Genomic DNA, 144,179 nt, shown 5'->3' with positions numbered 1-144,179 from the left:
TCCACCTGACTTCTGCACAACACAACTGATGGTCCCAACCCCATTTATAAGGCAAGAAATCCCACTTATTAAACCTGACAGGGCACACCTGTGAAGTGAAAACCATTTCCGGTGACTACCTCTTGAAGATGATCAAGAGAATGCCAAGAGTGTGCAAAGCAGTCATCAAGGCAAAAGGTGGCTACTTTGAAGAACCTAGAATTTAAGACATATTTTCAGTTGTTTCACACTTTTTTGTTAAGTATATAATTCCACATGTGTTAATTCATAGTTTTGATGCCTTCAGTGTGAATGTACAATTTTCAAAGTCATGAAAATACAGAAAAATCTTTAAATGAGAAGGTGTGTCCAAACTTTTGGTCTGTACTGTGTATATATATATAAATATATATAGATATATATATAGATATATAGATATATATAGATATACACTACCGTTGAAAAGTTTGGGGTCTGAAGACAATTTTATGTTTTCCATGAAAACTCATACTTTTATTTATCAAATGAGTTGCAAAATGATTAGAAAATAGACATTGACAAGGTTAGAAATAATGATTTTTATTAGAAAGAATAATTTTCTCCTTCAAACTTTGCTTTTGTCAAAGAATGCTCCCTTTGCAGCAATTCCAGTATTGCAGACCTTTGGTATTCTAGCTGTTAATTTGCTGAGGTAATCTTGAGAAATTTCCCCCCATGCTTCCTGAAGCCCCTCCCACTAGTTGGATTGGCTTGATGGCCACTTTTTGCGTACCATACGGTCAAGCTGCTCCCACAACAGCTCAATGGGGTTGAGATCTGGTGACTGCACTGGCCACTCCATTACAGATAGAATACTAGCTGCCTGCTTCTTCCCTAAATAGTTCATGCATAATTTGGAGGTGTGCTTTGGGTCATTGTCCTGTTGTAGGATGAAATTGTCTCCAATCAAGCGCTGTCCACAGGGTATGGCATGGCGTTGCAAAATGGAGTGATAGCCTTCCTTATTCAAAATCCCATTTACCTTGTACAAATCTCCCACTTTACCAGCACCAAAGCAACCCCAGACCATCACATTACCTCCAACTTGCTTGACAGATGGCATCAGGCACTCTTCCAGCATCTTTTCAGCTGTTCTGCGTCTCACAAATGTTCTTCTGTGTGATCCAAACACCTCAAACTTTGATTCGTCTGTCCATAAAACTTTTTTCCAATCTTCCTCTGTCCAATGTCTGTGTTCTTTTCCCCATAATTATCTTTTCCTTTCATTAGCCAGTTTAAGATATGGCTTTTCTTTGCCACTTTGCCCTGAAGGCCAGCATCCTGGAGTCACCTCTTCACTGTAGACCTTGACACTGGCATTTTGCGTGTACTATTTAATGAAGCTGCCAGTTGAGTTGATGTGAGGTGTTGATTTCTCAAACTAGAGACTCTAATGTACTTGTCTTGTTGCTCAGTTGTGCAGTGGGGCCTCCCACTTCTCTTTCTACTCTGGTTAGAGCCTGTTTGTGCTCTCCTCTGAAGGGAGTAGTACACACCGTTGTAGGAAATCTTCAGTTTCTTGGCAATCTCTCGCATGGAATAGCCTTCATTTCTAAGAACAAGAATAGACTGTCGATTTTCACATGAAAGTTCCCTTTTTCTGGCCATTATGAGAGTTTCATAGAGCAAACAAATGTAATGCTCCAGATTGTCAACTAGCTCAAAGGAAGGTCAATTTTATAGCTTCTCAAATCAGCCAAACTGTTTTCAGCTGGGCTAACATACTTGTGCAAGGGTTTTCTAAACATCTATTAGCCTTCTTACACAGTTAGCAAACACAATGTACCATTAAAACACTGGAGTTTTGGTTGTTGGAAATGGGCCTCTATACACCTATGTAGATATTGCAATAAAAACAAGACATTTGCAGCTAGAATAGTCATTTACCACATTAAAAATGTATAGAGTGTATTTCTGATTAATTTAATGTTAGATTCATTGACAAAAAATGTGCTTTTCTTTAAAAAATAATGACATTTCTAAATGACCCCAAACTTTTGAACGGTAGTGTATATATATATGTGTCCCTACAGTTAGATTTCTGTGGTAGAAAAATAAACAGTTTTGAATGATTACCATTCTCCCTTCATTGTGTCGTTGCATCCAAATAACCTGTTCACAAAATCAAAGTACAGTGGTGGCCAAAAGTATTGGCACCCCTGCAATTCTGTCAGATAATACTCAGTTTCTTCCTGAAAATGATTGCAATCACAAATTCTTTGGTATTATTATCTTCATTTAATTTGTCTTCAATGAAAAAACACAAAAAGAATTGTCCTAAAGCCAAATTGGATACAATTCCACACCAAACCTAAAAAAGGGGGTGGACAAAAGTATTGGCACTGTTTGAAAAAACATGTGATGCTTCTCTAATTCGTGTAATTAACAGCACCTGTAACTTACCTGTGGCACATAACAGGTGTTGGTAATAACTAAATCACACTTGCAGCCAGTTAACATGGATTAAACTTGAATCAACCCTTGTCCTGTGTCCTTGTGTGTACCACATTGAGCATGGAGAAAAGAAAGAAGACCAAAGAACTGTCTGAGGACTTGAGAAATCAAATTGTGAGGAAGCATGAGCAATCTCAAGGCTACAAGTCCATCTCCAAAGCCCTAAATGTTCCTGTGTCTTCCGTGCGCAGTGTCACCAAGAAGTTTAAAGCCCATGGCACTGTGGCTAGCCTCCCTAGATGTGGACGGAAAAGAAAAATTGATGAGAGATTTCAACGCAAGATTGTGCGGATGGTGGATAAAGAACCTCGACTAACATCCAAACAAGTTCAAGCTGCCCTGCAGTCCGAGGGTACAACAGTGTCAACCCGTACTATCCGTCGGCGTCTGAATGAAAAGGGACTGTATGGTAGGATACCCAGGAAGACCCCACTTCTTACCCCGAGACATAAAAAAGCCAGGCTGGAGTTTGCCAAAACTTACCTGAGAAAGCCTAAAACGTTTTGGAAGAATGTTCTCTGGTCAGATGAGACAAAAGTAGAGCTTTTTGGAAAAAAGCATCAACATAGAGTGTACAGGAAAAAAAGAGGCATTCAAAGAAAAGAACACGGTCCCTACAGTCAAACATGGCGGAGGTTCCCTGATGTTTTGGGGTTGCTTTGCTGCCTCTGGCACTGGACTGCTTGACCGTGTGCATGGTATAATGAAGTCTGAAGACTACCAACAAATTTTGCAGCATAATGTAGGGCCCAGTGTGAGAAAGCTGGGTCTCCCTCAGAGGTCATGGGTCTTCCAGCAGGACAATGACCCAAAACACACTTCCAAAAGCACTATAAAATGGTTTGAGAGAAAGCACTGGAGACTTCTAAGGTGGCCAGCAATGAGTCCAGACCTGAATCCCATAGAACACCTGTGGAGAGATCTCAAAATGGCAGTTTGGAGAAGGCACCCTTCAAATATCAGGGACCTGGAGCAGTTTGCCAAAGAAGAATGGTCTACAATTCCAGCAGAGCATTGTAAGAAACTCATTGATGGTTACCGGAAGCGGTTGTTCGCAGTTATTTTGGCTAAAGGTTGTGCAACCAAGTATTAGGCTGAGGGTGCAAACACTTTTGTCTGGCCCATTTTTGGAGTTTTGTGTGAAATGATCAATGATTTGATTTTTGCTTCATTCTCTTTTGTGTTTTTTCCTTGCAAGCAAATTAAATGAAGATAATAATACCAAAGAATTTGTGATTGCAATCATTTTCAGAAAGAAACTGAGTATTATCTGACAGAATTGCAGGGGTGCCAATACTTTTGGCCACCACTGTATGTCATTGGGAAGGAAGGGGTTAAACAGGCAGTTTTTATGACATCACAAAGCACATAAATACCAGACATCATATGACATCACAATTGGCATAGAATGTACAAAGTGTAACACCTGAGCCATCTTGTTTCATTAGAGCCTGAAGGGAACAAGTCCCCTTAGGGAACTCTTCACTTACAACCTCAATCATACATTGTATAGATGGGGGGTTAGAAATGGGATTCAGAACTGAATCATTAACCTGAAAATGAAAAAGCGCTGGATCTTGTGTCCCTTGCTGTAAATGTTATAATGATTCTATGATTTAAAAAAAAAATGTTATTGACCAGATTCCAAGGAAAATCTGTACATTTGGGTTCTTTAGTAAGCCAGTGTGAGCCCGACAAGGGGAGACCATTCTGGAAAACCCCTTCCCTAAATGAGGACTTGCTGGCGATCAACTGATCATGTGTCACTGGGCTTGAAGAACCTCAGCAATCGGCTGTTTTTTTCCCTCTATGACACCCACGTGCTCTAATAAAAGCATATAGAAAGGGGTGGGCCAGTTGAGACCACTCTATTTGGCTCAATTTTTGGGTAGCTTTGCCATTAATGTTGTCAAAACATAACGTTTTCATAACATATTTAATTGCCGACTCCTACAGTTCTCCATTGTCAGCTCTCATGGTCCTATTGGATCAGGGGTGACCTGGAACTGACGGTTTATCGTGATCAGGAATTTGCAGCCTGTGATTTTGTTTAATTAATTCAACTATTCCTTGATGTTGGAAACTTGATGCATAACACAGCAGTGGCAGTTATTACATCACAGGGCACATGACATCATAGACATCATATGACCTCACAATTGGTAGAGAATGTATGAAGTTCTATTCCTGAACCCACTTGTGTCCAGGTAGGTAGCTGTTCATGACGCGCCCCCTGGGCCGTGGGGTACCCGGTGCCGGGCCGGTAGATTCTGGGGGATGTCACAGTGGCGGTTACCCGGTCCGTGACCCAGGGCGGTCAATAAAAAAGGGGTTATTGATAGGGGATTTATAGTGATTGTATAAAGTTCGTGACACCATCTGTGGTATGCGGCTAGGGGAGCTGCCGCTGCGGAGCAGGTCCTCTGGAGCTGATGTTACTGCAGCAGGGATGGTGTGGCTCTCCACAGGTAGAGCTTAGCTCCAGGGCAGTGTAGATGTTATGGGTTATGCTGGGCGTTGTAGTGCAGGGTTTGATGGCGCAGCAATAATCAGTCCACAACTTAATTGTGGACTGATTATTCTTATCTTTACTGGCGGTGATTAGGCAAACCGGGACTAGGGTACTGGCTAGAAGTGGAAGTCTGGGCAGCCTGGAAGCAAGTAAAGAATCCTCTTTGCCAGGTGAAGTTGGAGGCCTACCCTTTCCACTAAACTCTTTGGCCCTGCTGCTTGTAGCTGTGTGGTGGCCCTCGTCCCTGAGTGCAAAGTTTCTGTGCTCACCCGTATGGCAGGCAGCTCGGGCCTTGCTGGTGCGTCGCTCCCACATGGCAGTGCTGGGCTCTCTGTGCTGCTGAGTCTCCGGGCGTCTGATGGGGCCAGGAGACCTGCAGTCTCCTGCCCTCCAGTCTCTACTGCTGGGCCTTCGGTGCCCCACAGCCTCGGACTCCCGTGTCCGGTTCTTCTGTGCTGGTTCTGCTGGGGTGAGCTGCCGCGCAGCTCCAGTCCCCAGATCCTCTCTCCTCGACATCCTGACTTCAACTCCTCACACTAAGTGTAACTAACCCCGCCACCAGATCCCAGTTGCTAAGGGGAGGAACTCCCCTTGCTGGTCTGGAGTCAGGAAAGTGTTGCATGCTTAGTAAAACCTGATTAGGGGACCCCTGCTTGCTTCCAGGCATGGCATCACCTCTTGCGAGGGAGGCAATGCCACTGCGGCAACCGGACCCCTGGGGTGCCACATTCCCCCCTAGTTAACTTCAGTACTCCCGGACTGAGGATACCTTTTACAATTAACAAATAACAATAACAGTTCACATTACAAACAGGTTACAAAGTCAAAAATTACAAAACCCAACAAAAATTGAAAGCAGTCACTGCGGCCCTTAGTCCTTACGCCACAATCCTGGTAACTGTAATTTGGCTGGTGGGAACCGCATCAACCCACTTTGTGTATCGTCCCTGGGCGTGGCTTCAGGGCACTCTTTCGGTGGGCCTGGTCTTCAGCCACGCCTGCGGTTTATTTTCTAGGCCACTTATTAACTATTTTCAATATTGTCCTGACCACACCTAGTCCTGTGGCCCAATTGTCCATAATTTCAACAAATATAATTTTCCAAGACTATTTAACGGGTACAGCTATAAACAACATACACTTTAGTTCTCTTATACTTTAGTTTCTCCAGCGAGCAGGGAGCTGACCTTTTGTACTCCTGGTTGACCTACTGTTATGATCTGCAACATGTACTAAGGAAAGATAGGGGAAAGCTGTCCCTACAGTAAGACTAAGCTGAATCCCTATGATGTAGCGGGCTGCCTGTTCCTAGTGAACAGACCCGCCTTAGTCCTCGGCTAGTCTGAACGAAGACCTATAGAATTAAGGGAGGGGTCCATAAAAGAACTAAGGACTGGAACAAAAAATGGGACACCTCCTACACAGAAGTTGTTGCAGAACACAAAAAGACAAACTCACAAAAAGTACTAGAGGTCCCAGAGGACCAAGCGAACTTGACAGAGAAAGGCACAGAAGCACCAGGCTAGAAAGACAGTAAAACACTGAAGTCCAGCACAGCCAGAAGGACGGAGCTGGAATATAAAGGCAGATGGTCACGTGACCACAAACCACAAGATAGAAAAAACTAACAGGAGGGTTCTAACAGTACCCCCTCTTTTATGAGGATCCTCCGGATCCTCCAGGCCCAGGCCTATCCGGAAACCTCCTGTGGAAAGCTTTAACAAGCCTAGGAGCAGAGACATCCTTACCCAGGAGTTGTCTTCGGGACCGAAACCCTTCCAGGAGACAAGATACCGTAATCTCCCTCTATGCCATCTAGAATTCAAGATATGAGAAATTTCATATTCGCCGTCTTCCACCACAGGAGGAACTGTGACAGTGGCGTCCCTATCAAATACGTCAGCCTTTTTCAACAAGGAAACATGAAACACAGGATTAATCTTCCAGGAAGTAGGGACATCCAACCTAACAGCAGATGGATTAACAACCTGAAGCACTTTAAATGGACCCACAAACTTAAGACCTGTTTTTTTAGAGGGAATCCTCAACCGCAGGTTCTTCGAGGACAACCAAACCATGTCACCCACAGTAAACAAAACCTCTTTACGTTTCCTGTCAAAATACTTCTTGGACTTCTTGTTAGCCTCTTGAAGATTACAACGTACATTAGTCCAAACTCTCTCCAAATCACCGGAAAAATTCTCCTCCTCCGGCACCGCCGAATCCAATTTGGAGAACGAACCAAAAGACGGATGTCTCTCAGTACAACAAAAAAAAAGGAGAACACCCAGCAGAGGAGGATGTATGATTGTTAAGAGCAAATTCTGCGAGAGGCAGAAACTCAGACCACACCTCTTGATTGTCCGCCACAAAACAACGCAAAAACTGTTCAACATCCTGGTTCTTTCTTTCAGTCTGTCCATTCGACTCAGGATGATAACCAGACGAAAATGACTAATGGACTCCCAACCTGTCACAAAAAGCACGCCAAAAGGGAGCTACAAACTGAGGTCCTCTATCAGAAACAATATCCGTGGGAACGCCATGGAGCTTGACAATCTCCTTAATAAACACCTTAGAGAGTGTCTTGGCGCAGGGCAACTTAATGAATGGAACCAAATGACACATCTTACTAAAACGGTCCACGACCACCCAGATGACAGTAAAACCGTCGGACACAGGAAGATCAGTAATAAAATCCATAGTGAGATGCGTCCAAGGCGCACTAGGAACCTCCAGAGGGCAAAGCAACCATGCAGCAGGAGTATGTGAAGCCTTTGACCTAGCACACACAGTACACTGACGCACCCACTTGATGACTTCCTTCTGCCATCCAGGCCACCAAAAACTGCGACTGATAAGTCTCTTAGTCTCCGAAACTCCTAGATGACCTGCCAACCGAGACTCATGACACTCCACAAACAAATCTCTCCTGAAGGCTCTAGGCACGAACAACCTCCCATGGGGAGTGTTAGATGGAGCATCATCTTGAGCATTCAGAATCCCATTCTCCAAAACGGAGTCCAAAGCCGCCACCACAACTCCTTTCTGTAAAGTGCTCTCCTCCTCCTCAGCACCGACCGTAGGAGAGAAGCTGCGATATAACGCATCGGCTTTAACATTCTTAGTACCAGGGATATAGGTAACAGAAAAATGAAACCGAGAAAAAAAAGTGCCCACCTAGCTTGACGGGCATTCAAGCGCTTGGCAGCATCCAGATAGATCAAATTCTTATGATCTGTGAAAACCTGAATAGGAAATCTAGCGCCTTCCAAAAAATGACGCCAATGTTCAAATGCAAGTTTAATAGCCAGCAACTCCCGATTTCCAACATCATAATTCAGTTCGGTTTCCAAAATTTTTTACGAAAAGAAGGCACAAGGATGTACTCCACCCTTGTTCTCCTGAGACAAAACTGTTCCGACCCGCACCGATGAAGCATCGACCTCAACCAAAAAAGGCTTGGTCTCATCAGGCTGCATAAGGATAGGGGCAGAACTGAACCTCTCTTTAAGATACTCAAACGCTTCAATGGCCTCAGTAGTCCACTGGGCCGTATTCGCACCTTTCCTGGTGAGATCGGTTAGAGGTTTAACAATTACAGAAAAATTCTTAATGAATTTCCTGTAATAATTGGCAAAACCCAAAAATCTTTGTATAGATTTCAAACCAATAGGCATAGGCCATTCCTGCACAGCCTGAACCTTCACAGGGTCCATCTCAAAGCCCTCGCTGGAGACAATGTAGCCCAAAAAACTAATTTTCTGCACAGCGAACTCACATTTCTCCAGCTTAGCAAAGAGTGAATTATCACTCAATAACTGCAAAACTTCACGTACACTCTGCCAATGGGACTCTAGATCTGGTGAATATATCAAAATGTCATCTAAATACACAACCACATTCTTACCAATCAAAGGTCTCAGGATGTCATTAATAAGGTTCTGAAAAAAATGCAGATGCATTGGTAAGACCAAAAGGCATCACCAGATTCTCAAAATGACCTACCGGAGTGTTAAAAGCAGTTTTCCATTCATCACCCTCCTTCACACGTAACAAATTGTATGAGATCAATTTTGGAGAACCACTTGGCTCCCACTAACTGGTTAAACAGTCAGGAATTAATGGCAATGGGTAGGAATTGCGTACGGTAATCTTATTAATTTCACGAAAATCCAGACATGGACGTAAACCGCCGTCCGTTTTTTTAACAAAGAAGAATCCAACTGCCACAGGTGACTTAGAAGGTCTAATGTGACCAGCAGCCAGGCTAGTCTCTATGTACTCCTCCAAGGCCTTTCTTTCAGGGATAATGAGATTAAACAAGCGACTTTTGGGAAGAGTAGCACCCGGAACAAACTCAATGGCGCAATCATAATCCCTATGAGGAGGTAAAACTTGTGACTCCTCCTCCTAAAAAACCCTCCAAAAATCTTGAATAGGTACCGGTAATTCCCCTTTTTCCACAGCCGCAATGCGACCATTACAACATTTATCATAGCACTTCGGACTCCAAGACTTAATCACATTAGTAGACCAGTCCAATAAAGGATTGTGCAGTCTTAACCAAGGCTATCCTAGAATAACTGGAGAGGGCAAATTATCCAAAACAACCAAGTCCAAAATTTCTTGGTGAACTCCATTGATAGTGAGGGGAAATGCAGCAGTCTTGTGAGTAATACATTTCAAAAGAGTGTTATCAATTGCAACCACAGAAATAAGTGATGACAAAGGTTTGTATTTCAATTTAAGGTTTTCCAAAAACCCTTTATCAATCACATTAAGTGTTGAACCACAATCCACAAATACCTGAAATTCAATCAAATCTCCCTGCAGAGTAGTACTCCCAGAAAGAAGAAAGAAACACTCCTGCAGAGCGTAAGCAAGTTATACGGGCGTAACAGACCTTTTTTTTTTTTTTGCTTAAACGACGCTCACAATACTTAATCAAATGGTCAGCTTTACCACAATAAAGACATAATCCCTCGGCGAATCTCCGGTCTCTTTCCTGAGAGCGGAGTGACATCGCCCCAACCTCCATCGGTTCCCCGGCGTCAGAGCAGATTTTCTGGGGACTAGGACCGGACATTACAGGAGTCTTTACCTCATTGAGCCTGCATCTCAGTCTCCTGTCTATACGAACAGCTAACTGCATAGCTTCCTGCAGAGTCTCAGGTGCAGGGAATGCAATTAGCAAATCCTTAACCCTTTCACTCAGACCAGCAAGAAATAAACATCTCAGCGCCGGATCATTCCACTTAACTTCTGAAGCCCATCTCCTGAAGTGCGTGCAATAATTTTCAACATCATCTGACCCCTGATTCAAATGTCTAAGTTCTGATTCAGCAGATGAGATTCGATCAGGATCGTCATATAATAGCCCCATAGCAGAAAAAAATTCTTCAACAGACCTTAAACACGGATCATTAGGCTGGAGAGAAAAGGCCCACCCCTGTGGTTCATTGCGCAAAAGTGACATAATAAAACCAATGCGCTGTGATTCATTCCCAGAGGATCTTGGTCTCAAACGAAAATATAACAAGCAAGCATTTTTAAAGGAAAAAAAATCTTGCTGTTTACCATAAAAAACATCAGGCAGTCCTACCTTGGGTTCGACAAAATGCGCTCCAGGACAGCTACTCACGTGTTGCTGAAGCTCGGCCACCTCCAGAGACAATCCCTTCAGGCGTTGAGCCAAATCCTGGACGGAAATCATACTGATCCCTGAATTTCTTTCCTTTTAGTTTTTTGGGCTGGACTTACTGTTATGATCTGCAACATGTACTAAGGAAAGATAGGGGAAAGCTGTCCCTACAGTAAGAATAAGCTGAATCCCTACGATGTAGCGGGCTGCCTGTTCCTAGTGAACAGACCCGCCTTAGTCCTCGGCTAGTCTGAACGAAGACCTATAGAATTAAAGGAGGGGTCCCTAAAAGAACTAAGGACTGGAACAAAAAATGAGACACCTCCTACACAGAAGTTGTTGCAGAACACAAAAAGACAAACTGACAAAAAGTACTAGAGGTCCCAGAGGACCAAGCAAACTTGACAGAGAAAGGCACAGAAGCACCAGGCTAGAGAGACAGTCAAACACTGAAGTCCAGCACAGCCAGAAGGGCGGAGCTGAAATATAAAGGCAGATGGTCACGTGACCGCAAACCACAAGATAGAAAAAACAAACTGGAGGGTTCTAACACCTACGTAGTACGTTTGTTGTCACTGACCTACCCTGGTCCCTAGCGTCTACCCCTGGTGTGGTGGGTTCAGTGTGAACTACACTACGGGTAGTCTGAGGTAACACCGGTAGGCTGGGTAATCTCCTACAAATTCTTTGACTCACCATGGGTACGACAGGTTCACTGCTAGTAGAGGGTCGATTCTCCTGGTCTTCTTTGTGTTTCAACTGTTCAGGACATATCTTCAAGTGGTCTCTTGAGACTGCCGCTGAAGTTTCTCCTCCATCCTTACTGATGAGGCACACTTTGGTGTTATCGTAATTTGAGGGTAGGACGGTGTATGGCTCAATCTCCCACTGGTCATCTAACTTGTGGACTCGTCTCTTCCTCTTAAGTACCTGTTCTCCAGGTGATAAGGGAACGGCAGGTGCGTGTTGATTGTAAGTTTTCTCTTGCTTCTGTCTCGCCTGGGACAAACTTCTCTCAACACATTCTTGCACCTTGCGGTATTGTTACTGCAGCTCAGTATCCCAATCCGCATCTGGGGAAGTCGTCTCTGGTGTTATGACTCCCATGTCTAAGTCGATGGGTAGCTTACCAGGTCTTGCTCTCATCAGTTAAGCGGGTGTACAGTTGGTGGAGTTCACCGGGATGTGGTTATATAGGTCCACCAAATCTGGTAACTTCTCTGGCCACAGGCTACGTTCTTCAAGGGGCAACGTCTTCAACAGGTCTATTACCACCTGGTTCATCTTCTCACACAACCCATTGGTCTGGGGATGATATGGCGTTGTCCTTATTTTCTTGCAGTCGTACAAGTTACAGAATTCCTGGAACACCTCTGCTTCAAAGGCTGGATTTTGGTCGGTAAGCACCTGTTCTGGGTAACCGTGCGGGCGACAAAAGTGCTGTTGGAGCGCTTTGGCTGCCGTCTGAGCCGTCTGGTCTTTCACTGGCACTACTACCAAGAACCTGGAGTAGTGGTCTACTATGGTGAGAGCGTAGACATAGCTAGCTTCACGTGGTCCGAAGCTACCAGTTCAAGTGGTTGTTTGGTGATTATGGGCTGCAGGGGAGTCCTCTGGCTGTCACGGTCTTTTCGTCTCAGGTTGCATGGACCACATTCTCGACACCATCTCTCGATTGCTTTCCTCATGCCAACCCAGTAGAATCGCTCACATAGCAGGACTTCCAACTTCTTCCACCCAAAGTGTCCTGCTCCATTGTGGTATGCTTCTAAGACCATTGGTGCATCCCGCCTTGGGACTACCACCTGCCAGACCAATTTGTATGTCCGGGATTTGATACTTCTTCGACACAGCTTTCCCTCGTAGATGAACAGCGTGCCCTTCTCCTTCCACAACTGTTGGGTCTCCTGTGGAGCATCTGGATCAGGCTGCGAGTCAGCTTGCGTCAGCAACTCCTTGACTAGGCGGACAGCCGGGTCACTATCCTGCGTCTCTGCCCATCCATGGTGGGGCAATGGGTTGAACGTGGCCTCTCTGTTGGCAGAGCGCTTGTCCCTCACAAAGTGGGAGCACTGGGTCACTCCATGACGATGGAAAGCTGGTATCTCTATCTCCTCCAGCTCTTCCGGGTCTTCTCCCCCATCAGGCAAGTTGGGCTTCCTGGACAGCGCATCAGCATTTGCATTTTTATGCCCCACCCGATACTTGATGGTAAACTCGTAGTTAGACAGTCGGGCCATCCATCGTTGCTCTAGGGCACCAAGCTTCGCAGTCTCCAGGTGCGTCAGCGGGTTGTTATCTGTGAAGACTGTAAATTTGGAGGAGGCGAGAGAGTGCTTGAAGCGCTCTATTACGGCCCAGACTATGGCGAGAAACTCCAACTTGAAGGAACTGTAGTTGTCGGGGTTCCTTTCCGTTGGCCGGAGCTTCCTGCTGGCGTAGGCAATCACTCTCTCTCTGCATTGCTGTACCTGGGACAGCACCACTCCCAATCCCACGTTGCTGGCATGTGTATGTAAAGGGTTGGCCATAGTCGGGGTAGGCCAGGACTTCGTCTCCGGTCAGGGCTCTCTTCAGTCGGGTGAAAGATTCGTCTTCTGGTTTACCCAATTTGAACGGAGGTTTCGGGTTCTTGGCCTTCTTGGACTGGCCCACTAAGAGGTCCTGCATGGGTGCCGCTATCTTGGTGAAACCCCTGATAAATCTCCTGTAGTAGCCTACCAGCCCGAGGAACTGCCGCACTTCCTTAAAAGTGGAGGTTCTTGGCCAGTCTTTAATCACGGTGACTTTTTCAGGGTCTGGCGCTACACCTTCGGCGCTTACCACATGACCTAGGTACATCACCTTGGGCTTCAACAGGTGGCACTTGGACGGCTTTACCTTCAGGCCATAACCAGATAGGGCTTCGAACAACTCGGCCAGGTGCTGCAGGTGGTCTTCATATGTCTTTGAGTAGACAATTACATCATCTAGGTACAGCAGGACGGTTTCAAAGTTTTTGTGTCCTAGGCAGCACTCCATTAACCGCTGGAAGGTTCCTGGGGCGTTGCAGAGCCCGAATGGCATGCAGTTGAACTCGCTGAGGCCCATTGGTGTTGTAAACGCGGTCTTTTCTTTGTCCGCCTCTGCCACAGGAATCTGCCAGTACCCACTGGTGAGATCCAAAGTGGAGAAATAATTAGCAGATCTTAATGCAGCTAGTGACTCCTCAATTCTGGGTAATGGGTAGGCATCCTTATTTGTAATGCGGTTAATCTGCCTGTAGTCAACACACATCCTCATTGTACCATCCTTCTTTCTAACGAGAACTAATGGAGCTGTCCAAGGTCTACAACTATCCCTTATTACCCCAGCCTCCTTCATCTCCCGTAACATCCCTTTGGCACATTGATAGTGAGCTGGGGGTACAGGCCGGTACCTCTCTTTAATGGGCAGATGATCTCCTGTGGGGATATGATGTTGCACCCCTTTTACCTGCCCAAAATCTAGTGGGTGTTTGCTGAAGACTCGCTCATACTCTCGGACCACCCGGTATACTCCATGCTTTTGGTGCAACGGGGTGGAGTCAGTGCCCACTTGTAGCTTCTGACACCAATCCTCCACCTGTCCCTTGGAGCCAGTCTCCTCCGCCGGTTTGGATGGAGGCAAGGGTTCCACTGTCCTTATAGAATTGTTACTGACAGTGAACAGCTTAGCAAGGGTAGCATACCGGGGTAAATGGACCTCTTTCTCCCCACAATTCAGGATGCATATCGGTACTCTCCCCTTGCTGACATCGACCACCCTGCTGACTGTCAAGATGGTGCGCCTACAGTGAGAGTACACGGGATCTACCAGGGCCTGATAATCTTGACCCCTGAGACCAATTGCTGTTCGACACCATATCAACATTTCACTCCTAGGGGGCATTGCAATGGGGAACGGATCACTCATCCTGACACTGCCAATTTCCCCTCCAGACAGCTCTACCTGTTGTCTTTTCATCAGGGCTCTGATCTCCTTCTGCAGAACTCGCTGCTGACTGGAACTGGCAGTCTCTGCGACCTGTTGCAACAAAACAATAATTTCTCCAAGACAATTTTCTATCACATTAGTGCCTAAGGTTATCATGGGATGACTTTCTCGGCGATGAATATCAACAATAATCATTCCTTTTGATGGCACTTCTACTTTGCCAACTTTTATGGTCACCTCTTTATACCCCACCTGAGGCAAGGGCTGACCATTGCAGGCATAGATACTAAGATGTTCATCTGGACGGCGGGTAATGTCTGAATCAGTCCAGTATTGTTTATAAAGGATATACGGCATCGTGGTCACCTGGGACCCAGTGTCCAGCAACGCGTTCATTGGGATGCCATCAAGCACGACAGGCAGGACCGGGCGTCCTCCCATGTACTTGTCTCGCCAGCTTTGTGGGCCTGGTCATCTTACTCCTGGGGGTTGGCCCTCTGCCCCAGGGGTTGCTCGTTTAAATTACAGAACCTTGCGTAGTGCCCCGCCTTTTGACAGCGGTGGCAGATGGGTTGTCCGTTCTGGTCGCTGTTCCTCCCTCTGATAGGTGGAATTCACTTCTGTCGTCGCCACGGGAAGTCATCTGGACTGGAAGCCAGCTGGATCTTTTCCTTGGAAGACACTTGCATGGCCTGCACGGGTTTAGTTAGTGTAGCCACACTTTTGGTCAGCTCCTGGACCTGAAGGCGTAGGTCTTCAGATGGATCATTATCTAGCGTCTGCGCGTCAGCCTCCACAGGTGCTGGGGAAAAGGACGCCACCTCCTGGTGTTATGTGATAGCTTAGCGCCGGAGGGATGCAGTGCCACTTGGGATTGATTCTTGCAGCACCCGGATGGCTCTGTCTTTAAATTGTGCAAAGTCCAAATCAGGCTTTTGCAGAGCCATAATGCGCAGCTGTGTCCTGTGAGAGCTGGACAGGAGCCCCTCAATATACTGCTCAATTAGCAATCTGTCCTCATCTCACACACTGTCGGGGTCTACCTGTTTGATGGCCCGCAGCGCCTCCTGCAGGTTTAGAGCATAGTCCCGTACACTGTCCTGCACCCTTTGTATGCACCCGAAAAACTTCATTTTAGTTTCTGCTGCAGTGTGGGTGTCAAAAGTATCCTTTAACCGGGCCAGTATTTGTTTTACAGTGCTTTGTCTCTGCCCGGCCAGGACTTCACTTCTCTCTGGGCTGCACCGATAGCTGGCCTATGAGGATGCTGACTTTCTGCTCCTCCGACAGGGGGTACACTTTAAACAAACTGCGCAGTCTCTCCTCAAAGTCGTTGAGGGTGTGCGACTCTCTTGAGTACTGGGGCAACCACGCCATCCCCGGTATGTATGGCATTGATAACGGCATTACAGTGGCAGCGGCCGTGCCTGCGGCTGAACCCTCCTCCATGTTGGGCATCTTCCTCCCCCCTAGTGAACCCTCAGCCAGGTCCTGGGCGTCTCCTGATGTACCACTATGCTGCTGTGCATGCGGAAGGATCTCTTACCCGGCGGTTCCGGATCGGGGCTTCTTTCTTCCCCTTCGGCGGGCGGCAAACCACGTGATAACACAGTTCAATAAAGTCTATTGCACACAGGACCCGGTTATACCGGGCTTCATGAATCCTGTTTGTGACGCCAAGTTGACGCGCCCCCTGGGCCGTGGAGTACCCGGTGCCGGGCCGGTAGATGCTGGGGGAAGTCACAGTGGCGGTGATCCGGTCCGTGACCCAGGGCGGTCAGTAAAAAATGGGTTATTGATAGCGGATTTATAGTGATTGTATAAAGTTCGTGACGCCACCTGTGGTTTGCGGCTAGGAGAGCCGCCGCTGCGGAGCAGGTCCTCTGGAGCTGATGTTACTGAGGCAGGGATGGTGTGGCTCCCCACAGGTAGAGCTTAGCTCCAGGGCAGTGTAGATGTTATGGGTTATGCTGGGCATTGTAGTGCAGGGTTTGATGGCGCAGCAATAATCAGTCCACAAATTAATGGCGGTTTCCTCTTATCTTTACTGGCGGTGATTAGGCAAACCGGGACTAGGGTACTGGCTAGAAGTGGAAGTCTGGGCAGCCTGGAAGCAAGTAAAGAATTCTCCTTGCCAGGCGAAGTTGGAGGCCTACCCTTTCCACTAAACTCTTTGGCCCTGCTGCTTGTAGCTGTGCGGTGGCCCTGGTCCCTGAGTGCAACGTTTCTGTGCTCACCCGTAAGGCAGGCAGCTCGGGCCTTGCTGGTGCGTCGCTCCCACGTGGCAGTGCTGGGCCCTCTGTGCTGCTGAGCCTCCGGGCGTCTGATGGGGCCAGGAGACCTGCAGTCTCCTGCCCTCCAGTTTCTACTGTTGGGCCTTCAGTGCCCCACAGCCTTGGACTCCCGTGTCCAGTTCTTCTGTGCTGGTTCTGCTGGGGTGAGCTGCTGCGCAGCTCCAGTCCCCAGATCCTCTCTCCTCGACGTCCTGACTTCAACTCCTCACACTAAGTCTAACTAACCCCGCCCCCAGATCCCAGTTGCTAAGGGGAGGAACTCCCCTTGCTGGTCTGGAGCCTGGAAAGTGTTGCATGCTTAGTAAAACCTGATTAGGGGACCTCTGCTTTCTTCCAGGCATGGCATCACCTCTTGTGAGGGAGGCAATGCCACTGCGGCAACCGGACCAGGGACCAGGGAAGGACCGAGCAGAGGGACCAGGTGCTACTCTGGGACCGACCTTGTATGAGAGCAGGTGACTCCCACGGGTCAGAAGGCAGGGACTGACCAGTACAGCAGATGAGCACGGGAGGTAGGCTGACGGGTGATCCGGGTAGACGGACTGGCAGACACGGCAGGTAACAAGCAGGAGCCTCCAGGTAGGATGGCTGGTAGGCACGAAAGGTAACAGGCAGGTGCTTCCAGGTAAGCGGGCTGGCAGGCACGGCAGGTAACAGGCAGGTGCTTCCAGGTAAGCAGGCGGGCAAGGCCCATAGACAGACTGGCAGACTGGACTGTAGACAGACTGTCGGGCTGGAGAGTAGACAAGCTGGCGGACAGGACTGGTAGTCAGGCTGACGGACTGGACTGGTAGTCAGGCTGACGGACTGGACTGGTAGTCAGGCTGGCGGACTGGACTGGTAGTCAGGCTGGCGGACTGGACTAGTAGTCAGGCTGGCGGGCTGGACTGGTAGTCAGGCTGGCGGGCTGCACTGGTAGTCAGGGTGGCAGCAGGATCTGGGGGCTGAAGCAGAGTTTAACACACAAAGCTACAACCTTGCACGGGCACCTCCATTTTGGAGGAGGTGCCTTTTATACGGGAGGTCCTCTGGCCATTGGCCGGGGACTCCTTAGGACGGCACGCGTGGCCCCTTTAAGAGGGACGGAGCGTGAGCGCGCCCTAAGCACAGTGCCCGGGAAGCTGCGCGCGCCGGCAGCAGCAGATACAGGAGTGCAAGAGGACGGCGGGCGGGGATCGCAGCGGTAAGAGGGACGGCGTCTCTGCCTGTCAGGGGGCAGAGACGCCGATTCTACAGTAACCCCCTCTTTACGCCTCCTCTTTTTTAGGCCTGAAATTTATTTTTTAAGGAGAAGCGAGGCGTGGATGTTCTCCCTGGGTTCCCAAGTTCTCTCCTCTGGGCCAAACCTCTTCCAATCCACCAGAAAAAAGGTTTTTCCTCTTACCCTCTTGGTGGCCAGAATGTTCTCTGCCTCATAGACGTCCTCAGCGGTGACCGGAGCTGGGGAGGTACCTGGATTGTCGGAAAAAGAATTAAGCACAGCTGGTTTGAGGAGAGATACGTGGAAGGAATTGGGAATCCGTAAGGTGGCCGGGAGTTTTAACTTGTAGGCTACTGGGTTGATTTGCTTGAGGACTTCAAATGGACCGATGAACCGTGGACCCAACTTATAGGAGGGTATTTTGAGACGAACATGCTTGGAGGAGAGCCAAACCTCGTCTCCCAGACGGAATTGAGGCGTATCCAGACGTCTCTTATCAGCATGTTTCTTCATCCGCTCGGAGGATTGAAGAAGTGCTGATCTAGTGTCCTCCCAAATAGTGGAAAATTCACTGGCCAGAGACTCCGCGGCAGGGTTGTCCACTGAAGCGGGAAACAGGAAATGGAATCCGGGGATGTTGACTGTAGACCACAAAGAACATGGACTTGGAAGAAGATTCGCTCTCATGGTTGTTATAGGAGAACTCGGCCCATGGTAGGAGCTCCACCCAATCGGTATGGTGAGCGTTGACGAAGTGCCGGAGGAAGCTGGTAAGGATCTGGTTGATACGTTCCACTTGGCCATTGGACTGCGGATGGTAAGCAGAGGAGAAATCCAGGGTGACATCCAGCAGCTTACACGTAGCTCTCCAGAAGCGTGAAGTGAACTGGACCCCCCGATCAGACACAATGTGGAGGGGTAGGCCGTGGAGACGAAAGATGTGATGGATGAAGTCCTTAGCCAGCACAGATGCAGACGGGAGACCAGGCAGAGGGATGAAATGGGCCATTTTAGAAAAGCGGTCAGCGACCACCCAAATGACCGTACAACCGGCAGAAACAGGAAGATTAGTAATAAAGTCCATAGCAATGTGTTGCCACGGGGCAGCAGGTACGGGAAGAGGCAGGAGACAGCCGGCTGGAAGTTGTCTGGGAACCTTGTTGCGGGCACAGGACGAACAGGCCGTGACAAAGTGTACAACATCCTTGCGCAAGGTAGGCCACCAGTAATGCCAAGTAATGAGCAGGAAGGTCTTCTTCTGGCCAGCATGGCTGGTTAGTTTGGATCAATGACCCCAGTGAAGAACCTTCTTACGATCCGGAACCGCTACGAACGTCTTACCGGGTGGGAGACGAGACAGGTCCAAGGGGGCCACATTCATCACTTTGGAGGGATCGATGATATGCATAGGCTCCTCTTCTTGATCGGAAGACAGGAAGGATCGGGACAAGGCATCGGCTTTAACGTTCTTTTCCGCCGGGCGGTAATGTAGGGTAAAGTTGAAGCAGGCGAAGAACAAAGGCCTGACGCGGATTGAGTCTTTGGGCATTCCGTATATATGCCAGGCTTTTGTGGTCAGTAAAGATGACCACCGGGTGCAGAGTCCCCTCAAACAGGTAACGCCACTCCTCCAGCGTCAATTTGATGGCTAGCAGTTCTCGGTCTCCTATGGAGTAGTTGCGCTCAGACGAGGAGAAGAGCTTGGAGAAGAAGCCGCAGGTTACCATTCTTCCGGATGAGGATTTTTGAGTGAGCACTGCTCCGGCACCGGAAGAGGAAGCATCAACCTCCAGAAAGAACTGTTTGTTGCTATCCGACGGTGCAGCACAGGGGCAGAAGAGAAGGCTTGTTTTAAGGAGAGGAAGGCCTCCTTCGCTTCGGACGGCCATTCCTTAGGATTTGCTCCCTTTCGGGTGAGCGCAGAGATGGGAGCAGTCCGAGAGGAGAAATGTGGGATGAAGAGATGATAATAATTGGCGAAGCCCAGGAATCGCTGAATCGCCTTCAACCCTTCCGGACGTCGCCACTTTAGGACGGCAGAGACCTTCTCGGGGTCCATCCGTAGACCGGTCTTAGAGATAATATAGCCCGGGAACAGAAGAGAGGTCTGCTCGAAGAGGCATTTCTCAAATTTTGCATATAGGTGATTCTGCCTGAGCCTAAGCAGGACCTGACGAACATCCCTCCGGTGTGTGGGAAGATCCAGAGAGAAGACCAAGATGTCATCCAGGTACACCACTACGCAAGAATATAAGAGGTCACGGAAGATGTCGTTAACTAGTTCTTGGAAGATGGCGGGAGCATTACAGAGACCAAAGGGCATCGCACGGTATTCATAGTGACCGTCCCGGGTATTGAATGCCGTCTTCCACTCGTCTCCTTGACGGATGTGGACCAAGTTATACGCCCCACGAAGATCAAGCTTGGTGAAGATCTTCGCGCCTTTAAGGCGGTCGAACAGCTCAGAGGTGAGCGGCAGGGGGTATTTGTTTTTGATAGTAATTTGGTTGAGTCCTCTATAATCGATACAGGGGTGTAGTGAGCCGTCTTTTTTTTTTACAAAGAAGAATCCGGCTCCAGCCGGGGAGGAAGATTTCCGGATAAATCCCCTAGCCAGATTTTCTTCGATGTACTCCAACATGGCCCGGGTTTAGGCCAACGACAATGGGTAAATTCGCCCACGGGATGGAGTCGCACCAGGTACCAGGTCGATAGGGCAATCATATGGCCTATGAGGTGGCAGTGTCTCTGCCTCCTTCTTGTCGAAGACATCAGCATAGGACCAGTAAGGTGCCGGTAGACCAGGTAAATTAGCCGGAGTAGATGGAGGTCGAGCCGGGCGACCGGAACCAGGCAGGTCTCATGGCAATCCTGCCCCCAACGGAGCACCTCACCGGATTGCCAATTCAGAACGGGTTCATGTCTCTGTAGCCAGGGTAGACCTAGCAAAAGGGGGTGAGAGAGTTCAGAAAGCATATGGAAGGAGATCCTCTCTGATTGCAGCATTCCCACCTGCAGGGTTACAGACTCTGTGACGAGCAAGATGGTCATTGGAAGGAGTCTTCCATCCACGGAAGCGACTGCCAATGGTTCAGCCAGAAGTTTGGCAGGAATCTGATACCTCTCTACAAGGGACTGGGAAATGAGATTCCCAGCGGCTCCGGAATCCAGATGTGCGGTTTCAAAGAAGTGGTTCTCTCCACAGGAGATAGAGACGGACAGAGTCAAGAGCGAAGAGGATTTAATCCTGCATAGGACGACCTCTCCGAGCGGTCCTAGACACTGGAGTTTCCCGGCTTCACCGGACAGGAACGGATCAGGTGCTCCTTACTACCACAGTAGAAACAGCTCCCCTCGGATCGGCGTGTTTCTTGGCGAGACTCGACCATCTTGGTCTGGTCGATCTACATAGGTTTGGGTGAGCGTGCCCGGGGAGTTGCTGGTTGGGAAGCCGGTTTCTGGAAAACAGGAGCAAGACGGGGAAATCTTCTCTCCCGGGTAGTCTCCTTAGCATGTTCTAGGAAACGGATGTCAATCGGGGTAGCTAGTGACACCAGGTCATCCAGGGTGGTAGGAATGTCCTGGCCAGCTAACTCGTCCTTAATCTGACCGGAAAGACCCTCCCAGAAGGTGGACACCAGTGCCGCGTTGTCCCAAGCAAGCTCAGAAGCGAGGGTACGGAACCGTATAGCATACTGGCCCACCGTGAGACTCCCTTGGCGGAGACGGAGCAATGAGGAGGCAGTAGAAATCCTTCGTCCGGGTTCATCGAAGACCCTCCGGAAGGCAGTGAGGAAAGCTGGAAGATCGGACACCAGGGATTCCCTTCTCTCCCATAGAGGGTTTAGCCATGCCAATGCTTCCCCAGTGAGGTGGGACATGATGAACGCCACCTTGGCCCGGTCAGAGGGAAACTGATGTGACAGAAGTTCAAAGTGCAGCGTGCACTGGTTTAGAAAGCCCCGACATAAGATGGGGTCACCTCCAAAATGAGGAGGCGCAGAAAGCCGGGGTCCTAGGCTGGATGCCGTGGTATTGGTAGGCAGCGGCGCTGCAGGAGCGGGTGTCATTCGACTCGAGGCGGGCACAGATGGGACAGACAGCGTGTCCAGGCGAGAGTTGACAGACCGCAGGTAGGTCAGGATGGTCTCCTGTTGGGATCTCTGACGAGAAACCTCCTGGTACAGGTCAGCAAGCAAAGGGGCCTGGGGGCCACCGGGTTCCATGGCCCGTGCAAACTGTTCCGGGTGGTGGAACCTCTGTGCTGTGGTGCAAGGAGGGACCAGATGGGCATAACTAGGTATCAACTCGGACCGACCAAGGTCGTACGGCAGCTCAATCGACTCCGTGACCAGGGAGGGACCGAGCAGAGGAACCAGGTGCTACTCTGGGACCGACCTTGTATGAGAGCAGGTGACTCCCACGGGTCAGAAGGCAGGGACTGACCAGTAAAGCAGATGAGCACGGGAGGCAGGCTGACGGGTGATCCGGGTACACGGCCTGGCAGACATGGCAGGTAACAAGCAGTAGCCTCCAGGTAGGCTGGCTGGTAGGCACAGCATGTAACAGGCAGGTGCTTCCAGGTAAGCGGGCTGGCAGGCACGGCAGGTAACAGGCAGGTGCTTCCAGGTAAGCAGGCGGGCAAGGTCCATAGACAGACTGGCGAACTGGACTGTAGACAGACTGTCGGGCTGGAGAGTAGACAAGCTGGCGGACAAGACTGGTAGTCAGGCTGGCGGACTGGACTGGTAGTCAGGCTGGCGGACTGGACTTGTAGTCAGGCTGGCGAGCTGGACTGGTAGTCAGGCTGGCGGGCTGGACTGGTAGTCAGGCTGACAGCGGGACCTGGGGGCTAAAGTAGAGTTTAACACACAAAGCTACAACCTTGCATGGGCACCTCCATTTTGGAGGAGGTGCCTTTTATATGGGAGGTCCTCTGGCCATTGGCCGGGGACTCCTTAGGACAGCGTACGCGGCCCCTTGAAATGAGAGCGCCCGCGCGCCCTAAGCGCAGTGCCCGGGAAGCTGCGTGCTCCGGCAGCAGCAGATGCAGGAGTGCCAGAGGACGCCGGTCGGGGAGCGCAGCGGTAAGAGGGACGGCGTCTCAGCCTGTCAGGGGGCAGAGACGACGATACTACACAGAAGCACAGAGCTCAAATCTATGTACAGGCTCGATAGAAAGTCTGTCAGCCTGTGTTCTATTCTGTGTACAGGCTTATAAACTACAGAAACACACATATATACAGTATATATATAAATATATATATAAATACACCGCATTTTGCAGACTATAAGACGCACCCCAAATTTTGGGGTGGAAAATAGGAAATTTTTTAAAGTAAAATGGTGCATCTTTATAGTCCATTTTAACAGTAGCTTACCGGCAGGGTGGCGGCGGTGGTGGAGCGGGGTCACAGGAGGCAGGGTTGCCGCTTCAGGAAGCCGGTAGCAGCAGGAGTGGGGCGATGCTATGCTCTCATAAAGTATCGGCGCCGGTGAGCGGAGTCCCCTTTCCCATTGATTTCCCTGTGCTGCGCCCCGGGAAAATGGCCGCCGCAGGCACAGATTGAGATCTCAGAATATGAGTTCTCAATCTGCGCATGCGCCACCTCCGGTGGCCATGTTCTCGAAGTCCACCCCAGGGAAATCAATGGGAAAGGGGACTCCGCTCACCAGCATCGACATCTTATGAGAGCCCAGGGCCCACTGCATCGCCCCACTCCTGCCGCCGTCTTCCTGAAGCAGCGACCCTGCCTCCTGTGACCTCGCTCCCCCACAGCCGCCTCCCGCTAAGCTACCTTCGGATTGTAAAACGCACCCCCATTTTCCTCCCAAATTTGGTGGAAAAAAAGTGCGTCTTATAATCCAAAAATTATGAAATGCCGGACAGAAGCAGGGGGCTGCTTTGTGTATGGCAAATGTCCAGTTTCATGCCCGTAACTCTGGCCTTGCATAGATGTTTAGAAGCCTTGTGGTGCATTAAATTACCCGATGTGCGTCTTATTCCCACTGGTAGACTCGGCTTCAGATGTTCAAGGAACGATTTGTAATAAATCATTCAGTGTGCAATATTCTCGGCAGCACATCTCCTATTTCCACAGGATGATGTGCCGCCAAGAACGATGATCTTTTTATGCAGCACAAAAGATCATTTCACCTTACGAACGAGCGTTTTGCTCATTCATTGGATGAGCGGCAGCTGATTATCGTGAACGAGTGTCCCCAGGAAACTCTTGTTCACAGTGTAAATTTACTTTGGCAGCAGAATATCTATTGCTTATTAGATCAGCTTATTAGATCAGGTCTGTAAGCTCTCAGCAGTCTGTATATTGTATATTAGATTGTAAGCTTCTAGGATCAGGGTGTAGATTAGTCTATAAACACTCAGGGCAGCCTGTATATTGTACACTGCTCAAAAAAATAAAGTGAACACTCAAATAACACATCCTAGATCTGAATGAATGAAATATTCTCATTGAATACTTTGTTCTGTACAAAGTTGAATGCGCTGACAACAAAATCACACAAAAATCATCAATGGAAATCAAATTTATTAACCAATGGAGGCCTAGATTTGGAGTCACCCCCAAAATTAAAGTGGAAAAACACACTACAGGCTGATACAACTTTGATGTAATGTCCTTAAAACAAATCAAAATAAGGCTCAGTATTGTGTGTGGCCTCCACGTGCCTGTATGACCTCAATACAACGCCTGGGCATGCTTCTGATGAGGTTGCGGATGGTCTCCTGTGGGATCTCCTCCCAGACCCAGACTAAAGCATCCGCCAACTCCTGGACAGTCTGTGGTGCAACATGACAATGGTGGATGGAGCAAGACATGATGTCCCAGATGTGCTCAATCGGATTCAGGTCTGGGGAACGGGCGGCCAGTCCATAGCTTCAATGTCTTCATCTTGCAGGAACTGCTGACACACTCCAGCCACATGAGGTCTGGTATTGTCCTGCATTAGGAGGAACCCAGAGCCAACCGCACCAGCATATGGTATCACAAGGGGTCTGAGGATCTTATCTCGGTACCTAATGGCAGTCAGGCTACCTCTGGCGAGCACATGAAGGACTGTACGGCCCTCCAAAGAAATGCCACCCCTCACCATTACTGACCCACTGCCAAACCGGTCATGCTGAAGGATGTTGCAGGCAGCAGATCGCTCTCCATGGCGTCTCCAGACTCTGTCACATGTGCTCAGTGTGAACCTGCTTTCATATGTGAAGAGCACAGGGCGCCAGTGGCGACTTTGCCAATCCTGGTGTTCTGTGACAAATGCCAAGCGTCCTGCACGGTGTTGGGCTGTGAGCACAACCCCCATCTGTGGACGTTGGGCCCTCATACCACCCTCATGGAGTCGGTTTCTAACCGTTTGTGCAGACACATGCACATTTGTGGCCTGCTGGAGGTCATTTTGCAGGGCTCTGGAAGTGCTCCTCCTGTTTCTCCTTGCACAAAGGCGGAGGTAGCGATCCTGCTGCTGGGTTGTCGCCCTCCTATGGAGTATGGCTCCCTCCACATCTCCTGGTGTACTGGCCTGTCTCCTGGTAGCGCCTCCAGCCTCTGGACACTACGCTGACAGACACAGCAAACCTTCTTGCCACAGCTCGCATTGATGTGCCATTCTGGATGAGCTGCACTACCTGAGCAACTTCTGTGAGTTGTAGAGTCCGTCTCATGCTACCACAAGTGTGAAATCACAACCAACATTCAAAAGTGACCAAAACATCAGCCAGAAAGCATCGGTACTGAGATGTGGTCTGTGGTCCCCACCTACAGAACCACTCCTTTATTGAGGGAGTCTTGATAATTGCCAATAATTTCCATCTATTGTCTATTCCATTTGCACAACAGCATGTGAAATTGATTGTCAATCAGTGTTGCTTCCTAAGTGGACAGTTTGATTTCACAGAAGTTTCATTTACTTGGAGTTATATTCTGTTGTTTAAGTGTTCCCTTTATTTTTTGAGCAGTGTATATTAGATTGTAAGCTCCTCTTGAGCAGGGTGTATTTATCTTTTAATTTCCAAGTCGGCTCTCCTGAGCTTATAATACATGCAGATATACAGCAATATGTAGCAGGACAGACGTGATCCAGGGAAATATCCGATCGACACAGCTTGGGTCAGGAAGGAATCCCCCCCCCCCCCCCCGAGGCAGAACTCTCCGGGGGGTTTCTTCGCTTTCCTCTGGATCTTTCGGTCCAGTGGCTCTCAGTCGGTCCTGAATGCCAACAGCTAGTTCTGGGGTCTTTATGGAGCCTGACCTGAGAGTCTTTGTGATCATGGTTTAATTTCTTAAAGGGCCGGTAATATTTTTATTACAATGTTGCTTATTGCTATTCCAATAAACAGTAAAAAGAAAGAAAATAAAAGTGTCATAAGTTGTTTTGTCTTGAATTTTTTTTTACACAGTTACAATGATGGGAATGATCATTAATACCCTTAGTACTCCACAAGTTGAACCAGGAATTATGGGGGCGCCATTTACAGAAGGCAAAGCACATATATCTCCACCCATTGTGGTATCATAATGTCAGCTCCTGTCCCAAGTTAGACTTCAAGGGTTATGGAGGCCAATCTCTGTGATGGGGGCAGGACACTAAAATAGTGTATGTCCTACACAACAAACTACCTGATAGAAGACTGAAGACCGGGACACAGAGCCGCAGAATACAAGAGACACAAGCAGTATTGGACTGGGGTGCCAAAGGCCCACCAGTAACCAACTCTAGGGCCCCACTTTTCAACTACATGCAAATGTGACATTATCCTCAATCACAAATTTATATAACAATGATCTGGGTAGATTGTTAAATAAATAAGATGCTCCTTTGTTTGTACATAGTGATTCAAGTGTATTGTGCCAAGTGCTGCTCATATAAGAGGGTGGTGGCCCATCAGAGGATTCTCCTGTTCTCCTGTGGGCCAGTCCAAGCCTGTATGTGGGTAATGTCTTTGAAAAAGGCTTGGGTAAACACTGAGCACCTCACACTACATGTGACAACAATTTACATTTCATATACCGTACTCTTATTAGTATATCCACTCACTTGTCTTCCTGCACTGGAGAGAAAGAAAAAAAAATGCCACTAACATTCTGCCACATTTTACTCATCATCAAACTGCTCTGAATTTCATTTACCAACTTCTCCAATTTCATTATTTTTTACACATTTTTTTACACACACTTCTATTATTTTTAAAGAAGATTTGGTCTTAAAGGAGCAGGTCCTTAATACATGCAATAGTTCATACACTTTGGGAGTTTTTATTTTTTTTCAGATTTTATTCTATAAGTGAAATAATACGTTCTTTTGACAGTCAATGTTTGAGAATACAGGGCAAAATGATAATTGCGTGATAGTTGCCAATGGTCCTATATTCCTGGTCTTGGTTCTTTTGACCATTTATTCATTGCTGGCATAAGTTTGCTGTTTGTACTTTAAAAACAAAACAAAAAAAACCCTTGGGTTTAGTGGTCAGTAGTGATGAGCGAGTGAGCATAAATTGTTAACGCTTATAGTATTTTGGTGTGCTCGGCATCGATGTAAGTGTGGCCGCGGCTGCATGTGTCACGGCTGTTAAACACCTGTGACACAAGATGTCATTTATAAAGTTTTGAAAGACGGCGGGCGCGTTCGTCAACCCAAAAGGCATCACAAGATTCTCATAGTGTCCTTCAGATGTATTAAACGTGGTGTTCCACTCATCTCACTCTTTAATGCATATGAGATTATACGCCCCCCCCGAGGTCCATCTTAGAGAACCATTTAGCCCCAACAATTTGGTTAAAGAAGTCTGGAATGGACAATTTGGTTAAAGAGGTATTGAATGAGCGGAAGAGGATACGAATCACGGATAGTGATCACATTGAGCTCACGGAAATCCAGGCAGGGGCATAACCCCCCATCTTTCTTTTTAACAAAGAAAAACCCAATGGCAACGGGGGAAGAGTATGGTCTGATATGACCCTTAGCCAGGCTTTCCATGATGTAATCCCTCATGGCCTGTCTCTGTGGATCAGATATATTAGAAAGAGAAGCCTGATAGATTTGGGCAATGTGAGTATAATCACCTTTTTGTACACATTATATTCCATCTCAGAAAAGCTGCCCACCTAAGGACTATTGGATGAGGGGATCATCATATAAAGATATACGGAGGGGGAAGAGCTGAGGCTCAAAAATGTATGATCCATCACAAATGGCATAATAAATAATGTAAATTTTATTAACAAAGTTACAAATGGGGGTGAAGATACATACATAGAGAACACACAAATTTAAAATGGCGCGCACGATGAAGAAAGAGGCTCCAAAACAGACATAGTGGGCATAATATTTATGACCACATAAACCCCCATGGTGTTGGCACGCACGTGTACAGCATCTCAGGTAACTCTGATATAGGGGCTATTCTCCTCTTGTAATTGATTATGGTTGATTCACACGTATCACTCACTAGGTCTCGAGAAGCAACATTCATATATTAGATATTCATCATACTAATGTTATGTTATTTTATGTGGTCATAAATATTATGCCCACTATGTCTGTTTTGCAGCCTCTTTCTTCATCGTGCGCGCCATTTTAAATTTGTGTGTTCTCTATGTATGTATCTTCACCCCCATTTGTAACTTTGTTAATAAAATTTACATTATTTATTATGCCATTTGTGATGGATCATCCATTTTTGAGCTTCGGCTCTTCCCCCTCTGTGGATCAGATATATTGTAGAGTCTGCTCTTGGGCAGCTTGGCCCCAGGCACTAGATTAATGGCACAATCATAGGGACGATGGGGAGGAAGTTCTTGGCACCCCTGCTCCGAGAAAACATCCCCAAAATCCGACAGACAACTAGGCACAGACCGGGTATCCACCCTAGCCAACTGGGTACCCAAGCAGTGTCCTTGACAATACCCACTCCATTTTACTAACTCCTGAGTCTGCCAATCTACCACTGGATTGTGCAGAGCGAACCAAGGGAGACCCAGTACCACAGGTGAGGGCAGACCCTCTAGCACATAACAGTTTAACACCTCTGTGTATGGCCCTCACCTGAGGCCACAAGTCACGGACGGCGTGAGTAAAGTGCCCCTGTCTCAAAGGGGCGGGGTCAATGGCTATTATGGGTATAGGTCTGGACAGGATATATGAGCTGAGGTCTTGGGCCTGGACGAACCTAGCATCAATCAAATTAAACCCTGCCCCACTGTCCAGAAAGGTCGACACCTCCACCTTAACTCCCCCCACATGAACTACGGCTGGCAGGAAAAACTGTGTCCTACTTACAGAGGTGATAAGTACACCCGGGTTGCTAACCTCCCTGCAGCTCGGGTCATTTAGTTTTCTGGCGGTTGCTTACTTTGAGGACGGAAAGGACAGGTACCCAAGAAATAGCCCCTTTTTCAACAAAAGAAACACACTCCCCCTTATGCCAGGCTAACGTTAATTTCCCGGAGAAAGATGTCACACCCACTTGCATGGGTTCCTCAGGTATCTCCACGTTGACCTCTCTGGACCCTGGACCTCCCACACATGGGGGCGACTCCCTATGTCTCTGGCGAAGACCGCAATCAACTCAAATCGCCAGAGACATGGCAGTCTCAAGGGATTCAGGAGTCTCATACAGGGCCAAGGCGTCCTTCACCCTTAATGTAAGCCCATCACAAAACAGACTACGTAGTGCGGGGTCATTCCACTTGGTATCCGTGGCCCAACTCCTGAACTCAGAGCAATATTCCTCCCCCGGCCAGTCTCCCTGCCTAAGTTGGCGCAATGTGACCTCAGCTAAGGAGACGCGATCGGGGTCATCATATATAAGGCCCAGAGCCCGAAAAAAAACCTCCACGGTCTGAAGCAATTGGGAGTTAGACGGGAGAGAAAACGCCCATGCCTGGGGACCCCCCTTAAAGAGTAAGATTACTATCCCCATGTGTTGCTCCTCTGTGCCTGAGGAAACCGCAGCCTGAAGTACAGTTTACAGGCCTCTCTGAAAACCACAAACTTGTCCCGCCCCAAGAAAACCTGTCAGGTAACGCGACCTTGGGCTCCACTACGGTTTGTCTGACAGACGAAACTCCCACACCCGCTGTATTAGGGGACTGCAAGACCACCGTGCGTAAATCCGCCACCTCCAGACTGAGCTGCTGCAATTGCCTCGTCAGAGCAGTAATAGGATCCATCATGGATCAGAAGAAAATGTAGCGGTCAGCGCTAATGTCACGACACAGCTGTCGGGTGACGAGGGGCTCCTACCCTGTCCTTACACTAGGGGGCGCCCTAGCTTGCTCTATTCCCCAGGATACCTCTGAAGATGAGGATGATGGGGCCTCCACCCTCGTCCTAACTCCTGAATAAGCCCTCCGTCTGTTAACACCCCACACCCAAAGAAGGGGACGCTACTGTGCACCATAGTACACCAACCCGACCAACAGGGTTACACAGACAGGGGTAAACAGAAAACTCAAAGCACACAAAATATTCACTCACATATAACAGAGGAAAGCACCATGGTGTGAAGGTAGGGGAATAAACCAAAAATGGAGAAGGATAAGGAATTACCACGCGTACAAACCAGACAACAGTCACAAATAATTCCTTCAACTCTCCTTCTCATAAGAACTCCTCTCCCTCCGTTAGCCATGCAACGAAAGCTAGCTCTGACAAGGATTAGTATCAGAGCCCAGATTATAAAGGGAAAAGGAATGGCTAACTGAGCTCAGCTGTGAGCACAGGGAATTCCAACATGCTCGCTTCCGGAAGAAATAAACACACATTTAAAATGATGGAGAAGTGCTTCTTCTCGGAGCTGGAGTAGGAGCCATCTGACGCTGAGGTCGTCTGGCTCCAAACTGTCGCGGTAAACCCGTGATAACTGATATGACATCTGAGTGTAGTCTGATTTCCACGCATTCGCAGAATGGAGAAGATGGAGACCAGGCACAGCCAAGATTGATAGAGCATATAATAATTATCTGAGCCACATATGGCTCGTACTCCCCCAAGGCGCATACGTGGGATAATATGATCCATATGTAGCTCACATAATTATTATATACTCTATCTTGCCTGTGAGAATGTCTAAGATGTGAAAAAAAAGAAAAAGTGTGATATATGAGCTTTATTATCATGTATAAACAACAATGATGTCTACTCCCCCTCTGATTTTTGTTAACAAGACAATTCTCTGTTTTGTTTTTTTTCAAATTGATTTTAAACATGTAACTAATAATACAATAAAGATTATTTGTATCACATCTTTGTGGTAGTCATTTTTATATGATTATTAGTGTTGAGCCAACCCCGTAGTGTTCGAGTTCGGTTCGGTTCGTCGAACACCCGTATGTTCGCCGAACTGTTCGTCGAACTGTTCGTCGAACACCTTCGAACACCGTTAAAACCAATGGCAGGCAAACAAAAACACATAGAAACACATAGAAAACACCTTCAAAGGTGTCCAAAAGCTGACAAACTGCTCAGAAGACACAACTAACACATGGAAAAGTGACAAGTACATATAGTCATGCGAAAAGAAAAGAGGTGGAGGAGTAAAAGGAGGGGGAGACACAGATATAGGCATGTCATGCCCTTCTAAAACCAAAAAAGTGCGAAGCCGACACGGCCAGTCCGTTCCTGCCCGTGCGACCTCCATGTCGCCGGGTTTGTGCCAGAGCCGTGGTGGACCCTGACGGCCAGCCCCCCTCTCCCAATACTGGTGCCTGACCGCTGGTGGGTCGAGCCCCCCCGCCGTGGGGGGGAGTAACATCTGCAGAAGAAAGACCATCTTCCAGCCAAACTAAGATGTTTACTTCTTTTCGTGGACAATGTGATACGATCCCTTTCTTATGGACACGCCCGTCGCTACAAATTCCAGATGAGGCACAAAAACAGCAGGTGCTTCAACGGATATCAAGTGCTCCTTCAAGTGGGCTCTCCTCCACATCAACTTCAACATCACAAATACTCCAGTCCTCAGAGGTGTCACCCCAATCGCACTTGCTTCCTCACAGCTCCCAAGTCTCCACCTGCCCGTCTGAGTATGGGGTAACACAGATGGTTGAGTCTGCACAGCTGTTTACTCATACTATAGCCTGGGAAACAGAGGTCTGCTCCAGAGCTTCTGTTAATCCAGACGAGGAAATGATCTGCACTGATGCCCAGAATCTTTATAAGTCGGATCCAGGACCAGATGAAGAAGGTTCTGAGCATAATGTAGACCCCCGTTCCCAAACTGTAACTCCTGTTGGTGGAGACAATGATGAAGATGATGATGAGACTCAAATACCTGATTGGAGCGACAACTTGACTTTTCGGTCAGGGCAGGAAGAGGTTGGCTCTGAGGACGACGGGTGTGAGAACACACAGGGTGATGATGACGAGGTTGGAGATCCCACTTACTGTCAACCCACAGTCAGCCAGTCGATGAGGTCAGCAGAGGAGGTGGAGGAGGATGTGACTAGCCTAGGGAATGGGGATGACTCGGTACCCGGGCCTTTGCCTGGCCTTGGGGATGTCGCGGTTGTCGGCTCCCGGGCCCGTACCCTGGGGTCACTCTTTAAAAGGGTGGATAATTGTTAATTTTATAAGAGTTCGTAACGCCACCTGTGGTATCTGGTGAGAAGCACCAGGGCTGCAGCAGTCCACTGAGGCCGGTGATAAGGCAGCTAGATGGTATAGCTCCCCACAGGTGGAGCTAGGCCTCAGAAAAGCGTATGCAGGGGGAATGCAGGACAGGCGAGACCCAGCTGGGTCAGAGCAAGAACGGGAACGGACACGGTAGTCACTTCAGTACCTTTTACTGGTGGAAAATCAGGCACATCCCGGAGCACTGTAGAGTGAAGGGTGCATATCAGGATCCTCCCCAATGAGCGGGTGTAGGGCCTCCTGTTTCTTGCCTCTGCGTAGTAAGTTTCTGACCTGCCTGGAGCTAGGCCTAACTTTGTCTCTGTCCTGCGCTGACTGACCTTATGGTAGGGCCTTGTCTTGGAGTTCACGCTCCCAGTATGCAGGGCCTAAGCGTCTCCTGGCTCTATTACGTATCAGCACCTTAGCGATCCTGTGACTTGTAGTTCTCCAGGGATTCCGGTTATGCCTTACTGGATCATAGAGATCCCGGTAAGCTCGGATCCGGTGTCCGGTAAATGCTTCGGGGTGAGCTGGTTAAGCTCCTCTGCCCCTTATGTACTAACTCGCCACACGCCTTCGGCCTACTCGGGCCCTCACTAGGCTATACACACTAACGGCAGCTTGCCATGCTTCACCGATCTTATGGCGCCGGCACACCTTAAGCTCTAACTGGGCTCCCTGAATCTAGCTAGCAGGAGCCTCGTGCTCCACTGCTGAACTATTAACTGAGTTCTCTAGACTAGACTGAGCTCCACTGCAGACTGACCTCTCTTAGGCTTCTCTACTGCAGGTACTCTTCAGAGGAACTGAACTGCCTAGCTCCACCTTCCCTATTTATATCCCTAACGGGCTCCCTCTGCTGGTCTGAGGTGGAAGGTGGAGATGTGTGAATGTTTATGGGGGCCTCTTGTGGAGGATTCCATCAATGCACTCTTCTAGGATCTGTGATACCAAGCGCAGCGGGGTATCACAGATGCTATTGATGACGAGGTTAGGTTTGCGCCTTCCTGGACAGAGACGGAGTACTGGAAGCACGTCAACAACTGCATCCTCAACCACAACTCTGCCTCTGACCACAAGTCGTAGTGGCTCTTCAGGCCGCATGGGCTCTAAGCCTTGCATAGCCTGGGCATTTTTTCAGATTGATAAGGATAACCCAACCTGTGTTATCTGTAATATTTGTCACCAAAAGCTAAGTAGAGGCCAAAAAATCCATAGTTTGAGTACTTCATGCATGAACCGTCACATGGATATGAAACATAAGTTGCAGTGGGAAGCTCACTTTGCTACAATGTGGCCTAGCGGGCCGGGCCAACCACCGTCTGCCCCATCTTGTGCATCCGCGGCCTCTTCATCCTCTGTGACTGGGGGGACAGCAGTCACACATGTTTTTGGACGCAGACCTGCCACCTCTTTACCCGCAACAGCCAGTTTGATTGGCAGGTCGTCAGTTCATTTGGAAGTGGAAACACCTGCTGGTGTTGAGCGCTCTCTAACATCGAGAGCACCACCTTTGGATCAAGGCAACCTAACATGTCCGCCTGCATCTTCCTCACAGACCGGCAGTTTGCCGGGGACACCCTACTCAACCCCGTCTAAGCACAACAGCCAGCCCTCGGTCCCTCAGATGTGGACAAGTAAAAGACCATTTCCTCCTAGCCATGAGAAAGCTAAGAGGTTGAATTTCACCATCTGCAAGCTGTTGGCTACAGAAATGCTGCCTTTCCGCCTGGTGGACACAGAGGATTTTCGATACCTTATGTCCGTCGCAGTGCCCCAGTACCAGATGCCCATTCGGCACTACTTCTCAAAGAAAGGTGTGCCTGCGCTCCACCAGCATGTCGCACACAACATCACCGCTTCTTTGAGAAACTCTGTGTGTGACAGGGTGCATTTCACAACAGACACTTGGACGAGTAGGCATGGACAGGGGCGTTACATGTCGCTGACTGGGCACTGGGTAACTATGGTGACAGCAGGACAAGGGGCTGCTGTCCAAGTCTTACCGTCCCCACGAGTTGTGCGTCAATCCTCTTTATCTCGAAGTTCCTCCACTGCTTCTGCCTCCTCAACCTCCTTTCGGTCCTCCACCTGCACCCAAAGCCTGTCTTGTAATGCCACCTGCTTTCTAACTGCACAGAAAGAATCCTGCACACCTCCTTACTATGCTGGCAGCAGGGCTCAATGGCATCAGTGTTTACTTTGAAATGTCTGGGAAATGTGAGTCACACAGCTGAGGAGTTGTGGTGAGCTCTGGAGACCCAGTTTCATGAATGGTTGTCTCCACTGGACCTGCAACCAGGGAAGGCCGTGCGCGACAATGCTGCAAACCTGGGTGCGGCCCTTCGCCGGGGCAATGTCACACACGTGCCTTGTATGGCTCACGTGTTGAACCTGGTTGTCCAGCAATTTTTAGCCCACTATCCCGGACTAGATGGCCTTCTGCAGAGGGCACGGTCGCTGTGTGCTCACTTCCGCCGTTCGCATCCCGCAGCTCAACGACTTAAATCTCTACAGAAGTCGTTGGGCCTGCCAGTTCACCGGCTGAAATGCGATGTGCCGACACGGTGGAATTCAACTCTGCACATGTTGCAGTGACTGTGGCAGCACTGACAAGCCCTGGTGCAATACGTTCTAACGTATAGCCTGGGCCAACGATATCCAGAAGTGGGGCAAATCACGCTGCAGGAGTGGTCTCAGATCAGGGACCTATGAAGTTGACGCGCCCTCTGGGCCGTGGGGTACCCGGAGCCAGGCCGGTAGACGCTGGGGGTTGTAGTCACTGTGGCGGTGACCCGGTCCGTGACCCAGGGCGGTCAATCCAAGGGTAATTTGTATATATGGGTCCGACTACGCCACCTGTGGAGTGCGGCCAAAGGGGCCGCCGCTGCGGAACAGTCCTCTGAAGCTGGTGGTTTTGCAGCAATGGTATTATTACTCCCCACAGGAAGAGTGTAGCTTCAGGGCAGTGTGGGAGGATGATGGTGGCTGTAGTGCAGGGAGTCAGTAATGAACACAGAGTCCGTGTGATGCAGTCCCAAGATCTTTACTCACAGTTGTTGCATTCCAGATTACAGGTACCAGAGCAATCTCCCCCGTCGTGCTGTGCATACTCAGTGAGGGGCTCAGTCCACCCCCAGATAGCTCCGGAGTACTTAGCAGGACCCCCTTCTGTGTGTCCTTTCTCTGGCCTTCTCCCTGCACCTCACACCCAGTGACACTTCTATCCGGTATCCTTGGGCCTTGGCGGGCGACGTGTGTTCCGTCCCCTGGGTCCTATGTGGCTACCGTCTTAGTGAGACTGGTGTGGACTTTGGCCTGCAGTACATGAAATGCTGCAGCCTCCGGTTTCTAGTTGAGCCTTGCTGTTTCTCCGCTAGTTGAGGGACCAGTTCCCCTTATCTGGCCTGACCCCTCTACCTCCTGGTAGCAGCGGGCGTACGGGTGGCCTTCTGCACGGCCCGTACCCCTAGGGTCCCTTCGGTTCCTGGAGCCTTCCTGCTCCCACTCCTCTCTTCTCTCCTTCAGTCCTGGGCCTCCCAGGCTAGGCCCGCCTCCGGAGCCTAGCTCATGCAGAGCCTCTGCTCCTGTCACTTCTCCTCCTCTGACTGGCTTGCTCTTTCTAAGATGGCTTCCTATTTATACTCTCCCTGTCATGAGCTCCCCTAAGCTGCTCCCCTAAGCACCCACTACATAGGACCCTCCCGCCAGCTAGGGACCTGGGACTGTGTTCTCCCTTAGGAGTAATCTCGCCCTACCCCCACTGCGGGTATGTGTTGGATGCAGGTGTTAGGGTCCCGAGCCATACTCCTTCCTTACCTGAGGGTGAGATACCACACCTCTGGGTGAGATGCAGTAACTCTGTGGCGACTGAACCCTCAGGGGCGCCACACACCCTTCTGCACAGTTTTGAAATGGCTGTTTAGTGCTGACAACGATGCCGTTATCAGCATGACTATTCCGGTGATTTACATGCTGGAGCACACGTTAAACAGAATTCAGAGTCAGGTGGTGGGACAAGAGGAGGTGGAGGAAGTAGAGGAGGCGGCAGCATCAAGGCGGCAGGCATGGGAGGGTGGGGGAGAGGGATTAACCAGGGCGCATGGTAGCAGCCAAACTGTTGAGGAAGGTGCAGGAGCCGAGGAAGAAGTGGAGGACGAACTGGCGATGGGCATATAAGACTCATCAGATGAGGGAGACGATGATCACATTTCTGTTGTGCGAGGTTGGGGGGAGAGGGCAGAGGAAGGAAGCATGATTCTTACCTCGCTACCAACACAACAAGGACTTGGTCCTCCTGGATGCGCAAGACACATGAGTGCCTTCTTGCTGCACTACCTGCAACATGACCCTCGGATTGTCAGAATTCGAAGTAATCCCGACTACTGGGTTGCCACACTCTTAGATCCTCGGTACAAAAGTAAATTTGCCGAAATAATTCCTGCCATAGAAAGGGATTCACGCATGCAGGAGTATCTGCAGACGCTGTTGCAGAATCTTACATGTGCTTTTCCACAAAACACCAGTGGTGCACGTAGTGAATCTCACAGTTCTATCTTGCAAACCGTGTGACTGTCGAGTCTTCATCACTCAAACCGTATCAGTAACACAGTATCTGCTGGTAACAGCAATTTTGTGGAATCGTTTCACCACTTTTTTAGACCATCCTTTGCAAGGCCACAGGAGACAAGAAGTCTGACACATAGTCAACGCCTAGAGAGGATGGTACAGGAGTATCTCCAAGTGAACATCGAAGCCATGACTGTGTCACTGGACCCTTGCTCATTTTGGGATTCCAGTCTGGAAAAATGGCCGGAGCTCGCCACTCACGCCTTGGAGATCTTGTCATGCCCTACAGCCAGCGTTCTCTCTGAACGTGTGTTCAGCGCTGCTGGTGGTGTGCTGACAGATAAGCACACGCGGCTGTCCACTGAGAATATAGACAGACTCACGTTCATAAAGATGAACAAATCATGGATTCGCAGGGACTTTTCTACCCCTGTGTCATCCTGGGGAGACTAAAAGCTTGAGGATTTTGTAAAATCACCTCACCAACCGTTTTAAGCAACTGTGGGGCAATTGATGCCACTTAACCCTAGAACGCATGACCATAAAAATCTACACTTTCACATACCTGGGGCCTTTTAGGCCCGTGTGCAAATAACATGGAATAACTCAAACTCAAATGACAAACAACTATATACATGAAGAATACCTAGAGTTTCAAAATTCTAACTAAAGTAATCTTGCAGAAAATAGAAAACAATTAACAGGGCGGGCCTGCAAGGCCCCAGGTATGCGTTCTAGGGTTAAGTGGTGTCTGTGCCACAATTTTGGGAAAAAATGGAGACTCTTTTTGGAGTCCCCTTGCTGTGTCTTACGTGACGTTGGCATCGTCAATTTCAGGTGGGTTGGGTCGCTCCCCCCCCCCCCTTTTAACTGTGAGAAACTACATACACTATGGCTTTGGGTAACACAGATGGTTGATTCTGAAGAGCTGTTTACTCAGAGGTCTGCTCCAAAGCTTCAGTGTCTGCTAGTCAGCATAGAATTTTTAACTGCATCTAGCCTAGGCAATACTTTGGGCGTAGTAGCCCAGCTGCGAAGCAAGCTGCACCACCTGTGTATCTAATAAGAATTTTTAAATGCATCTAGCCTAGGCAGACTGTGGGGACCCCCAACCAAACCCAGATGCTCAGCCCCCCTACCGCCCCCCTTTCCTTGACAATACAATAATGTAACTCTTACAACTGGTGGGTGAGGATCGGTCACAGCTTTATTAACTCTTTATACTCATTCCATTAGAAAGGCATTTTATTTCTAAAATAATTCAGCTTGTTGCAGCATGCCCTGGGTCTCCACTCCGGCAAGTTGGCCAACAAGTGTAACTCTCCAACATGTCCTTTCTATTTCCAGGCCACGGAGGATCCTGCGTACTTGTATGCAGGACTCTGACCCCCACCCATCACTCTTAACGCTTGTTCCACTCCGTCCTGGAATCCTGACAGGAATATGTCCAGTCCAATATCCATTAAGTGAACACCGTCGGGCCGTATGAGGCCTGCTTTATCTCCTTCCAGTTGTCAGTGTCGTATCACTACACCGCCTCTGTCTCTTCTAAATTTTGCCATCCGAATATTTATTACCCGCCTTGTCTGTTCGATGGCCGTGATGTCTCGCGCACCTTGCCATACCGCTATCGGCACAATCTCTGACCATACTATAGTTAGTTTTGTGAAAAATTCTCTGAAGCGCTCAGTGACTAGTTTCATTATTGCCATTAGTTATGCACTCTTGTGATGACCTAGGTTGTTTCCCCCGGCCTGTATAACTAAGATGACCAGACCTCTTGCCTCTCTCCCTACCTTGATTACCTCCATTAGTACCTGTGGCCATAGCAGGCCTCTAATACCTCTCCAGTTGAAATATGTGTTATGAAACTCTAATTTCCTCCCGCCTGGGCGGACTTTCGCCCTTTTTTCTGCCCAATATATATACGAGTGGCCTATCACCCACACTGTTGGCTTAGCGTCACCTGTAAAAGAAACAAATCACGTTAGGATAACAAGTCCGGTGTTATGTATCTCGCCAAACACGTGGATCGCCATCTCCCTATCCTCTGAACTTCCATTTCTGACAGTCCTGCTCTTGCTGCTTCCGTGGCCGCACCTATGCGGAATGAGTGTGTCCCGTAATCTTTGGGGTGGTTCCCTGCCGATGTTGTGCATTTATTAAATATAGCTTGTGTGTCACCCTGGCCTGGATGCCACAAGTATATTAAAGCTGTGAGCAAGGGGGAGGTTCTCTAGTCAGGGGAACATTAGCATGCAGTACCTCCTGTCTCAGGCCAGTAGGGGGAGCAGGCTGCCCCTATAAAAGCTGGTGCTGGGGGCTGGGTTAGTGAGAACTGGACAACCTGTGTCTGAAGAAAGAGGTGTCCCAGAGCAAAGAGGGACAGTTGTATTGCACCTAAGAGGAAGTGTGGCAGGAGAGCCACAAGCCAGAGACAAGAGGCGAAGTGAGCCTGTCTTGGCAGATAAAGGACTTAATTTACCAGACTTTGGTGTCTGAGGCTGGGAGGATTCCACATTCTCCAGCAGATAACCAGTCTGCAGGGGACTGTATATTCCTTGGCCTAAGAAGCCTGGAGGCTCTGCCACAACAGAAGGGACCAGCAAAGCCATACCAGGCTGGGAGCAGAAAGGTATCCACGTCGCAGGCCATACAGGCGAGAATACACGGTGAGCTCGGACCGTGGGCTGTTACCCTATAAGGAGGAGATAGCCAGAAGGAGCGCAGAAAGCACGGTAGGCCTACACCCTCACCCTGACCAGGGCCAGTTTTCCCATTTCGCTCAGACATCCATGTCCCCTCCTAGCTGGGACTGTTTGTGGGTCAGTTTACCTGTTCTAGTAGAGACCCTGGACTGCAACCTGTTGTCTGTGTGCTCCTTGCTCCTACAGCACTAACAGCACTGGGACTCACACCACCATCACTCCCACCATCCATTATACTGCCCTGGGGCCGCACTCCTCCCGTGGGGAGTTACACCATCCCAGCTGCATACATCATCAGCCCCAGCGGTCTGCCTTGCAGCGGCGGTTCCTAATGACCGCAAATCCACGGGTGGCATAGTCGGACATAATCAACAGCACATAATGGACTACCACTGGCCTGACCACCCTGAGCCACGGAACCGGGTTGCCACTACTACTCCCATCGTTCCCCTACTGCCCGGATCCGAGTGCCCCACGGCCCAGGGGGCGAGTCAGCTTTGGCGTAGTCGGCAGGATTGTAACCAACCCGCCGCAAACGGGTATTGCGCGCCTGAAAAAGACTGTACACGTACTCAAAAAGAGGTTTCCCACCATCCGGAGCCGCTTCCTGTCATTTCCAGCCGTCTCCCATCGGTTCCCGCCATCTTTATCCGTTTTCCCGCCATCGGACGCCATCTTCAGGACGCCGCGCGGGAAGAAGAGGGGCGTGGACGTCCAAACAGCGCGAGACCCGAAGCTCCACCCCACGCACCGATGCTGCGCAAGGTCCTGGAAGGGAGAGAGAGCGACGCTGACGTCATCAGGACGCGACGCAAGGTCCTCGTCCGGAGCAGCACCAGCGGAGCCGCGGCCTACAGAAGAGGATCGTCGGAAGGTAGGCCACGCTTAACTAGGGGGGGAGGAAGATGTCGGACACAGAGGCGCCCACTACCACCAGCGCAGCTGCAGCAGCGGTGATGCCATTTTCCCTGCCTTACATCCCTGGAGCGGCCTGGCTGCCTAAGTATTCAGGGGAGCCCCATGCCCTAACTGACTTTAAGGAAAAGCTGTACAGTTTGTTCCAAGTCTACCCCCTGACAGAGGAACAGAAGGTCAGCATATTAACAGGGCAGTTAACTGGCGCAGCCCAAAGGGAGGTAAAATCATGGCCCACTGAGGAGAAAAGGACCGTGAAGGGTATTCTGGCCCGGCTGCAGGGTACCTTTGACACACGTACCTCCGCTGAAATTAAAATGAGGTTCTATGGATGTAAGCAGCGGGCACAGGACAGCATCAGAGACTATGCTCTAAATTTGCAGGAAGCCCTGAGGGCCATCCAACAAGCTGACCCTGGCAGCGTGCAGGATACGGTTAAGCTCCTAACAGAACAGTTCATAGAAGGTCTGCTGTCTAGCGCCCACAGGACCCAGCTGCGCCTCATGTTCTTTCAGAACCCTGATCTGACCTTTGCCCAATTCAAGGACAGGGCCATAAGGGTGCTCCATGAACCCGCAACAAGTGGCGCTATAAACCCCCGTCGCCCTGCTCTCACCTACCACCAGGAGGCGGCGCCCTCCTCTATGGACTCCGTGGGGGCTGATGCACAGGCCCTGAATCAAGCCCCGTCGAAAGATCTGCACCACCAAGTCCAGGAGCTGACCAGGAGCGTTGCGGCGTTGACCAGGACCGTCCAGGCAATACAAGTGGACCCGTCAAGACCCATCGAGCTGGCTTCAAGTCCGGAGGATGTCCCGTGGCGTCGACAGAGGAGGATCCCGTCGTTCCGAGGGAGGCCCACAGACCGCTACGCAGAGGATGGACAGCCCATTTGCCGTCGATGCAACCAGCCCGGACACATTTCCAGGTACTGTAATTTAAGCGGGTCCAACCTGGGGCAGAGGGACAACTCCCAGGCATAAGATCACCAGGCCCTTATAATTGGCGTGATAAGTACGTTGGGGGGCGCCCGGTTTTACCCGTGGTGCTGGACGGTATCCCCATGAGCGCCTTGCTGGATACTGGGTCGCAAGTAACCACTATCCTTTATGTACTTTTTAAGCAGTATTGGACTGATGCTGATATAACACGGTATCCAGACAGTAACTTGAGCATCATCGCCAGTAATGGCTTGCCCGTGCCGCAGATGGGGTTCAAGGAGATGACCATTAAAATTGGTAAATTTGAACTACCGGCACAGGGAGTGATTATTGTGGACATTGACTGTCGTGAAAGTCACCCTAAAATAACTGTGGGTACTAACGTGATTGAAAATTGTCTTTCAGAGGTAATTGTAATTCTACAACAGGTGTCGGTGAATGCTAGTTCCAGCCAACAGAGAGTCCTCAACAAGGAGATAAAAGCCCTGATGAGACGGCAGCAGGTAGAACTGTCTGGTGGTGAGATCGGTAGCGTAAGACTGAGTGACCCATTCCCCATTTCCATGCCTCCCAAAAGTGAAATGATGATCTGGTGTCGGACTGCAATCGGGTTGAGAGGTAGAGACTACCAAGCCATGGTGGAACTTGTGTACTCAGACAGCAGGCCCACCATTTTGACAGCCAGGGGGGTGGTTGATGTCCGCCATTGGAGGGTGTCCATTCGCATTCTCAACATTGGGGAGAGAGAGGTACACTTACCCAGGTACGCTACAATTGCCAAACTGTTTGTTGTCGAACACAAAGCTATCAGGGCCGTGGAACCCTTGCCTCCATCTCCTCAGGCGGAGGGTAATGGCTCCCAGAAACAAAAGGAGGACTGGTGCCAGAAGCTCCATGTGGGTGCTGACTCCACTCCCCTGCACCAAAAACAAGGAGTTTACCGGGTGGTCCAGGAGTACGAGAGAATTTTTAGTAAGCACCCGCTAGACTTCGGCAGAGTAAAAGGGATAGAACACCATATCCCCACGGGGAGCCACCCACCAATAAAAGAGAGACACAGGCCTGTACCCCCTGCACATTATCAGAACGCCAAGGGTATGCTGCGGGAAATGAAAGAAGCTGGGGTCATTAGAGATAGCTGTAGCCCCTGGGCAGCCCCCCTGGTTCTGGTAAAAAAGAAAGACGGCACCATGAGAATGTGCGTGGACTATAGACAAATCAACCGTATCACCCACAAAGACGCATATCCGCTGCCTAGAATAGAGGAGTCTTTAGCCGCACTAAAATCAGCTAACTTCTTTTCTACCTTGGACCTTACTAGCAGGTACTGGCAGGTTCCTGTGGCCGAGGCTAACAAGGAGAAGACCGCCTTCACCACCCCGATGGGACTGGGTGAGTTCAACTGTATGCCCTTCGGGCTCTGCAACGCACCCGGGACCTTCCAGAGGCTGATGGAATGCTGTCTAGGGCACCGAAACTTCGAGACGGTCCTCCTTTACCTCGACGACGTGATCGTCTATTCAAAGACCTACGAGGACCATCTAAAGCACCTGGCCGAGGTGTTCGAAGCCCTGGCAGGCTATGGCCTGAAGGTGAAACCATCGAAGTGTCACCTGCTGAAACCGAAGGTCCAGTACCTAGGGCACGTGGTAAGTGCGGAAGGAGTAGCCCCCGTCCCTGACAAGTTCACGGCAATCAAGAGCTGGCCAAGCCCCTCGAACATCAAAGAGGTGAGACAGTTCCTCGGGTTGGTAGGCTACTACCGTAGGTTCATCCCCGGGTTCACTAAGATGGCAACTCCTATGCAGGACCTCCTGATTGGACAGTCTAAGTCCCGAAGTCAAAAGCCACCCTTCAAGTGGGATAAACCGGAAGAGGAGTCCTTCCGCCAGTTGAAGATGGCCCTCACGGGGGATAAGATCCTGGCCTACCCTGACTATGGCCAGCCTTTTATTCTCCACACAGACGCCAGTAATGTGGGACTGGGAGCCGTACTGTCCCAAAGCCAACAGGGCAGAGAAAGGGTGATCGCGTACGCCAGCCGGAAGCTGAGACCCACCGAGAGGAACCCGGAGAATTACAACTCCTTCAAGCTTGAATTCTTGGCGGTAGTGTGGGCCGTGACGGAACGCTTCGAGCATTACCTGGCCTCCACAAAGTTTACCGTGTACAATGCGAGACTGGACAATGCGAGACTGGGTGCCCTGGAACAGCGGTGGATGGCCCGTCTCTCCAACTATGACTTCGTGATCAAGTACCGGGCAGGCAAAACCAATGCCAACGCTGACGCCCTATCGAGAATGCCTCACTTACCTGAAGGTGACGAAGACCCAGAAGAGCTGGAGGAGGTAGAACTCCCCGCTTTTCACCGGTACGGAGCCGCTCAATACTCCCACCGCGTGAAGGAGGAGGATCTAACAACCGTGATGATCAATCCCCTACCTCACCACAGCTGGGCCGAGACCCAAGATAGTGACCCTGCCATCCGCCTAGTGAAAGATCTGCTGACCCAGGAAGACGCCCGCATGGATCCGGATGCTCCAGAGGAAGCCAAGCAGCTATGGAAAGAGAAGAGCAAGCTGTTCCTCTACGAAGGCAAGCTGTGCAGAAGGATTGTCAACCACCGAACGCACGAGCTGACCTGGCAAGTCGTGGTTCCAAGGTGGGATGCAGCTATTGTCCTGGGGGCTTACCATGACAGAGCGGGGCACTTCGGTTGGAAGAAACTGGAGTTCCTGCTAAGAGGATGGTTCTATTGGGTCGGCATGAGAGGGGCTGTAGAGAAGTTCTGCAGAGACTGTGGCCCTTGTCACCTAAGGAGGAAGGACCGTGCCAGCCAGAAGACACCCTTGAGGCCCATCGTCACCACGCAGCCTCTTGAGCTGGTAGCTCTGGACCACGTCAAATTAGCTCCAAGCCGGTCAGGATACATCTATGCCCTGACAATCGTGGACCACTATTCCCGTTTTCTATTGGTGGTCACAGTAAAGGACTTGACAGCCCAAACAGCGGCAGGAGCCTTCCAGCAATACTTATGCCGTCCACACGGGTATCCGGAACAGGTCCTGACAGACCAGGGTCCAGCGTTCGAAGCTGAAATCTTCCAGGAGTTCTGCAACCTCTATGGCTGTAAGAAGATTCGGACAACGCCTTACCATCTACAAACCAACGGGATGTGTGAGAAAATGAACAATATAGTCATTGATCTCCTGAAGACGTTGCCCCTGGAGGAACGCAGCCTGTGGCCAGAAAAACTGCCGGACCTGATAGACTTATACAATCATATCCCGGTGAATGCTACCAACTGCACCCCGGCTTACCTGATGCGAGCCAGACCAGGTAAGCTGCCCATAGACCTGGAGATGGGAGTCCTAACGCCTGAGGACACCTCCCCGGATGCGGACTGGGATACGGAAAGGCATCTGCAGTACAAGAAGGTACAGGACAGTGTGGATAAGAGCCTGGCCCAGGTGAGAGAGAAGCAAGAAAGACTCTTCAGCCAACACGCCCCTGCTGGTCCCCTAGAACCTGGTGAGCAGGTCCTGAAGCGAAAGAGAAGGCTACATAAGTTGGACGACCAGTGGGAAAGGGAACCCTACACCGTACTGCAGTCTGATCACGACAACCCGAAGGTGTGCGTGATCACCAAGGATGGAGGAGAAACCACTAGTACCGTCCCCGAGCAACTCCGTAGTGCAGAAGAGGATCAGAGTGACCTTGAACGCGCAGAGGACAGGGAAGAAATGATCAGCACCGTTCTCGGAGAGTTTCCTCAGTCCTGGACTCGCATAAATGATGCTATAGTGGTACCCGTCCTGCATTTCCTGCAACCGGCACAGCCACAACCAACACCAGAGCCGGAAGGTGAAGAGGAGCAAGCAGTTCCAGAGGCAGAAGAGCCTGTACCAGCAGCCCAGGAGAGTCAACCCTCTGCTGACAGTGAGCCTGCCATACCTGCGGTAAGCCAAAGGATCCGCAGACAGCTGCCTGCCCTACCTGTACGCCCAGCTGGTAGCTGTACCCCTAACGCTAGTGGGGAAAGTCAGGTCGGTCCACCACCAGACAGTGGGTTAAGGAGGTCAACCAGGAGCACAAAGGGGCAGATACCCGCTCGCTGGAGAATATAGGGTGCACTAAAATTGTAAATAACCCTGTTACCAAATGTTGAAATGTTTGCCAAGTTACCTACGTGATTATTAATAGCGTGTTTCAGTTTCTTGCAGTAACCGTAAGGACTCAAAGGTTATGGACTTTTAATAACCGGGACTTTGTATGGACTGCGTTCGGAGCCTAACCAAGGGATGAACTAAGACTGTAAAGGACTTGGGGTAGGACAGACCCCCACCTGGTTAAGGCTCCCCGTTGTATTGGTGATATGGACACCCGGTCAAAGACCACACTGTGACCTTAAGAACTCAATCTGTGCGTCACTTTCCTGATAATGTTTTATAGTCATGCATATTGTCTTTGTTTATTGTTTAGTCCCGGAGTACTAAATTTTACTACGGAGGAATGTGTCACCCTGGCCTGGATGCCACAAGTATATTAAAGCTGTGTCTGAGAGCAAGGGGGAGGTTCTCTAGTCAGGGGAACATTAGCATGCAGTACCTCCTGTCTCAGGCCAGTAGGGGGAGCAGGCTGCCCCTATAAAAGCTGGTGCTGGGGGCAGGGTTAGTGAGAACTGGACAACCTGTGTCTGAAGAAAGAGGTGTCCCAGAGCAGAGAGGGACAGTTGTATTGCACCTAAGAGGAAGTGTGGCAGGAGGAGAGCCACAAGCCAGAGACAAGAGGCGAAGTGAGTCTGTCTTGGCAGATAAAGGACTTAATTTACCAGACTTTGGTGTCTGAGGCTGGGAGGATTCCACATTCTCCAGCAGATAACCAGTCTGCAGGGGACTGTATATTCCTTGGCCTAAGAAGCCTGGAGGCTCTGCCACAACAGAAGGGACCAGCAAAGCCGTACCAGGCTGGGAGCAGAAAGGAACCCACGTCGCAGGCCATACAGGCGAGAATACACGGTGAGCTCGGACCGTGGGCTGTTACCCTATAAGGAGGAGATAGCCAGAAGGAGCGTAGAAAGCACGGTAGGCCTACACCCTCACCCTGACCAGGGCCAATTTCCCCATTGCTCTCAGACATCCAGGTCCCCTCCTAGCCGGGACTGTTTGTGGGTCAGTTTACCTGTTCTAGTAAAGACCCTGGACTGCAACCTGTTGTCTGTGTACTCCTTGCTCCTCCAGCACTAACGGCACTGGGACTCTCACCACCATCACTCCCACCATCCATTATACTGCCCTGGGGCCGCACTCCTCCCGTGGGGAGTCACACCATCCCAGCTGCATACATCATCAGCCCCAGCGGTCTGCCTTGCAGCGGCGGTTCCTAATGACCGCAAATCCACGGGTGGCGTAGTCGGACATAATCAACAGCACATAACGGACTACCACTGGCCTGACCACCCTGAGCCACGGAACCGGGTTGCCACTACTACTCCCATCGTTCCCCTACTGCCCGGATCCGAGTGCCCCACGGCCCAGGGGGTGAGTCACTTGGAACTGGTATCTTGATAATGGCGTTCCATCAATGTGTGATAGGAAGAAATTACTTTGTGATCTGATGGTTATATATGTTTTTACTATTGTTACCCGACTCAGTGTACCGTTTGTGGGTTGTAGAAGTACCCAAGTGTCCCTGCCCGCTGGAACAGTTTTCGATTGGCGTATGCGTAGACGTATTGCATTATTGGCTATGACTACGTCCTGGTGCAATAAGCCTCCACTGGTGGTAATTTTGGATTGAGGGACTAATTCGCTTATGCATAGCGCCCCGAAGAAGGCGATCGCAAATGCAGTAGACAGTAGTGTTGCTTCAAATTGTGAGTGTCATGTTAATGGTGTTAGGGATATGATGTGAGAAATCAGTTTTAGTGACACGGGACGGGACGTCTACACTCCTGACTTGGTGACCCCTTTTCCACCCTTTTATGGATTGTCTGATGATGAATCTTTGTCACATCTCCCCAATTCAGTAGTTGGAAGTTAAATGCTACTCCGGTCAGACACCGCTGCGCTGACGCCCCTGATATGCCCCTCATCATTAGCTGGTGGAGAAATTCTATGGTGACTTGTGATCTGGCTTGTTCACATTGGTCAACCCGTTTGCCTGCTACTAGTCGAGTCCACTCTTCCCATGCCTTACCGTATGCTTGCCACATCGACGGGGCAACTGACGCTCTGATTAATGGCATCAACTATTCGCCACTAGATCCCATAGGGAGGGTGGGCAACTGCTGCCCGACGGGTGGGCATTGGGGAAGAGCTCTGTGAAAATCTGCCAATTGAATTGTGATAAAGCGTTAGCAGCAGCTTTAGACCCCTCAGCATCGTGGCTAGCGCGGACCCATGCATTGTGTTTTAGGCACAGGAATGCTAGCCGGCGTAGCAGGCCTTGCACTGGGAGAGATGATGATGCCATCTTATTAATGCAGTGCACTAGGCTGTTGTTTTTTGTTATGAAGCGTATATTTTTGTTAGCCAGGCGCGCGCCCCATATTTCTATTGCTACCACTATTGGGAAGAAAAATTATTTTCAGGGCTAGATGCAGCCAAAAATTATTATTAATTTCAAAGCTGGTGGAGCTTGGTATAGATGGCCTAATACAATGAGTACCACACACTGCTACAAGCCGAAATATTTTTTCAGAGCTAGATGCAGAAAAAAATTATATTGAATTTGCAACCTGCTGGAGGTTAGTATAGATGGACTAATAGAACAAGTCCCACACACTGCTACAAGCCGAAGCCAAAATATTTTTTCAGAGCTAGATGCAGATAAAAATTATTTTGAATTTGCAACCTGTTGGAGGTTAGTATAGATGGACTAATAGAACAAGTCCCACACACTGCTACAAGCCGAAGCCCAAAAATTTTTTCAGAGCTAGATGCAGATAAAAATTATTTTGAATTTGCAACCTGCTGGAGGTTAGTATAGATGGACTAATAGAACAAGTCCCACACACTGCTACAAGCCGAAGCCAAAATATTTTTTCAGAGCTAGATGCAGATAAAAATTATTTTGAATTTGCAACCTGGTGGAGGTTAGTATAGATGGACTAATAGAACAAGTCCCACACACTGCTACAAGCCAAAATATTTTTTCAGAGCTAGATGCAGAAAAAAATTATATTGAATTTGCAACCTGCTGGAGGTTAGTATAGATGGACTAATAGAACAAGTCCCACACACTGCTACAAGCCGAAGCCAAAATATTTTTTCAGAGCTAGATGCAGATAAAAATTATTTTGAATTTGCAACCTGTTGGAGGTTAGTATAGATGGACTAATAGAACAAGTCCCACACACTGCTACAAGCCGAAGCCCAAATATTTTTTCAGAGCTAGATGCAGATAAAAATTATTTTGAATTTGCAACCTGCTGGAGGTTAGTATAGATGGACTAATAGAACAAGTCCCACACACTGCTACAAGCCGAAGCCCAAATATTTTTTCAGAGCTAGATGCAGATAAAAATTATTTTGAATTTGCAACCTGCTGGAGGTTAGTATAGATGGACTAATAGAACAAGTCCCACACACTGCTACAAGCCAAAATATTTTTTCAGAGCTAGATGCAGAAAAAAATTAGATTGAATTTGCAACCTGGTGGAGGTTAGTATAGATGGACTAATAGAACAAGTCCCACACACTGCTACAAGCCAAAATATTTTTTCAGAGCTAGATGCAGAAAAAAATTATATTGAATTTGCAACCTGCTGGAGGTTAGTATAGATGGACTAATAGAACAAGTCCCACACACTGCTACAAGCCGAAGCCAAAATATTTTTTCAGAGCTAGATGCAGATAAAAATTATTTTGAATTTGAAACCTGGTGGAGGTTAGTATAGATGGACTGATAGAACAAGTCCCACACACTGCTACAAGCCGAAGCCCAAATATTTTTTCAAAGCTAGATGCAGATAAAAATTATTTTGAATTTGCAACCTGCTGGAGGTTAGTATAGATGGACTAATAGAACAAGTCCCACACACTGCTACAAGCCGAAGCCCAAATATTTTTTCAGAGCTAGATGCAGATAAAAATTATTTTGAATTTGCAACCTGCTGGAGGTTCTTATAGATGGACTAATAGAACAAGTCCCACACACTGCTACAAGCCAAAATATTTTTTCATAGCTAGATGCAGAAAAAAATTAGATTGAATTTGCAACCTGCTGGAGGTTAGTATAGATGGACTAATAGAACAAGTCCCACACACTGCTACAAGCCGAAGCCAAAATATTTTTTCAGAGCTAGATGCAGATAAAAATAATTTTGAATTTGCAACCTGCTGGAGGTTAGTATAGATGGACTAATAGAACAAGTCCCACACACTGCTACAAGCCGAAATATTTTTTCAGAGCTAGATGCAGAAAAAAATTATATTGAATTTGCAACCTGCTGGAGGTTAGTATAGATGGACTAATAGAACAAGTCCCACACACTGCTACAAGCCGAAGCCCAAATATTTTTTCAGAGCTATATGCAGATAAAAATTATTTTGAATTTGCAACCTGGTGGAGGTTAGTATAGATGGACTAATAGAATGATGCTATGCCCAAAAGGTTTTACTTCACTAGGTGCAGTAAAAAAATTGGTATTCTATACACAGGTGGTGTAGCTTGCAACACAGATAGGCTTCTCCACTGACTAACACACACTGCAAGAGGACAAAAAGGATTTGCTTTCCTAGATTTAGCCAAATGCTGTGAAAAAAACTTGCACAGCACTGGCACAGACCTGCCTGGCAAAAAGTGATAGGAACTGATGTAACCTAGCCCTGAAAAGGACTGCAATTACAATTAGTCTTTACTCCCAACCTATCTATTTAAGAGCACAGACCTGCCTGATAAAAGTCGTAGGAAATGATGTAACCTAGTCCTTTAAAGGACTGCAATCACAACTATTCCCTACTCCCAAGCTATCTGTAGATTTGTGCGAAAATTGGCTTGAAATTAACACTGAAAGTATAGCGCACACAGCAACAGCGGTGCCGTCTAACACGCAGCTGCAGCAGTGAGAAAATGGTGGCAACGGGGAAAATGGCTGGGTCTTATAGGGCAAGGACATGTGACATACACTGCCAATGACACATGCCCTTGCTTGTGTGAAAAAAAGCAGTTCGCTCCGTGTGTGCGCTGCTGATAGGCTGACAGATTGCACCTCCCCACTGTAAATGCGGGAAAGAGAAAAAAAATGGAGATCTTCATTATTTCTGCAGAGATCCATCCCCTGTCCCTCCCCCCGCCCCGCTGTACACTCAAACTGCGTATTAACATTAATTTTCAGCATTACTGAGAAAAAATCCAGTTATGATTTTGGTGCACGAACAGTTATCGAACATAACCTCGAACAGCCAAATTTTTTTCAAATCGTTTGGGTTCGCCGAACGGCTCGAACACCGCCCAAAACAGCTCGAATTTGAGATTGGCGAACAGTTTGATGCGAACACCGCTCATTTCTAATGATTATACTTTTATCTCATGATTCAGTTACATATTTTTCATAATGTTAAAATTTTTTTCCCCACAAGATGTTATCCCGTTTTCCTAACGTCTTCTTACTTCAAATTGACTTCAGCCAAAGGTTGGAGTTTCCCACAAGGCAGGCTAATTACCTCTAATTGTTAATTATTATGCTTACCGGATAGTTCGACCAGCGATTTAACATTTATAAATTCCATTCCATATATTACATATATTTAGGAAAAGGAATGCAGTGAAATATCTTAAAATAGTCAACCTAAATAAAAAAAAATCATCCTTCTCCAAATTGGGACATACAGTATAATATATATTTTATGGTACTCTATGGCTATGGATATAAATCTAATTTTCCAAACATACCTATTTCTAGTAACTGAAAATACAGTTAGGTCCATATATATTTGGACAGAGACAACATTTTTCTAATTTTGGTTCTAGACATTACCACAATGAGTTTTAAACAAAATAATTCAGATGCAGTTGAAGTTCAGACTTTCAGCTTTCATTTGAGGGTATCCACATTAAAATTGGATGAAGGGTTTAGGAGTTTCAGCTCCTTAACATGTGCCACCCTGTTTTTAAAGGGACCAAAAGTAATTGGACAGATTAAATAATTGTAAATAAAATGTTCATTTCTAGTACTTGGTTGAAAACCCTTTGTTGGCAATGACTACCTGAAGTCTTGAACTCATGGACATCACCAGACGCTGTATTTCCTCCTTTTTGATGCTCTGCCAGGCCTTCACTGTGGTGGTTTTCAGTTGCTGTTTGTTTGTGGGCCTTTCTGTCTGAAGTTTAGTCTTTAACAAGTGAAATGCATGCTCAATTGGGTTGAGATCAGGTGACTGACTTGGCCATTCAAGAATATTCCACTTCTTTGCTTTAATAAACTCCTGGGTTGCTTTGGCTTTATGTTTTGGGTTATTGTCCATCTGTAGTATAAAACGACGACCAATCAGTTTGGCTGCATTTGGCTCGATCTGAGCACACAGTATGGCTCCAAATGCATCAGAATTCATTCGGCTGCTTCTGTCCTGTGTCACATCATCAATAAACACTAGTGACCCAGTGGCACTGGCAGCCATGCATGCCCAAGCCATCATACTGCCTCCGCCGTGTTTTATAGATGATGTGGTATGCTTTGGATCATGAGCTGTACCACGCCTTCGCCATACTTTTCTCTTTCCATCATTCTGGTAGAGGTTAATCTTGGTTTCATCTGTCCAAAGAATGTTCTTCCAGAACTGTGCTGGCTTTTTTAGATGTTTTTTTAGCAAAGTCCAGTCTAGCCTTTTTATTCTTGATGCTTATGAGTGGCTTGTACCGTGCAGTGAACCCTCTGTATTTACTTTCATGCAGTCTTCTCTTTATGGTAGATTTGGATATTGATACGCCTACCTCCTGGAGAGTGTTGTTCACTTGGTTGGCTGTTGTGAAGGGATTTCTTTTCACCATGGAGATTATTCTGCGATCATCCACCACTGTTGTCTTCCGTGGGCGCCCAGGTCTTTTTGCATTGATGAGTTCACCAGTGCTTTCTTTCTTTCTCAGGATGTACCAAACTGTAGATTTTGCCACTCGTAATATTGTAGCAATTTCTCGGATGGGTTTTTTCTGTTTTTGCAGCTTAAGGATGGCTTGTTTCACCTGCATGGAGAGCTCTTTTGACCGCATGTTTACTTCACAGCAAAACCTTCCAAATGCAAGCACCACACCTCAAATCAACTCCAGGTCTTTTATCTGCTTAATTTAGAATGACATAACAAAGGGATTGCCCACACCTGTCCATGAAATAGCCTTGGAGTCAATTGTCCAATTACTTTTGGTCCCTTTAAAAACAGGGTGGCACATGTTAAGGAGCTGAAACTCCTAAACCCTTCATCCAATTTTAATGTGGATACCCTCAAATGAAATCTGAAAGTCTGAACTTCAACTGCATCTGAATTGTTTTGTTTAAAATTCATTGTGGTAATGTCTAGAACCAAAATTAGAAAAATGTTGTCTCTGTCCAAATATATATGGACCTAACTATATATATACAGTATATAAATATTTTTTAATGACTGAATTCTTTTATCATATTCTGCTGTCCTATCATTCTATAAGATATTTAATTTGTTTTTAAATCTCAGAGTTACTCACCATTATTTTTCAATTGGCTCACCTGCTTGAGGATGCAGGCATTTTTGCTTTATCACCTTCATTTTTTTTCATTGATGCATCGGCATAGCCATATGAGGGATTGTTTTTTGTGAAGCACAGTGTAGTTTTCATGGCACCATTTAGTGTACTGGAAAAGCTTAAAAAATCTTAGTGCGGTAAAATTGGAAAAAAAATTCTAGCAGTGTTTTTGGGGTTTTATTTTGTGCAATAAAAATGACTTGTCAACTTTATTCTGTGGGTTAGTATACTGCTCAAAAAAATAAAGGGAACACAACAGAATATAACTCCAAGTAAATCTAACTTCTGTGAAATCAAACTGTCCACTTAGGAAGCAACACTGATTGACAAACAATTTCACATGCTGTTGTGCAAATGGAATAGACAATAGATGGAAATTATTAGCAATTATCAAGACACCCTCAATAAAGGAGTGGTTCTGCAGGTGGGGACTACAGACCACATCTCAGTACCAATGCTTTCTGGCTGATGTTTTGGTCACTTTTGAATGTTGGTTGTGCTTTCACACTCGTGGTAGCATGAGACAGACTCTACAACCCACAGAAGTTGCTCAGGTAGTGCAGCTCATCCAGGATGGCACATCAATGCGAGCTGTGGCAAGAAGGTTTGCTGTGTCTGTCGGCATAGTGTCCAGAGGCTGGAGGCGCTACCAGGAGACAGGCCAGTACACCAGGAGACATGGAGGGGGCCGTAGGAGGGCAACAACCCAGCAGCAGGACCGCTACCTCCGCCTTTGTGCAAGGAGGAACAGGAGGAGCACTGCCAGAGGCCTGCAAAATGACCTCCAGCAGGCCACAAATGTGCATGTGTCTGCACAAATGGTTAGAAACCGACTCCATGAGGGTGGTATGAGGGCCCGACGTCCACAGATGGGGGTTGTGCTCTCAGCCCAACACCGTGCAGGACGCTTGGCATTTGCCACAGAACACCAGGATTGGCAAAGTCGCCACTGGCGCTGTAGCATCGGCGTCTCTGCCCCCTGCCAGGCAGAGACGCCGTCCCCCTTACCGCCGCGGCCCTGCTCCGGCGTCTTCCAGCCTCCCTGCTGCTGCTGGTGCACGCAGCTTCCCTGGCTCTGTGCTTAGGGTGTGCACGCTCCCTCCCTCTTAAAGGGGCCACACGCGCCGTCCTATAAAGTCCCAGCCAGGACTTTCTCTATAAAAGGCACCTCCTCCAATATGGAGGTGCCCATGCAAGGTTGTTGCTTCGTTATTCTTACTTTGCTTCAGCCCTCAGGTCCTCTGCTAGTCAGTCCTGTCCGCCAGTCTGATCTTCAGTCTGGCGGACTACAGTCCAGTCCGCCAGTCTGTCTATGGGCTCTGCCCGCCTGCTTACCTGGAAGCACCTGCCTGTTACCTGTCAGGTCTTCCCGCCTGCTTACCTGGAAGCACCCGCCTGTTACCTGCCGTGCCCGCCAGCCTGATTACCTGGAAGCACCCGCTTGTTACCTGCCCTGCCCACCAGCCTGTTTACCTGGATGCACCTGTCTGTTACCTACCATGCCCAGAGGGGCCTGCTTACCTGGAAGCACCTGCCAGTTACCCGTTGTGCTCGCCAGTCTGCCTACCCGGAGCACCCGTCTGGCTATTAGCCGAATCAGCCTGCTTTTCTACCCGGACCACCCGTCAGCCTGCCTGATGTGCTTATCCGCTGTACCAGTCAGTTCGTGCCCTCTGACCCGTGGGAGTCACCTGCTCTCATACAAGGTCGGTCTCAGAGTAGCACTTGGTCCCTCTGCTCAGTTCCTCCCTGGTTCACGGAGTCGACTGAGCTGCCGTACGACCTTGGTCGGGCCGAGTAGATACTTAGTCACCCCCCTCTGGTCCCTCCTTGTGACGTGCCCCCTGGGCCGCGCGTGTGTGGAGATACCGGGAAACGGACCTGTTGCGGATGCTGGGCGTTGTAGTCCTCGTGTGGCGGGGACCCAGTCCCGTGGCTCAGGGTGGTCAACCCAAATGGCAGACAGTCTATTTATGTGGTTTTTATGATATTAAATGTCCAACTACGCCACCCGTGGATTGCGGTCAGAGTGAACAGCCGCTGCAGGGCAGACCGCTGAGGCTGATGTTGTGTGTGCAGCAGGAAATAGTATAACTCCCCACGGGAGGAGTATAGCCTCAGGGCAGCAAGTGTGGATGTTGGGGGTGATGGTGCGCGGAAGCAGCAGTAACGACACAGAGTCCTGTAATGCAGTCCAGAGTATTTACTCACAGTTCTTTATCCACGTTACTACAGCTGGTCATAACGTCCCTCGTCGCACTGTGTTCACCAGGTGAGGGGCTCGGCCTACTCCCAGATAACTTTGGAGCATTTCACAGGACCCCCTTTGTGTGTCCTTTCTCTGGCCTGTCATACCCCGCCAGTGACCTCGCTTCTGTCCGGCTGCTTCGGGCCTTCTCTTGGTAAATCTTGGCGCCAGTTTCCCTGACCCTATATGGTGCCTTCCTAGCGGGTGTAGCGAGGGGCTGCGCCACGTGAAATGTCACAGCCTCCGGTTTCTAGCTGAGGGTAGTTCCCCGCCTCCACTAGTTTCGGGGACCGGTCTCCCCCTTTGGCCTGACCCCTCTACGCAGGTAGATTTGGGCGTGCGGTGGCGACTCGCCGGTCCACACCCCTGGGGTCCCTTCGTTCCTTGTTCCTGGAGCCTCCTCCGCTCCTCTTCCTTACTTCTCCTTTCTTCTCCTTCCTTCTGCTTCCTCCAGGCCCCGGCCTCTCTCCTAGGCCCGCCTGCGGAGCAGAGCCCATGCAGAGCCTCTGCTCCCACCTCCTGCTCCCTCTTCTTCTCTCACTGAACTGACTCTCTGATCTTAGATGGTGCCCACCTTTATACCTCCCTCTAGGTGCACCCAGGAACTGCTTCCTCCCCGCTCCTGCACTACAGGGTTCCCCCTTCCTCGGTGTTCCCTCCCCCCACTCCAGCCAGGGACAGGGACTGTCGTGCTCTACTTGGAGCATATCGGTCGCCCTGCCCCCCGGAAATTTGGTGTAACGCATGCAGGTGTCGGGGTCCTGATCCACACTCCATCCTTACCTGAGAGTGAGATATCACACCTCTGGGTGAGGTGCAATACCTCTGTAGCAACCGAGCCCTCGGGTGCTACACTTGCACCGCAGCACAGAGGTTCCCCCACCCGGATCCGTAATGGGCGCCCTGTGCTCTTAACAGATGAAAGCAGGTTCACACTGAGTTCATGTGACAGACGTGACAGAGTCTGGAGACGCAGTGGTGAGCGATCTGCTGCCTGCAACATCCTTCAGCATGACCGGTTTGGCAGTGGGTCAGTAATGGTGTGGGGTGGCATTTCTTTGGAGGGCCGCACAGCCCTCCATGTTCTCGCCAGAGGTAGCCTGACTGCCATTAGGTACCGAGATGAGGCCCTCAGACCCCTTGTGAGACCATATGCTGGTGCGGCTGGCCCTGGGTTCCTCCTAATGCAGGACAATGCCAGACCTCATGTGGCTGGAGTGTGTCAGCAGTTCCTGCAAGATGAAGACATTGAAGCTATGGACTGGCCCGCCTGTTCCCCAGACCTGAATCCGATTGGACACATCTGGGACATCATGTCTCGCTCCATCCACCAACATCACGTTGCACCACAGACTGTCCAGGAGTTGGCGGGTGCTTTAGTACAGGTCTGGGAGGAGATCCCACAGGAGACCTTCCACAACCTCATCAGGGGCATGCCCAGGCATTGTAGGGAGGTCATACAGGCACGTGGAGGCCACACACAATACTGAGCCTCATTTTGACTTGTTTTAAGGACATTACATCAAAGTTGGATCAGCCTGTAGTGTGTTTTTCCACTTTAATTTTGGGGGTGACTCCAAATCCAGGCCTCCATTGGTTAATAAATTTGATTTCCATTGATGATTTTTGTGTGATTTTGTTGTCAGCACATTCAACTTTGTACAGAACAAAGTATTCAATGAGAATATTTCATTCATTCATATCTAGGATGTGTTATTTGAGTGTTCCCTTTATTTTTTTGAGCAGTGTGTATATATATGTATAAATACATATATATGTACAGTATATACATATATATGTTTTAGATATTTACATTTTGCTACATTTGAACAAGAAAATGAAACACAAAAAGTGAAAGATCGTAGGTTTTTTTTGTAGAGTGCTGTAGTTTTTGTTAGTAGGAATTTGGGGTACTTAGAACTTTTTAATTTATTTTTATTCCCTTTTTGGAAGGAAGCAAAGTGACCACAAAAACAGCAGTTCTGCCGTTTTATAGTAAATTAAGTGCGATATATATATAACATGCTATTTTAACAGTTTAAACTTCTATAGTTATACCAAATATGTTTTTTATAATTAATATTATTTTAAGAAATGTAAAAGATGGGAATACAAAACGCCTATATGCTGTGTTTTTTTAGTGCCTCCCAGGGAACTTGAGCCTGCTATTGCTCGATCTCTGGTATAATACAGTTTGTATTGAAGTTTAGTCAGTCTGAGTAAAAGATGAATGATAGATTGAAGAGGTGAAAATTCACTTTACAACATTGAAATTGCAGCACCAAAAAGAAAAAATTGAGGAATTATAGAGATTACAGGATCAATAGACATGTTAATGATATGGTTTCCAAATGGACATTCAATGCTGGATTGGAGCAATGGAGGCTGGAACAGAATGGAGGTCTGTCCTTTTCAGTGATGACTCCCACTTTTGTCTTGAATGTAATGGAAACTGGAAATTGGTTTGGAGATCATGTGGGCAACACCAAGAAGAGGCCTTCATAAGGGAATATCATACCAGTATTTCCCCTTGGATTATTATGTGGAGTGGCATAATGTATGGTAGCTGGACCACTAACACTAACACCATTGCATTACATAGATTTTTTGGTAGACCCATTGGTATGGCCATTTCTCCAAAGGAGAATGCCAACATGACAGTGCCATATCACAGGTTGCTCATGCTATTGTGAGCAACCTGTATGGCCTAAACATTACATAATGGCCTGCAACATCTTTGGTATTGTCTCTCCTCGAGCACATCTGAAACGTCATTAGTCGGCAATTGCAAAAGGATCTGCCCACAACGGATATTGATTATTTGCCCAAGTGCGGCAAGAAATAACTCAGACAACCATTAATAACCACATTGATAGCAGCCAAAGTTTGTAAGTGCGGGAATTTCTGCCTGTGGCGCTCGATACTGAATAAATTAATATTGTGAAAATGTTGTTTCCATTTTTTAATAATTTGCATACAATTAACATGTCTATCATTCTTGTAATTTTCATAATTCCACAACTTTTCCTTCATAGTTTTGCAAATTCAGTGATGAGGAGTGTAGATTAGCTCTCACCTCATTTATGTACGTGACGGATATGATGTGTGCACTAGAAGAAGTTTGAAAAAAATCATTGCCAAGGAAACTAAATTTTTTGATAAAGCAATGTCTAATGGTTGACTTAGTACTATAATACCAAAGGATGTGAATTTGTGTGTGTCATGGGTGGCTCAGTGGTTAGCACGGTTAGCCTTGTAGTTCTGGGTTCCTGGGTTTAAATCCCACCAAAGGACAACATCTGCAAGGAGTTTGTATGTTCTCCCCGTGTTTGCGTGGGTTTCCTTCCGCACTTTAAAGAATCTGTCTAATTAATTGTTGGCTTAGTACTATAACACCAGAGGATATGAATTTGTCCTCCCAATGGGGACAGTGATGAAAATGTCTATAAAATGCTGCGGAACATGATGGTGCTATATAAGTGAATACAATATATATTTGTTGCAACAATTTACTCTGTAGCTTAATGGGCAAGAGTGTTACTGAATACTCATGATTAATAGCTGCTCAAGAATGGAAGAAGCTAGCATGGCATGGTAGTGAACAAAGGGTTATAAATGCTATATTTGGCATCCATGTTAGCCAAAAGCAGAACAAAAATGATAATATCACAATGGAAGACAAGTATCATCTATTTCAGTGTAAGAATCATTAGAAGATATATTAATTTCCAAAGGTATTCTCCATTGTTCTATGTATGTCATATAGATTTCACCATATAGATTAACATAGACTAGATTTACAGTAGACGAGTCTTGTATTCACCATGAGAGGCTTATACTACGATTGTATTTTAGAGGCCTGGTTTGGCACATGGAGAGGTAGGACAGTTGTGATAGGGACCATCCATATTTAGGTACACCTTGACGTGGTATGAGGGCTTTTGCGCTCTTTTGTCAAAAAACTCCAACTAAGTACCTTACATTCTTAACATTTATACATTAGGCCCTCATATATAAAATAAGACAATGGTAATTTGGTAATACATTGTTTGTGCATTTGCACATTATAAATGCATATACATAGCACACTCGTGCAAAGGCATATATAAAATACAGATTGTCAGATTGACAGATGTCATATGCATATACACAATGACACTTTTGTGATGCACTTGTTCACATGATCAGTACAATTTTTTTGTTTTTTATTTCATTCCTGTAACAGCCAAAACTTTTTCTTTTAACGTTACGTAACCTTTGCTACATGAGATCTTGTTTTAACAAGATAAACTGTATGATTTTCCAAGCGCTATTTTGCCAAACACCTAGGGATCGTATTTATATTAACCTTTTATATGGGCTTAATGGAGAAAAAAACCATCGCACCACTATTTACGCCATAATAAATCTGTTCACTGCATTGTATGGTTGTTACGATTACAAGGTTACCAAATATGTCAATGTTATGCTGATTTGTGAACTTTATTAGCCCTAGTCAAATTTCTGTAGTCACTGTAAGTGCACATGTGTCACCCTGGCCTGGATGCCACAAATATAATAAAGCTGTGTCTGAGAGCAAGGGGGAGGTCCTATAGTCAAGGACCATTAGCATTCAGCACCTCCTGTCCCAGACCAGTAGGGGGAGCAGGCTGCCCCTATAAAAGCTGGAGCTGGGGGCAGGGTTAGAGAGAACTGGACAACCTGTCTCTGGATTGAGAGGTATCCCAGAGCAGGGACAGACAGTTGTGTTGCAGCCTAAGAGGCCGTGTGACAGTAGGAGAGCCACGAGCCAGGGACAAAAGGTGAAGTGAGCCTGTCCTGGCAGATAAAGAAACTAATCTACCAGACTTTGGTGTCTGAGGCTGGGAGGATTCCAAGTCCTACAGCAGATAACCAGTCCGCAGGGGACTGTATGTTCCTTGGCCTAAGAAGCCCGAAGGCTCCGCCACATCAGAAGGGACCAGCAAAACCATACCAGGCCGGGAGTAGAAATGGACCCAATTGCAAGCCATACGGGCAAGAGGACACGGTGAGCTCGGGAACGTGGGCTGTTACACTACAAGGAGGGAAATAGCCAGAAGGAGCACAGAGAGCACGGTAGGCCTACACCCTCACCCTGACCAGGGTCAGCTTCCCACTTGTTCTCAGACATCCAGGCCCCCTCCTAGCCGGGCCTGTTTCTGGGTCATTTTACATGTTCTAATAAAGACCCTGAACTGTTTAAGAGGCCTCCGTTTACTGGCTATCGTGGTCAGAATCATCCCCTCCATCATCCATTATATATACTGCCCTGGGGCAATGCTCCTCCCGTGGGGAGTTGAACTATTCAGTGCTGCACATTTATATCAGCCCCAGCGGTCTGCACTGCAGCGGCGGTTAGCCCTGATCGCAATCCACGGGTGGCGTAGTCGGACATTACCTACAGCACATAGCAGACTACCACTGGTCTGACCACCCTGAGCCATGGAACCGGGTCGCCACTACTACTCCCAGCATTGCCCTGAAGTCCGGTTCCGAGTGCCCCACGGCCCAGGGGGCGAGTCAGCTTTGGCGTAGTCGGCAGGATTGTGACCAAGCCGCCACAAACGGGTATTGCGCGCCTGAAAAAGACTGTACACGTACCTTAAAAAGAGGTTTCCCGCCATCCAGAGCCGTTTCCCGCCATTTTCAGCCATCTCCCACCATCTTCAGCAGCTTCCCGCCATCTTCAGCCGTTTTCTCGCCATCGGACGCCAACTGCAGGACGCCGCGCGGGAAGAAGAGGGGCATGGACGTCCAAACCGCGCGAGACCTAAAGCTCCGCCCTATGCACCGACGCTGCGCAAGGTCCTGGAATGGAGAGAGTGACGCTGATGTCACCAGGACGCGACGCAAGGTCCTCGTCTGGAGCAGCACCAGCGGAGCCGCGGCCTACAGAAGAGGATCGTCGGAAGGTAGGCCACGCTTAACTAGGGGGGAGGAAGATGACGGACACGGAGGGACCTTCTACCACCAGCGCCGCTGCAGCAGTGGTGATGCCATTTTCCCTGCCTTACATCCCTGGAGCGCCCTGGCTGCCCAAGTATTCAGGGAGCCCCATGCACTAACTGACTTTAAGGAAAGGCTGTACAGTTTATTCCAAGTTTACCCCCTGACAGTGGAACAGAAGATCAGCATACTGACAGGGCAGTTAACTGGCGCAGCCCAGCGGGAGGTAAAGTCATGGCCCGCTGAGGAGAAAAGGACCGTAAAGGACATTCTGGCCCGGCTGCGGGGTACCTTTGATACACGTACCTCCACTGAAATTAAAATGCGGTTCTACGGATGTAAGCAGCGGGCACAGGACAGCATCAGAGACTATGCCCTAAATTTGCAGGAAGCCTTGAGAGCCATCAAACAAGCTGACCCTGGCAGCGTGCAGGATACGGATAAGCTACTAACAGAACAGTTCATAGAAGGTCTGCTGTCTAGCGCCCACAGGACCCAGCTGCGCCTCATGTTCTTTCAGAACCCTGATCTGACCTTTGCCCAATTCAAGGACAGGGCCATAAGGGTGCTCCGTGAACCCGCAACAAGTGGCGCTATAAACTCCCGGCACCCTGCTCTCACCTACCACCAGGAGGCGGCGCCCTCCTCTATGGACTCTGTGGGGGCCGATGCACAGGCCCTGAACCAAGCCCCGTCGAAAGATCTGCACCACCAATTCCAGGAGCTGACCAGGAGCGTTGCGGCGTTGACCAGGACCGTCCAGGGGTTACAAGTGGACCCGTCAAGACCCATCGAGTTGGCTTCAAGTCCGGAGGATGTCCCGTGGCGTCAACAGAGGAGGACCCCGTCGTTCCGAGGGAGGCCCACAGACTACTACGCAGAGGATGGACAGCCCATTTGCCGTCGATGCAACCAGCCTGGACACATTTCCAGGTACTGTAATTTAAACGGGTCCAACCTGGGGCAGAGGGCCAACCCCCAGGCATAAGATCACCAGGCCCTTACAATTGGTGTAATAAGTACGTTGGGGGGCGCCCGGTTTTACCCGTGGTGCTGGACAGTATCCCCATGAGCGCCTTGCTGGATATATATACCAGCATATATATATATATACCATATATATATACCATATATATATGCTGGATATCCCATATATACCGTATGGGAATAAAAGGGCCAGAAATAAGAGGAAACCAATATGGTTGAATAAGAACGTAAAAGGGGCGTTAAATAGCAAAAAAGAGGCATTCAAGAGATTAAAACAGGAAAACAGCAAGAAGGCACTAATGTGTTACAAGGAAAAAACGAGAACCTGCAAAAAACAAATAAAAATAGCAAAGGAGGAAACAGAGAGACGTATTGCTAGGGAAAGTAGATCAAATCCCAAACTGTTCTTTACGTATATAAATAGTAAAAAGATTAAATTGAATAATATTGGACCGATAAAAAGTGATGAAGGCAAAATCATAGAGAAAGATGAGGATAAAGCTAATCTATTAAATAAATTTTTTTCGTCAACTTTCACAAAGGAAAAAGAACTAACAGGCGAAATGAGAAGTGACAAGCTTAATCCTCCACTAAGTATGACAAATCTAACCCAAGCTGGGGTACAGAAACGCCTCAGTAACATTAAAATAAACAAATCACCAGGACCTGATGGCATACACCCACGGGTACTAAGGGAACTAAGTAATGTGATAGACAGACCGTTATATCTTATATTTAAGGACTCTGTTGAGACTGGGTCTGTACCACTTGATTGGCGACAGGCGAATGTAGTGCCAATATTCAAAAAGGGAGCAAAAAGTGACGCCGGAAACTATCGGCCGGTGAGTCTGACGTCCGTTGTGGGCAAAATTTTTGAAGGCTTTATTAATGAGGCAATCATGGAGCATCTTGACGCTAATAATCTATTAACCCCGAACCAACATGGATTCATGAGGAATCGCTCCTGCCAAACAAACCTGATTGACTTCTACGAGGAGGTTAGCTCTCGAGTAGATCAGGGGGAACCAGTGGATGTCGTGTATCTCGACTTCTCAAAAGCGTTCGATAGCGTGCCACATAATAGGTTGGTATACAAAATGAGAATGATGGGGCTGGGGGAAAATGTCTGCAAGTGGGTAGCTAACTGGCTAAAGGATAGAAGGCAGAGGGTGGTTTTAAATGGAATATACTCAGATTGGGTAAGCGTCACTAGTGGGGTACCACAGGGGTCTGTACTAGGCCCAATGTTATTTAATATCTTTATTAACGACATAGTCAACGGGATAAATAGTAAAATATCAATATTTGCAGATGACACAAAGTTATGTAAAACAATTAATACAAAAGAGGATAGTGAAGACCTTCAGAGGGATTTGGATAAGCTGGGTAGGTGGAGCATTAAATGGCAAATGAGGTTTAACGAGGAGAAATGTAAGGTCATACATATGGGAAGGAAAAATGGAAGTCACCAGTACTCACTGAATGGGAAATCATTGGGGAATTCAGAGATGGAGAAGGACTTGGGCATCTTGATTGATAGCAAACTAAATTGGAGTGCCCAAAGTCAGGCCGCTGCTGTAAGGGCAAACAGGGTAATGGGATGTATCAGAAGAGGTATAGCTGCAAAGGATGAGAACATTGTTCTTCCACTGTACAAAGCACTGGTCAGACCACACTTGGAATACTGTGCTCAGTTATGGGCCCCAATATATAGAAAGGATATAAATGAGCTTGAAAAGGTACAAAGGAGGGCAACAAAATTAATAAAGGGAATGGAGGGACTGCAATACCCAGAGAGGTTGGCAAAACTAGGACTATTCAGCCTGGAAAAGAGAAGGTTGAGGGGGGACATAATAAATGTGTACAAATATGTTAGGGGACAGTAACAAGAGGGCACTCACTAAGACTGGAAGAGAAAAGGTTTCAGCACCAGCATAGGAAGGGGTTCTTTACGGTAAGAGCAGTGAGAATATGGAATTCACTGAGTGAGAAGACGGTAATGTCGGATTCACTACACCAGTTCAAGCGGGGACTGGATGCTTTTCTAGATACCAGGCAGATTTCTGCATATACTTAAAAATAGAATAAAATAGTAGGTTGATACAGGGATTTATTCTGACTGCTGGTTTCAGAGTTGGGAGGGAATTTTTCCTCAGGTGAAGATTGGCTAAATCATTTGGGGTTTTTGCCCTCCTCTGGATCAACTTTAGCAACTACAGAACTTACAGGTCGAACTTGATGGACGCAAGTCTTTATTCGGCTTTACAAACTATGTATATGTACCGGGTCGCAAGTAACTACTATCCCTTATGTACTTTTTAAGCAGTATTGGACTGATGCTGATATAACACGGTATCCAGACAGTAACTTGAGCATCATCGCCAGTAATGGTTTGCCCGTGCCGCAGATGGGGTTCAAAGAGATGACCATTAAGATTGGTAAAGTTGAACTGCCGGCACAGGGAGTGATTATTGTGGACATTGACCGTCGTGAAAGTCACCCTAAAATAACTGTGGGTACTAACGTTATTGAAAATTGTCTTTCAGAGGTAATTGTAATTCTACAACAGGTGTCGGTGAATGCTAGTTCCAGCCAACAGAGAGTCCTCAACAAGGAGATAAAAGCCCTGATGAGACGGCAGCAGGTAGAACTGTCTGGTGGTGAGATCGGTAGCGTAAGACTGAGTGACCCATTCCCCATTTCCATGCCTCCCAAAAGTGAAATGATGATCTGGTGTCGGACTGCAATAGGGGTTCAGAGGTAGAGACTACCAAGCCATGGTAGAACCCGTGTACTCAGACAGCAGGCCCACCATTTTGACAGCCCGGGGGGTGGTTGATGTCCATCATGGGAGGGTGCCCGTTCGCATTCTCAACATTGGGGAGAGGGAGGTACCCTTACCCAGGTACGCTACACTTGCCAAACTGTTTGCTGTCGAACACAAAGCTAACAGGGCCGTGGAGCCTTTGCCTCCATCTCCACAGGCGGAGGGTAATGGCTCCCAGAAACAAAAGGAGGACTGGTGCCAGAAACTCCATGTGGGTGCTGACTCCACTCCCCTGCACCAAAAACAAGGAGTCTACCGGGTGGTCCAGGAGTACGAGAGAATTTTTAGTAAGCACCCGCTAGACTTCGGCAGAGTAAAAGGGATAGAACACCATATCCCCACGGGGAGCCACCCACCAATAAAAGAGAGACACAGGCCTGTACCCCCTGCACATTATCAGAACGCCAAGGGTATGCTGCGGGAAATGAAAGAAGCTGGGGTCATTAGAGATAGCTGTAGCCCCTGGGCAGCCCCCTTGGTTCTGGTAAAAAAGAAAGACGGCACCATGAGAATGTGCGTGGACTATAGACAAATCAACCGTATCACCCACAAAGACGCATATCCGCTGCCTAGAATAGAGGAGTCTTTAGCCACACTAAAATCAGCTAACTTCTTTTCTACTTTGGACCTTACTAGCGGGTACTGGCAGGTTCCTGTGGCAGAGGCTGACAAGGAGAAGACCGCCTTCACCACCCCGAGTTCAACTGTATGCCCTTCGGGCTCTGCAATGCACCAGGGACCTTCCAGAGGCTGATGGAATGCTGTCTAGGGCACCGAAACTTCGAGACGGTCCTCCTTTACCTGGACAACGTGATCGTCTATTCGAAGACTTACGAGGACCATCTAAAGCACCTGGCTGAGGTGTTCGAAGCCCTGGCAGGCTATGGCCTGAAGGTGAAACCATCAAAGTGTCACCTGTTGAAACCGAAGGTCCAGCACCTAGGGCACGTGGTAAGTGCGGAAGGAGTAGCCCCCGACCCTGACAAGGTCACGGCAATCAAGAGCTGGCCAAGCCCTTCGAACATCAAGGAAGTGAGGCAATTCCTCGGGTTGGTAGGCTACTACCGAAGGTTCATCCCCGGGTTCACTAAGATGGCAGCTCCTATGCAGGACCTCCTGATAGGACAGTCTAAGTCCAGAAGCCAAAAGCCACCCTTCAAGTGGGATGAACCGGAAGAGGAGTCCTTCCGCCAGTTGAAGATGGCCCTCACAGGGGATGAGATCCTGGCCTACCCTGATTATGGCCAGCCTTTTATTCTCCACACAGACGCCAGTAATGTGGGACTGGGAGCTGTACTGTCACAAAACCAACATTGCAGAGAAAGGGTGATCCCGTACGCCAGCCGGAAGCTGAGGCCCACCGAGAGGAACCCGGAGAATTACATCTCCTTCAAGCTAGAATTCTTGGCGGTGGTGTGGGCCGTAACGGAACGCTTCGAGCATTACCTGGCCTCTGCAAAGTTCACTGTGTACACGGACAACAACCCGTTAACACACCTAGACAGTGCAAGACTTGGTGCCCTGGAACAGCGGTGGATGGCCCGTTTCTCCAATTATTACTTCGTGATTAAGTACCGGGCAGGCAAAACCAATGCCAACACTGACGCCCTATCGAGAATGCCTCACTTACCTGAAGGTGACGAAGACCCAGAAGAGCTGGAGGAGGTAGAACTCCCCGCGTTTCATCGGTATGGGGCCGCTCAATACTCCCACCGCGTGAAGGAGGAAGATTTAACAACCGTTATGATCAATCCCCTACCTCACCACAGCTGGGCCGAGACCCAAGATAGTGACCCTGCAATCCGCCTGGTGAAAGATCTGCTGACCCAGGAAGACGCCCGCTTAGATCCGGATGCTCCAGAGGAAGCCAAGCAGCTATGGAAAGAGAAGAGCAAGCTGTTCCTCTATGAAGGCAACCTGTGGAGAAGACTTGTCAACCACCAGACACACGAGCTGACCTGGCAAGTCATGGTCCCAAGGCGGGATGCAACTATGGTCCTGGGGGCTTACCATGACAGAGCGGGGCACTTCGGTTGGAAGAAGCTGCAGTTCCTGCTAAGAGGAGGGTTCTTTTGGGTCGGCATGAGAGGGGCTGTAGAGAAGTGGTGCAGGGACTGTGGCCCTTGTAACTTAAGGAGAAAAGACTGCACCAGCCAGAAGACACCCTTGAAGCCCATCGTCACCCAGCAGCCTCTTGAGCTGGTAGCTCTGGACCATGTCAAATTGGCGCCAAGCCGGTCAGGATACATCTACGCCCTGACAATCGTGGACCACTATTCCCGTTTTCTAGTGGTGGTCCCGGTAAAAGACTTGACAGCCCAAACGGCGGCCAGAGCCTTCCAGCAATACTTCTGCCGTCCACACGGGTATCCGGAACAAGTTCTGACAGACCAGGTCCAGCGTTCGAGGCCGAAATCTTCCAAGAGTTCTGCAACCTCTATGGCTGTAAGAAGATTCGGACAACGCCTTACCACCCACAAACCAACGGGATGTGTGAGAAAATGAACAATATAGTAATTGATCTCCTGAAGACGTTGCCCCTTGAGGAATGCAGCCTGTGGCCAGAAAAACTGCCGGACCTGATAGACTTATACAACCATATCCCGGTGAATGCTACAAACTGCACCCCGGCTTACCTGATGCGAGCCAGAGCAGGTAAGCTGCCCATAGACCTGGAGATGGGAGTCCTAACACCTGAGGACACCTCCCCGGATGCGGACTGGGATACGGAAAGGCGACTGCAGTACAAGAAGGTACAGGAGAGTGTGGAGAAGAGTCTGGCCCAGGTGAGAGAAAGGCAAGAAAGACTCTTCAACCAACACGCCCCTGCTGGTCGCCTAGAACCTGGTGAGCAGGTCCTGAAGCGAAAGAGAAGGCTACATAAGTTGGACGACCAGTGGGAAAGGGAACCCTACACCGTACTGCAGTCTGATCGCGACAACTCGAAGGTGTGCGTGATCACCAAGGACGGAGGAGAAACCACTAGTACCGTCTCCAGAGACCACCTAAAAAGGTGCCCCGAGCAACTCCGTAGTGCAGAAGAGGATCAAAGTGACCTTGAACCCGCAGAGGACAAGGAAGAAATGATCAGCACCATTCTCGGAGAGTTCCCTCAGTCCTGGACTCGAATAAACGATGCCATAGTGGTACCCGTCCTGCATTTCCTGCAACCGGCTCAGCAACAACCTACACCAGAGCCGGAAGTTGAAGAAGAGCAAGCAGTTCCAGAGGCAGAAGAGCCGGTACCAGCAGCCCAGGAGAATCAACCCTCTGCTGACAGTGAGCCTGCCATGCCTGCGGTAAGCCAGAGGACCCCCAGACAGCTGCCTGCCCTACCTGTACACCAAGCTGGTAGCTGTACCCCTAACGCTAGTGGGGAAAGCCAGGTCAGTCCACCACCAGACAGTGGGTTACGCAGGTCAACCAGGAGCACAAAGGGGCAGATACCCGCTCGCTGGAGAATATAGGGTCCACTAAAACTGTAAATAACCCTGCTGCCAAGTGTTGAAATGTTTGCAAAGTTAAATGCATGATTAGTAATTGTGTATTTCAGTTTCTTACAGTTACCGTACGGACTCAAAGGTTATGGACTTTTAATAACCGGGACTTTGTATGGACTGCGTTCGGAGCCTGACCAAGGAATGAACTAAGACTGTAAAGGACTTGGGGCTAGGACAGACCCCCACCTGGTTAAGGCTCCCCGTTGTGTTGCTGATATGGACACCCGGTCACAGACCACACTGTGACCTTAAGAACTCAACCTGTGCGTCGTTTATCTACTAATGTTTTATGGTCATGCATATTATCTTTGTTTATTGTTTAGTCCCGGAGTACTAAATTTTACTAGGGGGGAATGTGTCACCCTGGCCTGGATGCCACAAATATAATAAAGCTGTGTCTGAGAGCAAGGGGGAGGTCCTCTAGTCAAGGACCATTAGCATGCAGCACCTCCTGTCACAGACCAGTAGGGGGAGCAGGCTGCCCCTATAAAAGCTGGAGCTGGGGGCAGGGTTAGAGAGAACTGGACAACCTGTCTCTGGATTGAGAGGTGTCCCAGAGCAGGGACAGACAGTTGTGTTGCAGCCTAAGAGGCCGTGTGGCAGTAGGAGAGCCACGAGCCAGGGACAAAAGGCGAAGTGAGCCTGTCCTGGCAGATAAAGAAACTAATCTACCAGACTTTGGTGTCTGAGGCTGGGAGGATTCCAAGTCCTACAGCAGATAACCAGTCCGCAGGGGACTGTATGTTCCTTGGCCTAAGAAGCCCGAAGGCTCCGCCACAGCAGAAGGGACCAGCAAAGCCGTACCAGGCCGGGAGTAGAAAGGGACCCAAGTTGCAAGCCATACGGGCGAGAGGACACGGTGAGCTCGGGAACGTGAGCTGTTACACTACAAGGAGGGAAATAGCCAGAAGGAGCACAGAGAGCACGGTAGGCCTACACCCTCAGCCTGACCAGGGTCAGCTTCCCACTTGTTCTCAGACATCCAGGCCCCCTTCTAGCCGGGCCTGTTTCTGGGTCATTTTACCTGTTCCAATAAAGACCCTGAACTGTTTAAGAGGCCTCCGTTTACTGGCTATCACGGTCGGAATCATCCCCTCCATCATCCATTATATATACTGCCCTGGGGCCATACTCCTCCCGTGGGGAGTTGAACTATTCAGTGCTGCACATTTATATCAGCCCCAGCGGTCTGCACTGCAGCGGCGGTTAGCCCTGACCGCAATCCACGGGTGGCGTAGTCGGACATTACCTACAGCACATAGCGGACTACCACTGGTCTGACCACCCTGAGCCACGGAACCGGGTCGCCACTACTACTCCCAGCATTGCCCTGAAGTCCGGTTCCGAGTGCCCCACGGCCCAGGGGGCGAGTCACACACTGTCACGATCCCCCTGTATTCCTAGTATGAGTTGGCATTTTGCATACTTACAATTTCATGCTGACTAGATTCTCATTCCCTTCTCTCAGCAAAACATACAGAGAAGCAGATAACTGCCCACTCGTACTGGGAATACAGGGGAATTGTGACAAGGAGCACTTAGAGTGACTGCAGAAATTTGTCTACAGCCTGGAAAACCCCTTTAAAATTTTATTATTGTAATTTTTTTTCATAGTTTTTTAGTAATTTTAAAGGAAAAAAAAATATCTGACTCGTACTTCACTTGTAATATGCAGGTACATAGAGATGTACTGATATAGGGAGATGCATTTTTATATATTAGGACGGTATTCTTGTAATGAAAAATAGAGGTTTAGGCTGAGAAAATACTTTTTTTTACTTAGCAATGCTGCATGTGGTTCACTGCTAAAGTTGCTGCCTGCCATGCTTGAAGTTCTGAGTTTGAATCCCATGGTAGACCAAGCTTTAAGAAAATAAAGCCATCTAATGAGCACAGGCATATGCAGAATACTCTCCCCCGATTTTCTGAGTCAGAGGAAAGAACATATTAGTCTCCTGACTTTGCAGCATGCCCTTTGACTCAGACCCTTCCCCCATATTTGTTCCTTTGATGGATTAAGGTCGGACCCACCCCAAAGACAGCACACCATATTTGGACCTGGTGCACACAAAATCCACATGGGTATTTTGCATTTGTAAATTGTACATACATGATGTATTCAGTTTCTTGATTCAATTACATCTCTTCTTCTCTAAAACCTTATATTTGAGACTGCTTCCAACAGATGGCACTACAGATTTCTAGTCCTCTTCCTCTCTGAAAAGGCAATTTGCATATTTAATTTCCCAGAGGAGCATTGCACAGCGAATAAGCCTCCTTACATTGGCATGCCAGGGCAAGCATGACACTCTTTACAAGGAGAAACGTTACCCCTTAGACCTCACTCCAGAGCCTCTCACCTAGCCCAATCAAATTTTATACTTTGCACTGATGAGGGGCAATACCCTGAAACACTGTGTCGGCAAATTGAGATTCTGATTTGGCTTTTATCCTAAGTCATATTGCAAGACTCGTTATAGGATTGCTGCTTCCAACAGGTGGCGCTATAGAGTTCTAGTCATTTTCCTCTCTGGCGATTTACATATTATTTGAGACTGAACATTAACAGAGAATACCAGGGTGAAAACATTTTTGTACAATGAGAATACATGCATGCTATCTATCCCTCTAACACGTTTCAGGGGATTTTACCAAAAATGTTTCGACTTATTAGGCATTTCATTATAAAAACTCTTGAGTGTCAGATGACAACATCTTTACTTTCACACAAAAAAAGTCCTGTTTAACAGACCATTGCAGAGTAACATCCACCAGACATTTACATCACAGAGAATCCCTTTTGCCATGTATTTTTTGCTTACTCAGAGCAGTTAATATTGAACTGATGCAGAAGATGCTAAAACACTGAAAACAAATCTGAAAGGAAAGTGGGGAATTACTAACAATTGAGAACTTGTATGATCTCTATACATTTCGTATTGGAAGAAAAAAATGTAATTATTTTTTTTCAAACTATATAGAGTCGCAGGTACAATAAAAAACTATTACAGTGGACCACATTTGCTAAGATTAGGTGAAATTAGTGATAGTTAAGGTTTGGAGGTTAGTTGGATTGATTTGTCTTGTCTAGCTTTAGGCTGCGTGCACACGATGCGTTTCCGCAGCGGAAACGCATCAAAAACGCATGGTAATCCGCACCCCATGGTCCCCAATGGCATTCCGCAATGTCAATGCACATGCTGCGGATTTTTCCGCAGCGTTTCTGCAGCGCTCATAAATCCGCAGCATGTTCATTAATTTTTGCGGAAGTGCCGCCATTGACTTGCATTGAGACGCATACATTTGTACAAGCGGATAATATGCGTCTCTATGTGCCGATGGCACCCAGTTCTGGAGGAGAGGAGACTCTCATCCAGACCTGGGTACCATTGTAACTGTAAAAAAAGAATAAAATAATAAATAAAGTTTATATTCACCTGTCCGGCGGCCCCTGCAGCGCTTCTCCTTCCAGGACCTGAGAGGACATCGCGGTCATGTGACCGCAGGCTGTCTCGTGAGATGCCGGCAAGCCGGGAAGGAACCAGGAAGGAACCAGGAAGGAGCGCGACAGCACACGCGGTGGCATCGGAGGTAAGTATAGCTTTTATTTTTTTATTTTTACGGTCACACTATATAAATCCATGCTGTTTGCATGGATTTATATAGTGTAACCTAGTTGTCAACCACTTTCCAAGTGATGCTATCGCCTGGAAAGTGCTTGTCAGTCCGCATGCGGAAACACATGCGTTAACGCATGTGGATCCGCATGTGAATCCGCATGTATTCTGCAGGAAAAACGCATGCACAATCTGCATGCGTTTTTTCTGCCAGGGAGATGCAGAAATGCTGCAGAAATTTTCTGCTTCATTTCTGCATCGTGGGCACATAGCCTTAAGCAGGCATTCATTTGCACTATTTCATCAGAGTTTAGTTATTAAATGTTGCCAAAAATGTGTCTACTTGGACACTATGAGCAGGTTTCTCAATACTTTTGAAGAGTAAAGAGAATAGTCTCAAATTTGCAGTTACTTGTTATAACCACATATACTCCACAGGTATGGTAATGCCGTGCCTGCATATTGAGACTCTGATTTGGCTTTTGTCCTAAGTCATATTGCAAGGCTCGTTAAAGGGTCGATTGTGACTTGTAGGATTGCTGCTTCCAATAGGTGGCGCTATAGAGTTCAAGTCCTCTTCCTCTCTGAAGAGGCAATTTGCATATTGATATCTAGTTGAAACATTTGTTTTCTACTTTACATTTTTCAGAATCTAAAAGCATATGGAATATTTCGGGGACTCATTTTTTTCTTACATTAATACTTGAATTTTGTATATATAGTTTTTGAAATTGGGTTTCATTTACCCTTTTCCTACATGTAACAGAGCGGTACATCATATTTTGCAGAGACTTCCAGCAAATTGACATACCGATACGTAATGCAGGAAAATCATCACCGTGTCAAAAGACAAGGTGATCAGGTAAAGATGTCTGCTGTCCTCGACAGCAGGCCATTTTCCTTATTACCCAGGGTAACATTGCTGCCCCTTGTCTTGGCAATGCTGCCATTGGCCAGTCAATTATGACTGATCAATCGCAGTAATTAGACATTTAAAAGGCCTATCCTGGTGCCGGAAAATCACAGTTGTGATTGGTGCTGCTAGACAGCAACAATCACAGCACAAGCGAAAGAGCGACCCTCCAATCAGATGCTGGCAGCGCTGGGTTATCTGTCTGCCACTGCTCTGCTTGCCTCTATTCCAGTCATGTGCGTGGTGCAGAGCTTGTGTCCTTCACGATCTGTGGCTTTTCTGGGACTTGTAGTACTCAAAAAAATCTTATTACCTCTTTTTCTACTGTAGTTACTGAGCTGTTTTATAGCTGAAGACTGATCCCTGAATTTCCTGATCCCTGACCTTTGATCCAGACCCTGTCCCCATAATTCCCCCCATAATCCTTTTTCTTCAGCTTTTTCCACCCCAGTGATGCACGTCAATGATTGGCATCCTTGCTCAAATTTTGTCCGGAACTCTTTTTTTTTTTTCCTTTTTTTTAAGTCGGTACCATTTTAGTGCAGCTTGCTGCTGCTAAGCACGGATCAGTGACGTGCATCACTGATCGACATCCGAGCTCCAATTTTGACTCGGGATTCTCTGCTTTCTTGCAATGTTTTCATTTTTTGTCATTTTATTCTCTGTCTGTGCAGAGCTCTGATCAGTATTGCACACCACTGATCAGAGTCTGTCTTAAAATTTTCACCACGGGATTCTTTTGTTATCAAAAAGCTTAAAAACAAATTAAAAACAATCAAATATATTAGTGTAGATTTATGGACTGAATAACTTGTAGTAAAACTTTGCTGTAGTAATTAGCTTATACTACAGTATTTTTTTACTAATACATATAATTACACGTAGCATTACTGTAGTAATTTTTATACTTCAGAATTTTTCCTGCTAATATATATAATAATCAGAGTGCTAAGTAGTAGTTTCGCCCAGTACATTTTATCTGCTATAATTTCAGAAATTTATTGGAAAATGACTGTAGAATGTTTTTGCTACAGTTTTTTTCTGCTAATACATAGAATTACACTTAGTATCAGTTAGTTGTCGTTGTCCAGTCATTTTTTTTTTCTGACGTCCATTCATTTATTTGGTGTAGTTTCAGAAATTTACTGGAAAATTATTGTAGAAATTATTTTACTACAGTTTTTCTCTAGGATATAGAATTACGATTAGCGTTAGTTGGTCGGAGTCATTCAGTAGTTTTTTTACTGTCATCTGCACAGTATGTGACTCGCCCCCTGGGCCTAGTGTGGACGTGTGTGGGTTACCCGGAGCCGGGTCTCTGGGGGTTGTAGTCTCCGTGGCGGCGACCCGGTCCCATGGCTCAGGGTGGTCAGGACGATGGCAGTCTTTTAGGGGTTTTAGGTTAATTGTCCGACTACGCCACCCGTGGATTGCGGTCAGGGTGTACCGCCGCTGCGAGGCAGTCCGCTGAGGCTGGTGTGGTGTGCGCAGCAAAAGATGGGATAACTCCCCACGGGAGGAGTATAGCCTCAGGGCAGGGAATGTGGATGATGGGAGTGATGGTGCGCGGGCGTCCCAGCACTAGTAGTGCTGGTGCGGCGATGAAGCAGGAACGACTCAGAGTCTTTGCAGTGCAGTTCAGGGTCTTTATTGGTGATATTAAGGCAGACCCTCCCGGGAGTAGTGGCTAGCATAAGGGGCCTGGTCAGGCTGCGAGCAAACAGGAGTTCCCCTGGCCAGGTGGAGTTGTAGGCCTCCCCGTCTATCTGCACTCTTCCTGGCTACCTTGCTGTAAGCGGGTAGAAGTAGCCCACGTCCCTGAGTATACCGTGTGGTGCTCACCCGCATGGCTGGTGACTTGGGGCCTTCTGTTAGCCTCCGCTCCTGGATGGCGGTGCTGGTCCCTTCCTTGTGACTGAGCCTCCGGGCTTCTATGGCCAGAGGACCTGGAATCCCCTGCCGGCTGGTTTCTGCTGCTGGGTGGATATCAGTCCCCACAGCCTCGGACTCCGGTGTCCGGTTATCAGATTCTTCTGCCAGGGCGAGCTCTGCTCAGCTCCAGCCCCTGGTCTTCAGCTACTGCTCCTACAGAGCTCCTGCTGTAACTCTCCCTGTGTCTGGAACTGTCTCCAGGCTCTGACTCAACTCACTAATCCCGCCCCAGACCCAGTTTATAAGGGCAGATTCCTCCCCTCCCAGGTCTGGGCAGGAAGTGTTACATGCTTAAGGGCTCCTGACCAGAGAAACCTCCCACCTGCTCTCAGACATAATATTTCTACTACTGTGGTAACCAGACCCCCGGGGTGCCACATTCCCCCCTAGTAAATTTTAGTACTCCGGGACTAAACACATTTTTAAGAAAACACAAATACAGGGTATAAACAATAATACTATAACGTATGTACAAGAAGCTTTAGTCTTTAGAGGTCACGGCGTGTCCTTAACCGGGTGTCCATATCACCCAACAAGGTGAAGTCTTGGCACAGAGTAGGGGACCTGTCCAAAGCAAACCCCAAGCGTTGGCCCTGGGCGTGGCTGCAAGGCTGAGGCTAGCTACTTTGGGCCACAAGGAGGCCAAGCCAGACAGGTTTTCTCTTCTGCAGCCATCTTCGCAAGAGGCACCAAGGTGCAACTATCTACATGTAGTTCCGGTTATTCAGCGTCCATAACCTGTCAGTCCAAATAAACCTGAAGGGTAACTAGAGAAACATAATTAGTAACCAGGTAACAAAAACATAAACTATTTTCAACATTTGCAAGTTACAGATTACATTTTAGATTCTCCAGCGAGCGGGCATTTGTCCTCTAGTGCTCCTGGTGGACCTACGTAACCCACTATCTGGCTCTGCACTACAGGGTGTAGGAGGTGTTACGGGTAGGTCTGGCAGCTTTCTGCGTACTCTTTGGCTTACTAGGGGCACGGCAGGCTCACTACTAGCAGAGGGTTGATTCTCCTGGGCTGCTGGTATGGATTCTTCTGCTCCCTGGGCCGGCTGCTCTTCTGACACTACCTGTTCTTCTGTAGGCCCTTGAGGGGCTGGCTGGAGAAAGGTGAGGACGGGTACCACGACTGCGTTGTTGATCTGAGTCCAGGACCGGGGAAAGTCTCCGAGTACGGTACTGATCATTTCTTCCTTTTCCTCTGCGGGTTGAGGGTTTTCTTGATCTTCTTCAGGGCTTTGCAGCTGCTCGGGACACTTCTTCAGGTGGTCTCTGGAGACAATGGCTGTGGTCTCTCCTCCATCCTTACTGATGACACAGATTTTTGGGTTCTCATAGGTTGAGGGCAGTACGGTGTGAGGGTCCTTCTCCCACTGGTCGTCCAACTTGTGGAGTCGCCTCTTTCACTTCAAGACCTGCTCTCCAGGTACCAGGGGAACAGCGGGAGCATACTGGTTATAAGCCTTCTCTTGCATTTCTCTTGCTTGAGACAGACTCCGCTCGACGCTCTCCTGTACTTTCCGATACTGCTGCTGCCGTTCTGTATCCCAGTCTGCCTCTGGCGAGGTGTCCTCTGGTGTCAGGACTCCCATATCCAGGTCAATAGGCAGCTTACCAGGTCTTGCTCTCATTAGGTAAGCCGGGGTACAGTTGGTGGAGCCTACGGGGATGTGATTGTACAAGTCCACCAAATCAGGCAGTTTTTCAGGCCACAGACTGCGTTCCTCCAGGGGCAACATTTTCAGCAAGTCCATCACCACCTGGTTCATTTTCTCACATAGTCCGTTAGTCTGAGGGTGATAGGGCGTTGTTCTTATCTTCCTGCAGCCATACAGATTGCAGAACTCTTGGAAGACCTCCGCTTCGAAGGCTGGTCCTTGGTCCGTCAGCACTTGCTACGGATACTCGTGTGGACGGCAGAAGTGCAGTTGGAAGGCTCTGGCTGCTGTTTGGGCCGTTAAGTCCTTGACAGGGACCACCACCAGGAACCGGGAGTAGTGATCTACGATGGTAAGGGTGTAGACGTACCCAGATTTGCTTGGAGCCAGTTTCACATGGTCCAGGGCTACCAGTTCCAGTGGCTGCCTGGTGATGATGGGCTGCAGGGGACTCTTCTGGCTGGCACGGTCCTTTCTTCTTAGGTTGCACGGGCCACAGTCTCTGCACCACCTCTCGATGGCTCCTCTCATGCCTACCCAGTAGAACCGTTCATGCAACAAGAACTCCAGCTTCTTCCATCCGAAGTGCCCTGCTCCGTCGTGGTACGCCTCCAGAACCATAGCCGCGTCTCGTCTTGGAACCACTACCTGCCAGGTCAGCTCATGAGTTCTAGAGTTGACCATTCTCCGGCACAGCTTCTCCTTGTAAAGAAACAGCCTGCATTTCTCCTTCCACAGTTGCTTGGTCTCCTCCGGGGCGTCTTGATCAAGACGGGCATCAGCCTGTGTCAGCATTTCCTTCACCAGACGGACTGCGGGATCACTGTCCTGTGTCTCTCCCGAGCTGTAGTGGGGTAAGGGATTGAACGTAGCAGAGCGCCTGTCCCTCACACGGTGGGAATACAGGGTAATCCCATGGCGGTGGAACGCGGGGAGTTCGATTTCTTCCAGTTCTTCTGGATCTTCTCCTACGTCCGGTAAGTTTGGCATTCTGGACAGGGCATCCGCGTTGGCATTTGAGCGTCCCGCCCGGTATTTGATGGTGAATTCATAGTTGGACAAGCGGGCCATCCATCTCTGCTCCAGGGCACCAAGTTTTGCAGTGTCCAGGTGTGTCAACGGGTTGTTATCCGTGTACACGGTGAACTTGGAAGAGGCAAGGTAATGCTTGAAACGTTCGGTCACTGCCCCACCACTGCCAGGAACTCTAGCTTGAATGAGCTATAATTCTCAGGGTTTCTCTCTGTGGGCCGTAGTTTTCGGCTGGCGTAAGCGATTACCCGTTCTTTCCCCTGCTGGATCTGGGACAGTACGGCTCCTAGCCCGATGTTGCTCGCGTCCGTGTGGAGGATAAAGGGCTGGCTGTAGTCAGGGTACGCCAGGATTTCATCCCCCGTGAGGGCCATCTTCAGCTGGCAGAAGGACTCCTCTTCCAGCTTTTTCCATCTGAAGGGCGGCTTCTGGTTTTTGGCCTTCCTGGATAGGCCTATCAGGAGGTCCTGCATAGGGGCTGCCATTTTGGTGAAACCGGGAATGAATCTTCGGTAGTAGCCTACCAACCCGAGGAACTGCCGCACTTCCTTTATGCTGGAGGGTCTTGGCCAGTCCTTAATCACCGTGATCTTATCGGGGTCGGGAGCCACTCCGTCAGCACTCACCACGTGTCCCAGGTACTGCACCTTTGGTTTCAGGAGGTGACACTTGGAGGGTTTCACCTTTAGGCCGTCGCTTGCCAGGGCGTCAAACACTTCTGGCAGGTGTTTCAGATGGTCCTCGTAAGTTTTGGAATAAACGATGATATCGTCCAGGTATAACAGGACCGTCTCGAAATTCCGGTGTCCCAGACAGCATTCCATCAACCGCTGGAAGGTTCATGGTGCGTTGCAGAGCCCGAACGGCATACAGTTGAATTCACTGAGACCCATCGGGGTGGTGAATGCAGTCTTCTCCTTGTCCACCTCTGCTACAGGAACCTGCCAGTACCCGCTAGTAAGATCCAAAGTGGAGAAGAAGTTAGCAGATTTTAATGCAGCTAAAGATTCTTCTATTCTAGGTAGCGGGTACGCATCTTTGTGTGTGATACGGTTGACCTTTCTGTAGTCTACACACATTCTCATTGTGTTGTCCTTCTTTTTCACTAGAACTAGTGGAGCTGCCTAGGGGCTACAGCTGTGCCTGATTACCCCAGCCTCCTTCATGTCCCGCAACATCCCCTTTGCATGCTGATAGTGTGCAGGGGGTACAGTATCTTTCCTTTATGGGTGGATAGTCTCCTGTTGGGATGTGATGTTCTACCCCCTTTACTCGCCCGAAGTCTAGCGGATGTTTACTAAAGACTCTTTCGTACTCCTGAACCACCCGGTAGACTCCCTGTTTTTGGTGTGAGGGAGTGGAGTCAGTACCCAAATGCAGTTGCTGACACCAGTCCTCCATTTGTTTCTTAGAGCCGTTACCTTCCTCTGGTTGAGATGGAGGCAAGGGTTCCACGGCCCTTACAGAATTTTGGTTTATGGTGAACAATTTGGCTAGCGTGGCATACCGGGGCAGGTATACTTCTCTCTCCCCGATATTTATGATGCGGACGGGCACCCTCCCATGGCGTACATCGACCACCCCCCGTGCTGTAAAAATGGTGGGCCTACTGTCTGAGTAGAAGGGTTCTACCATTGCTTGGTAGTCTCTACCTCTTAGACCAATAGCTGCCCGGCACCAGATCATCATCTCACTTTTCGGGGGCATGGCAATAGGGAACGGGTCACACATTCTCACGCTACCTATCTCACCACCAGATAGTTCCACTTGTTGCCGCTCCATCAGTGCCCGGATCTCTTTTTGGAGCAAACGCTGCTGGCTGGAACTGGCGTTCTTGGCAATCTGCTGTAAAATGAGAATCACCTCTGCAAGACAATTTTCAATCACGTTAGTTCCCAAGGTTATTCTAGGGTGGCTCTCATGACGGTCAATGTCCACAATAATCAGTCCTTGTGCCGCCAGTTCATCTTTACCGACCTTAATGGTCACCTCCTTGAATCCCACCTGCGGCACGGGCTGACCATTGCTGGCGATGATACTCAGGTCGTCATCTGGGTAGCGGGTTATGTCCGAGTCACTCCAGTACCGCTTAAAGAGCACGTACGGGATGGTAGTCACTTGTGACCCAGTGTCCAGTAGGGCACTCATAGGAATTCCATCCAGTACCACAGGCAAGACCGGACGTCCCCCTACGTATTTATCATGCCAGTTCGATGGGCCTGATGATCTTATGCCTGGGGGTTGGCCCTCTACCCCAGGTTGTGCCCGTTTAAATGACAGTACCTTGCCTTGTGTCCGGGTTGATTGCAGCGGCGGCAGATGGGTTGTCCGTCCTCGTTGTATCTATCGCTGTGTCTTCCCCTGGACGTTGGGATCCTCCTCTGTCGGCGCCACGGGACGTCCTCCGGTCCGGATGCCAGCTGGATCTTCCCTGGAGGGGAAACCTGTAAAGACTGCACAGTTCTGGTTAGCGCGGCTACGCTTTTGGTTAACTCTTGGACCTGATGGTGCAGGTCTGTAGCCGGGTTGTTATCCGAAGCCTGCGCAACAGCTCCTACAGACTCTGTAGACAAGGGCGCCGCCTCCTGGTGATAGGTAATAGCAGGAAGCCGGTGGGTTACAGCGCTACCCGGTGCCGGTTCTCGGAGCACCCGGATGGCCCTGTCTTTGAACTTTGCAAAGTCTAAACCAGGGTTCTGCAAGGCCATTGCACGTAACTGGGTTCGGTGGGCGTTGGACAGCAGACCCTCAATGAATTGCTCAGTTAACAGTTCATCTGCATTCCGCACACTGTCAGGGTCTGCCTGTTCAATGGCTCCCAGGGCCTCTTGCAAATTCAAAGCATAGTCTCTTATACTGTCTTGGGCCCGCTGCTTGCACCCATAGAATTTCATTTTGATCTCTGCTGAGGTACGGGTATCAAAAGTGTCCCTCAGACGGGTTAAGATTTCTTTTACAGTCTCCTTGTCCCGGACTGACCAGGACTTTACTTCACGTTGGGCTGCCCCGGTTAGATGGCCTACCAATATGCTCACTTTTTGTCCTTCTGTCAGGGGGTATACCTTAAACAGGCTGTACAGTCTCTCTTTAAAGTCGCTTAGGGTATGCGACTCCCCTGAGTACTGGGGCAGCCAGGCCGCTCCGGGGATATAGGGCATTGTAAATGGCATTACTGCGGCAGCGGCCGCGCTGGTGGTAGAGGGTCCCTCCGTATCCGTCATCTTCCTCCCCCCTAGTTAAGTGTGACCTACCTTCTGTTGCTTCTTCTCCGTAGGCCGCGGCTCCGCAGACGATCGTCAGGGTGGAGGACCTTGCGTCGCGCTCTGGTGACGTCAGCGTCGCTCTCTCTCCCTTCCAGGACCTTGCGCAGCGTCGATGCGTAGGGCGGAGCTTCGGGTCTCACGCGCTTTCGGCGTCCACGCCCCTCTTCTTCCCGCGCGGCGTCCCGAAGATGGCGTCCGATGGCGGGAAAACGATTGCGGATGGCGGGAAACTTTTGAAGATGGCGGGAAACGGCTCCAGATGGCGGGGACCTTCACCACGGCAGGTATGACAGTCTTTTGAAGGCGCGCAGTACCCGGTGGTTGCGGGCACGAAATCCTGCCGACTACGCCAATGCTGACTCGCCCCCTGGGCCTAGTGTGGACATGTGTGGGTTACCCGGAGCCGGGTCTCTGGAGGTTGTAGTCTCCGTGGCGGCGACCCGGTCCCATGGCTCAGGGTGGTCAGGACGATGGCAGTCTTTTAGGGGTTTTAGGTTAATTGTCCGACTACGCCACCCGTGGATTGCGGTCAGGGTGTACCGCAGCTGCGAGGCAGTCCGCTGAGGCTGGTGTGGTGTGCGCAGCAAAAGATGGGATAACTCCCCACGGGAGGAGTATAGCCTCAGGGCAGGGAATGTGGATGATGGGAGTGATGGTGCGCGGGCGTCCCAGCACTAGTAGTGCTGGTGCGGCGATGAAGCAGGAACGACTCAGAGTCTTTGCAGTGCAGTTCAGGGTCTTTATTGGTGATATTAAGGCAGACCCTCCCGGGAGTAGTGGCTAGCATAAGGGGCCTGGTCAGGCTGCGAGCAAACAGGAGTTCCCCTGGCCAGGTGGAGTTGTAGGCCTCCCCGTCTATCTGCACTCTTCCTGGCTACCTTGCTGTAAGCGGGTAGAAGTAGCCCACGTCCCTGAGTATACCGTGTGGTGCTCACCCGTATGGCTGGTGACTTGGGGCCTTCTGTTAGCCTCTGCTCCTGGATGGCGGTGCTGGTCCCTTCCTTGTGACTGAGCCTCCGGGCTTCTATGGCCAGAGGACCTGGAATCCCCTGCCGGCTGGTTTCTGCTGCTGGGTGGATATCAGTCCCCACAGCCTCGGACTCCGGTGTCCGGTTATCAGATTCTTCTGCCAGGGCGAGCTCTGCTCAGCTCCAGCCCCTGGTCTTCAGCTACTGCTCCTACAGAGCTCCTGCTGTAACTCTCCCTGTGTCTGGAACTGTCTCCAGGCTCTGACTCAACTCACTAATCCCGCCCCAGACCCAGTTTATAAGGGCAGATTCCTCCCCTCCCAGGTCTGGGCAGGAAGTGTTGCATGCTTAAGGGCTCCTGATCAGAGAAACCTCCCACCTGCTCTCAGACGTAATATTTCTATTACTGTGGTAACCAGACCCCTGGGGTGCCACATATGCATTTACTGTAGTTTCAGCAATTTAATGTAATAATATTTTTACTACAGTTTTTATATAGAATTACAAGTAACGTCAATTGTAGTAATTATCTTTACCGACATTTGCTTAGTACTTTTTAAATTTTGTTACATTTCTATAATCTCTTCTCTTTTTCTTTCTATTATTATAATTTTTATATTCTGTTCTTTTGTTTGATATTCATATACGAGGGTCAGTCAATAAGTAATGCCTCCTATTTTTTTTCTCCTTTTAATTGGCAAGAAATTCAAATGCAATTACATAGGTTGAAAACGACAACATTAAAGATTAATTTGTCACTTTTCAATATAATCTCCATCCATTTCCACAGTCTTGGTCCACCGTTTAACAAGGGTTTGTATTCCAGCATGGTAAAAAACATTCTTGGGACCCACCGTGCACAAACTTTTCTGTATCCCAGTTGTCCAATAATTTTCATCACACTGCCTTTACTGAGGCAGATAATGCCACACAATTCATCTGCAGTCACCCGGCGGTCACCACCAATGATGTCATCGACTCGCTGAATGTTGCTTGGAGTCACTGCGGTTACTGGCCTGCCACTCCGCATTTTGTCAGCCAACGGTGATGGCCCTTCAGCTGTGTTACAGCGACGAACCCATCATCTAACAGTACTGACATCCACTGTTGCATCACCGTACACATTTTTCAGTCTCTCATGAATTCGAATGGGCGTTTCACCTTCTGCATGCAAGAATTCAATCACAGAACGTTGTCTAATACGAACATCGATCTCAGCCATTTTGCAAACGGATACAGTCCTGCCACCTGTTGGTGCAGGAAGTTGCAATTGCTGTGGATTGGAGAAGAAGGTTTGAGGAATTGTGCCAAATTCGAATATTTAACATAACTACCTTATTTAAGGAGAAAAAAAATAGGAGGCATTACTTATTGACTGACCCTTGTATATTATATACAGGGTAGGCCATTTATATGGATACACCTAAATTAAATGGGAATGGTTGGTGATATCAACTTCCTGTTTGTGGCACATTAGTATATGGGAGGGGGGAAAACTTTTCCAGATGGGTGGTGACCATTGCGGCCATTTTGAAGTCGGACATTTTGAATCCAACTTTATTTTTTTCCAATGGGAAGAGGGTCATGTTACACATCAAACCTATTGCGAATCTCATAAGAAAAACAATGGTGTGCTTGGTTTTAACGTAACTTTATTCTTTCTTTTTTTCTTTTTGTTCTTTTCTTTTTCTTTTCTATTCTAATCCAATAAATAAAACATACAGCAAACACACCTGAAGCAAAATTGATTACACTATACAAGTAAGAACACTACTAACACACATACAATACTCCTGTGAAAAATAAAATAAGTAAAATGTCCCATTCTTTCCAAAGACTATATTTAGCCAAGGAGCTCTACAACTTTCTTGCCTCCTACTAGTGAAGAAGATGACACATTCCTCTATTTTTCTCCCTCCTCCACTTTCTTTAGGAAAAATTAACACCTAAGGATTGCAGATGAGGCATGGTTCACAGTTAATGACCCCCTGTGAACACCACCCATGGAAGATCATGAGCTTCAGATTCCTGATTTTGTAGCCCCATCAGGAATCCAATTTGATACTACTGATTATGCCCCTAACCAGGTAACCATGTTTACAACTACAGTGGTGCATCCTAGTATGGGTATAGAGGAACCTCAGCAGATGACTATGCTGTTACTGAAAATAAATCAATGCAAAGACCAAGGCCAATATTACTTTCATAAGGTGACAATATTGTGATAAACACCCTGTGTGCACCTTTGACAGTTACAATACCCTGAGTTCCCCTATAACAATAATGTTTCTTACATGTCCACTAAGGATTTAATAATGTCCTCTGATTCCCCCCAAGTATAGTAATAATGTCCCCTGAGTGCTCCCCCATATACAGTAATAATGTTGCCTGAGCTCCCTATACCCAGTATGATGGGCCTACAGCTCCTCTACACACAGTATGATAACCCCGCAGATCACTTATACAAAGAATAATGCCCCCACAGATCCCCTATACACAGTATGATTCACCCACAGCTCTCTTGTGCAAAGTATGATGGGCCCACAGTATCCCCTACACACAGTGTGATGGGCCCACAGTTCCCCTATATACAGTATGATGATCTCATGGGTCCTCTATACATGGTATAATACCCCTACAACTTACTATAAACACTATATAATGCTCCCCACACTGGATGATGGGCCCCACACTGTTTGATGTGCCGGTAGTAGCCCCCTAACTCAATGATGCCCCACAGTAGCACCCACCCAGTATTATGGCCCCCACAGTAGCTCCCACACTGTATGATGCCACCTCAAAGTAGCACCCACACTGTATGACGCCCCCCACAGTAGCCCCCTACAATGTATGTTGGCCCTCACAGTAGCATCCACACTGTATGTTGCCTCCAGACTATTTGATGGCCCCCATAGTAGCCCTCCCACTGAATGATGGCCCCCACAGTAACACCCACACTGTATGATGCAACCACATCAGTCTCCACAATAGTCCCACACTACATGATGCTTGCCATACTGTATGATGGCTCCCTCAGTCATCCACACAGTAGCCCATCCACTGTATTATGACACAAAAGTAGTCCTCACCTTGTATGATGATTTCCAAAATAGTCCCCATACTGTATGATGCCTGCACAGTAGTCCCCATGTAGCGCCATTGCCAGCGCCCCTGCATGGTGTCCCCTTATCCCTCCATGCATGGACGCAGGCTTACTAATCGCCCCAGCCCACGGCACGGCCCCTGGCGGACTCGTGCCTCCTCTCTCCTCTGTGCACACCGAACAGTGTAGGGCACGCGTGCTCCCCTGTTATTAAAGGGGCAGCGCGCACACATGGTAAATGCTCCCAGAAACTGCAGGGAGGCATTTAGTTAAATGTTTGTTCACCTGCAGGGTGTCTCCCAGCCAATAACTGGGAGACATCTTGTATAAAAGGCACCCTCCCCAATAGGGAGGTGCCTGAGCAACCCCTCTTATTCTGTGTTAGGTGGTTGGTGTATATGCAACTGTATGTTGCCAAGTCTCCTGCCCCTAGTCTGTAATAAGATCCTATGTCTTGTTAGTCCGCCATAGTTAGTCCTTGTTTCCTGTGACCACTTGTGCTGTGTCCGAATCCCCAAACTGCGTCTACGGTACCTGTACCCCATGATCGCATCGGCGGTACCTGTCTGCCATCCTGGGGGCTGAATGCCGAGGCCAGAACTTTGAAACTGTCCTTGTGGCCATCCTGTCAGCACAACCTGAACCTGCCCTAGTAGCTGTTCTCTCTGCACAGTGTGAACCTGTTCCAGTGGCTCTCCTGTCTGCACAGTGTGAAACTGTTCCAGTGGCCGCCCTGTCTGCACAGTGAGAACTTGTCCTAGTGGCTACCCTGCCTACACAGTCCATTCCTGTCCTATTGAGAATACAAAATAATGTCTCTGCCCTTTGGGGTCAGCAGCTACTGCTGGATGTCACCCTGGAGTGGTACCTGGCAGCTACCTGCTGCACAACCCTGACCTCATCACTAGAGGCTCCAGTGAACACTAAGGTAGCTGCTTAGTTACGCCCCTCCAGGGTAAGTCCGGTCTGTGGCACAGTGGGGGTTCACTGCTACCTAGGAGCGTAACCCCCCACACTGTTTGATGGCCCCCACAGTAGCTCCCATGCTGTATGATTCCCCCACACTGTATGGTGACCATCACTCTGCAGTTGCCCCCACAGTATCCCTCACACTGTATGATGTCCCTACACTGAATGATGTTCCTACAGTGGCCCATACAATGTATGGCAGTCTTCACAGGAGCCCCCACACTGTATGATTATCTCACACTGTATGGTGGCAACCACAGTAGCCTCGACACTGTATGATGACCCTCACAGCAGCAACCACAGTGTATGATGCCCCCACAGGAGCCCCCATATTGTATGATGGTTGAAATGATGACTTTAGGGACTTGTGTTTCTCATGGCATTAGTGAAGTAGCCAGAACTTTGGCAATATAGGAACGTGGATATTTTATGTAACACTTCAATTTTCCCCATGGCTTAGACCCTGACAAGCTTTGATGCCATTCTCAAATTTTTGAATTACAACTTTGATAGACTATTCAAAGTTAGGCTGGTCATTGATCACATCAGCAACACATTTGCTGAGGTGTTCATCCCCCAAATGGACATCTGTGTAGATAAATCCCTAATCAACTTCAAGGGGAGGCTTACATTCCATCAGTGCCTTTCCAGTAAGAGGGAAAAGTAAGTAATTAAAATGTATAAGCTATGTGAGCCTACCTCAGGGTACATGCACAAATTTAGGGTGTACGAAGGGAGGGACACCGGGATTGAATGTCCCCTGTCCTAGAAGTAAGTGGGAAAATTGTGTGGGAATTGGTGCACTCTCTGCTGGAACAGGGTTACCATCTCTATGTGGATAACTTCTATAGCAGCATCTCACTTTTCAAGTCTCACGTGGCCAGAACTACTGCAGCATGCGGTACAGTGCACAGAAACCAGAGAAGATTCTGTAGGTCGCTAATTGGGCAAATGCTCAAAAAGGGTGACAGCAGAGCCCAATGTAGTGACACTCTAAATAAGGACAAGAGGGATGTCCTTATATTGACCACAATTCATGGAAATTGCAGCACTCCCACAGCTATACGAGGTGTCACTACACAGGTCCCCAAACCAAACTGTGTCCTGGGGTATAATAAGCACATGAAAGGAGTTGATCTCTCAGATGAAGTCCTCTAGCCTTAGGGTATGTGCACACGATGCAGAAATGAAGCAGAAAATTTCTGCATCATTTCCGCATCTCCCTGGCAGAAAAAACGCATGCAGATTGTGCATGCTTTTTTCCTGCAGAATACATGCGGAATACATGCGGATTCACATGCGTTTCCATATGCGTTTCCGCATGTGGATTGACAAGCGCTTTCCAGGCGATTTTAGCATCACTTGGAAAGTGCTTGACAACTAGGTCACACTATATAAATCCATGCAAACGGCATGGATTTATATAGTGTGACCTGAGAGAGTGGTAAAAATAAAAAATAAATGTATACTTTACCCTCCGATGGCCCGCGCTGTCCTGCTCACTCCGTTCTCCCTTGCCGGCAACATTGAATTGAAAGACCTGCCGACGTCAGCGTCACGTGACCCGTCACATGACTCTGACGTCAGCGCAGGTCCTTCAACTCACTGCAAAGTGCCGGGAACCAAGCAGGAGCGGTGCGCGGGCCAACAGAAGGTAAGTATACATTTATTTTTTATTTTATTCTTTTTTTACAGATTTTTTAATGGTACCTGGGTGTGGATGAGACTCTCCTCTCCTCCACACCCGGGTACCATCCGCACATTAGAACGCGTGGATTACGCATCTACATATACAGTGATGCATAATCCATGCGGTCTAATGCAAGTCAATGGCGGCGAAAACGCCGCGTTTCCGCAAAATTAATGGACATGCTGCGGATTTTTGAGCACAGCATAAACGCTGCGGAAAAATCCGCAGCATGGGCACAGCACATGCGGATTATCATTGGGGACCATTGCTGCCCTTCTACCATGCATTTTTAATGTGTTTTTAATGCATTTCCGCAGCTGCAAAAACGCTGCGGAAACGCATTAAAAACGCATCGTGTGCACACAGCCTTACACAGCCATGAAGAAAACAAAAGTAGGGTACAAAAAGCTGGCCGAGCACATTGTACAGATGGCACTGTATAGCACTAAAAATATATTAAGATTTGAGAGTCCTCAGTGGTTGATACCTTTTAATGGTTAGCTGAAAAGATGGTAACAAATTGCAAGCTTTCGAGACTACTCAGGTCTCTTCATCAGGCATAGAATAACACAAAATCTGAAGAGTCACATATTTATGCACAACAGGACACAAAAATAATGCAATAGCTGAGATAAGGTACATGAAGCAGAACTATCATTATGGGAGAGGGATAAACAGTTGTGGCCGTAAATATTTGACCAGTTTATAGGTAAGAAGTGTGAAGGTTTTATTGTCCTGTGATTGAGGTCTGGTCCATGATTGTGATACCCCCACATGGTCTGAGGAGCACATTCCTTAGTTCATATAGAAAGACATGAATCCATGTAACACATTCACTCCTGCACTGAGTGTGTCAAAGGCTGTCATAAATTTGTATTCCCAGACTCTCCTGTCCCTCTGAGATTTGAAGTTACCTTTTAATACCAGTAATTTCATGTCCATGGTGCTGTGATCAGGGATACAAAAATGTTTGACAACAGGTAGATCTATTCTTTTTTCTTTTATTGTGTGGTGATGAACATTCATCCTTGTTCTAAGTTTTTGCCCTGTCTCCCCAACATACAGACCCCAGTTGGACATTTGGTACATATAATTAAGTACACCACATTAGATGTGATGCATCTGAAAGTACCTGGGATCTTATAGTCCTGATGTGAGTTGGGGATCTCAAATCTTAATAGTTTTCTATCTACTGGCTAACACAGTACAAAGATATATATTTTTACTGTATAACACTTACATGCTATTGTTATGCACACGCCCGGGCTAAGCGGCGTGTGCGTGTGATTGGTAGTGATTCCACTGGACCGTGCCGGAGAGTGAATGCCTGGAGGGGCGTGACTAAGTATTCACCCGATCCGACCAGGGTCGCACGACGGCATACGACGCCAGTGCACCAAGGAGGAACCGAGCAGAGGGACCAGGTGCTACTCCAGGACAGACCCCGGACACGGCTGTTGACCCACACAGGGGAATACAGGAACAGGCTGGTAGACTGGCACACAGACTGGAGGGTATAGGCAGGCACGACTGGTATGCAGGCAGGCGGGTATGCAGGCAGGGGGGTAAAGGCAAGCACAGCTAGAGTGCAGACAGGGAGGCACTAGCAGGTAGGAACACAGGCGGGATAGGACCCAGTACACACCGGGACTCAGGAACAATACAGGCAGAGGGTTACAGGCAAGCACAGCTAGAGTGCAGACAAGGCTGAGCAGGGAGGACAGGGCTCTGTTCACACGGAACAGACAGGAAGGGAAAGACAGAGCCAGATACTCACACAGTACTTGCAGAGACAACAAGCAGGAGTTAGGTACGAGTTCAGACTCTGCAGAAAAAGGAAGGGAACGGACAAAGAGGCAAAACAGGTAAAGGACAGGAGAGAGTTCAGACTGGAACTGAGTGTACGGAGGAGACCGACACTGCAGAGGGATACAGGAGCGGGTCTGGGAATACGGCCCCCAGAGAGGCAGAACGAACAGGCAAGGAGCGTGTTCAGACAGGACAGACCAGACACAGGAGCGGGTCTAGGAAATCGGCCACTAGAAGGCGAGAGGAACAGGCTAGGAGCGTGTTCAGACAGGACAGACAAGAGAACACAGAAAGGAGTCAGTTCAGACACGGGAACTAATACCGCAAAGCAGGAGACATACAGGACTTAGTTCAGACACGGGAACTAATACCGCAAAGCAGGAGACATACAGGACACAGTTCAGACACGGGAGCTGATACCGCAAAGCAGGAGACATACAGGACTCAGTTCTGACACGGGAACTGATACAAAAAGCAGGAGACATACAGGACTCAGTTCAGACACGGGAACTGATACAAAAAGCAGGAGACATGCAGGACTTAGTTCAGACACGGGAACTAATACCGCAAAGCAGGAGAAATACAGGACTAAGTTCAGACAGGCCTGGAAATACAGCCTCCAGGAAAGGCAGACAAGGAAACAAAGACGGGACCTGGCACCTTCAGAGTGCAAGCACACACTGAAGGAAAACACTATGCCCAGGCAGGGATAGAAGGGAGCTGCTGAGCTATATACCAAGTGTCAGACAGCAATAGGCTGAGGACGCACAAGGGGTGTGACCCACAGCAGGTACAAAAAGCAGGAAGTGATCGGGCGCCGCCCTTAAGCAGCAGAGACAGACACAAACAGACAGCATGGAGGGAAGCCAGAGAGACATTCCGGACAGGAGATCAAGTGCGCGCTCCTGCACAGTGGGAAATGGACCACTATGCAAGGACGCCGCCAGGTATGTTACAGTACCTCCCCCCTTACGCCCCCTCTTCTTCAGACCTGCCAGAATCTTCCGCAGGGAATTCGAGGACCAGTCGTTCACTGGGTTGGAGGGGGACAGAGACTTGAGGGTAATCTCTGCTTCGAGGTACATCTTGTCAAGCTCACAGGAAAAAATAGACGGGTTATCAGGTACATAATGAGGAAAAGTCACTGTCTCTTTGTTATCTGGTGGTACCCCGGAGGATTCAGGAAACAACTGGAGGTCCTCCGCCGGGTCAGAAGAGTGCAGAGGCTCAGAGAAAACAACTGCTTCAGAGTACACTAGGTCGGACTCACTGGAGGAAGCAGGCGAGGTATCGGGTACCGAGTATAGGAAAGTCTCTGTCCATTCACCACCAGGTGGCACCCCGAAGGGTTCTGAACACAACTGGAGGTCCTCCGCCTGGTCGGAGGGGTGTAGAGACTCGGGAGTAACCTCTGCTTCGGAGTACACTAGGTTGGACTCACTGGAGGAAGCAGGCGAGGTATTGGGTACCGAGTATAGGAAAGTCTCTGTCCATTCACCACCAGGTGGCACCCCGAAGGGTTCTGAACACAACTGGAGGTCCTCCGCCTGGTCGGAGGGGTGTAGAGACTCGGGAGTAACTTCTGCTTCGGAGTACACTAGGTTGGACTCACTGGACGAAGCGAGCGAGGTATCAGGTACAGAGTATAGGAGAGTCTCTGTCCTTTCGTTACCAGGTAGCACCCCGAAGGGTTCAGGAGACAACTGGAGATCCTCCGCCTGGTCGGAGGGGTGTAGAGACTCGGAGGTAACTACCACTTTGGGGTACCCATTGTCAGGCTCACAGGACGAAGCGGACAAAGTATTGAGTACCGGGTGTAGAGAAGTCTCTCTCCATTTGTCATCGAGTGGTATCCCGGAGGATTCAGGAGGCAACAGGGGATCCTCCGCCAGGTAGTAGAGGTGCACAGACTCAGAGGTAACCACAGCTTTGGAGCATCCTTGGACATGCACACCGGTTAAAGAGAGAGAAGCATCTGATGCCGGGTGCAGGAAGTTCTCCTGTGTGGAGTCTGGATGGGCAGAAGTCTCTTCGGGCAGGAGAACTGGTGCACTACCCACGCACATTACCCATTGGGGTTTCTCCGGGATACAGGGAGATGAAGCTTCAGTAGGGACTTCAAGGTTGGGGTCAGGAGGTCTCAGGGAGGACAGACCCTGGCGTGACGGCTTGCCTCTACGTCTAGCACGTCTGGACTGCCTCTTGAGGTTGAGAGAAGTATTCCGGAAAGCGTAGTCACCCTGTGAGGATTCTGGGTGGGCAGTAGTCTCATTGGGCTGGAGGACTATTGCGCTACCCACACACATTACCCATCGGGGCTGCTCCGGGATATTGGGAGGTGAAGCTTCAGCAGGAGCCTCCGGGTTAGGATCATCGAAGACCATTAGAAAGGCCACCAGGAAGGCCATTAGGTCCCGGAGGATCGGATCCTGTGTTTCATATAGGGGGTTGATCCATTCCAAGGCATCACCCGCCAGGTAAGACATCATAAAGGCCACTTTAGCCCAATCGGAAGGAAAGTAGAGAGGGTAGGCCTTAAAGTGTAGCATGCATTGCTCCACAAATGCACGACACTGTCTTGGATCCCCATAGTAACGTGGCGGATCCGCAGGAACGAGAGCTGATAGATCCATCTGGACGGTGCGTAATTTCGCCTGGAACTCAGCTAAGAGAAAAAAAATTTATTTATTTATTTTAATGCATATATTCGCTGGAAAACTTCTCAGAGGGCGAAGGCCGTGGGGCTCAACGGGAACCATGGCCTGAGCATGCTGTTATGCACACGCCCGGGCTAAGCGGCGTGTGCGTGTGATTGGTAGTGATTCCACTGGACCGTGCCGGAGAGTGAATGCCTGGAGGGGCGTGACTAAGTATTCACCCGATCCGACCAGGGTCGCACGACGGCATACGACGCCAGTGCACCAAGGAGGAACCGAGCAGAGGGACCAGGTGCTACTCCAGGACAGACCCCGGACACGGCTGTTGACCCACACAGGGGAATACAGGAACAGGCTGGTAGGCTGGCACACAGACTGGAGGGTATAGGCAGGCACGACTGGTATGCAGGCAGGCGGGCATGCAGGCAGGGGGGTAAAGGCAAGCACAGCTAGAGTGCAGACAGGGAGGCACTAGCAGGTAGGAACACAGGCGGGATAGGACCCAGTACACACCGGGACTCAGGAACAATACAGGCAGAGGGTTACAGGCAAGCACAGCTAGAGTGCAGACAAGGCTGAGCAGGGAGGACAGGGCTCTGTTCACACGGAACAGACAGGAAGGGAAAGACAGAGCCAGATACTCACACAGTACTTGCAGAGACAACAAGCAGGAGTTAGGTACGAGTTCAGACTCTGCAGAAAAAGGAAGGGAACGGACAAAGAGGCAAAACAGGTAAAGGACAGGAGAGAGTTCAGACTGGAACTGAGTGTACGGAGGAGACCGACACTGCAGAGGGATACAGGAGCGGGTCTGGGAATACGGCCCCCAGAGAGGCAGAACGAACAGGCAAGGAGCGTGTTCAGACAGGACAGACCAGACACAGGAGCGGGTCTAGGAAATCGGCCACTAGAAGGCGAGAGGAACAGGCTAGGAGCGTGTTCAGACAGGACAGACAAGAGAACACAGAAAGGAGTCAGTTCAGACACGGGAACTAATACCGCAAAGCAGGAGACATACAGGACTTAGTTCAGACACGGGAACTAATACCGCAAAGCAGGAGACATACAGGACACAGTTCAGACACGGGAGCTGATACCGCAAAGCAGGAGACATACAGGACTCAGTTCTGACACGGGAACTGATACAAAAAGCAGGAGACATACAGGACTCAGTTCAGACACGGGAACTGATACAAAAAGCAGGAGACATACAGGACTTAGTTCAGACACGGGAACTAATACCGCAAAGCAGGAGAAATACAGGACTAAGTTCAGACAGGCCTGGAAATACAGCCTCCAGGAAAGGCAGACAAGGAAACAAAGACGGGACCTGGCACCTTCAGAGTGCAAGCACACACTGAAGGAAAACACTATGCCCAGGCAGGGATAGAAGGGAGCTGCTGAGCTATATACCAAGTGTCAGACAGCAATAGGCTGAGGACGCACAAGGGGTGTGACCCACAGCAGGTACAAAAAGCAGGAAGTGATCGGGCGCCGCCCTTAAGCAGCAGAGACAGACACAAACAGACAGCATGGAGGGAAGCCAGAGAGACATTCCGGACAGGAGATCAAGTGCGCGCTCCTGCACAGTGGGAAATGGACCACTATGCAAGGACGCCGCCAGGTATGTTACAGCTATCATGATGTGCAGGCCAGATTGGCACATTCCTTCAGTTTCAGAAGGTAGTAATCAAGGCCCTAATATTTGGAGGTCAGGAAGGGGAGGGCCCTAGTACTTCTGGAACTGAAGGTTCCTGTGTTGTACCAGGGCAACCTTTCCCTGTAAGGTCCCCCAAACTACAAGCAGAGGAAATTCACAAAAAAAGGTGCAGAGTGTGTTATTAAAGTGGAATAAGAAAGGATACAACTTGGCAATGTGACACCTACCAGCCAACCAACCATGCCTGGCTTATACATAAAAGGTGTAGCACTCATCCATGGATTACAAAATTTATGTCTGATATACCATGGTATTGCAACACTTAATGTACTCTGCACAACTTCCTTATGCCACCACATTATAAATTAAAATACCAGCAAAATACACCCCTAGATAAATTCAAAACTGGAATTTCTTGTGGGTTTTTCTGCTGTTTTAGCTTCTTGGGGGCTTTGCAAATGTTACAAGGTGCTTGCAAACCATTTCAGAAAAGTATGCTCTCCAAAGGTGGCTTCTTCCTTTCGTAGCTCAGCCGTGTGCTCAAACTGTAGTTTCTGACAACATATGGGGTATTGGTGTGATTAGGAGAAATTGCACAACAAATTGAAAGGTCCAATTTATTACACTTGTGAAAATAAAAAATCTAGGGCTAAAGTAAAATTTTTGGTGAAAATAACTAATTTTTTTTTCTTCCACTTTACTTTTAACATCCCAATGTTATAAATTCTGTAAAGCACCTGTGGGTTCAAGATGTTCACCACACTCGTAGATGAATTCCTTGAGGGGTGTAGTTTGCAAGACGGGTTTTTTGTGAGGGTTTCTTGTGTTTTGGAATTTCAGAGGCTTTTCAAATGCAACATAGCGTCTGCAATCTATTTCAGCCAAGATTGTGCTCTAAGTTCAAATAGTGCTCCTTTCCTTTCAACTCTTCTGTGAGCTCAAACAGTAGTTTTTGACAACTGTGACAGAGTCACTGGTGATATATATAGGAGGGGAGGTATGTGTCACTCCGGCTGCGAGCTTGTGTGGACTGAAACCTACAAACTTTCTGCCAGCATGTTACAGTATATGCTGGGGGTTAACTTACTTAAAGGGTGTGATTTTTTTGTGAATGGCAAAGAGGGTGGGAAGCCATTCACCCTACCTGCCCTCAGGGTGTGACTGAGCACTGTTAAATATTCAGTCACTATTTTTTCTCTGGTCTGATCTGGAGAGTGAAGTCTCCAGGCTGTATGTGGAAGCTAGAGAGCTCCACAAAAGGACTTTGCCATGTGATACCAAGAGCGGGCGGAGCCCGGTCACTTATGGACTGTGCTATACTTTATGTTTTTTTGTTTTGCCGTTATGCTGGAAAGGCCGTGTTTATTTTGCTGAATCTACAGTGCTTATGCCGCTACAATAAACCTGCAGAGGAAATCGTGTCCTGAGTCTGCTTCTGGAAGCAGCCGAGTGTGTCAACATATCACAGTTGGTGCGAGAGTGCGAGCAAGATTCCAGGAACATGTGTACCTGCCACAAAGACCAGTGGATGTCCTCGGTAAAGGCCACCAGCCAGCCAGAGAAGTCCGGCAGCATGGAGGAGCTCATTAAGAACCTGGTCCAGAGCAACAGCAGGAGACAAATAAATTCCTGATGCAGCAGAGCATGCAACAGCAGCACCGAGAGAAGCTACAGCAGCAAGTGAGAGCGTTCCTGGGAATGGTCGGTTATTACCAGCGGTTTATCCAAAATTTTGCCATGACGGCCGTGCCACTTATGGATCTCCTATAAGGCACCAGATCAACAATGGTGAAATGGACGGAGGAAACAGAGAAGGCGTTCCAACAGTTGAAGCTAGCACTGTTTAAGCAGCCGGTCTTGGTCGCACCAGACTTTGAGAAAGAATTTGTGGTCCAGACAGACGCTTCAGAAGTTGGTCTGGGAGCCGTACTCTCTCAAGAGATAAATGGAGAAGAACATCCCATTTTTTATCTGAGCCGGAAGCTCTCGTCCTGTGAGAAAAACTACGCAATAGTAGAAAAAGAATGCTTAGCCATACAATGGGTCGTAGATACACTGCAATATTATCTACTAGGCCGGAAGTTTAAACTGGTGTCAGACCATGCCCCTTTGAGGTAGTTGAGGGAAAAGAGAGGTAAAAATGCCAAGGTAACTAGATGGTTCCTAGGACTTCAGGACTTTAACTTTCACTTGGAGCATAGGCCAGGGAAGTTACACGGGAACGCTGATGCCCTCTCTAGAATTCCCTGTTTGGTATCTGAAGGTGCCAAACCCCCCGCTTTGGGGAGATGGGGGGAATATGTGACAGAGTCACTGGTGTTATATACAAGGGGAGGTACAGTTATATGAAAAAGTTTGGGCACCCCTATTAATCTTAAGCTTAATGTTTTCTTAAAATTGGTGTTTTTGCAACAGCTATTTCAGTTTGATATATGTAATAACTGTTGGACACAGTAATGTTTCTGCCTTGAAATGAGGTTTATTGTACTAACAGAAAATGTGCAATCTGCATTCAAACAAAATTTGACAGGTGCATAAGTATGGGCACCTCCCCAGAAAAGTGACATTAATATTTAGTAGATCCTCCTTTTGCAAAAATAGCAGCCCCTAGTCGCTTCCTGTAGCTTTTAATGAGTTCCTGGATCCTGGATGAAGGTATTTTTGACCATTCCTCTTTACAAAACAATTCCAGTTCAGTTAAGTTTGATGGTCGCCGAGCATGGACAGCCCTCTTCAAATGATCCCACAGATGTTCAATGATATTCAGGTCTGGGGACTGGGATGGCCATTCCAGAACATTGTAATTGTTCCTCTGCATGAATGCCTGAGTAGATTTGGAGCGGTGTTTTGGATCATTGTCTTGCTGAAAGATCCATCCCCTGCGTAACTTCAACTTTATCACTGATTCTTGAACATTATTGTCAAGAATCTGCTGATACTGAGTGGAATCCATGCGTCTCTCAACTTTAACAAGATTCCCGGTGCCGGCATTGGCCACACAAAAAACAACTGTCAAGTAATCTGAAAACAAAGATTATTCAACATAGTTGTTCAGGAGAAGGATACAAAAAGCTGTCTCAGAGATTTAACCTGTCAGTTTCCACTGTGAGGAACATAGTAAGGAAATGGAAGAACACAGGGACACTTCTTGTTAAGGCCAGAAGTGGCAGGCCAAGAAAAACATCAGAAAGGCAGATAAGAAGAATGGTGAGATCAGTCAAGGATAATCCTCAGACCACCTCCAGAGAGCTGCAGCATCAACTTGCTGCCGATGGTGTCACTGTGCATCGGTCAACTATACAACGCACTTTGCACAAGGAGAAGCTGTATGGGAGAGTGATGCGAAAGAAGCTGTTTCTGCAAGCACGCCACAAACAGAGTCGGCTGAGGTATGCAAAAGCACATTTGGAGAAGCCAATTTCTTTTTGGAAGAAGGTCCTGTGGACTGATGAAACCAAGATTGAGTTGTTTGGTCATACAAAAAGGCGTTATGCATGGCGGCAAAAAAACACAGCATTCCAAGAAAAACACTTGCTACCCACAGTAAAATTTGGTGGAGGTTCCATCATGCTTTGGGGCTGTGTGGCCAATGCCGGCACCGGGAATCTTGTTAAAGTTGAGAGACGCATGGATTCCACTCAGTATCAGCAGATTCTTGACAATAATGTTCAAGAATCAGTGATAAAGTTGAAGTTACGCAGGGGATGGATCTTTCAGCAAGACAATGATCCAAAACACCGCTCCAAATCTACTCAGGCATTCATGCAGAGGAACAATTACAATGTTCTGGAATGGCCATCCCAGTCCCCAGACCTGAATATCATTGAACATCTGTGGGATCATTTGAAGAGGGCTGTCCATGCTCGGCGACCATCAAACTTAACTGAACTGGAATTGTTTTGTAAAGAGGAATGGTCAAAAATACCTTCATCCAGGATCCAGGAACTCATTAAAAGCTACAGGAAGCGACTAGGGGCTGCTATTTTTGCAAAAGGAGGATCTACTAAATATTAATGTCACTTTTCTGGGGAGGTGCCCATACTTATGCACCTGTCAAATTTTGTTTGAATGCAGATTGCACATTTTCTGTTAGTACAATAAACCTCATTTCAAGGCAGAAACATTACTGTGTCCAACAGTTATTACATATATCAAACTGAAATAGCTGTTGCAAAAACACCAATTTTAAGAAAACATTAAGCTTAAGATTAATAGGGGTGCCCAAACTTTTTCATATAACTGTATGTGTCACTCTGCTAGCCTGTGTGAACTGAAACCTACAAACTTTCTGTCAGCATGTTATATGCTGGGGGTTAACTCACTTAAAGGGTGTGTTTTTTTGTGAATGGCAAAGACAGTGGGAAGCCATTCATACTACCTTCCTTCAGGGTGTGGCTGAACAGGTTAAATGTTCAGTCACTAATTTTTTTTCCTCTGGTCTGATTTGGAGAGTAAAATCTCCAGGCTGTGTGTGGAAGCTAGAGAGCTCCACAAAAGGACTTTGCCTGAACGGCTTATGACACCGAGAGCGGGCGGAACCCGCTCACTTATGGACTGTGCTATACTTTATGTTTCTTTGTTTTGCCGTTAGACCGGAAAGGCCGTGTTTATTTTGCTGAATCTGGAAGCAGCCGAATGAGTCAACATACCACACCACATATGGGATATCCTCGTACTCAGAAGAAACTGCACAACAAATTGTGGGGTCCATTTTCTCCTGTGACTCTTGTGAAAAAATTAAAAAATTTGAGGTTAAAGCAACATTTTTATGGGAAAAATTAACTTTTTCATTTACATATCCCAATGTTATAAAATTCTTTGAAGAACCTGTGTTTTCAAGATTCTTTATTTACCCTTAGATGAATTCCTTGAGAGGTGAAGTTACCAAGATAGCATTACTTGTGGGGGGGGGGGTTCTTCTATTTTGGAATGTCAAGGTCTTTTCAAATGCAACATGGCATTCGTAGTCTATTCTAGCCAAAAAAGACCACACATGGGGTATACTTGTACTAAAAAAACTGCACAACAAAATGTGGGGTCCATTTTCTCTTTTATACTGTTTGGGGCTATTGTAAAATTTTTGTGGAAAATAACTCATTTTTCATTTTTTGCTTCCACTTTGCTTTAATTCCATGAAGATCTGAAGGGTTAACAAACTTCCTAAATGTAGTTTTAAATACCTGGAGGGTGCAGTTTTTAAAATCGTGTCACTTTTAGCCATTTTCTGACATATAGGACCCTAAAAGTCACTTCAAATGTGAAGTGATCTCTAATAAAATAAGTTTTGTAAAAATAAATGAAAAATGAAAAATTGCTGATAAACTGTATCAAAAATGACACTGATATAAAAGTACTCATGTAGTAAGTGGTTACTTATCAATTATTTTGAGTGATATGACTATCTGTTTTAATGGTACACAAATTCAAATTTCAAATATTGCAAATTTTTCAACATTTTCATCAAATTTCCATTTTTTTCATAAATAAATTAAAATCACGTCGACCTATATTTACCATAAAGTACAATGCGTTACGAAAAAAAACAATCTCACAATCACTGGCATACGTTAAAGCATTCCAGAGTTATTACCATTTTTCATAAATAAATGCAAATCATGTCTAACCTAAATTTACTTTTAATATAAAGAACAATGTGTCATGAAAAAAACCAAACTCAGAATCAGTGGGATATTTTAAAGTAGTCCAGAGTTATTGCCAAATAAAGTGACACATGTCAGATTTGAAAAATTTGGCCTGGTCAGGAAAGTGAAAAAAGTCTTTTTTTATTTGGCTTTTAATGCCCATTACTTTACAAAGCTGCATAATTAGTCATTTATATTGAGATTACGGACTCATCCAGACGTCAATGATTTTTCATCAGTATCAGTTTTGTATGCCAAAACCAGGTGTGTAACACAGAACAGGTGCCAAACTTTCAATTATAGTTTTTCTATGTACAGTATGTTCCACTCCTGGTTTTGGCATACAAATACTGACGAAAAATCACTGACATCTGAATGAGCCCTAAGGGTATGTGCCTACGATGCAGATTTGAAGCATAAATTTCCTGAGTGTTTTTGTCCCTGGCAGAAAAAACGCATGCGGATTTACATGCGTTTTTGACACGTTTTTACATGCGTTTTTTGAAGCGTTTTTGAGCATCAATGAATGATTTTTCGAGCTAAATATAGTTGGTGGGACATTGCTTAAGCCCTTGGATTACCATAAGAGCTGAGGTGAGTATAGTGGTTCAAGTGTTTACACTGTGTATGTCTGTTTCTTTACTTTGTTTGGTCATGAAAAGGTCTGATTGACACCTTGACATCACCTAACAAGAGAGCTGGGTGTCAGCTAGTTCCATTCACCCAATCTTCATTAGCATTTCTATTCACGTAATTTATGCGACATAATTAACATCTCACAGCTGGTTCTTTAGCTGCTACATCCCCTGATCAGCACTCAGCAGCACTTTGGACACAACGTATTTATGTTGCATCCAAAACGCGGTGTTCTAATGCCGCACTTTTGTTGTCGTTACATGTGAATCCACTGCATATAATGACACTTCAATCGGTCAAAATCGGCAGCGGAGACTAGCGTGTCCACTACAGAAATTGATACGCTGCGGGTGAGTTTGGGTACGTGGCCACTGTCAGGAGCCGCTGCAGGTTTGATGCTGCGTGTATATACAGTGTCAAACCCGCAGCATCCAGATGTTACGGTATAGTGGATGGGATCTCTAGAAATCCCATGCGGTAAATATACATGGTTCAGTGAACACATGTAGATTTACCTGCGTTCAATAGAATACAACATTTTGGACGCAGCAAAAATTTGCGTCCAAAGCGCTGCTACGTTATGGGCACAAAGCCTAAAATTAAAAAAAAAAGGCGTGTGCTCCTGTGTCATTTTTATAACCAGCAGAGGGAAAGCCGACCGCTGTGGGCTGATATTAGAAGCCAGGGAAGGGGCCATTAGCCAGCAATGTTCCATGGCTATTAATATCAGCCCACAGCTGTTTGTTTAGTCTTTACTGGCTAGATTACAGGGGGACCCCAGAAAAAAATTGACGCGGGGTCCCCCTATAAAATCTAGCCAGCAAAGGCTAAACTAGACAGCTGCGGGCTGATATTAATAGCCATGAATACTAGCCCCCTCTGCGGCTATTAATATCACCCCTCAGCAGTCCCAGAAATGGCGCATCCATAAGATGTGCCAAATCTGACGCTTAGCCTCGCTCTTCCACGCTGCCCTGTAGCGGTTGCAGGGGGTAATGTGCACAGCAAATGCGGATTATCATTGCTGTACATGGCAGACCTCTTACCAAGCGGTTTTAGTGCGTTTCCGCACGCACGCATTAAAACCGCATCATGTGAACTCAGCCTAACTTTGATATGTTAAGAAACAGACAGATAAGGTTTATAAACTTAGAACAGGCTCACTCACTGATTCTTAGTAAATCTCAATCATCAGTCAACTATGTAAAGAGAAGCAAAAAGCCTATAAAAGCCAAATTATTCATTTTTTTTTTAATGAAAGCTAAATGCAAAGATGTATTTAAATAAAATAAATTCACCTGTAGAAAGCCATGTAATTTAACCCTCTGGCAAAAATGTGGTTTGACTGTTGCTAATTTAATCATCCTTATATCAGATACTTTTTCATATATAGATGTCAGTAGCCACATGCAAATAACTAAGCCATCACAGGCTAGAAAAATGTAGAACTTATTTTGAGGCTTTCCTTATTATGGAAATGACAGATACTACTATTTTTTAAACCCTTTCAGGACCAAGGTACATATTTGCCCCATAGTTGTAAACTGAAACCAATTTGATTGAATAAATTTACGGTCTTCAAAGGATTAATCTACTTCTGGTTTCATCTTCTAAAATGGCATTAAAAAACCCCCAAAAAGCTTACATAAGTGAAGGCAACCTTAGATTTAAATTTACAGTTGATTTTACCAATTATAGATTTACTCCCACTGAGAAGAAAGAAATATATAACTTACTCCTAAATTTCTGTGTTCATAGATAGAGTATGTTAATTTTTACTATTCTCATTAAAAAATTTAAAATCCAGTACCCCATTCTTAGAACTATGCTTTTATTTGTTCCAATTTATATATAAAGTTAAAAATTAATATGAAAACAACAGACAAGAGCCTAAGTGCTTGCTTAATCTGCAACTTTCAAAGACCTAACGTACTATTGTGGTACATTGGTCTTATCATTAATTGGGGTAAAATAGGGTCAGAGAGACAGAAGGGATTTAAGAAAGAAGATATTGTTTAATTGTATGGGAATTCTGTGGTCAGTGCTTCTTTTGGTATTGAGTTTTTTTTCTAGCACAGGAAACGGAGAACTACCAATACACCATTCAATTGGTTCCCAAGTACTTTATTTTCTTTTTTTTTCACCATTGTCTAAAGTTTGGACAATAACTTTAAGTTTCCTGCACGCTAGCAGGAACAATTTGGATACCTTCCTATCAGAGACTAGTTTCTAGCCATTGCTGCCTTCTCTGTTTTACTATAGAAAATATTTGATAAGCACTGTGTAGTGAATAGAGGTAGTAGCACTGCTGCTACCTGGACCTGGTGATCATGTGATTTCCAGTTACCTCCAAAATGAAAAATGGGGGCTTCTCAAACATTTTCTAGTGAGGCCTCACCAGAAAGACCAAGGTGACACCTGGCTAGCAGACAGACTAAGGTGAACATTGGGCCTCACAAGAAGTGGAGCCTCACCTCTTAGAATATTAGGAAATAATTTTTAAAACTTTCTCTTATATAGACCACTAGAGAAGCAGACAATAATCTCTCCCCAACCTCCCACAACCAGGAAAGCAGGCATTAGCCCTGTCCCTACCCTAAATCTACTGGAAAGCATTACCATCCGCCAACCATAGTTGTCAGTATTGACCATTAAACTTTGAGGCTGCCTTTTCTTATTCGGTCATTTTACATTTAGGAGATTTTTCTCATTTTACTTTTCATTTAAATAGGTGTAAATCAATCACAGCACAGGGAAAAAGAGAAACACGGCCTATCATTTCTCTATGGAAAATCTCTGTACTGAGCCTGTTTTTACATGATAAAACCTCAGTTACCATATGGCATTATTATTTATTATATTATTTGGTCAATGGAGTTAGGCAAAATTAAAATGAGCCTAACTAAAAATGTTGTTGCTGTCACACATTAGGGGCTTTTTGGATGTCTGCCCTGTTTGTAAAGTTGTGTAGTAACGGCCCTGTACTACATACTGTATATACAACAGCACTCTGTGTGCACTAAGGTATATGCCAAAATTGAATTTATGCATTTTGAATTGCATTAATGCTGCACAGACTGGGCTTATGCCTGAAGAATGAAATCTAGTAAATTCATTTTTTGTCAGGCGATCACATTGTGGGGTTCCAATGTGCTGAGAGAGGAGCCCCTCAATCTGTCAAACACTTGGATGTCACATGTAGAGTGTTTAATGATCAAGGACAAACTTCGCTTTCGATCAGTGCCTGATTCTCAAAGCTACAGCCTATGTGCATCAGTAGTTCTTAAAAGGAATCTGACACCCATCTGGGAGTATATAACCTATTAATATGGGCATACAGGTGATAGAAATGTAAATCTATTCATATCTGTATGTCTCATATTAATGGTTTTGATGTTTTGAAATCTTATATTATACCTTCATGGTAGTGATTGCTCCAGGCCCTGGGCCCGTAAGGAATCCCCACCTCCTCTCTTTATTATCATAGTACCCCCCCTTCACCTGCACATCAGTTTCCTGTGATGTGCAGTTGCGGCGCTGTAATGTCGCTCCTGCGCGTTGAGCTACCTTCTCGATCCTCCCTCCCACGAGCCTCCATGACTCACCAGCTCCTGCACAGAAGATCACAGACTAGTGTATTCTATGATCTTCTGCGCAGGCGCGTCACTGCCAGCGACGTCCCGTGTGCTCCGCAACAGACTGTAAGCAGAGCCGGACTGGCCCACCCGCCCGCCATCTTCTCGGAGACCTGTTTTACCCTATGGACAGCAGAGTGTCAGTGTGTCACGGCTGGCGCCTGGGCAGAAGATCATAAACTAGTGTATTCTGTGATCTTCTGAGCAGGTAGGTACGTCACTGCCGGCGACGTCCCCTGTGCCCCGCAACAGACTGTAAGCAGACTGACCCGCCATCTTCCCAGTGACCTGTTTTGCCCTATGGATGGCAGAGTGTCAGTGCGTCACTGCCGGCGCCTGTGCAGAAAATCACGGAATACACTAGGCTTTGATCTTCTATGCAGGCGCCGGTGAGTCACGGAGACTCGTGGGAGGGAGGATTGTGGAGGTAGTTCAATGCACAGGCGCGAGATTACTGCGCTGCAACTGCACGTCACAGGACACTGTGAACTGCAGGTGATGGGGAGGTACTATAATAAAGAGAGGAGGTGGGGATTCCTTTCGGGCCCAGGGCCTGGAGCTATCATTACTAGTGATGAGCGAGCACTAAAATGCTTGGGTACTCGTTGCTCGAGTTGAGCAAATTGGAATACTCGGGTGCTCGGTCCGAGTCCATGGGAAACTCGAGGATTTTTCCGGTGGCTCCCCCCGGCGGTCTGCAGAGGGACTAAAAATTGCCCAAATCGATGAGAAGAGTGCTCAAATGACATGGGAGCAGCATGGGGAGGACCCCTGGAAGCCTCTCTAACTCCCAGGTCACTGCTGTCAACAACATTGTCAGAGGTATTACGCCACTTTTACGGACTCACAATAAACATACAAAAATGAAACCAAAATGGATTTTCCTGGGAAAAATGTTAAGGAACATCCTTTCCAGGGTAATGACTCGTATATAAGGCAAAATAAATAACCAAAAATGCTTCTCTTCACCTTGGGCTATGTTCACACTTAGCGTTCTTGATGCTTTTTTGCACTTTTGCATTGCTTTCAACGGTGAAAAATGCATTCACCAGGAAATGTCATTTTAACATTTTACAACCTTATCTGGCCATGTGGTGTGTGAGACATCATCAGAAACATCCTGTTTCATTTATGAAAGAGGGACGCTGAAAGTCAGAAACACTATTTTTGCAGCCTTACTATTCTTAAAGGGCCAGCAGTCAGCTATACTTTGTTGTTCCCATTATTAAAGAGTGTGTCTCCTATACTGTTATTGGGTATGCAGTGACTGCAAGGGCTGCCAAAAATTTGGATGCAACCAATACCCCTTTGAAGAGACATAGAGGAGGGTCTCAGTAAAAAAAATGTTCCCATTATAAAGGAGTGGGTCTCTTATAGTGGTAATGCCCCTGCAGTGACTGCAAGGGTTGCCAAAATTTGGAAAAAACCCCACTAACAATTGAAAGACACATAGAGCTGAGCCACAGTAATGACATATTCCCATTAGAAAGGAGAGGGTCTGTTATACAGTTATAGGGTATGCAGTGAGTCCAACGGCTGCCAAAATTTAGGAAAAACCCCACTAACAATTTAAAGACACATAGAGCTGGGCCACAGTAACGACATGTTCCCATTAGAAAGGAGAGGGTCTGCTATACAGTTATAGGGTATGCAGTGACTCCAACGGCTGCCAAAATTTAGGAAAAACCCCACTAACAATTTGAAGACACATAGAGCTGGGCCACAGTAACAACGTGATCCCATTAGAAACGAGAGGGTCTGCTATACAGTTATAGGGAATGCAGTGAGTCCAATGGCTGCCAAAATTTAGGAAAAACCCTACTAACAATTTAAAGACACATGGAGCTGGGCTACAGTAAGAGTACGACATGTTTCCATTAAAAAAGAGTGGGTCTCCCATACTGTTGGAAAGCACCACACCAGCAGCAGGATCATTGAGCCCAGAGCCACTACTAAAACGTGCATGTCCTACAAATCAGGTACGAACCATTAGAAAACCATATAATCACATATATATGGACATGATGATCTGTCAGTGCAACTTACCAATAATTATTATGAATGAATTTAAATGTTACCTATCTCTTGATATGGGCATATATTGCTAGCTATGTTCTTGGTTGCGCTTTATTTGGCTACAAGTTTTCATTACCTGGGATTGATACCTTGCTATTGTAGCAGGTTGAACTTTAACAGTGGCAGTTTTATTGAATTTCTAATCAGAGTGGTGTTAAGCCCCCGTCTCACATAGCGAGATCGCTAGCGAGATCGCTAGTGAGATCGCTGCTGAGTCAATGTTTTGGTGACGCAACAGCGACCTCACCAGCGATGTCGCTATGTGTGACACTTTGCAGCGATCAGGCCCCTGCTGTGAGGTCGCTGCATATTTTTTCCAACCCTGATGAACATTCATTATGTGCTTCATCTCTTACTCACCTTGTGGAAACTAATATGTATGTTTATGGGTATCTCATGTAGTATTATATAACCTGGCCAATTGTGTATTGTTATACAGATACCCTTGATATAATTTTATTATCATTCTGGCACCATACCTTCTATATACCACCTGTTGGATTCTGTATCGTCTGATTATGTATGTCTAATTTTATTCAATAAAGTCTTTCTAAATTTTGTATCTATTGCCTGTTGTGCATTCTAATTGTAGGATATCATAATAATCAATATGTTTGTAATATGGCACTATTATGTGTGTGTGTGTGCTCTTTTTCTTTGCCGCCATGTACCGTATTTTTTATAGTAAAGGTCTTTTTTATTGAATACAAATGACCTCTTTGTCGGATGTTTATATATAGGTTGTTATTTATTTCCGATTGGTCAATCCAATCGAGTCAGCAGATATACATATTCGTACTATGTGGATACTTTGGACTATTAAGACTATATGCAAATATAAATGTATATCATCTGCTTGCCCTTTGCAACTTTTTCGACCATACTGTTTGCCTATGAAGTGAATGCAATGGCTGCCAAAAATGTGGAGGAACTCCAGTGTCCCTTGCAAGAGACGTAGAGGTCGGAGGGCCTCCTGAAAACAATGTTCCCATCATTAGGAAGTGGATCTCCCATACTGTTTGCCTATGCAGTGAATGCAACGGCTGCCAAAAATTTGGAGGCACTCCAATGCCCCTTGCAAGAGACGTAGATATGGTGATATCGTAGATATGGTGGTGATATGGATGAGGATGCAGAGGATGAGGATGAGGAGAAGGAGGAGGACAAGAGCTCATAGACAAAATCAGGAAGCGTATACCCATGTCTGGGTGTAAAGACAGAGGTGCATGGGAATAGAGTTATACCTCCCAAAAAAAACCACGGTATTTGAGTTTATGTTACGCTGCTATCATTTGGTGGTGTTGAGAAGTCTGGCCAAATCCAGCCCTTGTTCATTTTTATAAGAGTCAGCCTGTCAGAATTTTCAGTTGACAGGCGGATGCGCCTATGGGTTATAATTCCACCGGCGGCACTAAAATCCCGCTCTGATAAAACGCTGGCGGCAGGACAGGCCAGGACCTCCAAGGCGTAAAGAGCCAGTTCATGTCACGTGTCTAGCTTGGATACCCAATAATTATAAGGCACAGAGGAATCACGGAGGACGTTGGTATGGTCGGAAAGGTACTCCCTCAGCATCTTCCCAAACTTGCACTCCTTGGGAGAGTACCCAGCGCCTCAAGGCCTGTGTGATGGGAGGGTCTGAGAAAACTGTCCCAGAACTTTGACAGTGTTCCCCTGCCTCTGCTGGATTGCATTTGTGTCTCTCTCGCCTGTACTTCTTGGTTGTAGAACGAACTGTGACCTCTGCCACCAGTGTTTTCAGATGGGAATTTTTTAAATAATTCCGCAACTAGAGCCTTCTCGTACTGCACCATTTTATTAGGCCTGTCCTGCAAGGGAATAAGAGACAGAAAGTTCTCCTTGCAACGTGGGTCTAGAAGTGTCAGGAAGCAGTAATGACTGTCACCCAAAATTTGGACAACGCGAGGGTCATGGGAAAGGCAGCGTAACATAAACTCAGTCATGTGTGCCAGATTGCTAACAGGCAAGACTTCTGTGTCCTCACCAATAGGATGACTGACCATGCTCTCCTCCTCATCCTCCTTCATCTCCCTGTCCTCAGGCCATCCACGCTGAACAGACGGTATGACAGTTGTGCAGGTAGTACCGTCTATAGCGCAGGAAACTAGCTCCTGTTCTTCCTCCTCCTCCTCCTCTTCCTCATTGTCACCCATCCCACGTTGGGATGGGATGAGGCTGGACTGTGTAGAATCACCCTGTATGGTTCCTTGCTCCATCTCATCGTGCTTCGCCTGCAATGCATCCTCTTGTGAGCAGAGAGCGTTTCAGAAAACAGAGAAGCGGGATAGTGACGCTAATTATGGCGTCATCGCTGCTCACCATCTTGGTGGAGTCCTCAAAGTTTTGGAGGATGGTACATATGTCTGACATCCATGCCCATTCCTGAGGTCTTATGTGTGGAGTCTGACCTGAATACCAACGGTCTTGTTGATGCTGGTAGTCAACAACTGCCCTCTTCTGCTCACAAATCCTTCCCAACATCTGCAATGTAGAGTTCCAACGCATGGGACATCGCAGATCAGTCGGTGAGCTGGAAGATGCAAATGCTGTTGAAGCACGGCAAGGGCAGCGGAAGCTGTAGCTGACTTTCTAAAATGGGCACACAGGCGGTGTTCTTTGACAAGCAGATCCGGCAGATCCACGTAGGTTTTGAGAAACCGCTGAATCACGAGGTTAAGCACATGGGCCAGGCATGGTATGTGTGTGAGCTCGCCTCAACTCAGAGGCGCCACCAGGTTCCGGCCATTGTCACACACGACCATGCCTGGCTGTAGAGTCAGCGGTGTCAGCCACAGATCTGCCTGTTCTTTCAGAGCTATCCACAACTCTTCAGCATTGTGGCTATGTCTACAAATATCTGTAATTATTACAGCAGCAGCAGACAGGACGTTCAATGGACCCTCTTGCACTATATGCACTGCAGTCTGCCACATACACTGGCTGCCTGCCTAACTCCTGCCTAACACTGATTATATGCAGCTGGATTAGTCCTCAGAAGGACTGTTAGTTCAGATGGATATATATATGTTGTGGAATACCTATACTAACAGGACGTTCAATGGACCCTCTTGCACTATATGCACTGCAGTCTGCCACATACCCTGCCTTCCTACCTAACTCCTGCTATCACCACTGAATATATGCAGCTGGATTATTCCTCAGAAGGACTGTTAGTTCAGATGTATATATATATATATATATATATATATATATATATATATATATATATGTTGTGGAATACCTATACTAACTATAAACAAGAAAATCTCTCCCTGACTCTGCAGCAGCTCTCCCTACTCTGACTGATTCCGGGGTAGACTGTGACGAGCATAGCGGCAAAGGTCTTATATAGACCTAATGATGCTGTGCGGCCAGGCAATCACAGTAATGCCCACAACCAACATGGCTGCGACATTACAGTGCGTGGCAGGCAATCCCTACATGTTCATTGGCTCTCTAAAGAGCTCCAAACACGCAGGGAGGGGACCCGAGTTCCTGCCCGAGCAACCCGGAAATACTCGCCGAGCGCCGAGCTTGTTGAGCACCGTGATGCTCGGGCAAGTACCGAGCAGTGGTGAGCACGTTCGCTCATCACTAATCATTACCATAAAGTTATAAGATTTCAAAACATCAAAATCATTAATATGAGGCATACAGGTATGAATAGATGTACATTTCTATCACCTGTATGCCCATATTAATAGGTTATGTACGTCCCAGGGGGTGACAGATTCCCTTTAAACGGCCGCGTGAAAAAAAACACTATATGGAGGCCGTAAGAGGTTAAAAGTTCTTATTCTGTATTTGACAAAATTTCTTGGGGTTTCAGCTCAATAAATGAATTGTTTCAGCTGATATCCTAAATAGAATGTAATGTAACGTTTTGATTCATCACTAATAGTGTTGAGCGAGCACTAAAATGCTCGGGTACTCGAAGCTCGGGCCGAGCTCACCGTGATACTCGGGTGCTCGACCCGAGCAACGAGCCCAATGTTAGTCTATGGGAGACCCGAGCATTTTTGCGGCGGCAACCCCGGCAGTCTGTAGAAAGCCTAAAAAGTGCCCAAAACGATAGTGACAGTGTTCAAATGACATGGGGACAGCATGGGGATCGCCCCAGGAAGCATTTCTGACCCCCAGGTCACTGATGTCAACAACGTGGTCAGAGGTATTAAGCCACTTTTACGGGCTCACAATAAAACGTTCAAAAACTAAACTAAAACGGTTTTCCTGTGAAATATGTTAAGGAACTTCCTTTCCAGGGTAAAGACTTGTGTATAAGGTAAAATAAATAACCAAAAACAAAAATACTCCTCCACACCTTGGGCTATGTTCACAAGTAGCATTTTTTATGCGTTTTTGCACTTTTGTATTGCTTTCAACCGTGACAAATGCATTCACCGGGAAATGTCATTTTAACATTTTACAACCTTATCTGGCCATGTGCTGTGTGACAAATTCATACAGTGCTGAAAAGACATGGGAACAGCATGGGGAAGACCCCTGGAAGCATCTCTGACACCCAGGTCACTGCCTAAAAGTGTGCCCATCAGAAGTGATCCTTGCCGCATCAGAAGATGCAGACTTGCAACTATCCCCGTGCAAGTCCTTGTCCCAGGGCAGTGTTCAATTGTACCTCCCCCATTCCTTGCAATGCAAGCGCAAGTATGCAGCCTGCCACCCACCCACCCCCAGGCTGCAATACCATACTGCTTGCTTGCTTGCACTTGAAATTGGGCCTTTTAGGCATGTGGAGGTGGAATCTGGCCACCACGTCATGGCTGCGTCGACGGCCTGGTATCCATACTCAGTTCCCAGCCGCCCTGCGGCCGGGTGCCCACACACGGTCCCCACCCGCCTGGGGGCGGCCGGGTGTCCATAAACAGTCCCCAGCCGACCCTATTTGAAGGACAGCCTAACCACAAACACGTGGAGAAGTGAATGTGGCCAGGGATGGTCCATCTGACTGACGCCTTCACACTGGGTTAATATTTTGGAAGCCGGGAAACAGTTGGACACTGGGATGCAACACGTCCTCCAGACATAGAGGATTGCGGGTCCTGGGTCAATCAGGCTTCAACACAAAGTTCAGAAGGTAGACAGCAGCAGTGGTCAGCCTCCTACACAATGACTAAATTATTCATGATCATGAGGCCATCCATCTCCTTAGTTTTCTGTTCCTTGGAATGCAAGCGCATGTATGTAGTAGCGACTAGGCCTGAGGTGGTCAGCGTTTTGGCGCATATCCTACCTCCTCCGAGGATTGCTGGATGTTTTCCTGCTACTATCCCAGTTCTATGACTCCCGTTAAAACAAAGCTTCAGGTGATGAATGATGGATGAGGTGGTGGCAAAGGAGAAAGAGCAGGAGGAACAGGGACCATTCACATCAATATCAGGCCAGTCAACCACACATGTCTTGTAGGATATGTTTCTGTACCAAAAGGAGCGGTTCAGCTACACAGTTATAGGGCATACCGTGAGTGCAATGCCTACCAAAAATTTCGAGGCACTCCAATGCCCCTTGGAAGTGACATGGAGGTCAGAGGGCCTTAACTAAACCATTTTTTCCATTTATAGCAACTGGGTCTCCTGTACACTGTTGGCCTAAGCAGTGAATGGAAGGCTTTCCAAAAATTATGAGAAACTGCAATGCCTCTTGAAACAGACGTGGATTACAGCATACTAAAAACCTTCTACCCATTATTGGGGAGTGGGTCTCCCTTAGTTTTCGCCTATGCATTGAAAAGCAAAAGCTGAAAATTAGGAGGAAATGCAATGCCCCTTGGAAGAGCTGAGGAGTTCAGTGTGGTTTAACAAGACGGTTTTAATGCCCCTTGGAAGAGTGGTGGAGGTCACAGTAGCTTAACAAGACGGTTTTAATGCCCCTTGGAAGAGCTGTGGAGTTCAGAGTGGTTTAGCAAGATGGTTTTAATGCCCCTTGGAAGAGACGTGGATGTCACAGTAGCTTAACAAGACAGTTTTAATGCCCCTTGGAAGAGACGTAGAGGTTACAGTAGCTTAACAAGACGGTTTTAATGCCCCTTGGAAGAGCTGTGGAGTTCAGAGTGGTTTAACAAGATGGTTTTAATGCCCCTTGGAAGAGATGTGGAGGTCACAGTAGCTTAACAAGACAGTTTTAATGCCCCTTGGAAGAGTGTTGGAGGTTGCAGTGGAATAAAAAGACAATATCAATGACCCTTGGAAGAGTGATGGGGGTCACAGTAGCTTAACAAGACGGTTTTAATGCCCCTTGGAAGAGCTGTGGAGTTCAGAGTGGTTTAACAAGAAGGTTTTAATGCCCCTTGGAAGAGTGGTGGAGGTCGCAGTGGATTAAAAAGACAATATCAATGCCCCTTGGAAGAGTGGTGGAGGTCACACTAGCTTAACAAGACGGTTTTAATGCCCCTTGGAAGAGCTGTGGAGTTCAGAGTGGTTTAACAAGACGGTTTTAATGCCCCTTGGAAGAGACATGGAGCTCACAGTAGCTTAACAACACGGTTTTAATGCCCCTTGGAAGGGCCGTGGAGTTCACAGTAGCTTAACAAGACGGTTTTAATGACCCTTGGAAGAGCTGTGGAGTTCAGAGTGGTTTAAGAAGACGGTTTTCATGCCCCTTGGAAGAGCTGTGGAGTTCAGAGTGGTTTAACAAGACGGTTTTAATGCCCCTTGGAGGAGTGGTGGAGGTCGCAGAGGAATAAAAAGACAATATCAATGCCCCTTGGAAGAGACGTGGAGGTCACAGTAGCTTAACAAGACGATTTTAATGCCCCTTGGAAGAGCTGTGGCGTTCAGAGTGGTTTAACAAGATGGTTTTCATGCCCCTTGGAAGAGCTGTGGAGTTCAGAGTGGTTTAACAAGACGGTTTTCATGCCCCTTGGAAGGGCTGTGGAGTTCAGAGCGGTTTAACAAGATGGTTTTAATGCCCTTTGGAAGAGTGGTGGAGGTCACAGTGGAATAAAAAGGCAATATCAATGCCCCTTGGAAGAGACGTGCAGGTCACAGTAGCTTAACAAGACGGTTTTATTGCCCCTTGGAAGAGACGTGGAGGTCACAGTAGCTTAATAAGACAGTTTTAATGCCCCTTGGAAGAGCGGTGGAGGTCACAGTAGCTTAACAAGACGGTTTTAATGCCCCTTGGAAGAGCTGTGGAGTTCAGAGTGGTTTAACAACGCGGTTTTCATGCCTCTTACAAGAGCCATGCAGTACAGCATATTAAAAACATTATTCCCATTATTGGGGAGTGGGTCTCCCATAGTCTTTGCCTATGCCTTCCAAGCAAAAGCTGCCAAAAATTAGGACGGAGGAACTTGCAATGCTGGTAAACAAGAGCCATGTAGTACAGCATATTAAAAACATTTTTCCCATTACTGGGGAGTGGGTCTCCCATAGCCTTTGCCTATGCCTTCCAAGCAAAAGCTGCCAAAAATTAGGATGGAGGAACTTGCAATGCTGGCAACATGGACCACGGTCACCCTGGTGGTATAGTGGTGGTGGAGGCTGAGGATAAGGAGAAGAGCAAAATACAGCCGAAATGAGGAAGCGTATACCCATGTGTGGGTGTGAAGCGGTGCATGAGAATACACCTCCCGAAATAACAGTGGATTTGACTTTATGTTACTCTGCTGTCATTTTGTGGTGATGAGAAGTCTGGCCCAATCCATCCCTTGTACATTTTGATAAGGGTCAGCTTGTCAGCATTGTCAGTTGACATGCGAGTGCGCTTATCAGTTATAATTCCCCCAGCGGCACTAAAAACACGCTCTGATAACACGCTAGCGGCAGGGCAGGCCTCCAAGGCGTACAGAGCGAGTTCATTCCAAGTGTCCAGCTTGGATACCGAATAATTAAAAGGCACAGAGGAATCACGGAGGACGCTGGTACAGTCGGCAAGGTACTCCCTCATCATCTTTTGAAACTTTCCACTCCTTGTGAGAGAACCCCGCGCCTCAGGGCCTGTAAGCTGGGCGGGTCTCAGAAAACTGTCCCAGAACGTTGACAGTGTTCCCCTGCCTCTGCTGGATTGGAGTTGCGTCTCTCTTGCCTGTACGCCTTGGTTGGGCAACGAACTGTGATTTCTGCCGCTAGAGTGTTCAGATGGGAATTTTTTTAACAGTTCTGCAGCAAAGGTCTTCTGGTACTGCCCCATTTTTGTAGACCTCTCCACCTCAGGAATAAGAGAGTGAAAGTTCTCCTTGTAGCGGGGGCCTAAAAGTGTCACCAACCAGTAATGACTGTCACCCAACATTTTGACAACGCGAGGGTCACGGTTAAGGCAGGGTAACATAAAGTCAGCCATGCGTGCCAGACTGGTAACGGGCAAGACTTCCGTGTCCTCACCAAGATGACGACTGATCATGCTCTCCTCCTCCTCCCCCCTGTCCTCAGGCCACCCACGCTGTACCGACGGTATGACAGTTGTACAGGTACTACCGTCTACAGCGCATGATATAAGCTCCTGTTCTTCCTCCTCCTCCTGTCCCTCATTGTCCCCCAATGCACGTTGGGATGAGATGAGGCTGGGCTGTGTGTAATCGCCCGTTACGGCTTCTTGATCCATCTCATCATACTCTGGCTGCAATGCCTCCTCTTTAATTCTCGCAGAGAGCGTTGCAAAAGACAGACAAGTGGGAAGCTGACGCTAATGATGGCGTCATCGCCACTCATCATCTTGGTGGACTCCTCAAAGTTTGTCAAGAGGGTACATATGTCAGACATCCAGGTCCACTCCTGAGGTCTTATGTGTGGAGTCTAACCTGAATATCGACGGCCTTGTTGCAGCTGGTACTCCACAACTGCTCTCTTCTGCTCACAAATCCTTTGCAACATGTGGAGGGTAGAGTTCCAACGTGTGGGGACATCACACACCAGTCGGTGTACCGGAAGCTGCAAACGCTGCTGCAACACAGCAAGGGTGACGGAAGCTGTAGCCGACTTGCGAAAATGAGCTGACAGGCAGCGTACTTTGACGAGCAGATCTGGCAACACGGGGTACGATTTAAGAAATCGCTGAACCACGAGGTTAAGCACATGAGCCAGGCATGGTACGTGTGTGATCTCGCCTCACCTCAGAGCCGCGACCAGGTTACGGCCACTGTCACACACGACCATGCCTGGATGTAGGTTCAGCGGTCTCAGCCACAGATCTGCCTGCTCTTTCACAGCTGTCCACAACTCACAAGCAGTGTGAGGTTTATCACCTAAGCTTATGAGTTTCAGCACAGCCTGTTGCCGCTTGGCTGAGGCAGTATTGCAGTGCTTCCAGCTTGTAACTGATGTGGTGATATCTGAGATGGAGGCTGAACATGAGGAGGAAGAGGAGGATGATGCGCAGGAGCTGTACACTGTGGGGGCAACTCTGACTGACATAGGGCCCGCAATCCTCGGTATGGGGAGGATGTGTTCCGTCCCAAGGTCCGACTGTGTCCCGGCTTCCACTATGTTTACCCAGTGTGCCGTCAGGGAGATGTACCGTCCCTGGCCACTAGCACTTGTCCACGTGTTTGTTGTCAGGTGGACTCTCTCAGTAACTGCGTTGTTGAGGGCACGGCAGATGTTTTGGGACACGTGCTTGTGTAGTGCGGGGATGGCAAACCAGGCAAAATAGTGTCGGCTCGGGACTGAGTTCCGAGGGACGGCCACCGCCATAAGGTTGCAGGAGGATTCCGTCTCTGCCAGCCTAAAAGGCAGCATTTCCAACGCAAGCAGTCGTGAAATGTGCGAATTTAGGACTGTGGCCTGTGGCTGCGAATTTGCGCTTTCATTCAAAGGTCTGGGATATGGACAATTGAACGCTGCGGTGGGACGTGGACGTGGATATTGATGCTGTTTCTTGAGAAACTGCCATAACAAGTGAAGACTGAGAGGAGGGTGCATCTTTGCATGCAGTATGGACAGGGGATTGCCTTGCATGCACAACAGGGGGTTCTCTTAGACGCACAACAGTGGAAGAAGCAGTGGTGACTCCCGCTGACACTGGTCGTGGGCCCTGGGGTTCGCCCCACAAAGTCGGGTGCTTTGCTGACATGTGCCTGGTCATGCTGGTGGTGGTCAGGCTGGTAGTTTTGTCACCCCTGCTGATGCTGGCATGGCAGGTGGTACAAATGGCCTTTTTGGGGTTATCAGCAGAGTCTTTAAAAAAATTCCAGACTTTGGAAGACCTACCGGTTGTACTGGCAACGTCCCTAGTGTTGGTGTTACGGGGAACTGTTGCCCGCCTTCTGTGTGCGGCCACCACACTGCTTCTTCCTGCCTGTTGGGGTACTCTGCCTCCCTCCCCCTGTGTGCTGCTGGCCTCGCTCTGCGTGTCCTCCTGCCACATTGTGTCAGTTACTGGATCATCCACCACCTCCTACTCTTCCACTTGCGCACCACGATCCTCCTCCTCACTTCGTGGCAATTGTGTCTCGTCATCGTCCACCTCTTGTGACAAATTGCCAGCGTCGACTTCCTGTGGCCGTGGCTGTTCAAATATTTGGGCATCGCTACATGGGATCTACTCTTCCACCACTTCAAGCGGAGCAGGCGAGGGGCACAAATATGGAAATGGACCAGTGAACAGCTTTTCAGAGTGTCCACCTGTGGGATCAGTTGCTGTCTGACGACACTCGGCATGGTGGGAGGAAGGAGAATCAGGGTGAGGAGGAGTATGCGGTCAAGACTCACGGCTACTAAAACTTGGCCGTGTGGAAGACAGACCGGAGGTGGTGGTGCCCAGGTAACTGGAAGTATTATCTGCTATTCAATTAATAATCTTTTCACACTGATCAGTTCGCAATGCTGGTGTTGTAGTGTGCTTCCCTAGTAATTCGGTCAAGAAGTGGGAGCGAGAAGATGTGGCTGTTGGTTGTGGCACATTTTCACCTTGGCCACTGCCCCGTCCTCTACATGCACCATCACCAGAATGTCCAGTTCCACGTCCCTTGCCACGCGCCTTGCCCATTGTAAATGAAGTAAAATAGCTTACACTCGCACTATCAATGGAAAAAGGGTAATAAAAAGGAGATTAGAACCGTGGAAGAGGAAAACCACAGTTCTGTTTCTCTGGCCTATACCAGAATCTTTTAAACAGATATATTTGTGTCTGAACACTGAGCGAGACACTTAATTTTTTTTTTTCATGTAAAAAAGGCAAAAAGGTGGATAATACAGAGATTTGAACCGTGTAATTGCAAAACCACAGTTCTAGTTATCTGGCCTACACCAGAATCTTTTAAACAGATATATTTGTATCTGAACAGTCAGGGAGACACTATTACTGTTTTCTTTTACGGAAAAAAGGCCAAAAGCTGGATAAAACAGAGATTTGAACCGTGGAACTGCAAAACCACAGTTATAGTTATGTGGCCTACACCAGAATCTTTTAAACAGAAATATTTGTGTCTGAACAGTCAGGAAGACACTATTACTGTTTTTTTTATGGAAAAAAGGCCAAAAGCTGGATAACTTTGAGATTTGAACCATGGAACTGCAAAACCAAAGTTCTAGTTATCTGGCCTACGCCAGAATCTTTTAAACAGATATATTTGTGTCTGAACAGTCAGCGAGACACTATTACTGTTTTTTTTAATGGAAAAAAGGCCAAAAGCAGAATAATACAGAGATTTGAACCGTGTAACTGTAAAACCACAGTTCTAGTTATCTGGTTTACACCAGAATCTTTTAAACAGGTATATTTGTGTCTGAACAGTCAGGGAGACACTATTAATTTTTTTTTTACGGAAAAAAGGCCAAAAGCTGGATAATACAGAGATTTGAACCGTGGAACTGCAAAACCACAGTTCTAGTTGTTATGATCTGCTACAAGCACTAAGGAAAGAAAGGAGATCTGTCCCTACAATAGAACTAAGCTAGATCCCTACGATGTAGCGGGGAACCTGATCCTGCGATCAGACCCGCTAAAGTCCTCGGCTAGTCTGTACGAAGACCTATAGATGCAAGGGAGGGATCCCTACAAGAACTAGGGACTGGGATAAAGTTGGACACCTCCTAGCAGAAATTGTAGCAGTAAAAGACAAACACACAACATAGAACATAAAGATCCGAAGACCTAGCTAAACTGACTGAGAAACTAAGGTAACTAAGCACCAGGCTAGCTTATGAGTGGAAATTACAATGAAGTCCAGCATGGCCAGGAGGGCGGAGCAGGACTAAATAGGCAAAAAAGGTCATGTGACCAGCAAGATAGAAAAAACCAAACAGGAGAGTTCTAACAGTACCCCCTCTTCTATGAGGATCCTCCGGATCCCCTAGGCCCAGGCTTATCAGGAAACCTCTTGTGAAACGCTCTGACAAGTCTGGAAGCAGAAACATCATCCGCCCTCACCCATGAGTTATCCTCGGGTCCGAAACCCTTCCAAGCGACGAGATACTGCAAACTCCCTCTATACCGTCTAGAATTTAGGATGCGGGAAATTTCGTATTCCCCGTCCTCCACCACCGGAGGAACAGTGGCAGAGGCGTCTCCATCCGACACATAAGCTCTTTTCAACAGAGAAACATGAAACACCGGATTAATCTTCCAGGAGGTAGGAACCTCCAACCTAACAGCAGATTGGTTAACTACCTGAAGCACCTTAAAGGGCCCTACAAACTTGGGACCCAATTTTTTAGAAGGAATCCTCAACCGCAGATTCTTAGAGGACAACCAAACCATGTCACCAATAGCAAACAAAACCTCTTGCGGTTTCCTATCAAAGTACCTCTTAGATTTTTTGTTAGCCTCCTGAACATTTCCATGCACATCCGTCCAAACTCTTTCCAAATCACTGGAAAAACTCTCCTCCTCAGGCACAGCCGATACCAATTTGGAGAATGACCCAAAAGACGGATGTCTCCCAGAACAACAAAAAAAAGGCGAACAACCAGCAGAAGAGGATGTATGGTTGTTAAGAGCAAACTCAGCAAGTGGCAGAAACTCAGACCACCCCTCCTGATTGTCTGCCACAAAACAACGCAAGAACTGCTCAACATCCTGATTCTTCCTTTCTGTCTGGCCATTAGACTCAGGATGATATCCGGATGAAAACGACAAATGAACTCCCAACCTGTCAGAAAAAGCACGCCAAAAACGAGCCATGAACTGAGGTCCCCTATCTGAAACAATGTCAGTAGGAACGCCATGTAGTCTGACAATTTCCTTGACAAAGGCCTTAGCGAGTGTCTTAGCGCAGGGCAGTTTGATGAAAGGAACCAAGTGATACATCTTGCTAAAACGGTCCACGACCACCCAGATGACCGTGAAACCCTCAGAGGGAGGAAGGTCAGTAATAAAGTCCATAGCCAGATGTGTCCAAGGTGCACTAGGAACCTCCAGAGGGCAAAGCAACCCCACTGCAGGAGTATGTGAAGACTTAGATCTAGCACACACCGTACATTGACGCACCCACTTAATGACTTCCTTCTGCCATCCAGGCCACCAAAAACTGCGACCCACAAGTCTCTTGGTCTCAGAAATTCCTGGATGACCTGCCAACCGAGACTCATGACACTCAACAAACAAATCTCTCCTAAAGGTCCTAGGCACAAACAACCTCCCATTGGGAGTGTTAGATGGGGCATTCTCCTGTGCTTTAAGAATCTCATCTTCCAAAACGGAGTCCAAAGCAGCAATCACAACACCTTCTTGTAAAATGCTCCCCTCCTCCTCAGCACCGACCATGGGAGAAAAGCTGAGAGACAAAGCATCAGCTTTAACATTCTTGGTACCCGGGATGTAAGTAACGGAAAAATTAAACCGCAAGAAAAAAAGTGCCCACCTAGCCTGACGGGCATTCAAGCGCTTGGCAGCATCAAGATAGATCAGATTTTTATGATCAGTGAAAACCTGAATGGGAAATTCAGCACCTTCCAAGAGATGACGCCAATGTTCAAATGCGAGTTTAATAGCCAGCAATTCCCGATTACCAATATCGTAATTAAGTTCAGTCTCAGAAAAATTTTTTGAAAAAAAAGCACAGGGATGTACTCCATCCTTGTTTTTCTGAGACAACACCGCAGCGACCCCCACCGAAGAAGCATCAACCTCAACCAAAAACGGCTTAGTCACATCAGGCTGCATAAGGATGGGAGCAGAGCTGAACCTCTCCTTTAGAAACACAAAAGCTTCAATGGCCTCAGTAGTCCACTGAACCGCATTAGCACCTTTCCTGGTGAGATCGGTCAGTGGTTTGACAATAATAGAAACATTTTTAATGAATTTTCTGTAATAATTGGCGAAACCCAAAAACCTCCCGTATTGATTTCAAACCAATAGGCCTAGGCCATTCCTGCACAGCTTGAACTTTCACCGGGTCCATCTCAAAGCCCGCGCTGGAGATAATGTAGCCCAAAAAACTAATTCTCTGTACAGCGAACTCACATTTCTCCAGCTTAGCAAAAAGCGAATTGTCAATTAATAACTGTAATACCTCACGTACGCTCCGCCAATGAGACTCCAGATCCGGTGAATAAATCAAAATGTCATCCAAATACACAACCACATTTTTGCCAATCAAAGGTCTAAGGATGTCATTAATAAGATTCTGAAAAAATGCTGGAGCATTGGTAAGACCAAAAGGCATAACCAGATTCTCAAAATGACCCACAGGAGTGTTAAAAGCAGTCTTCCATTCATCACCCTCCTTCATGCGCAACAAATTGTATGTCCCCTGGAGATCAATTTTAGAGAACCACTTGGCCCCCACTAACTGGTTAAACAAATCAGGAATCAATGGCAGTGGGTAAGGATTGCGTACAGTAATTTTATTAATCTCACGAAAATCCAGACAAGGACGTAAACCGCCGTCCTTTTTTTTAACAAAAAAAAATCCAACAGCCACAGGAGACTTGGAAGGCCTAATGTGACCGGCGGCCAAGCTTGTCTGTATGTATTCCTCCAAAGCCTTTCTCTCAGGAATAGTAAGATTAAATAAACGACTTTTAGGAAGAGTCGCTCCAGGGACAAATTCAATGGTACAATCATAGTCTCTAAGGGGAGGCAAAATTTGTGACTCCTCCTCAGAAAAAACTCTCCAAAAATCCTGAATAGGTACAGGTAATTCCCCTTTTTCCACCGCAGCAATACGTCCGTTACAACACTTGTCATAACACTTAGGGCTCCAGGACTTAATTTCATTGGTAGACCAATCCAGTACAGGATTGTGCAATTTTAACCAGGGCAACCCCAAAACTACTGGAGAAGGCAAATTATTTAATACTACCAAATCCAAATTTTCTTGGTGAATACCATTAATAGTGAGGGGAAATTCGCAGACCTTGTGAGTAACACTCTTCAAGGGAGAGCCATCGACAGAAACCACAGCAATAGGGGATGATAAAGGTTTGGGTTTTAATTTAAGTTTTTCCAAGAATCCCCCATCAATCACATTCAGAGTAGAACCACAATCCACAAATACCCGAAATTCAATTAATTCTTCCTGAGCAGCAGTAGTAGCAGAAAGAAATACACCCTTAGTGTTTAAACAGGCTATACGGGCATAACTGACCTTTTTTTTTTCTTTGTTCATACGAAGCACACAGTTCTTAATAAAATGGTCAGATTTCCCGCAATAAAAGCACAAACCTTCAGAAGACCTGCGGTCTTTTTCCTGAGAGCGGGGTGCCATCGCCCCAATCTCCATCGGCTCTCCAATGTCAGAACAGACCCTCTCAAGACTCGGAGCTGACATGGCAGAGGATTTACTCTCATTAACCCTTGCACGCAGTCTCCTGTCCACCCGTATAGCTAATTGCATTGCCTCCTGCAAGTTTCCAGGTGTGGGATAAGCAATCAGCAAATCCTTAACCCTTTCACCTAGCCCCGCAAGAAACAAACTTTTCAAAGCTGAATCGTTCCACCCCACCTGGGCAGACCACCGACGGAAGTGAGAACAATATTTTTCCACATTACCTGATCCCTGCCTCAAAAGTCTCAATTCAGTCTCAGCTGATGAGACACGATCAGGATCATCATACAACAAACCCAAAGCAGAAAAAAAACTATCCACTGATCTAAAGCACGGATCACTAGATTGGAGAGAAAAGGCCCATCCCTGAGGTTCTTTGCGCAAAAGTGACATTATGAACCCTATGCGCTGTGATTCATCACCAGAGGATCTGGGTCTGAAACGAAAATACAACAAACAAGCATTTTTAAAGGAAAAAAATTCTTGTTGATCACCAAAAAATAAATCAGACAAACGTACCTTTGGCTCCACAAAATGTGCTCCAGAACAGCTACTCACGTGTTGTTGGAGCTCGTCCACCTCCAGAGAGAGTCCCTGCAGGCGTTGAGCAAAATCCTGAACTGACACCATAATGGAAACTGGAAGTCTTTCCTTAGAGATATTTTTGGGCTGGACTTACTGTTATGATCTGCTACAAGCACTAAGGAAAGAAAGGAGATCTGTCCCTACAATAGAACTAAACTAGATCCCTACGATGTAACGGGGAACCTGATCCTGCGATCAGACCCGCTAAAGTCCTCGGCTAGTCTGTACGAAGACCTATAGATGCAAGGAAGGGATCCCTACAAGAACTAGGGACTGGGATAAAGTTGGACACCTCCTAGCAGAAATTGTAGCAGTAAACGACAAACACACAACAAAGAACATAAAGATCCGAAGACCTAGCTAAACTGACTGAGAAAGGTAACTAAGCACCAGGCTAGCTTAAGAGTAGAAATTACAATGAAGTCCAGCAAGGCCAGGAGGGCGGAGCAGGACTAAATAGGCAAAAAAGGTCATGTGACCAGCAAGGTAGAAAAAACCTAACAGGAGAGTTCTAACACTAGTTATCTGGCCTACACCAGAATCTTTTAAACAGATATATTGGTGTCTGAACAGTCACATACACACTCAATTTTTTTTTTGGGGGGGAGGGAATACCAAAAGGTTAATAAGACGCGTGTTTGTACAGTCTGACTGAGGGAAAAAAAAAATACAGGATTTAGATGAAAAAAAAAGGATTTTTCCTGGCCCCTGACACCGGGGGATAAGTCTAGCAATTTCACCATCAGGAGCACACAGGACTGTAATGCACTGTTTGTTGGTATAACCACTGCATCTCCTATACAGCCTACCTGCCTCCCTGATATCTGGGATGGATATTAGTCCTGGGAAGGACTGTTTGTTTGATTTGGCAGGCTTTAGAGACCCTACACTACCTATTTCGCAGTATAAATCTCTCCCTAGCTCTGCAGCACTCTCCCTACACTGTCTGATCCCGGGCAACTGTGTCCAAGATGGCGGCGCCCGGTTTTAAATACTCGAGGTGACGCTGTGCGGCCAGCCAATCACTGTAATGCCCACAAACAACATGGCTGCGGCATTACAGTGACTGGCTGGCAATCCCTGCATGTTCATTGGCTCTGTAAAGAGCGCCAAACGTGCAGGGCGGAGACCCGAGCTCCCGCCCGAGTAACCCGGAAATGCTCGGTGCTCGCCGAACATCCCGAGTAGTGAGATGCTCGAGCGAGTACCGAGCAGTGTCGAGCATGCTCGCTCAACACTAATCACTAAGTCTTCCCTTTTAATTATTTCCACATTACACTCTATAGTAAAATATATAAATTTTCTATTTGTACGATTACACTTAGGTACTTTCCATCAATTTTGAGAGTAATTGAGCTGTTCTGTATACTTCACCTTTAATGTGGCTGAACTTCTAACTAACATTATGCTTTTTTTTTTTTTTAAATAATAAATAGCTGGGCACTTGGCAATAAGTTTTAAGAAACATTTCTTTACACGAGAGACTTCAGGCATGTTGGAACTATTTGTTGAGTGCTGTAATTCAAATCTATAAAGTTTAAGGTTCTTTCCTTCTCCATTTACTTATCAGTTGGCAAAACATGAAGATGTAGTAGGACTGTGTTGCCATAGAATTTAAAAGGTTTCTCTTTTTTTAACAAATGGATAGGGAACATGATGTGGTACTTAGCAATATACAGTATATCCCAGGTTCTACACTGAACTTCTTTTTAAAGAAGCCCACCTGTGAGTGAAGCATGGAATACATAGGGAAAACAATACGGGAATTCAGGCGCTGCATTGGCGAGCACCTTGGAGACATCGAGCATGCTAGAGATACACCCCTCAACAGACACATTAATAATCACCATGAACGTAATGTAAAAGTACTCAAGTTCGTGGGCATTGATGAGATACCAAAACCCTAGAGGGGAGGGGACTGGGACAGGCTCGTGCTTCAGGCCGAGGCAAAGTGGATATTCTATCTGGATACTGTTACACCCAAAGGTCTAAATGAGCAACTCACATTCAGTTGTTTCATCTAAATTGGTTCCCGTCTCATACTTTCTGTATTCATCTATTCTTTGATATTGGGGAACTACTCTCTGTGTCCTCATAATGCCGCCCCCCTTCTCATCTACACTTTCTCTCCCCCACCCTGCCTAAGGTAATCCTACATCTCATATTCTGACATTCTTGATAATGATCTATATACCTTATCACGCCAGCTCCCACCAAATTTATAGATTGAGCCTTACACACTCTTATAGTTAATTGTTTAGTTTCACCATTTTGATTATTGTATTTGAAATCTGGTTCATATGACATACCGATCAGACTAGGTTCTATATGGAGGAAACAGATGATATTCTGTCCCCATCTGATTATACCTTAGTGTATGACAGAGTTGGTATGAAGTACATTTATATTTCCTTGTATTGATTTCCTTTTTTGATTGTACCGCTGGTGTTGACACTCCTACGCAGTTGAGTACCACCAACTGCGTCCCATAGCAGGTGTAACACAGGTTCTTTAGATGCAGTGACACAGAAGTGACGCCACCTGTGGAATGCGGCCAAAGGGAGCCGCCGCTGCGGAGCAGTCCTCTGAAGCTGATGTTACTGCAGCAGGAATGGTGTGGCTCTCCACAGGAAGAGCTAGCTCCAGGGCAGTGAAGATAGTGTTGTTGGTTGCGGTGGGCGTTGTATTGCAGGGGGAAGATGGCGCAGGTGAAATAATGGACAGAGGCAGTGCGGTGCAGTCATCTGAGTCTTTACTCACAGTTGTTAAGTTCCTCAGGTTGCACTGTCCAGCTTACAGCCTCCCACGTCGCGCTGCGTTCACCAGAACAAGGGTTCAGCTCTTCCTCAGGGAGTTTAGGAGCACCTGACGGAACCCCGCTCTCTTGTGTTCCTCACTAGACCGTCTTCACGCTGGGTCTTCTCCCTCCTGCCCTGCGCTTCCCCACTCTCAGTCCCGCTCGGGTGCTCTGAAGTCCCTCCTGTCTAATTGGAGTTCCCGGACCTGCTTGACCCTCACGGAGATCAGAATGAGGCTTTGGTGACGCGCCCCTGAGCCTGTGCTGAGTAGCGTTGCGCACGCGGGAGCCTACCCGGAGCCGGATCGGATAGGGGTAGTAGTCTCGTGGCGATGACCCGGTCCGTGCCCAGGGAGTCAGACTAAGTGGCGGTATATTAGCAGTAGATGTAGGACGACTACGCCACCCGTTGAATGCAGCTATGGAGCTGCCGCTGCAGGGCAGACCGCTGAGGCCGGTGGAAGGATGGTGCAGCGTGGATGGTATAACCCCCAACGGGAGGGGTATGGCCTCAGGGCAGCCGACGTGGATGATGGGGGTAGTAGGAACCACTCAGAGACGATGCGGTGTAGTTCAGGGTCTTTACTGGTGACAAAGATAGACCCTCCCGGAGTACTGGCTAGCGGTCGGGGCCTGGTCAGTCCTTGAGCAGATGGGATCCCCCTTGGCCAGGCGGAGTTGTAGGCCTCCCCAACTAATTGTACTCTTCTGGCTACCTTGCTAGAGGCGGGTAAAAGTAGCCCACGTCCCTGAGTGTACCGTGTGGTGCTCACCCGTATGGCCGGTGACTCGGGGCCTTCTAGTGGCTTCCGCTCCACGACGGCGGTGCTGGTCCCACGCGTGTGACCGTGCCTTCGGGTTTCTTGGCCAGAGGACCTGAAATCCCCTGCCGGGCGGTTTCTGCTGCTGGGTCTGGGTTAATCCCCACAGCCTCGGACTCCGGGTCCGGTGGTAACTCTTCAATCAGGGCGAGCTCTTCAGCTGCCAGCCCCTGATTCCTTTTAGCACTGCTCCCACAGAGCTCCTGATCTTTCTTTCCTATGCTGCTCCTCTTCTTCTCTCTACTCTTCTCTACTCACTAACCCTGCCTCAGCCCCAGCTTTATATAGGGGAAGTTCTTCCCCTCCCAGGACTGGGCAGGAGGTGTGGCATGCATAGGATTCCTGATCAAGAGACCTCCCACCTGCTCTCAGACATAATATTGCTATTACTGTGGAGACCAGACCCCTGGGGTGCCACATTGGCAACTGACTATAAAAGCCCGAAGCCTCCGGTTTTTCCAGCCGAGACCTGGAGTAACACGGCTGGTCCAGGGGCCGGTCCCCTTCTTCCCGCCTACGATCCCTCTGTCTTCTGACAGATTCGGGGCGTACGGGTGCCGTCCTGCACTCGCCGTACCCCCTGGGATCCCTTCAACAAAACGGAGCCTACTCCTCTGCTCCCCTCCGGGGCCTCCAAGACTGGGCCCTGCTTGTGGAGCAGAGCTCCTAACGAGACTCTGCTCCCTGTCTGACTGTCCTCTCTCACTCCTTTGACTGACCTGTCCTGCCACCCTAAGATGGCTTCCCTTTTATACCTACTGTCAAAGTGCTCCCCTAAACTGCTTCCTCCACCCACACCCACTACTGGCTCCCCCTACCTTTGGGTTCCCCCCACTCTAGCCAGGGACAGGGCTCAGCAGGAAACACATTGCATCTTGCCCTTCCTGCCGGCCTGGAGCAGTGTAGTGTTGGATGCAGGCGTTGGGGTTCCGGGTAGCACTCCCTCCTTACCTGAGAGAAGGAGACACCACACCTCTGGGTGAGGTGCAGTACCTCTGTGGCGACTGAACCCTCAGGGGCGCCACACTCCACCCTGGTAAAACACAGCACGTCCGCGGGCCGGAACAGAGTAAAAACAGGGTATATTACAGACATGCAAATTTTTAGATGCATCACATATAAGATCATAAACATAACATTATAAGAGCACTTTTAATAACATTCCTTTTCACATATACCGTTTTTCTGCAGGTTACAGCACGAGCTGCAACCGGGTGTCCTTTTTCTTTATTAAACAGGTGCAAAGCTAGCAGCATGAGGGACCTGTCCGCAAACCCTCAACGTAGGCCCTGGGCGTGGCTGCAGGGCATAGGTGATCCTGGTGCTGGACCACGTCTTCCGTCACGCCAAACGGGTTTTTGTTCTGAGGTCATTTGGTTACGCTTATAAAACCAATAGAGAGCACTTTAAGAAGTGCAGAACTATATACAAAATCAGTTTTTGGCTGTTCACAGTCCCCAGCCTGGAGTCTATATACCCTGACGGGTAACTAGGAAAACGCACTATAAGAAAAACATTCTGTTTAAACTTGAAACTACTGTACCCTTACGGGTGACTATTTACAGTTTAGTCTCACCTACTAGACTAGTAGTGGGGTCCCCGCCTGGGATACTTCTGGTTTTTGCTGGACCCAGCCGGGTCATCAGCTATGTCCTGCGGGGGGTGTCCTCGATCACACGGTACACTTGGAGGGCGTACCACCTGCGTTCCCTGTGGTGCCGAGTGTAAGTGACACGGTCACTGGGGTACAGATTCCGGTCGGGGTGGCCCTATTTCAGCTCGGACTCAACATCCCGCCGGTTCACAAAAATGTCTCTGTCGAACTTGGGAAGCCATTTTGCTCCAGGGATGTACGGCAGGGCCATGGGCATGACTGGAATCGCGACCCCTGCTGGTGGGGCGGCTGCTCAGGCCTGAGCAGCGTCGGGCGTGAGTTGAGCATCAGGAGCGTTATCCGGTGCTCCGGCGTCTCGCTGGTCGTCGGCCATGGTTGCGCCCCCCTAGTGAACCGTAGCCTACCTCCTGTTTCTTTTTCGGGTAGGCCGCAGCTCCGCAGGCGACGGTCTCCTTCCATGACCTTGCGTCTCCCTCGCGGCTGACGTCAGAGCGTGCGCTTGACAACGGTTTCCTTCTAGGACCTGATGCTTCCTGGTTCGGCGTCAAGGCGCGAGGCGGGGCCTGGGCTTCGCGCGCTTCCAGCTGTTATGCCTCTCCGATTCCCACGGTTACGCCCCTCTTCTTCCCGCGCGGCGACAGGAAAATGGCGGATAATGGCGGGAAACCTCGGGAATGGCGGGAAATCTTCACCTCAGTAAGTGTTACAGTCTTTTAAGGCGCACAGTACCCGGTGGCAACGGGCACGGAATCCTGTTTGTTGCAACGGGCACGAAATCCTGTTCGTGACGCCAGAAGATGACGCCACCTGTGGAATGCGGCTAAAGGGAGCCGCCGCTGCGGAGCAGTCCTCTGAAGCTGATGTTACTGCAGCAGGGATGGTGTGGCTCTCCACAGGAAGAGCTAGCTCCAGGGCAGTGAAGATAGTGTTGTTGGTTGCGCTGGGCATTGTAGTGCAGGGGGAAGATGGCGCAAGTGAAATAATGGATGGAGGCAGTGCGGTGCAGTCATCTGAGTCTTTACTCACAGTTGTTAAGTTCCTCAGGTTGCACTGCTCAGCTTACAGCCTCCTACGTCGTGCTGCGTTCACCAGAACAAGAGTTCAGCTCTTCCTCAGGGAGTTTAGGAGCACCTGACGGAAACCCGCTCTCTTGTGTTCCTCACTAGACCGTCTTCACGCAGGGTCTTCTCCCTCCTGCCCTGCGCTTCCCCACTCTCAGTCCCGCTCGGGTGCTCTGAAGTCCCTCCAGTCTAATTGGAGTTCCCGGACCTGCTTGACCCTCACGGAGATCAGAATGAGGCTTTGGCAATTGACTATAAAAGCTTGAAGCCTCCGGTTTTTCCAGCCGAGACCTGGAGTAACACAGCTGGTCCAGGGGGTGGTCCCCTTCTTGCGGCCTACGATCCCTCTGTCTTCTGACAGATTTGGGGCGTACGGGTGCCGTCCTGCACTCGCCGTACCCCCTGGGATCCCTTCAACAAAACGTAGCCTACTCCCCTGCTCCCCTCCGGGGCCTCCAAGACTGGGCCCTGCTTGTGGAGCAGAGCTCCTAACGAGACTCTGCTCCCTGTCTGACTGTCCTCTCTCACTCCTCTGACTGACCTGTCCTGCCACCCTAAGATGGCTTCCCTTTTATACCTACTGTCAAAGTGCTCCCCTAAACTGCTTCCTCCACCCACACCCACTACTGGTTCCCCCTACCTTTAGGTTCACCCCACTCTAGCCAGGGACAGGGCTCAGCAGGAAACACAATGCATCTTGCCCTTTCTGCCGGCCTGGAGCAGTGTAGTGTTGGATGCAGGTGTTGGGGTTCCGGGCAGCACTCCCTCCTTCACCTGAGAGAAGGAGACACCACACCTCTGGGTGAGGTGCAGTACCTCTGTGGTGACTGAACCCTCAGGGGCGCCACACTAGCACAGAGCAGCCAAAACAGGGTTAATAAACAGAGAAAGTTTATGATAACAAGATGAATCTCCACGCAGGGAGTAACAGGGGAAAATATGGGGAAGTAGCAGGTATTAGTCTGTAACTGACAGTCTACAGTTTCACTCGATGTAGCAGAGTCAAACCGGTAACAAACAACAGTTTTTTCACTTAGCTGACTTGTATCCTCTACAAGGCAGTTGCCAGCTGGTGCTGGTGACGCTGTCTTCAGGCTTCCCCGCCCAAACAATGCTCCGTCTTCTGGCGGCAGCGGGCGGTCTCCGGTTTTACCCGCTGAGCCCCTAGTCCATAACACGGCACCTCACATGCTCAGCTCCACGGACCCTGCGTCTCTTCTCCCTACAGTCAGCTTGACTCCTCCGGTCCACTGCACTCGGATCCCTTACTCCAAGTCCTGTAGCCAGGAGCCTGGAACCTCTCACACTACTCTGCTCCGCAGGACTCAGCTCCGCTTTCCCGCGCAAACGTCCTCGTCTCTCCCTCTCTCGTCACACCAGGAGTCTCTCTGTCACCTGACCTCCCAGCTCTCTCTCTCGACATACCCCCTGCTTCCCTGTCACAAGACTCCTCTGCTTGCAGTCTGTCTTCCCCCTGCAACAAGAGGTACGGCCCCGGCAGTTCCGGATCCCTTGCTCTGAAAGCACTCACACACCGGTCTTCCCCCTTACACAGGCAAGCAGTAGAAGTCACCGCTCACTAGCGGGACCGGGCGCGACGTCATTATAGTGACGCCCCCGGAAATGACGCTTGCTTGTCAGTGTGCTTCTCACCTACAGGAAGTAGCACCATTTTGCTGGCACCTAATAAGCGATACCGGATGTGACGTCACTGCATGTGGCGACGCGTGCGCTTCAGCGTGCGTACCACCCACCCATTGCAGGTGATGGTTTATGCTACTTCCTGAATCAAACGGTTGGACGCATGTGTAGCGCCCCTAGGGTTCGGTCGCTACAGAGGTATTGCACCTCAACCAGAGGTGTGATATCCCACTCCCGGGTAAGGATGGTGTGTGGACCGGAACTCAGTTAGCTGCATGTGTAGCACCCCGAGGGCTCGGCTGCTACAGGGGTATTGCACCTCAATCCAGAGGTGTGATATTCCACTCCCGGGTAAGGATGGAGTGTGGACCAGGACTCAGTAAGCTGCATGCACCACATACACCCCATTTCCGAGGGACAGCTCAACGGTGCTCCCAGTAGACAGAAGTGCAGGCACGACAGCATCTGTCCCTGGTTGGAGTGGGGAGGGGAAGGAAAACCCAGTGGTGTAGGAGCAGATAGGGGTGGGTCTCTGGGCATAGGTAGGAGCCCATTGGTTGCTAGTCACCTGGGCTCACACATAGAGGGAGGTATATAAGATGGGCACCATCTTAGATCTGGGGTGAGTTCAGAGAAGAGTTCAGCCAGGAGGGCTGACAGGGAGCTGTGGCTCAGTCTGGGCCCAGCTCCACGAGGCAGGCCTGGAGTGGAGGCCAGAAACAGCAGAGAGAGAACAAGAACAGAAAGGAAAGTAAGAAAGGAACAGGAACACAGAGAAAGGCCCAGAGACACGAGGACAGAAGGAACCCCATAGGCCCAGGAGATTGCGGGTGACGGGTTGGCAGAACAGGGTACCGGAACCCAAATTGGTGGAGGCAACAAATTCCTCAGCCAAAGACCGGAGGTTGTGACCACATCTTGGTGCGACCCCTCACTACATCCACTAGGAAAGCATACCACATAGGGTTAGGGAAACCGGAGATAGGTTTCGCCAAGAGAAGGCCCGAGGAAGCTGGACAAAGGTGGGTCACTGGTGGGGACGGCCAGAGAAAGGAAGAGAAGCGAGCCCTGTGCCACGCTCTGGAATTGCCTGGGAGGTGGTCGAGCCCCTTGCCTGGTGGACGCAGCACGGCTTGGGCAGTCACCGCCGGTACCGAGGTGACTAGGACCAGTAAAGAACTGTGAGTAAAGCATTGGAAACTGCAACCACACGTCTCTGTGTTTCATCGCCGCACCAGCACCATCAGTACTGGGACGCTCACACCATCACTATCATCATCCACACTAGCTGCCCTGAGGCAATACTCCTCCCGTGGGGAGTTATCCCATACTTGGCTGCGCATACAACATCAGCCTCAGCGGTCTGCAGCGCAGCGGCGGTCCCCACTGACCGCAATCCATGGGTGGCGTAGTCGGACAATTATCACAATACTAAAACTGCCACTGAATTGACCACCCTGGGCACGGATCGGGTCAGCACCACGGAGACTACAACCCCCAGCGATCCGGCTCCGGGTATCCCCTGCACAACACAGGCCCAGGGGGCGCGTCAACTTTTGGCGTAGTCGGCAGGATCTTTACCAACCCGCCACAAGCGGGTATTGCGCGCCTGAAAAGAGACTGTTTTATTGTGTTAAAGATGGCGCCCACCCCAGAAGAACAAGCGCCATAATGTGCGCGCCAAAAGACAACAGGAAGCCACCTACCATTGTGGGCCAGGTCCCAGAATGGCGCCAAAGAAGGAGCCCGCCCCCACCAGCCATGAATGCAGCAGTGGAAATGTCCATCAACGTGGGGGGGCTGCCCCTAAAGGTGATTGTCAGCAGATGCCCCCAAGACCACCCCCCATGGGGGCGGATAGGAAAGAAAACTGTGGGGCCGGGTGCAGCCTGGATCAGTCTGGACCTACTGCACCCGGAGATGGAGGGAGCAGCGAACCCCACCAGCACCCTGGCCCGCAGCCTGCTACAGGCTGAGCCACCCTGCAGCTTGATGGAGTTGCTGGCGCAGCTGCCCAGAGACCTGGGGTGCGCCCGGGCTGTGCTGGAGGATCTGAATCAGAGGATGGTCCGGGCGCAGCGAGATGTGTTTGCCGGGTGGAAGGAAGAGTTGGCCCGGCAGCACGTAACCGGCCAGCAGGAGACACCGCGAGGACCGAGCAGTGCGCCTGAATCTGAGGGCGGAGAAGATGGACCGGCGGCTGCGGACGACGCCGCGGAGGCCACGGAGGCCGAGGCAGGTAACGGGGAAGTCATCACCCCAAGACCTGAGACCACCAGCCTGCCCCCACCCTCCGTTGCTGGACCCGAAGCCCCGGGGACCGTACCTGATACCACGCCTCCACCGCCGCCAGCTAGGCCTCAGGCTGCAGGCGTCGCTGTCACGCCCCGCCCCGCGCTGTGCCCTCTGAACCCGGGCGCCGTAAAGCAGGAGACGTCACAAGCCTGGTCGCAAGGCCGAGTGCCCCCCGGCGCTGCTCCCCGACGGGGGTCCCGTGCAATACCACCCCTGGGCGCGGATCTCTTCGCCCAGCATACGGGCCCAGATGGAATGCCCCTGGTGTGGCCGGCCAAGCTGACCAGTGGCCCCCCAAGGAGAGTTCCACCCCCGCGTGAGCCTCTGATACCGGCTCCGGAGCCCGCAGAAGTCGCCCAGCCAGCACTACAGGAAGCCCAGCGCAAATGGGACCCCACCGGCGAAGATCTAATGGGGTTCCCCCAAGAAACCCGGGCGGACGCAGCCCGTCGCCTGGATTGCTGCCGTCAGCAGCTGGCCACCTTTGAAAGGGAGCGGCAGCAGAGACGCGTCAGGGAGGAGCGACTCCAGGCCCGGAGCGCAGAACAAAAACGGAGAGCCCGTCAGAACTCCCAAGCCATCCGCGGTCCCAGAGCCACTGGGACTGTAGTAAAATTCCAGCTGGAGCATGGCTGGGGTTTCGTCAGAGACCCGGAGGCTGACACCGACGTCTTCGTCACTAGAAGGGACGTTGAAAGCCACCTGCCAGAGGGACATCACGGACGTGACCTGTACCCTGGTGACGTGGTCACTTACACCCGGCACAAAGGAGCCAAAGGACTGTACGCCCTCCATGTCCACCGTTTAACAGAGGAGGAATTGCGGTACCGCCCAGACACTGAGTACCCTGAGGGTCCGGACGGACCTGAAGATTACCCGGAAGAGCAAGGAGCAACAGGAGGACACCGTTACCAGTGAACGATAAAATTGTAACTGTATATAGTTACCCGTCTGGGTACAAGAACTGTTGTGAAACTGTTGACTGTGTGAACGTTACCCCTACCAGGCTGAGGACTGTGAGCAGCCACTTCCCCTTTCTAACCAGCTGAAGACTGGGAACGGCCAATCCCTTGTAAATAGTTGCGCTTCTTAAAGCGCCCCCTACTGGTTTTATACAAAAACTGCAATGTCTACCTCAAGATTAACTGTACTGTTGCACCTTTACCTGGTCGCAAGTTGCACAGTGGCCAGAACTCAAGAATAAGTTTTGAAAATGTTTTATTTGAAAATGCCTTAATGTGAAAAGTCTATGTGCTGCTAAAATAGAAATGCCAAAGTTTTATATGGTGTTTTTGCAAAAAGAGTTCCGGTGGCATTAGCGAAATGTTTTATAATGTTTATACCAGTAACGTTAAAAAAAGAAAAGAGTACCTCCCATAAAGGGATGAGTTTTTGGTTAATGTCTTATATGCGAGTGCACTTTAAAAATTTGTATGTTTTAAATTGTTTTTTATTCTTTTCCAGCCCGAGGACGTGCTGTGGTTTACCAGGGGGGAATGTAGCACCCCGAGGACTCGGCTGCTACAGGGGTATTGCACCTCAATCCAGAGGTGTGATATTCCACTCCCGGGTAAGGATGGAGTGTGCACCAGGACTCAGTAAACTGCATGCACCACACACACCCCATTTCCGAGGGACAGCTCAACGGTGCTCCCACTAGACAGAAGTGCAGGCACGACAGCATCAGTCCCTGGCTGGAGTGGGGAGGGGAAGGAAAACCCAGTGGTGTAGGAGCAGATAGGGGTGGGTCTCTGGGCATAGGTAGGAGCCCATTGGTTGCTAGTCATCTGGGCTCACACATAGAGGGAGGTATATAAGGTGGGCACCATCTTAGATCTGGGGTGAGTTCAGAGAAGAGTTCAGGCAGGAGGGCTGACAGGAAGCTGTGGCTCAGTCTGGGCCCAGCTCCACGAGGCAGGCCTGGAGTGGAGGCCAGAAACAGCAGAGAGAGAACAGGAACAGAAAGGAAAGTAAGAAAGGAACAGGAACACAGAGAAAGGCCCAGAGCCACGAGGACAGAAGGAACCCCATAGGCCCAGGAGATTGCAGGTGACGGGTTGGCAGAACAGGGTACCGGAACCCAAATTGGTGGAGGCAACAAATTCCTCAGCCAAAGACCGGAGGTTGTGACCACATCTTGGTGCGACCCCTCACTACGTCCACCAGGAAAGCATACCACATAGGGTCAGGGAAACCGGAGATAGGTTTCGCCAAGAGAAGGCCCGAGGAAGCTGGACAAAGGTGGGTCACTGGTGGGGACGGCCAGAGAAAGGAAGAGAAGCGAGCCCTGTGCCACGCTCTGGAATTGCCTGGGAGGTGGTCGAGCCCCTTGCCTGGTGGACGCAGCACGGCTTGAGCAGTCACCGCCGGTACCGAGGTGACTAGGACCAGTAAAGAACTGTGAGTAAAGCATTGGAAACTGCAACCACACGTCTCTGTGTTTCATCGCTGCACCAGCACCATCAGTACTGGGACGCTCACACCATCACTATCATCATCCACACTAGCTGCCCTGAGGCAATACTCCTCCCGTGGGGAGTTATCCCATACTTGGCTGCGCATACAACATCAGCCACAGCGGTCTGCAGCGCAGCGGCGGTCCCCACTGACCGCAATCCACGGGTGGCGTAGTCGGACAATTATCACAATACTAAAACTGCCACTGAATTGACCACCCTGGGCACGGACCGGGTCAGCGCCACGGAGACTACAACCCCCAGCAATCCGGCTCCGGGTATCCCCTGCACAACACAGGCCCAGGGGGCGCGTCACATGCATCACACACACCCCATTTCCGGGGGACAGCTCAACGGTGCTCCCATTAGTACAGTAATGCAGGCACGACAGAACATGTCCCTGGCTGGAGTGGGGAGGGGGGAGGAAAACCCAGTGATGTAGGAGCAGATAGGGGTTGGGTTTCTGGGCATAGGTAGGAGCCCATTGGTTGCAAGTCACCTGGGCTCATACACAGAGAGGGAGGTATATAAGGTGGGCATCATCTTAAAACAGTGTTCAGTCTGAGAGAGGAAGTGACAGGGCAGGGCCTCTGTGGAGCTCTGCTCCGGAGGCGGGCCTAGCCTGTGAGGCCCAGCCAGCACTAGAAGAGAGGAGAAGTTCAGTCAGGAGGAGTGAGAGAAGGAGCTCAGCCAGAGAGGGCTGACAGGGAGCTGTGGCTCAGTCTGGGCCCAGCTCCACGAGGCAGGCCTAGAGTGAAGGCCAGAGCCAGAAGAAGGGAACAGAAAGGAACAGAACACCAAGAGAGGCCCAGAGACACGAAGGCAGAAGGAACCCTAAGGACCCAGGAGATTGCGGGTGACGGGTTGGCAGAACAGGGTACCGGATCCCAAGTTGGTGGAGGCGACTAATCCTTAACCAAGGACCGGCGGTCGTGACCATTTACTGGTGCGACCCCTCACTACACCTACTAGAAAGGCACACCACATAGGGTCAGGGAAGTGGACACCCAGTCCTCCCAGGAGAAGACCCGAGGCAGCTGGACAGAAGTAGTGTCACTGGTGGAGCACGGCTGACGAAAGGATAGAAGGGAGTCCTGTGCCACACTCCGGGATTGCCTGGGGGTTGATTGGTGGACGCAGCACGGCTCGGGCGGTCCTATCTGTGCACAAGTGACCTGGATGAGAACTGTGAGTAAAGAACCTGAGCTGCAACACCTTGTCTCTGTGCTTTCTCACCGCGTCAGCACTACTAGTACTGGGATGCCCGTGCACCATCACTCCCATCATCTACACCTACTGCCCTGAGGCTATACTCCTCCCGTGGGGAGTTGTACTACACTCTGCTGCACCCACAACACCAGCCTCAGTGGTCTGCCTTGCAGCGGCGGTTCATCCTGACCGCAATCCACGGGTGGCGTAGTCGGACATTAAACCACAAAAACCCTATAAAGACTGCCACTGGTTTGACCACCCTGAGCCACGGGACTGGGTCACCGCCACGGTGACTATAACCCCCAGCATCCCACAAAGAGGCCCGGTTCCGGGCTCCCCACGCGGCCCAGGGGGCGCGTCACATGCGCTCTAGCATGCGCGTCAACATAGATAGCTAGACCATTGGTGCTGGGCTCAGCAATAGGCCCACCCCTGGTAGTGAGGTGTGCGGTTCACCTGGACCCGAGTGCATCCCAAGATAGGCACACACTTCCCTCCACATGGTCAGTCTATAGTGAGTGTGTATTTTCCTCCTTGGCTTGCAATCAACAAGTCTATATGTGGGAGTTGATGGTAGGTTGGATTGATGGATACTACTAATCACCTGTTTTTGGTTTTTGCCTAATTTGCCCTGCCATATATATCCTTTATATACTCTTTTCTCCACATCCCTGCTGTGAGGATAGTGGAGAATAGTATGGCTCTTACTTTAGCACTATAGCATAGAGCCCTTTTCATCATGTTAATATGTCCCCTGAGGAATCTTGAGGAAGAAGAAACGCATCGGGACGCATGAGAGGCATATTTTAAAGGGCAAGGGCAGGGCCTGTTATTGTAGTGGTAGCTGTGGACTGCCCTTGTCAGGGCGGGAGTAAATGGGAACCAGGGCAGTGCGGCACCCCGTGAGGGTTTTATGGGGGCAGAACCAGATGCCGCTTTGAACCTGCCGCTGGGATTCTCTTTCCAGACTCCTATTCCTTTCCAATTTGGGATTCCATGAGAACCTACTACTGACAACTCAATTCAACAATGGGTGAGGACATTCCAATATATATATATGTTAACGTTTTTATTCTGTCTAATTCACCATTGGGGTGATTTATGGTGTGTATTTTATGACCTAACAGTCTACTACACTGACTCATTTTGATATGCATATGGAGGACGTCTGTTGTGTATTGGCTATTTTATAACACAATGCATGTTTTGCTTTTCGGTTGTGATGCCTATTGATTATTAATGACATCACCATTTTGTTCCATTTGATTGTCCACACTGGTTATTTTCTCCTTGACAGGTTTCTACTAACTCTATACTCATTTATGCGGAGTCTGATACCTGTCATTGTTTGCACACAGTAGTGCAATAATACATCCCCAGGTGGCACCATACACGGTATTTGGATGTTGTTGCATGGCGATACTCACTGTACAGGTCCTTTCTTCTTTTGCTTTTATCAAGTGTTGTCTATTTATTAAGTGATTGGATTAAAAGTTATAAGTTTTAAGCAGGGGTGTACATAGAAATCATGGGGCCCCATAGCAGAAGTTCTAATTGCCCCCCCCCCCCCCCTCAAAATTAAATTGTCGGGGTCACAGAAGAGCAGATCTCACAATATTCCAGCCTTTACATAGTAATTTTCCTCCTGCTGAAGTCCTAGATTCCTCTTTCACTGTCCCTATAAAGTATTATGCAAACAAAAGTGCCTCCCAAACACAGTATGATACCCCCATGGTGAATTCCTCCACATTAGCCTCCACATGCACAGTATGATGACCATACCTCAATATACCCCACCAATGTGACCCTAATGTACCCCACCTCAACTCCCAAGGCAAACTATGGTGACCCCAACACAGTATGACCCCCCAACTGTGACCCTCTCACAGCCCTCCATGCAGTATAATGGGCTTACATACAGTATATGTATGGCCCCCACACCTCACCATACAGTATAATGGCCCGCACTAGCCCTCCAAACAGTATAATGGCCCCCAAACAGCCCTCCGAACAGTATAATCGCCCCACACAGTATGAAGGACCCCACACAAACCTTTACACTGTATAATTGCTTGCATACAGTACAATGGACCCCCACATATTATAATGGCTCTACATAGCATTCCATATAGTGTAATGCACTCCACATAATCCTCCATATAGTATAATACACCCCCATAGTCTTCCATATAGTATAATGCACTCCCCATAGTCCTCCATATAGTATAATACACAGCCCATATCCTTCATATAATATAATGCAGAGCCCATAGTCCTTCATACGGTATAATGCACTCCCCATAGTCCTCTATACAATATAATACACTCCCCATAGTCCTCCATACAGTTTAATGCACTCCCCATAGTCATCCATATAGTATAATGCACTCCCAATTATCCTCCATTTAGTATAGTGCACTCCCCATAATCCTCCATATAGTATAATGCACTCCCCATAGTCCTCCATACAGTATAATGCACTCCCCATAGTCCTCCATATAGTATAATGCACTCTCCATGGACCTCCACGCAATATAATGCACGCACCATGATCCTCCATACAGTATAACGCACCCTATGGTCCTCCACACAGTATAATGTGCCCACCATGGTCCTCCATACAGTATAATGCACCCCATGGTCCTCCACACAGTATAATGCACTCCCCATAGTCCTTAATACAGTATAGTGCACTCCCCATACTCCTCCATACAGTATAATACACTCCCCATAATCCTCCATACAGTATAATGCACTTCCCATAGTCCTCCATTCAGTATAATGCACTCCCCTTAGTCCTCCATACAGTATAATGCACTCCCCATAGTCCTCCATATAGTATAATGCACTCCCCATAGTCCTCCATATAGTATAATACACTCCCCATAGTTCTCCATACAGTATACTGCACTCCACATAGTCCTCCATACAGTATAATGCACTTCCTATAATCCTCCATACAGTATAATGCATTTCCCATAGTTCTGCATGCAGTATAATGCACTCCCATGGTCCTCCATGCAGTATAATGCACCCCCCATGGTCCTCCATGCAGTATAATGCACTCCTCATACTGTATTATGGCCACCGGTCACTGATTTTAAAAAAATAAATACAGTACTCACCTCTCCTGGTTTCAGCTTATGCTTCAGTCCCCTCAGCGTGCAGTGTGAAGTACTGGACATCTCAGATCAGCGAGCGCCCTGTAATGACGTCATACGTCGAGTAAGAATGATGGCTATGGAAACGTCTTCTGACACTCCCTCCTCCATCATCATTGCTCGCACTTGGCCCCCTCTCCGGGGTTCAGCAATCTCTCAGGTATTTCAGGAGTACTTAATGGGACCAAGTTCTATGTGCCTTCCTCGGTCGTCTTCCTGCGCTGGCTCTCACCCTCCTGCCCTGCGCCTCACAATCAGTGTCCCAAGCCGGTAGCCTCGGATCTTGGCGGGCGACGTGCAGTCCCCTGAATCCTATGCGGCCACCTTTTCGGCAATATAATTTTGGTAGTGAGCAGCTGCACCCTGAAAGTACAGTAGCCTCCGGTTTCTAGATGAGCCTGGTTGTTATCCACTAGTTAGGGGCCAGTCCCCTTTGCGGCCTGATCCCTCCACGTCCATGTAGATTCGGGCGCACGGGTGGCTTCCTGCACTTCCTGTGCTCCTGGGATCCCCTCTGTTCCTGGAGCCTTCCCTCTGCTCCTGTCCTCTCTCAGTCTGTCCTCCTAGGCCTCTCAGTCTAGGCCCACTTCTCTCCTCCTTAGCAGAGCTCCTACAGAGCTCCTGCTCTCAACTCTTTCTCCTCAGACTGACCTGTCTCCTACAAGATGGTTCCCTTCTTATACTCCTACTGAAGGTGCTCCCATGAACTACTTCCTCCACCCACACCCACTACATGGTTCTTCCTACTTCCAACCAGGGACAGGGCTCAGCAGTGAACAAGTGCATCTTGCCCCGCCTGCTGGTCTGGAATGATGTAGTGTTGGATGCAGGTGGGTGGGTCCCGGGCAGTACTCCCTCCTTACCAGAGATTGGGGAACAACACCTCTGGATGAGATGCAGTACCTCTGTGGTGACTGAACCCGCAGGGGCGCCACACACACACACATATATATATATATATATTTACATACACACATATGCATACACATATACACACACACATATACACACACATATGCATACGCATATGCACACACACACATTACACATGGACTTACCCTCTCTGCAGATGATTGCACATAATGCATTTCTCTGGTGCAGCCTCCCATCTCCCAGGGCCAGACTGCAGAGTGTTCTTGCAAATTGCAGGGCTGAAGGCAGGAGGGGGAGAGCGGAGCAGTAAGATACCTACAGAGCAGAGGACGCAGGGAGAGCAGGGGCCATGCTGGGAGCAACCCAGGGGCGGAACTACCGCCCGTGCAGCCCGTTCATTGAACAGGGGCCCCGAGGGAGAGGGGGCCCCTCCAGCCTCCAGCAGGGCCGCCATCAGGGCATGACTGCCCTGAATCCAGTATGGGGCCCAGCCAGTAGGGGCCCCCTCGTGTGCGTCTCTCTCCTCATGGGGCCCCCGGCCTCATGCTAAGCGCCGGGTCCGGGACATCTCAGAGCTGCGCTGCGCTGCTGCGGCAGCGCCTTCATGACTCCCCTGACTTCCGGTCATGTGACGGCGCCGTCACATGGCCGGAAGTCAGGAGAACCTGGTGTCAGCGATTTGGACGAGCGCCAGGATTCTGCAGGGATCGCATGGGGGTAAGTATAACAAGTTTTATTTTTTTTTTAAATGCAATTAACTAGAAGTGGGGGGAGATGAGAGATGCACATGTGGGGGGGGGGGGAGATGAAAGATGCACATGTGGGGGGGGGAGATGAGAGATGCACATGTGGGGGGGGAGATGAGAGATGCACATGTGGGGGGGGGTGAGAGATGCACATGTGGGGGGGGGGAGATGAGAGATGCACATGTGGGGGGGGGTGAGAGATGCACATGTGTGGGGGGGGGAGATGAGAGGTGCACATGTGGGGGGGAGATGAGAGATGCACATGTGGGGGGGAGATGAGAGATGCACATGTGGGGGGGTGAGAGATGCACATGTGGGGGGGGATGATAGATGCACATGTGGGGGGGAATGAGAGATGCACATGTGGGGGGGGATGAGAGATGCACATGTGGGGGGGGTGAGAGATGCCCATGTGGGGGGGGTGAGAGATGCACATGTGATGAGGGGGATGAGAGATGCACATGTGGTGGAGGGGGATGAGAGAGGTGCACATGTGGTGGAGGGGGATGAGAGAGGTGCACATGTGGTGGAGGGGGATGAGAGAGGTGCACATGTGGTGGAGGGGGATGAGAGAGGTGCACATGTGGGGGAGGGGGATGAGAGAAGTGCACATGTGGGGGAGGGGGATGAGAGAGGTGCACATGTGGGGGAGGGGGATGAGAGATTGAGAGATGTGCACATGTGGGGGAGGGGGATAAGAGATGTGCACATGTGGGGGAGGGGGATAAGAGATGTGCACATGTGGGGGAGGGGGATGAGAGCTGTGTACATGTGGGGGGGGTGAGAGATGTGCACATGGGGGGGATGAGAGATGTGCACATGGGGGGGTGAGAGATGTGCACATGGGGGGGGTGAGAGATGTGCACATGGGGGGGGATGAGAGATGTGCACATGGGGGGATGAGAAATGTGCACATGGGGGGGATGAGAGATGTGCATGACGCACCCCCTGGGCCATATTCTTTAGGGGAATACCCGGAGCCGGATCAGATGGGGGTTGTAGTCTTCCGAGTGGCTGTGACCCGGTCCGTGCCCAGGGTGTCAAACTCAGTTGTATGTGGCAGTCCTACAGATGTTATTAAGTTCTTAATGTCGACTACGCCACCCGTTGTATTGCGGTCACTATGGCCGCCGCTGCAGCAGGGTCCGCTGAGGCTGATGGTGTTGGTGCAGCTTTTGGTGGTGCAACCCCCAACGGGTGGGGTATAGCCTCAGGGGGTCAGGTGCAGAGGATGGGGGTTGTGGTGGTGCAGCATAGATGGTAATGAAGACAGAGTCGGGTTGTGCAGTTTAGGGTATTTACTCACTGCTGATGTTCCGGTCACTCCAGCTTCAAGTGACCACCCGAGCCGTGCTGCGTCCACCAGGTCCTGGATCCAGCCAACCCCCAAGCAAGTCCGGAGCGTGACCCTGAGCTCTCCTTCTGTCCTTTCCTCTGGCCGTCCCCACTAGTGATCCACCTAGGTCCAGCTCCCTCGGGCCTTCTGTTGGGAGACCCTTGGCCTTGGGTTCCCTGACCCTCCACGTGGTATGCCTTCGGGGTGGATGTGGTGGGTGGCCGTGGCAGACGCTGCCCACGGCCTCCGGTCTCTGGCTAGGGTGTGCTTTTGCCCCCACCAGCTTGGGATCCGGTACCCAATTGCCGACTCTTCACCCGGGGATTGAATTTGGGTTCTTAGAGTCCTTTCTCTTCACCCCCTCTGGGTCTCTCTTTCTTCTCCTCTCTCACTCTGGCTCAGGCTTCTCTGCTCTGCTCTTCTGCTCTTCAACAGACTCTTTGCAAAAGGCTGACTCACTCCTCCTCTACAGCAGACTGACCCTGTTCTTAGTTGGTGCCCACCTTATATACACCCTCTATGTGTGAGCTCAGGTGACCAGCACCCAATGAGCTCCTATCTTTACCCAGGCTGCTCCCCCTATCTGCCCCTACACTACTTGGGATGTTCCACCCCCCTCCCACTCCAGCCAGGAACAGACTCGGTCGTACCTGCACATTTCTAAGTGGGAGTACCGTCGGTCTGCTCCTCGGAAATGGGATGTGCGTAGTGCATGCAGCCTACCGAGCCCAGGTCCACACTCCATCCTTACCCGGGAGTGGAATATCACACCTCTGGGTTGAGGTGCAATACCCCTGTAGCAGCCGAATCCTCAGGGTGCTACATTCCCCCCTGGTAAACCACAGCACGTCCTCGGGCTGTAAGACAAAAACAACACCAAAACATACAAAATTTTCATATAAACATATAAACCATATAAAACATTATATATATATAAAACTTTTCATATAACATTCTCGTCGTCTCTTGTTTCTGGTTCCTCCTCCGGACACTGTGCAACGTGTGTCCGGGAAAAGTGCGACAGTCTCTTAGAAAAACTGGTTTTCCTATAAAACCGGTAGGGGGCGCTTTAGGACGCGCAACTATATACAAGGGATATGGCCGCTCTCAGTCCTCGGCCAGGTAAGGAGGGAAAGGGAATGGCTGCTCACAGTCCTCAGCCTGTGGGATTAAGGGTAAACGGGTAAACAGTTCACTCAGCTGGTCCCAACGGGGACTATATTTGCAGTAACAGTTTCAGTTTCAGCTTACTGTGCCCCGACGGGCAACTATATACAGCTCCTGCTCCGCTGTACTCCACAACGTCTTCCTCCTGCTCCTTCTTTGGGGATCTCAGCTTCAGACCCGTCCGGATCCTCTTGCTCTTCCTCCTCACATCGCAGCTCCTCCTCTGTCAGGCGATGCACATGGAGGGCGTAAGGTCCTTTGGCACACTTGTGCCGGGTAAAGGTGACCTCGTCCCCGATATAAAGGTCACGACCTCTGTGCCCCTCCGGCAGATGGGACTCCACATCTCTGCGCGTGACAAAGAC

The sequence above is a fragment of the Phyllobates terribilis genome, unplaced genomic scaffold (assembly GCF_046119375.1).
Source record: "Phyllobates terribilis strain yellow unplaced genomic scaffold, ASM4611937v1 Scaffold_4__5_contigs__length_816908805, whole genome shotgun sequence".
NCBI classification, from domain to species: Eukaryota; Metazoa; Chordata; class Amphibia; order Anura; family Dendrobatidae; genus Phyllobates; species Phyllobates terribilis.
Note: the sequence above shows the minus strand (reverse complement) of the source record.